Here is a 121896-nt window from a genome sequence, read left to right as displayed (position 1 = left end):
GGTCCTTTTTCTTTCACGGAGCCTGCTGGGTCTTGTCTCACCGCTGCTGAGCTCATCCAGAGTTCCGCTTTCTTCCTTCCTTATCGGGCCCTTTTGGCGCAAGCCTGCTGGTCGTGCCTGGCGGGGAGACCAAGCTCGGGGCAGCCCCTCGTGGACCTTACCTGTGTGGGGCCTGTAACACGGCCGTGGCAGCCTCCAGCCGGCGCCATGTGAGTGCCCGGTTTCCCGACAGGCCCGCCTCTGTCCCCGCTGCTGCTTGGCTCAGGCTCGACAGGTGGTGTGCATGGGCGCAGTTGCTCACCCCACACGTCTCCTGTGAGGGTGGTCGCGTATCCTGCTCCCCTCAGTCTCTGCGTGTGCAGCTGCCTCTCCAGCCATCTCTGACACTTACTCTCTTGGGGCCAGTGGGGCCTGCTTGCGCTCTCGTGCCAACCCACGACTCACACAGCACACTCAAAAGTGGCTTCCTCCCTTTCCTCCCTTTTAGGGTTTGGTCTTTCTTATTTATCCAAAGGGCTTAATTTAGGAGACTTTTACCCCAAGGGGCAAAAGGCTCTTTGGTAGCAGGATGGATGGTGGCCCAGGTACATTTTCCAGGCCCTGGGTTCTCCAGATTCCATGGCTTCTCTTGGATGGAGGCAACCTTGCTCTGTCTAAAAGACTGGGGACCTCACCCCCAGCCCTCAGCTGGGCACCCTTGGCAGGAAACAGGAGACCCGTTCTCACCCTGACTTCAAGCCGTCTTCAGTATCAGCTCCTTTCCAGGAAGTGAGGGGGTGGCCTTTGAGAAGATTCCTCTTGGCCTTCCCACCAGAGTAAAGGGGAAGGAAGCTGACCCCGGTGGAGCTCTTGAAAATAGCCCTTGTAAAGGAAGAGCAGGGCTCACAAATTCACTTCACTCCCCACTCCCAAAGGCTCTTCTTCCCTGAGGACTCCACTGTCCCCTCAGCAGTCTCTGGCCCCTGCTCCTCTCTCCGGTGTCATTGGGTCCTCAGCCCAGGGTAAGCTGCAGTAAGGCAGGACAGGACGGGCAGCCGGAGGTCAGCAAGCTCTGAGCAGAAAAGAGCCAGCCAGCTCCCAACCTGTCTCTTGTCCAGGCCCTTTGTGATTTCAGTCTTGATAGAACTTGTATTTGGAGTTTTGTGCTTCAAAGTTTTTGTTTTTGTTTGTTTGATTTTTGTTTTGAGGGGGTGGGGGGGATACAGAGCAGCTGATCAATTTGTATTTATTTATTTTAACATTTTACTAAATAAAGCCAAATAAAGTCTCTCAGACTCATGGTGTTGGGTTTGGGGCAGGGGAGGGTGGACAGGACACACTCCAGTCCCGGCAGCCTCCGTGCCAGATTCAGCACCTCCCCAGGCTCACTTCCTCATGCCCCAAACCAAGAGGAACATGAAAAGGAACTGTTAAAACTTTACTTGTGAAAAAGGGGTGTCACAGGTGAGGATGCAGGAACCAGCCCCAAACCAGCTGGGGCAGAGGATCACTAGACCCCCAGCCATAGGATAGCAGCGAAGGGAGGCGCCGCCCCAGCCCTTCCCACAGAGACCATAAATAATTTAAATAGCAGGGAGGGTGGGGCGGCAGCAAGGTCGCTCATGTGTCTGCAGGGAGTGTGCTGTCTGCAGGGAGTGTGCGGGGGCAGGTGTGAGGTCAGGTGGGGCCTCGGGGCTGCTGCAGGGCGGTGAGGTATTTGAGGGCAGCAGCCCCATATCGGCGGGACAGATCCTGGTGGAACTCGTCCTTGAGGGCCTGTAGGCAGTCACGATAGGTGGGGCTGGAACGGAAGCGGGAGATGTCCAGGCTTGGGGCGTGCGGCAGGTGGATGACGAAGGCCTCCGGCAGCACCAGCAGCTCGTATTCCTGGGGGGTGGGGCACGCGGACAGTCGCTGCCTGGGCTGGGGGGAGATGGCAGCTCTGGGGAATGGGGAGCACATTTATTCGATAGCCGCTAAGAGCCAAAGTCAGGGCCGAAGGCAGACGGCTTTAGTTTTGCAGAGGGGTGGAATGCCCAGTAGTGCCGCCTAACGGTGCAGCGTGCCCCACTGCGGTATAATGAGCTCCCTGAGCCTGGAGGTATTCAAATCAAGGCTGGAGACAACGAAGTGACCCTTACCTGTGCATCCAGCTCCACGACGTGGGCCACCTTGTTCCAGCCGAAGCCCGCAAAGCGGGGGTCGTAGCGGGGGCAGTCACGTGGCACCACCACATAGGGCTCGTAGTCGGCTGCCCACTGCACGTGGTATGGGGCCTGAGCCTCTCGCCAGCGGGCATAGTCTGTGGGCGCGTGACCCCGGGGCCACTCATGGTACCTGTGGGGCAGGACAGGGTGAGGAGCCAGGCTGAGGCTAGGAGCTCGTGGCTGGAGGGGGTCAGTGTGGGGCACCCCAGGGCAGGGCAGTGACCTCTCCTACCTGAAGGTGTGGAGAGACCCAGCGTCCAGCAAGGCCAGCAGCTCGGCCTTGGAACTGGGGAAGCTGAAGCGGTAGTGCAGGGTCTCAAATGCGGGCACCACCAGAGCTGCCTTCCGCCCGCTGCCCAGCTCTAGCTGCTGGATGGAGGCCCTGAGGATGGAGCGCCCATGAGCAGGAGAGAGCTAGGAAGGCTCTGCCTCCAGCGCTGGGCCCAGGGGTTCTCTTTTATTAGATGTAGGACCTGACTTCAGGGGCCAGCTCACCCTGAAGCCCACTGGACACACGTGGAGCTGCTGCCCAGTGGGAGCAGGTCCCAGACTGTCACTCTCCTAGGCAGCCCAGAGAAACGACACGGCCCCCACCCAAATGCAGCCCCCATTTTACAGAGGACACTGCAGCCCAGAAGGGAGCAGGGACACGCTCGCCAGGGTCCTGTGGGTCTTCCCCCACCCCATCCACACCCATTCACATGCCGTTCCTCTCCCTCCTCCGCCCACCTGAGGTAGTCGTAGAGGGAGTAGGCAGGCAGGAAGTCAATGTCACTGAGGAAGACGTAAGGTGTGAGGGCCTGGGCCAAGGCCACGTTGCGAAGCTGGTTGATGGGGTAGAGGGGACCTTCACGGTACACCACGTGGTAGGCCACATCCTGCCGGGCGGAGAGCACCACCGAGGTCTCCACGAAACGCAGAAACTGCTGGGCCTCTGCGTCTGTCAGGTACAAGGCCAGGCTCATGGGGCCCGGCCAGTGCCTGCACAGGGCTTCCAGCATCTGCATCCTGGGGTGAGGGGAGTGGTCAGCCCAGGGAGGGCTGGGATACCTCCCGCGTTAGCTGCCACAGACACCCCCTCAAGTGACTTGCTGAGCACCTTCCAGGCTCTTGTTGACATGCTCTTATTTAATCTTCACGACTACCCCACAAGGTGGGTACTTTCTCATTTGACAGATGAGAAAACTGAGGGCCAGAGATATTAAGCCTTGCCCATGGTCCCACAGCTACGGAGGGGCAGTTCCAGACATCTGAATGATTCCCAAAGCCCAAGCTCCTTCCACCATCTCCGGTGTCTCCAACTCCTGGAACTCCTCAAGCATCAGGCAGTAAGAGCTCTTCCTTCCACCAGGTGGAACCCTCCTCTCGAAACCCCCAGTCCCAGACCACACCGTGCTCCCTGGGGCTGCCCTCGGCACCCTCACCGGTCCATGGAGAGCTGGGCCACCAGGGTGACATCGTGGGGCTGGGGGGGCGGTGGCCTGTGGGGCAGGAAGGTGATGTGCACACGGTGCACAGTGAGCTGCTGCCGCCGGAACTCAAAGCATGCGTCCTCCTCGTCCAGTTGCGCCAGGGCCCACTGCAACTGAGGGGATGGGGGAGAGGAGGACGGGCTGGGTGGGGCAGGCGGACAAGCCCCAGACAAGGCCGGGTCCCACCAGAGCAGAGGGGTAGAGCCTCCCCGAGGGAAGGGAAGGCGGCTCCCTTTCACCTGCTCGGCCCCAGGAGGGGGCGGGCGGGGGCACCCAAAGAGCTCTCTCCGCAGCAGGTTCCCATCGTACTCCAGGAAGGTCAGGTAGAGGTTGCGGAAGGATTCCACATGCTTGTTCTTCACGCGAAGTTTCTTTGGTGAGTTCCAGTGGATCACCTGGGACCAGGGAGGGCATCGGCGGGGGGATGGGAGCAGGGAACAGGAGTCCCCATCCTGGGCCCATCACCACCACTCGGTCCCCCTACCCCATTCACCTTGAGGTCAGACGCCTCTGAGTAGCAGCGCTCAGCCAGCGTGTGGTCTGACAGTTGCACGTTCCAGACGCAGGGCAGGGGCTGCACCAGCCACGGGTGCTCCTTGATTATGGCATTGAAGATGTCCTGGGCAGAGACAGCCATCACGTCTCGGCCCAGAGCCTGCCCCACCCCCCCTCAAAAGCTCCCCCAGACCTGGTCAGCCAGTGAGGTGGCAGGCAGGGTGAGAAGCTCCCGTGTGGCTGTCAGCTTCCACATCTGCTCCCAGCCAGCCTGCCGGAGCCGGTCCAGCCGTAGGAGGATCACGCCTGCTCATGGGGAGAGGTTGTCATGCCCACCTGGGATGACCAGCTTCTGGGGCCAGGGCTCAAGAAAGTGTCTTTTGAATGCTTATTTTGTGACGTGTTGGTATTTTCTCACTGTTCAGATGTGAGCATGTACTAGCTCTATCAGCAACTCATCCTCTTGGGGGTGAAGGGGAGGCAAAGCACAGCTTACAGAGCACCTCCACAACCATCTTCTCAAATCTGGTGATCCCAGGGCTGCTAAAGTCACCACCATTTAATGCATGAGAAAACTGAGGCTCAGAGGAACCGAGTGATTTGGCCATAGTCATTCAGCATGTACAGACAAGGGTGGAACTGTGATTTCTGGCTCTTCTCCCAGTGTTCCTTCTACAGAACCGTTCTTCCTGGGGGCTCTTCCAATCATTCTGTGCCCTAGCCAGCCCCTGGGGCCCAAGGACCAGTGGCCGCCCCTCCTGCCTCCCCCGCCCCCCCGAACTGTCCCCACCTGTGTTAAATCCCCGGCCCAAGGCAGGCCAGGGCCTGTGGTTCCTCCAGAGGTTGCCGAGGTACCAGTCGCTCTGGTTCTCCACGAGACCAATCACTTGTTTGTCTGGGAGGGGAGGGCACGAGGGAGCTGCCTGAGGCTGCCACTGGACCTCGGCTCAGGGCTAGGCCACAGGGAGGCCTGCATGGGCCAGGGAAAGGGGCTGACTGGGGTGGGGTCCCAGGCCTCTCACCAGAAAAGTGAGCAAAGAGTGCCCAGAGCTCTGCAATGTTGGAGGCAAAGGTGACATCTGTGTCCAGGACAATGACACGGGCCAGGTCAGGGGGCAGGGCGCTGGGCAGCACTAGCTTCATTAGCCCATAGAGGCCAGAGTAGTGCTTGTTGGGTATCCAGGAGACCTGGGGCTGTGGGTGGAAGGACAGGGCATGAGCCTGCAAGAGAAGGGCCTACGAGTGCCAGAACATACCCAGGTGACACAGGGGGAAGAAGGGGTGGGCCCCAGGAGGGTGAGGGATTTGAGCTTCAGTAGATGTGATGGGACTGGAGGTCCCAGGCAGCTCTAACCTGTTCTCCCCGTGATCCCCCACAACCCTGGGAGGAAGCAGGGGGCTGGGGATGGCTGGGGATGGGTGCAGAAGGGTCAGGGCTCCTGCCTTGAGCTCATCAGCGTTGTAGAAGCTGATCTGGACAGCAGGCACCATCCACGTGTGAAAGAGCGTCTCCAGGATGTTCCTGGCCACGGCGTCAGTCACCAAGTGGAGGTGCAGTGGATTTTTCCTTCAGGAAGGACAAGGGAGGAAAGCTGAAGGCCCCAGAAGGAACTACACGGGAGAAGCCCTACCCTTCGAGGGGCTCAGAAGTGGCAGCACCAACTTCTGCCAAGAGCTTTTCTGTACCCAGCTCCGGATATTCCTGCAACCACCTTCAAGGGAGGAGAGGGACACTCCTGGCTGTACCTGTAGAAGAGCATGGACTTCACCAGGGTGATGACGTCTCTGCTGGAGTTATGACCCGCACACACGATAGCCACCTGCAAGAGCTGGGGAGGGGACACCAGGTCGGCAGCAGCCTCCTCCTCCCCTCGACGGTAAGGACCCATGGTTGGGCTCACCTGGCCCAGGGCAGTGTAGCCCCACCCGGCATCAGAGCTAGGCAGGAGTGTCGAGGGGGACTCCGCAGCGTGGGAGTACACCCCCTCATTTCACAAATAGGGAGGCCAGGCCAGGAGAAGGGGAGGTGCGAACTCCAGGCGCCCCCAGCTGGCCGGTCAGTGCCAGAACCCACACCAGGTGTCGGGATTCCCACAGGTGTCCAGGTCCCTGGGCTGGGGGCGCGCCGCCCCTGAGATTCCCACCGCCAGGGGCCGTGCGCACCTACCTACCTCGCACTTGGGCGGCCGCGGCCGCGGCGGGATGCAATCCGAGCCGTTGTGGCCCCCGGGGTCTGCCGGCGGGTCTCCGTCGAAGGCAGCAGTCCCCCGCGGCCGCGGCCGCTCGTCTGGAAGTACACGTGGCGTTAGCGACCTGGGTAAGGATCTCGGGTCACCCCCGCCCCCACTCGCCTCCCGCTCGCTGCGCTCACAGTCCAGGTCCCCACGGAACAGGAAGAAACCGATCACAAGCAGCAGCAACAGCAGTGCTGCGGCCCCCAGCGCCCGGGGGCGCCCTCGGGGCAGCATGGCTGTGGGCAGGGGGTGCTCACGGCGGGGCGCGACCCCGGGCTGTGGGCTCCATCGCGGGCCCTGTGGACCAGGGAGGGAGAGAGGAGAGTCAGCCTTGGGCGGTGGGGCCCGACGGCCACCCGATCTTCTCTCCCACGCTGAGTCGCCACCTCACCTGCTCCAGCGTCTTGGGGATCCCGACCTTACTCTCTCAGAAGACGGCTGGGGTGCAGGCAAAGGGGAGATGAAGGAGCAGGCCAGCCCGGTCGGAGCGGGAGCCAGCCCCGCCCCCAACCTGGGTTCAGGTTTCATCTCCGCTTGGCTGAATCCGAAGGGGCGGGGAGACCCCTCCCCGGGGTGGGGGAGAGAGGGAGGCCCCGCCCCGCCCCTGCCCGGGCTTACGAGGACCCCTACAGTGGGGGGACGAAACCCGGGAACCCTCAGGATGGCTGGAGGGCTTGGGGGCAGCCACCCAGGAAGGACCAGTCCCAACTACCTGCTCTGAGCCCATCCCCCTCTTCCCTGCCCCATCTCCTCCCCCGAACCTTCCCTTGCGGGAGGGGCCGTATCCCCAGACCCGGGATCAAAGGAGTAGCCGGAGTTAAGAGGGAGGGGGCGGGCTGGAAGGCCGGGCCTCACGGGTCCGGACACCTGCTCAGGGGGCGGGAGGCGGGGCCGGCCGAGACTCGCCCAGGAGAGCAGTGGAGCACTTGGAGTCCCCGCTTTCCTCCCCGTCTGCTCCACCCCCACTCAGTCCAGGTGCCCTGGCAGCATAAAGCGGCCTTGTGAAGGTCGCCTCCTGCCCGAGAGTTGGCGAGGGGCCTTACTGACTCAGGCGGCCTGGGCTTCCCGGGCAGGGCCGGGGATCCCCAACCCTTCACTAGACCGTCGTGAATGTGCCTGGCGCCCGGCCTGCATCTCTTCCTTTCCCCCCCGACCTTCCGCCCTGGAGGGGTTACGGACGCTCTGGGCTGCGAACAAACAACCACGGTTGACTGAGCGTGTATGCTTCTGTGCCAGGACCTATGCTGAGGTTCCACAGCCTCACTGCAGTTAACCCTCACATCAGTCCTGTGACACAGGCATGATTCTCCCCGCAGAGCTGAAGTGACCTGTTAGAACACCCTCTGGCCCCTCCTGCGGCTCTACCCTGCAGACAGAGTTTCAGAGCTGCTCCTCCATAAGGGTCTCCTGCCCTAGAAACTGCCCTAGAATCCTGCCTGGATTCTGTCAGATTCTCACAAGGTAGGCCTCTCCTTTCACATCCCTTGGTTTATATTGTTTTCCTAGCACTCCTTACAAGTTGACCTTATTGACTTGTTTATAGCCTATGTCTCCCCTAGAAGGTAGCTGCTCCCTGGACTGGGACCCCAGCACCCAACCAGGGCCTGTAAGTATGTGCTGAACATGGATGGGACTCACTGGACCTCACTGTGACCTGGAAAGGGTTTCAGGCTGTGTCCTTCAGCCCAGCTTCCAGCTATAAAAAATGAGGGTCTGAGAGGCCCCAGCCCCAAAAGAAGTGGTGGCAGAGCAGCCCAGCCTGAGACCCCCTCCCCCCAAGCCTCCTGCTCTGAGGCCAGGATGCCTTTCTCTGGGAAATGGGGAGTCTGCAAGGAAGGTCTGGCTTTGGGCCTTTGGAGGCCAGGGGCAGTGGTTACCATGGAGACTGATGTGGCTCCTCAAACATGTAGGAACTGAGAGGACATGAGGGGATGTAGGGTCCACCCATGCGTCTGGAGCTTTGAGCCTCCAGTCCCCTAATCCTCATCTCTAGCCTGGAGATGGGGTGGGTGTGGGTGAATCCCTCCCCAAGCCCCTCAACAGAGACTGGGGGGGTTAGATGTAAGAGAGCAGATAGGGTACAGGGGAGGGCCTGACCAGGGAGTTTGTGGAGGGAGCTGGGTCTGCAGAGTGACGGTAGTCATTCACAGTGCTGGCCCCACCCCTTTTTCAACCTTACCACTCAGGGGACATTGAGGTGCTGAGATGCTTGCTGGGCCTCCGAGAAATTCTTCTGGGGTGTGGAGGGGGAAAGCGAGATAGGCATGGGCATATGAAAGGGTGTTGGTCTTCTAGGCCCGAGACCCAGCTCTGCCCAGGACTTTGCTGTGTGACCTTAGACTAGTCAGGCCCCCTCTCTGAGCCTCAATGTCCACATCTGAGCTAGACCTGTCAGACTGGTCTAGCTCTCTTCCCCTGTGGTTCAGGGCAGAGTGAAGGAGGCAGGATCAGGTCCAACCTGCCCAAAGGCCCTTCAAAGCCCAGCCAGGTGACCAAATCCAGGCAGGGGCCCAGTAGGGCGGGGTTGCCCTGGGAACCTCCTGCACACACGGCCACTCTTTGTCTCTGAGACCTAATCAGGCACAGGATCTGAAGAGGAAATTCAGGCAGCCCTGCTGCTGCCAGCCTGGCTGAGCTCATGATCCCTTCCTTCCCAGTCCTGAGGGAGGGAAGAGAAAGAGGCTCCAGCCCCAGTGTCCCTTATATTCTGTCCAAGAATGTGGGGGGGGGGGGAGGCGGCGGTGTGCCTCTCTCCTCCCCAGAAGCACAGAACCAACAGCCCTGGGAGTGCTGAAGAAACCGCACAGTTCCCTTCCTCATTCTCTCCGCAGCCGCAGACGGAGGGGCTAGAGGAGTACCACTGATGAGGTTTGGGGAACAAGTTCATTAAGATGATGAGATGTAGGGAGGAAGGGAGAAAGAGCCCCACGCTAAATGCCCTGAGCACTGGTCTTAATCCCAGTTGCTAACTTGACTCATGACCAAGTGGCCTCAACAGTCGCTGCTCTTGCTGAGCCGTGGACAGTAGGAGACAGGGCCCTATCACAGGAGACTCTCACTGTGGTCTGTTCGGCCAGTGCCATGCTGTGTGTGACCTCCTGAGACAAGTCCTTTCCCCTCCTTGGGCCTCTTATTCCCCATCTGTGAAAAGTAGCTCACACCAACCTAGACAGGTGGCTAGGAGGAGTCAAGTGTGAGTGAACCTGGCACCCAGGAAGTGGTGAAAAATTGTGTAGATGATGCCCATGGCCGCCACCTCTGTTCTCTAGGACCTTTGCCTCTCCTTAGGCTCCGAGTTTTCATTCCTTGGCATGGGTGGGAAGGGCAGTTACGATTCGATTCCCCACCTGATATAGAAGAAAACTAAGCTGGGGAAGAGGCTTGCAGGAGGGAATGCAAGGATGACCTGTGGTTTCTTGGTGGCTGTGTTAAAATGCCTAGATTCTGTGGTCAGACTAGACCAGGATTCCAGTCTTGACTGGGCGTTCTTAAGCGGATCCTTTCCTCTTGTGGAGATAGTATCTGGTGGAGCGGATTAGGTAAAACAATGTAGTATAGTACTATTCTCAGAGTACCATAACGGCGCAGCCCCGCGGCCCCAGCCATGCCCCGCCCCTTTGCTCACAGCCAATCGGCGGCGGCGTCTCCAGAGCATCCGTTCCCTCTACCTCTGCGCGCTCCTCTCCCGCCGCCGCCCCTTTCGGGGAGGCTGTCCCGTCTTGGAAGAGATTCCCTGGAGAAGCCCCCATTTCTTGGGGAGAAACTGAGAGCCGGAAGGTGCACCCGAGTGACGAAAAGCGCTTTGAGGTTGATCCCGAGTTCGAGGACCAAGCCTGCCCTCTAACCATTTTACAGATGGGGAAACCTGAGGCCCAAGGAAGGGAAAGTCCTGATTAAGGTCACCCTGAGCCGAGAGCAGAAGCCCGGGCCAGGGTTTTCTCTGTGAAGATGGGTCTGCGGGTGGGCGCTTTTGGAGGGGGGCACAGTCCATGTGGGTGCTGGGGCCAAAGCCGAGGCACTAACGGTGCTGGCTAGGGGATCGTGAGTGCGTGAGAGGCTGGACTCCTCGCTGCCTCAGTTTCCCCAGCACTACCTCTGGTGGGGGTCGGGAGACAAGGCAACTTGCCAAACGCGACTGTCCTTAGGCTGTCCCCGCACCTCCCCAAGTCTGACGGAGGCTCCTTTCTGCGCGCTACCTCGCAGCTCTTGAAAATCCAGTCCTCCCGTTCGAGCCTGTCGGCGTTCTATTGGAAAGACCTTAGGCTTTTGGTCTCCACTCTAGAATGAACTGTTCAGACTGCCGCGGGAAGCGTTCCTGGAGCTATAACTGCGCAGGCGCAAGGACAGCCAACCCGGAAGGCGGAAGAGCCGGTTCGGACAGTTGGGGTCGGGAGCGCAGAGTGTGTTAACCAATGACCTGAAGGAGTAGGGAGGGCGCGATTAGGCCCGGAGTTGGTTAACGCTACCCTGGTGGGGGGGTGATTTACGAAATGGGGTGAAGAGTCGTTCAATGGCCCTTCAAGTCACCATTCTTCTGGCCCGCGGAAGTTAAGCAACGCAGAGGCGGGCCTAAGACCGGAAGCGGGAAGGAGTGCGCCGGAAGCAGGGCGCCGTAGCCAGTCGCGCTGTAGGTCCGTGGGTCTATCGGTCCCGAGGGCAGGATGGAGAAGCTGCGGCTCCTGGGCCTCCTCTACCAGGAGTACGTGACTCGTCACCCGGCTGCCACGGCCCAGCTGGAGACGGCAGTGCGGGGCCTCAGTTACCTGCTGGCAGGTGCCACCCTGACCATTGACCAATCCCTTCGGGACTCTGACCCCACTGGCTCCCTTCCCTGCGGAGTCAGGGTAGTGATAGCTCTGTTTGAGAAGTTCCTTCCAGGTTCCCGTAGGGCGTAGGGCGGGAACGTCCAGGGACCCGAAGCCGCGTGGTGAGGCAAACTCTCATCGACGCCTCCTTCTGTGCTTTCTCCCCAGGTCGTTTCGCAGATTCGCACGAGCTGTCAGAGCTGGGTGAGCCGGGCTTTGGGGAGAGTGGGGGGCGGTAGGGTGGGGGAGGGCTTCCCAGAGAGGTGACCACCCCGTTTCAGATTTCCCGTTAGCTCATCCTGTTCAGTGACTGAATCAGACAAGGGTACAGCGTCCACTATCCTAGGTGCTCCGTGTATGTCTCCATAGTTGAGAGACGTGTCTGGGGACCTTGACTGGTCAGGAGGCTGAGCGAAACACTCTTTCTGCTTTTGCTCACTTAATCCTCTCTACAGTCATGTGAGGTGGGTACTGCTGTGGTCCTCATTGTCCAGTTAAGGGGACAGAAGTTTAAATGAGGTTAAGGAACAGCCACTGAAGGTCCCAGAACCAGGATTCAAACCCAGATCTCCCAGATTCCAGACTCCGCAGACTGTAACTGCCTCAGTGGTGTTCACCCAGTGAGTACAGGAGGTACAGGTCCTGAAAGGGTGAGCTAGCTTTTGAAAGGTAGAGATGGAACAAACTTTCAGGGACAGGCTGCAGAGGGAGAGCAAAGGCCAGGAAGTGAGACTGCACATCTGTGTCTGTCTGGAGCATGATGGGCACTTCTGGGCAGCTGGATGACCAGTGCTATCCAGCAGGGCAGTAGCTGTTTTGTCATAGAGATCAAACCATCCTTTCTTGTTCCAGCCGCCCACCTGAGAGATCATTTTGGGGAGTGTGGAGTTCTGAGGAAGTGGGTGGGGAGACATGTTGGTTTCCACAGTGTGTGGGTGGCTGAGCACAGCAGGTGACAGGTGATCCCTGCCGCGCTAGGGAGAAGGTGAGGGGGTAGAGGCTACAGAGCCAGCCTCTCAAGGCCACACTCTACCCCTCAGTGTACTCTGCCTCCAACCTGCTCGTGCTGCTCAATGACGGGATCCTACGGAAGGAGCTTCGAAGAAAGTTACCTGTGGTAAGAATTGTGCCAGGACCTGAGGGTGGGAAGCATGGGGGCTCGGGAACAAACTAGTAACCACCAGCCCCTGTGGTAGCACATGTTATGATCTCATAGAGTTACGAGATGAGGCTGCATCCGTCTGAGCCTCAAGCCGTCGCATTAGGTGAAGTGTTCAGGTGCCCTTATCAGGTGAAGAGACTGGGTGTCAGAGGGTAGGATAGCCTTTCCCAGCAGGAGAACTCAGGCTTACACCCTTAGTCTTGGAAGGAGGAAAATCCACATTTCTTGTCAGAGGCGTCCTCTAGGGGGAGGGGCTGAAACTGGGGGGTGCCCCCTGACCTATTGGCCTGGGGTTCTTGCAGTCCCTGTCCCAGCAAAAGCTGCTGACATGGCTGAGCGTGCTGGAGTGCGTGGAGGTGTTCATGGAGATGGGGGCTGCCAAGGTGTGGGGCGAAGTGGGACGTTGGCTCGTCGTTGCCCTCATCCAGCTGGCCAAGTATGTTGGGAATGTGGGGGGCCAGCCCTGGGTGGGGGTACCTGAGGCCAGCTGTACAGATGGTGTTCAGCAGAGCAGCCCTGACCCCCGGCTGGCTAGCCACCTCCCCACGCCAGCCTCGCCGTACTCCCAACCCAGGGCTGTACTGCGGATGTTCCTGCTGATCTGGTTCAAGGCTGGTCTCCAGACCTCACCCCCCGTCGTTCCGCTGGACAGGGAGGCCCAGGCACCGTCGCAGGGTAAGCCGCTTCCCTGCTCTGGAGTGAGACGGGCATGGGACTGATCTGTAGGTTTAGAGCTGACCCACGTGAATACGGCATTGTCGTTCGTGGAGCACGTCTGTCCTCGTCAACTCATTTTGTTTTCATCACCCTGTACTTTAGAGAAGAAAAAGAATGATGAGGTCAGAGGCAGGATTAGATCCTAAACTCAGGACTTTTGATGTCAGAATCCTGATTCTTTTTTGTGGGCTGCAAGAAGAGGGCACAGAGCATCAGTGGGAGGCAGGGGTCTTGCCAGTCTTGTCTCGGGCCTGGTTCTGTATCAAGAGCACAGCCTCATGAGGCAGGGTACCCAGCAGATCTGTCCCTTCAAGGCTTTGGGCCCATCATCTGTTGGCCTCTGGGCGTTACTCTCCTGACCTTGTGTGGGGGCAGTTCTTTGTCTCTCTTCCCTTCTCTTCATGGTCATGTTGAAAGCAAAGCACTGAGAAGATACAGCCCTTCGTTTTTTTTGTCTTTTGTGTGGCCGTGCAGCGCGGCATGCGGAATCTTAGTTCCCTGACCAGGGATTGGACTCACGACCCTGGCAGTGGAAGTGCAGGGTCTTAACCACTGGACTGCCAGGGAAGTGCCAGTATGGCCACTTTGGTGCTGTGGTCCCCATAGACCAAGGGTCTTCCCTGCCTTGTTCCAGAGCCTGGGAAGCCTTGGTTCTTGGCTGGCTCGTCTGCCACAGGTGATTACCGGCCTTTCCTCAGGCTGGGGAGGGCTGCAGAATGCTCCCCACCGTGGACAGCTCCCAGCCACAGCGTTTGCTGTGGTGTCCCTGACTTAGCTTCTGCTCTAGTACAAGCGTATCCATTCTTCCCTTAGCCCACAGGCGTTCACTGCGCGCACATTCTTTTCAGGCTCTGCTGGAAACATGTCCCTCTGACAGTAAGACGTTGTGTCTGTTCCTTCTAGATGGTGACCGCAGCCCGGGCAGCCAGGAGCAGTCATATGTGGGGAAGCGGTCAAAGCGAGTGGTGCGAACTCTCCAGGACAGTAAGTGTAGGATGTAGCCGGATGCGGCACCTCGGTGCTGAGGTCAGCATGGGCCTGAGGGCCTGGCTTTCGTCACTGCCCGCCCTCCCCCTGCCCCGCCCCGGCTTGGGCCTGGCTGCTCATCTGCTGCTCTTGTGTTCTAGCTCCGTCCCTGCACTCAAGGCACTGGGGAGCCCCCCAGCAGCGGGAGGGACGGCAGCAGCAGCACGAGGAGCTGAGCATCACCCCCACCCCGCTGGGGCTGCAGGAGACCATCGCAGAGTCCTTGTATATTGCCCGGCCCCTGCTGCACTGTATCTTTGGCCTGGGGTGGGGCGGGATAGACGGGTGTGGGCAGGGCGGGCCACGTGCTGTAGACATCCTTGACGCCTTGGCCGTCAGTGCTCAGCCTGGGCCTATGGGGTCAGCGGTCGTGGACACCCTGGCTCCTGTCTGGTGTCGTGGATGTGACCAGGTGAGCCTGGGCCTGCCTGGGGGCTCCATTCCCTCTGCCGGGCTTTGTGCTGCAGGCCTGGCGTCACCTGGGCAGGCAGGGGTCCCTGTTACTCTTGTTGCTGGTCCTAACCTTGTCCGCTCCCCCCAGCCTGAGCCTCCTGAGCGAGAGGAAGGGCCTGACCCGGAGGGAGCGGCTGGAGCTGCGGCGCCGGACCATCTTGCTGCTCTACTATCTGCTGCGCTCCCCGTTCTACGACCGCTTCTCCGAGTAAGGATCCGGCCCCTAGAATGGCAGGGCCCACCTCGGCGAAGCAGAGGGGAGGGAAGTGGGTCACGGTGCCCCACCCCTGTTCACGCTTTCCCTTCCCCCCTCCTTCCCTGATCTGGGTTCACTGAGCACGCACTATGTGCTGTTCCTGGTGCGGTCACTCCCTGATTTCTCGGGGCCGTCCCCCCTGGGTGCAGCTTCAGCTGTTGTTGGTAGGCAGCTCGCTGAGGGCAGGGCCACTGGGGTCATGGGCGTGAACTTTCTGTCAGTACATCCTTGGCTCGCTTGCCCATCGTCCTTTCAAATAGTTGGAATTATCCCCACTTCTCACAGGAGACACTTGAGGTTCAAAGAGGTTGGGAAACTGAAACGGAACCACTAGCCAGTGGCAGAGCCAGATTCCACGTCCGTGTACTCTCCTGACCCGTCCCTGCCTTGCCCAGCCCTCACTCCATCCCCTGTGAGGGTCCAGAGCTCCCAGCCACAGCCAGACAGAGAGAGGCCTGCTGGGGCCGAGTCTCCCAAAGACCTCTCCCGAGGTCAGACCGAGATTTGACGAGGGGTCCCTGTACAGCGACTGGGGCTGTGAGACAGACTGGAGGCTCCCGGGACCCCCTCTGTCCAGGTCATAACAAGTATGCTGCTTAAAGTCTGGAGTGTTCAGTTGCAATTGTACTTAACGTTTTGTCCGTACAACCTCTGTTTACTTTGTGAGACAATAGAAAGTAAGCTTAGGTCATGTTTAATAACCACCTGAGTGAAAGTAACTGCCTGGCAGTTCCTATTTTCAGGTAAGTTTAAAAGCTCATAAGGTACTAAAGCCAAATCCTCTTCCATACTCTAGAGGAAACATTCTGGAGACTTATTTGGATCATATGACCTCCCCCTACAGATTGCTTGCACTCTACAGAGGAAACATTATAGCCCCAGTATCTCATTAAACTGAGGGGTTGGGAGATGGTAATGGCAGAGGTGGCTTCCCAGGCTGCAGACCTCCAGTTTGGCTCGGTCTCCTGCTGACCTTGCCAGTCCAGCACCCTTAGGGCAGTGGCCTGGACTGAGAAGGGTGGTCCAGAAACCCGTCAGAGAAATTTCTTGTTTCCCCAGAGAACAGGGAGCAGGATGCTGAGGGGCCTCTGGGGTGTAGGCTGGGAAGAGCATCTTCCTTCTGCTTTTTTTATTGTCACACAATATAGTGTCTAGAGCCCGGCTGCTTTCCAGTTGCGGGCTGAGGTGTGAGCTTTCCAGGCATGTGGCTGGGGGACGGCAGGACCAGAGGTCTCGTCCTTCTGTCCTGGAGGATGTGCTTGATCCACAGAGTGACTTTCTGTCTTCGGAGAGGCACTGCCTTTAGTCAGGTAGTCAGTGGAGGCTTCTTAGCACCTGCATTTGCAGGGACCCATACCACCTACTCAACCTGCTCCTTTCTTGCAGGGCCAAGATCCTCTTTTTGCTCCAGCTGCTGGCAGACCATGTCCCAGGCATTGGCCTGGTCACAAGTAAGCATGGGGCGGAGATGTGATGATTATTGAGTGTGTCAGATCTCACGTGTGGCCCATCACTCTGTTTTCTCTTTGTCTCCTTGTAATATGATTCTTGGCACAGTTGGGAGAGGGAGCCCGGGAGGTCAGGTTGGGTGGGTGACAGCTTCTCGAGTGGTAAGAGACTGGCTTCTGTGGGTGGAGACTGTATGGCGGGAATGAAGCCTGCTGGAGAAGCCTGTTTGGAGATCCCATCGCAGCAGAGAGGCACTGGGCTGGGGCCGTCAGCATGTACAACTGGACAGCCGTGTGGTTGCTCTGAGCCTGAAACTCCTTGTCTGTAAACGAGGACAGATATCGCTGCCAATGCTGGGGGAGGAGGTGGCAGAGTTGGGGGCTCCTGCCATGTGGATGGGAGCAGCTGTATTGGGGCAGCAGTGGCTCAGAAGGGCCCTGGGTAGAGCAGAGCCAGGTTGGAGTCTGGCCCTCAGCCCTGAATTTGTTCCTCTCTCTGTCATTGCAGGGCCACTCATGGATTACTTGCCTACCTGGCAGAAAATTTATTTCTACAGTTGGGGCTGACAGACATTCCACAATTGGGGTGTGGGGAAGGGCAGGGGGTGCCTCAACCCTTAAGTCCCCTGGTCCCCTCTGCCCTAATAAAACTGACTCTGGCAGTGTCCAAGCCTGTGACCTTTCCATGCCCACTGCCCAGGGTGCCTGGCGCTCCCACCCTGGCCAGGCTCTGCACACAGCCCTGGTCACCACTAGATCTCCCCTAATAGCCTTTTGACTTTGCATCCTCCAGTGATGGAGACACAAGCCTGCACCTTGTCACTGAGCTGGGAAGCCACCGCTAGGACTGGGACCTGGGCTTCTCCAGCCACAGAAAGCTGGCGTTTCACCTCACCGAGCATGGGAACCTGCCTGCCACCACAGCTGCGGGAGTGAATGCTGCTTCTCTCTCACCGGTCCCTATTGACGACAAACGAGGCTGAACCTAGACAGTGGATGACAGCTGCCCCTGTGTCTTCTGGCCGGAGCCTCTGTCTGCCCCTCCCCCTGCCGGGGCCTGTTGCCTGCCAGCCGCTCTGTGGTGGAGCCCGGTGATGGTGGGCCCGGCTCAGTGCAGAGCGGCACCTCAAGTCCTGAACTCCTGCTTGAGAGCAAAAGGCTGTTCTGCTGTGGGAAAGGAGCGTCAGGCACCAGCCAGCATTGGGGCTGACACCGGGGCGGTGGTAAGGTTGGCAGGGATGGGAGCCTGAGAGGCTCCGGGGAAAGCCGGGTGCAGGTTCACGCGGTATGAGCTGGGGTCTCCCCCATGTTTTCCCTGGTGGCCGGGCCTGCGGTGGAGCCATGCACGCTGCTGGGGATGGTAGAGGGGTTTGGATGGTGCAGCTGCTCTTTCTGCCTGGACTTCCTCCTTCCTCGGCCTTTGCTGCCTTTGTGCTGTGAGCAGACCACATGCTCCTGCTCGAGTTTCTAGCCAGACGGGCAGCCATTTAGGTTCTAAGAGGGCTCCATCTGCACTGTGTTGGCTCTGCCTTAGCTCCATCCCGGGAGGGGCCGGCCCTTCCCTGACTGCTTTCCCCAAGTTCCTCTTGAGAAGCCCCACTCAGGTCCTGGCTCGGGGATGAAGGTACTGAGCCTTCAGGCGGTCATCACTCGAGACCCGTGACTTTGGGTTGCCTAGCAGGCGTTGCTGGGCACTTGCCGTGTAGTGGGCTCTGTGCCTTGTGATGTGCGGTCAGAAATGAGTCAGGCCCAGCTCCTTGCCCTCACTCTTGACGATAGGGGAGACAGATGTGTGGACGCATCAGTGCCCTGGGTTATTGCAGTAGGTGGAAGCGTGCAGGGAAAGTGGTCAGATTGGAGCCGTGCAAGTGGGGCTGCCTGCCCGCTGGGACCAGCCGGAGGGTATGCTGGTCAGGGAACCCTCCATTTAAGCAGGCTTTTAAACTGGTAAAACTTCATCTGTTGGGCACTGGGCAAACTGGGAGCAGAGGCTGCGTGTGCAGAAACAGCATGCGTAGTGTTGCAGTGGGGTGAAGCCCCTGCTGGAGCGGAGGGGAGTCGGTGGGAGCCGAGGGGATGAGGTTGGAGGGGGAGGTCAGGGCCAAATCCACTGGGCTGTCGAATACCAGGCAAGAAACTCGGACCTGCCTTTAGGAGGCGGTGGGGAGGGGACCTGTTTCAAAACTCATCTCAGCACTGGTGGTGTGCAGGGTGGCCCGTGAGTAGGGGTGGAAAATGGAGCAGGACGCTGTGGCTGGAGACCTGCCACAGTGGATGGGGCTGAATGAAGACAGTGGCAGGAGGGAGAGGGGTTTTGGTGTAACCTAGCCAGGCCATGGGGACTGGTGGATAGAGAGGAAGAGGGGGGCGTCTCGGAGGCAAGGAAATGAGGGGTTTGGAGTTAGGCAGAGCCAGAGCGTCTGGAACTTGTGGTTCCTGGCTGGGTCGGGGGGGTGGGGGGTGTGGAGGGAACCTTGGTGGGGACAGAGGATGCTGAGTAGGCTTGTGGGAGCCAGCCGTGTCCAGGACACAGAAAGAGAGGTGGTCAGTGGGAAGTCAGCGTGTGGCTTCGAACATGAGCCAGGTCCACACCGTGTGAATGGGGGCCGGGCAGGAACCAGAGGGCTGCACGGCCTTGCTGCAGGCCTGTGAAGAGACTCGGTCTCCAGCCTACCGTCACGCTGCATTTATTCATTCAACAAGTGTTTACCGAGCACCCACTGGGTGTCAAGTACTGGGCTTCCTGTAGTCCCTGCCCTCGGGAAGCTTATGCTCGAGGGGACCAGGTCCCAGGCTTTGCCACCTAACCTGAAATCCCTGTCAGCCTCAGGGGTGGTGGCAGGGCCTGTGGCGTCCCGGGGCCAGGCTCTTCTAAGCTGCGGGGAGCGGCGTGGGGAAGGCCCTCAGAGCAGGCTCTGCTCAGTCGCCTGCTCTGGGCCCGCTAGCTGGCAGGACCTTCGTGGGATTGCGGAGGCACGGGAGGGAGAGTTGGGGCAGTGGTGGGGGCGGGAGGAGGGGATGAGGCTGAGTGCGAGCAGTGGGGACTCCAGGTATGAGGGTTCGGTGACTGTGACCTCTGCTCAGGGCCTCCTGTGTGCCAGTCCCTAGGTACACACGTGTGTACCTTGCCTCACAGGTGAGGGAGCCGAGGCCCACAGAGATGAAGTGATGTGTCCGCCTAGCAAGAGGCGAGGTCAGGGTCCGAACTGAGACCTGTGCCCGTAACCAGTGATGGCAGCAACACGGTGTGGTGTGGCCCCTGCGGGTCCATAGCCTCAGTAAAATCAAACCACCAACCTCAGCGTGGAGGTTTCCAGCCTAGCCCCGGTGCTGGTGCTGACGCGGAGCCCCGGAACGCGCGCCCTTTGTGAGGTGGCCCTGGGAGTTGGCAGCAGGTTCTGTCCTGCCGGGGGAGGGGCGGGCAGAAGCCTGGAGCAGGGACCCAAGTCGAAGATGGTTCTCGTTCTCGCCATGCTGGGGGCTCTGTACCCCAGGGCCGCGCTGAGCCGCCGCCTCCTCAGCCTCATCCTGGCGGCTGCGCTCCTCTGCCCCAAGGCGCTAAGGTAACTCCTGGGGACACGGGGTCAGGGCTCAACAGGGCCAGGGGCCTGGAAGGTGGGGACTCTGCAGTGCGGCCCCACCCTGGCCCGTTTCCCCCTCTGCTGGGAGGCGGTGGTTTCCCTTTGGGGCCTGGGCTGAGCACCCCACATCTCCCGCAGGCCCCAGCGATCTGTTCCTGAGGAATTTTCAGCCCCCCTGGAACTCTTGGAGCCACTTTCTGGCCTGGTGGACGGTAGTATCTCCTCCTTCGCCTACCCCTTCCCCTCCTCTGCCCCCAGCCCTACCTGGTGGGGGAGAGATGCCCTAGGAGAGGGCGCCCAGGTCCAGCCTGAGGGCCTTCTCGTCCCAAACGGCATCTGCCTGGGGACGTCTTCAGTGGACGCAGAACAGATTCTCCCTCCCACTCATACCCTCTTCTCTCTCCTTAGACTATGGGGTGCGACCCAAGCACCCATGGCCACGACGGCCTCGACCCCTTCTCTCCCGGGCCCAGCAGCGCAAGCGGGCCGGGCTGGACGTGGCCGAGTATTATGACGCGCACCTGTGACGGGAACCCCTCATAAAGCTATTCTGTGCAGCAACGGCTTGGGCTTTCCTGGGATGGAAAGGAACCGGGCAAGGGAGGGGGTCCAAGTAGACAAGCAGATGAGACCCACTGCAGTCCCAACAGGAAATGGCACTTTAATAGTTGTGGCCAGCATACAGGACTGAGATGGGGCTACCGCCGAAGCAGCCAAGGGGCCTGGCGGGCCCAGGCCGGGGCGGAAGCCACCTTTTCCTGCTGAGGCGGGGCCCCCTGCGGCGCTCTCCCTCCCTGTGAGGCCGCACCCCTGCCAGGGGCTGGCATGCCGGTGATGGTAGGAGCCACCCAGAGGCCACACAAGTGACAGGGCTGGGGACGGGGACTGCACCCCTGCCTGCTGCTGTTTTTCTTGCTGCAAAGCCCTCGGGAGGTGGCTGGGCTCAGCCTGAGCTCAGGGCCCTCCGGGAGCTGGGGGCAGGGGTGGGGTGGGCACTCACAGGTGGCGTGAGCTTTGTAGAGGCCCGGAGGCCCTGGCAGGGAAAGTGAGGGAGGCCCAAGATGAGACAGAACCCTCCGCTCCGAGGATGGGCACCCTTCCTGGCCAGAGGCTTAACACCACCCCCCAGCCCCACTCCCTCCCAATCCCTGGGCAGCCCGCTCCGTCCTCCATAGATGAAGCTGATCCCATATATTACGATAAACTGCATTTGCCTCTCCCCATAACCCCCACCCTCCCCCACCCTCGGCCAACAGCCCCCCCGCTTCCCCATCCTCTGGTAGTGGCAGGTGCCCCTCCTCAAGCAGTGCCATGTCCTGTCAGCAGCCAGCCGTCCTGGCGCTGGCCCCAGGGCCCAGGGGATGCAGAGGGCGAGGCAGCGCTGCTACTCCAGGTAGATATCTTCTGTGGGGCAGGTGTACTCCACGAACTGCTTGTAGAACTGCTGGAACGCTCTCCTAGGAGGCAGGCAGACACACCAGAATGACTGGGGAGGAACAGGATCTCGACCCAGGGTTTTCACACTGGAGCCTCGGGGTACCCGGATGGGGCTGCGCCTCCCCCAGCCAGAGCTGCTCAGCTCTGTTCTTTGCACACAGTGTTTCCTGAGTGAGATTTCAACTGAAGAAAGGGCCCAGCAACCAAGAAGTTCGGACCTCAAGACCACCCAGCCCTCTCTCCAGGCCTCTGTGACCCAAGGACGCCATGCCGAGTGCCGGGGAGGCCTGAGGGATGCTGCCAAGCATGAGGAACGTGTTCGGGGCCTGAGACCGGGGCTGGCTACAGGGCTGGGTGTTTGGCAGGACACACACACACGTACCCCACGGATTCTGCCAGGGCTTTGGTGGATTCTTCAGACACAAAGACATGGCAGGCGAACCGGTGGTCGGCAGGGTGCTTGGTGATGAACCCAAAATACCTGTGGGAGGACAGCAGTCTGTCTGGGCGGGACGGGGGCTCAGAACCCTCAGGCACACACGTGGACCCACGCCCTGAACCACCACCCGCGCCTTGACCTCTTCCCCGTCATGTTCTTACTTGTTGTTCTTTGGATGGTATCCGCAGAAAGAGATGTTTTTTAACTGGAAAAAGTGGCTACATTTATTCCCCTACAGGAGGGAGGAGAGAAGAGGGTGGTCATCAGCCTGCAGGGGCACAGGTTGGAGGTCTGACGGGAGAGCGGGGCCAGGCTGGGGCAGTCACCTTGGCCTCCTGGGAGTCGTCAGCCTTGACGCCTATCTTCACGCCCCGCACGCTGATCTCTAGGACGCAGCTGGAGGGCGGGTTAAAGTGCACGGTGAGCCGGCGGGTGGTGGCAATCTGTGGGTGAGGGATGGGAACATGAGGTGCTGGGTGGCCCTCTCCCCAGGAGAGGATGGGGACCGGGCCGGGGGTGGGCACCCTTCCCAGTGGAGCAGGTACCTTTTGCATAGCGGCACAAAGGACATCATTGCCCTTGTGATAGGGAACCTGGACTGAGCCCAGGAACTTCACCCGGAACTGGTCCACCCAGTCGCTGTTTTTGGTCAGGGCTGGAAAGCAAGCGTGGAGTGAGGAGTGCCAGACCCAGCAGAGGATGCACCACCCAGGGCTGCCCCGACTTGGCTGGGCCTCACTTTTCTCGATTATGAAATGGACCTGAAGTCACCACTGCCCGGCCCCCTCCCTGGGTGGTTGAGATCTGAAGCACAGGTCCGCCCGGCAGCAAATGGGGACCCAGTGGCACCAGGTGGGGGGAAGGAACACTACCTGCCATATGTTCAGGCTCCTTGGTGACCTCGATGGCGTAGTAGGCAGGAAAGATGCCCCGGGCACCCGTGCGCATGTTGTAGGCCTCATACCAGTAGTCCTCAGCCTGCAACTCCACCAGCAGAGGGTCATCCACTTCCAGCTCAAGTTCGTCTTCATGTCGAGGCACAAACCTGTCCCCAACAAGGGCCTGTGAGGAATTCACCACCCAGGCCCCTCCAGCCAGCCATCTACTCCCCACCCTGAGGTCGGGGGGTTGTGTCGGCATCGCTGGTTCAATAAACGTTTGCACAGCGTCCCATGTGCCTGTCACTCCCTGGGGGTGGGGGGGTGAGACCAAGGTCAATCAGACATGCATCTGCCATGGAGGAACTTGCAGCCCAGGAAGCAAGTGACCAGGGCCACTGGTAAACTGTGAGAGGTCACAGGAAGCGAGTATTTCCACAAGGAGGAGGGTGAGGGGTAGTGGGTTTTGTGTGTGGTCAGGTGTCTCTGTTGGGCACCCTCCTGGGCCCCTGCCCCGGCCAGATTAGGTGCTCAGTCCTGGGCTCTGGGCAGCACAACACATTGCTCCGAAATCATCCACTCCGTCCCTGAACTCCGAGTTCCTAGAGGGTGGACACTGTCCACCTGGGGCTGAGTGGTGGGGCTGGGTCTAGGCCAGGGGGTGACGGCAGAGGCAGAGAGGGTTTGGCCCCAGCTGCTGCCTGGCCAGCCCGGCCCTGGGGCTCTTACCGGAATACGGCCCGATGGCTCTGTTCCTGCTCCTCCCCGTTGATGACGCAGGAGAAGAGCCCGAAGGACTCCGCACCTGTAGATGAGGGGGGCGGGCTAGGAAAGGGTGGTCCCAGCTCCGGCTGAGGCTCGCGGGGCAGGTAGAGCGCTCGGTCCTAACGCATTGAACCAGATGGACCTGAGGCCACCTCCCGGGGACACCCTCACCCCGGTCCCCACACGGCTCCCTGCTGCCGACTTACTGGAGGAGCGAGAGCGGCCACTCATGAAGACGTTCAGGAACTTCTTGGAGAAGTGGACGTCGGGTTCATCGGGCGTGGAGTCCTCAGAGAGGCAGGCGGGGGGCCGAGGCCGGGGGGCCTCCTCGTACTCCTCCCCAATGGCCGACTCGTAGGGGGAGGAGGCAGAGGCGCAGTTGTCGTAGACGGTGGCCGAGTCGCTCTCGTCGCTGTAGTCCCCGAAGCATGGCCGCAGGCTCACCAGCTCCAGCTGTGCGTGCTCATCCACCACCAGCGTATACTTGACCGAGTCGTAGGACAGGGCGCTGGTGTCCGAGCTCAACGAGGCCCGCGGAGGCGGCGGCGGCTCGCCCAGGCTCCCCCGCCATCCTCCACCTGGCAGCTCGGCCCGCTCCGGGGACGACAAGCAGTCGAAGCCCTCGTCCTCCTCGCTGATGGAGGGGTGTGGCCGCCCTGCAGTTGCCGGGTAAGCGGCAGGGTCTGGGTCGGAGCTGACCGACATCCGGCTCTCAGCTGGCGGCAGGAAGGCGGAGTTGGGCTCTGCAGGGTCTGGGGGCCTCTGCACTGGTGTCAGGTAGATCTCCTCGGTGGCCTCCAGCCGCACGTCCGCCTGGTAGTGGATGCGGTCTCGATGCGAATGGCCCCGGCCAGCCGGTGGAGCAGCAGGGGGGCCGCCGGGAGGTGCCATCTGGGTGGCAGCGCTTCGGCGGCAAGGGCTGTCGGTGGAGGTGCCTCGGTCCTTGGTGGGGGCGGGGCTGCTTGGGGGCGGCAGCTCATCGCTCAGGCAGATGTGCTCATGTGGAGGCGTCTGCTCCCCTGGAGAGCAGGCAGGGCAGTGCTGAAGGCAGGTGCCTCGCCCCTGACTCCGAGGCTACCTGCTCCCTCCACTCAGCATGTGGACACAGACACCAAGATACAGCCTCCGGGGCAGTAGGCCTACGGCAGGCTCTGAGCCCAGTCCTCTCACGCCAGCCACAGCCGACAGCGGCTGGGCCTGCTCAGACCTGTGGGACCGGCAGTTCACCTCTACCCAGCAGGCTGGAGACTGCTGGTTTGCTCTCTGCAGTGGGGACTGAGGGCACGTGGAGGTCCAGGTAAGGGAAACGGTCACGACTTACCTGTCTTCAGTGGTGAGGATGATCTCGACACCCGATCCTGCCAACTGTGCTTCTTGCCCAGGGAATTATTATTCAGTGTGTCCTGTGCAGGGAACAAAAGGCCCTTGTGACAGCAGCGCTCAACAGTGCCCGGCACAGGGAGGCCCTGGCCCTGCCCCCATCAGGCCATCCCTAGGCCATTTGCTGCTCCCCCCACCCCTTAATACTTGCCAAGGGCCTCACCCCCAACCCTCTGGAGCAGGCGGAAGGGGTGGCAAGTCACAGCCCTCCCAGCCAGGGCTATTGGTGCGAGACAGACCACCCCCTTGGCTCAGGGAAGCTGGCCAACCCTCAGGGGAATGCTCTCATCAGCCTCAACAAAGGTGGTGATGGCCAATGGGAATGGTGGTGAGTGGGGGGAGGGGCGGGGAGAAGCAAGAGCCATCCAGGGACAGAGCCAGACCGCCAGTCTCAGACACGCAGGGTTTACAAGGAAGATGCCCACTTCCAGCCCAACTCCCCTGGAGCTCAGGAACCTATGGCCTAGGGAAGGGGCAGGGACATTCTAGGAGAGCCAGGAGGAAGGCTCTCCCCAGCAGCTCCCCTGGCTTGGGGGACTGGGATGAATCATACAAACGACGAATCCAGAACATGGTTTCCCCACCCCCCCAAGAGCACGTGACAGAGGAGTGACAGATGTAGTTGTCAGAGGCCTCCTTCCTGGATCTCGGGGCCACCCACCCCACATTCTCAGCCCCCTGGGACCCCTCTCCACGATGCCTACATACAAGGTCCCCTGCACACAACTTAGCCCCCTCCCCTGAGGACACCCTCACAGGCTCTCGCATGCATGAGTCTGGCTGCCAAAACCCACCCGAGAGGATCCTGGGAAAGGGACCAATCCTTTCCCTGCAGCCCCTGCACCCTCCACCAGCAGGCCCAGCTCCCTGAGCCGCTCCTCTGTACCTCTCCAGACTGGGCCTGGAAGACAATGGGCCCGGCCGGCTCTCCCCAACCCTATTCAACCCTCCTTGGCATCCAGCCACCCAGTCCAGGGGCCCTAGGCCCCCAACCCAGCCAGGCAGCTCCACCTCCCATTTCTCTTCCCTGCCTTCTGGGAATCCCCAGCTGCCCACATTTCAAACTGGCTGCTGGTCCCCATCCCCAGCTCTTCACAATTTCCCATGACTTTCCCCCAAACTGACCACTTCACATGCCTTTTTCTTCAGGCCCCGCTTCTGACCCACCTTCACCGGGAACCCCATACCCTTGCACGCCCTCAAAGCCCTGTTCTCTTACTTCCCTACTTCTCTCTTCACCCGCATCCTTCCACTGCCCCTCTCAGCCCTGTCATTCCTTCAGCCTCTCCTCTCAAGGCTTCAAACCCAGCCAGCCCCGCTCGGCCCCTCTCACTTAGGACAGACTCTACTTGCCCTCAGCGACCACCTCCCCAGGGACCTCCCCCGTGGGAAGCTACGGAAGGTGTCAGCAGGCCCGAGACTTCTCCCTCCTCCGGCCTGGCAAGTGACTCTTCCGCAGCCCCTCCTGCTCCCCGGCCCGTCCGGGCCTGGACCCTGAGACGGCCGGCGCCCCGAAGACCTCCCGGGGCCCTGCCCCGGGGCACCGCCCCCTAAGCCCCGCCCCCAAGCCGCTGGCTCCTCACCTGAGACCGCGGCACCTGCGGGAAGAGGTTGAGCGTGGTGGGCCGCTTGGGCCGGTACGTATCCCCGCCGCCCGGGCCCTGGCCCTGACCCTGGCCGCGGGGCGCCGTCTCCTGGTGGGGCTCCGCCTCAGACGGGCCCGCTACCGGCCGCCGCGCCGCACGCTCCTCCTCGTCCTCCTCTTCGTCGTCCTCAGCGCCAGGAGTGTCCCCCGCCGCGTCGATCAGGTCCATCTGCAGCATCTCGGCCTGCAGCCGGCTCCCCCCGCCGCCGCCGCCGCCGCCGCCGCCGCTGCCCCCAGACAGCAGCCCGGCGCGTGGGGGCTGCTCGGCGCGGACAGAGGGGCGTCAGGGGGCGGGGAAGGGGCAGGGCCAAGGCCGCCGCGCACCGCCCCCCACGCGGGCGAGTCCATTCCGCGGCCGCAAAGAGGGGGACAGAGGGAACGGAGCAGGAGCCCCGCGAGAGGACCGTGCCCTCCCGCGCCTTCGAGAATGCGCGAGGCCGCCTCCTCCCCACGTCAGGCGGCGCCTTTTGCAGTCCACACTTCTCCCCTCCCCACGGTCCCCCCTTCCCGACTCTTTGCACCCTCCCGTTCCCTTGGCAACGGCCAGTGACCTCACCCGGGTAGTAAGCCGAGCCCAGAGTGAGGTCACCGCTGTTGCCATGGGGACGGAGGGTCGCCGAGGAGTTCGGGCCCCACAAGGGATGGGGACGGGGTTTTGAAGGGGACAGGGAGGAAAACTGAGGAAACAGACTCAGCCAGGAGGGCCTCAGTGCAGACAGGAGGACCTGAGCGCGACTGGAAGAGGGATGCTGAGGGGGAGGAGCAAGTGGCAGGCACCTGGACGAGGCAGTTGCATCCCCACCTTCCTCGGTCCTCAGGCTGAGGCCCCTCCAACCTGAGGTTTTCTCTCAGGCCAGCCTACCTTTGAGAACCCCGTTCAGAGCCCCGTTCTAGTTCCAGCTCTACCATTAACTCCCTGGCACCTTGGACAGATCCTCTGACTCTCCAATTCCCCCACCAGTTAACTGTCTCCCCGCTTCCCTGAGAGGTGAGGACTCACTGGCAAGAGTACTTGATGGCCCCCTGGAGCTTGTCTAAGGCCCCACAGGGTACGCCCCGAGCTAGTACTGCCTCAGGGTCCTGCTCGTTGCAAGGACCACCCTCTCCAAGGCTCTGCTTGTGCAAGTGGGAGTCGGAACACCCTCTCCAAGGCTCTGCTTGTGCAAGTGGGAGTCGAGAAGCTATCAGTCCAGAATCAGTGGCCTCTGCCTCCAGCGCTTCCTGGCCTGGCCAGAGGGTGGCGGGTTGGAGTACAGGGTACTGGAGGGTTAGCCCCACCCCTTGGTTTCCTCTTGCCTGGCAGAACTTACAGAACCTCTGGGGGCAAAAGGAGATCAACATAGAGGCACCCCATCCCAGCTCACACGGCAGCTCTCCTTTGCTAACCATTCTCCCAACACCATGTCTACTTCGGCTACCCACCCTCCGGGGGCTGAGAGAAGCTCTGGGCTCTGCAACCTTGCTCCGCACTTGCCTTCCGTCTCCTGGCTAGCAGCCCCTTCTTCCTGGGGGGGGGGCGTGGGGGGTGGGAGGGAGGCCCAAGCGGGAGGGGATATAGGCATACAAATAGCCGATTCATTTCATTTCACAGCAGAAACTAACACAACACGGTAAAGCAATCATACTCCAATTAAAAAAAGAAAGAAGACATAGGGGGATCCTTATCTTCCTCAGTCTCTCCAGATGCCGGGGACCTCCCGGCAGGAGTCAGAACTTTGGGAGCCGAGAGAGCCATCTGTCCTATGACAAAGCCATGGGGCCCAAAGCAGCAGCAATGCTGGATTAACCTTCTAGAGGGACCTTTAGGACGGTGGGCCAGAGAGGGTCTTCGAGGCTGTGTGGTGTGTTTGGTGCAATGGTAGCCAAGGGAGTGCCCTGGCTCTTTTTTCCTGCCCCAAAGCACTGCAGATTCCACCAGACTCCACCCTGCTCTGCCTCAGGCCCTCTGCCAAGGCAGCTTTGGAAAGGATTTAGGGTAGTCCTGAGGCTTCCCTTAATTCTGGCCCTAACTGCTGCTGTCCTAGGCCTCAAGACTTCCTGCTCTCTCCCTTCTTGTGGGCAGTCGAAGGAGCTATCTCCTGCCTTAGCCCCTGGCAAAATAAATAAATAAATAAAAAATTAAGAATCTGAGTGCTCAAGATGTGCCAAGCATTGTACTGGATGTTTCCTGCATGTTATTGCATTTAATGAGGGTGCCACACAGACCCTGAAAGCCCCTCTAGATACGGGGACACCTTCAGTCCTGTCCCTACCCATCCTGCCACTCCACTCAGGGAGCCCACCCTTACCCGTAAGGACAGGGTGTCTTTGCACTGCAGGCTGATGCCGCACTCATCGGTGATCTCGGAGAGGTCTTCATCCTCAAACTCCTCCAGGCTGATGTCATGGGTGAGCCTGGTGGGGACAAGAAGCCAAAGTTACCACTCGGGATTGCTGCCAGCGGGCCGAGGCCCCCTGATGCCTCCCTAGTACCTCTTCCAAGGGGAAGCCCCTCGAAGGCAGATCACAACCCCCAGAGGATGGGACCTGGGGTCTACCTGTGCCAGTGCAAGGGGTACTGAACAGGCAGGGCAAGAGTTTGGGGCTCATGTCAAAAGGCAGGCCTCCTAGGGTGGCAGTGGAAGGGGAGGCTCCAGGTTACCCCAGCTCTTCCCAGCTGGGAGTTGTCCACCCTGCTGCCAATCAGGAGGCCATGCCTAGAAGGCCCAGCTGGTCAGAGCCTTGGCTCTGCCAGAGAAATGGCTCCCAGGGTCAAGGCAGGTGCCAAGGCCAGTTCACCCATGGAAGAGGCAGAGAGTTGAGAAGAGACTCCAAGGGATGCCTGGAGGGGGGCTCCCTGTGCACAGCAGTGACAAAACCCCCAAGGTGCTGGCAGAGGCCCCACCCCAGCCTCCGAGGAGAGCGCCATGTCCCCACCCCAGGAAGTCCCACGCCTCGTAAGCCCTGGGAGCAAGTGCAGGGGAGTCTGGTGTCAGTCTAGTTTCAGCCTCTTCTAGGAGAGACCATGCCCCTGTTCTGTGTCCTTGGTCTCATCAATTCGAACACAAAATCCTCTTGCCTGGCATGTGGGCCCCGAACAGGAGGCCGCCCAGCTGGGGGCAGGGACAGGGGGATGTGTCCTGAACGCAGGAAGCAGATCAAAGCACTTCAGCGAGGGAACGCTAACTGGCTGTGTTAGAACCCTCGCCCCCCAGGCCAACCCTGGGCCCCAACCCCAGACTGCAGGACTGTGCCAGCCCCTGAGGTGCCTGCTGGTCCCCTCACCTGCTCAGCCCCTGCCCCGGGGACCCCGCCCGGTTTGGTGTGGGTGGGACATTGGGAGAATTCTGCTAATGAAGTTGGGGAGAATTCTGAGTCTTTTCTTCAGTAAGACCAAGAGACGGAGGCATAGAGAAGGGAGACCCACTCGTCCAAGGTCACCCAGGAGAGGTGGTGGACTCAGCCCCAGGGGGATCCTCGGAGGCCACACCCTCTGCCTCTCACCTCAACCAGACCAAACGGAGACCCGGAGCTCCATGGAGCTGCCCCAGTACTTCCCCTCCCCCACACCGGTCCCCACACCCCTACCAGCTCTCCCACTGATCCTCCAACCAGCTGTCATTGTCTGGGCTGGAATCCATCTTCAGCACCAGCTGCATGGAGAGCCCAGCCCGGCTGGGGGGCTGCGGGGCCCCGGAGCCGCCCTCTCATGCCCAGAAGGGTGGAGGTGCCAGGGCTCCGGACAGGGCTGGGGCCTCGGGCCTCCACCGCCTGGGTCTGCCTTTCTGAGTCCAGCCCGCTGCAGAAGCCTGGGGAGCTCATTAAAAATAGATGGGCTGGGAGAAGAGGCAGCGGCTGCCGACCCGGCCCCGGTCCCAGCTCTTCCCAGCCAACCCTCGGCTGCAGGCAGCTTCCTCCCCTGGCCCTTCGCGCTGCCGCTGCCGTCAGCCTCCCGCCGCGGGATCAGGTTACTGCAATCGATGCCACGGCTCCACCTGCCCTTCCAATGCCCCTGTCGGGGGCTGGGGTGGCCCCCCTCCCTGGCCCAGGCTTGTAAGCAGACAGCAGAAATCTGGGATGTTTCCCCGCAAAAGCCAGCCCCTGATCTGCTTTAAAGGGCCAGCACCACAATTAGGGCTCCTGGTAGCAAGATGGAGGGGCTTCCAAAATCCTCCACAAATGGACGCTCCATCCGCACAGCTATTCGCTCACCCCCATACCTCATCAGAGAGGTTTCTGTGGGCCCAGGCAGCCTTCACACAGTGCTGCCTGGGGTGGGTCTGGGCTGCCTCTATTGCCCACCTGGGTGCCCCTCCCCAGGGCTCCATCCTTCAGTACCCATCCAGGAAGTGCCTATGGGCACCGGAGGCGCTACAGCCAGGGCTAAGGCCAGATCATATGTGGATATCTCACGGCAGGGCAGGAAGGGCAGCTGGGGAGCTAATGAGCCTCCTGGCACTGCGGGGTGGCGTAAGCAGAAGCTGGAAGGTCCCTGGAGAAACAGCGGGGGGCGGGGGAGCTGGATGGACATTGTGCTCTTTAAGGCCTCTCCTGACCTGGAGTCCGAGGGTGGTAGGTTCCCAGGGCTGGGGGAGGGTGTGGTGTGGAAGTAGGGGTAGGGTGGGGAGGACAGCCCAGCCCAGAAGCCAGAGCAGCACAGGGCGGCATCTCTGGCCCTGGGATGAGAACCCAGTGGCGGGCACTAAGCAAATGGTTAATATACACACTGGCTGCCTGGCCAGTCACAGAGAAGTCACTCCTGGGACTCAGTCAGCACCAGGCAGCTGCAGGACCACTGGGTGTCTAACCCAGAGGTGCCCTCAGACGCCCCCTGCTCTGCCGGTGACCTCTGCACACATCTGCATCTCCTCGTCCTCACTGCCCAGCCTGGTCTAGCTCCTGCCTCTGCAGTCCCAGACCCCCGCACTGGCCTGCCTGCCTCAGTTTCCCCATGCCAGCACCGTCCCACCCCACCCGCCACTATCAGGAGGAGCTGTCCGAAATGCCGCCCTTTCGCCCCTGACTCAAAACCCTCCAAGATGCCCTGCTAGTGGCCGACTCCTTGGCCTGGCATCCAGATCTGCAGCTCCCTGCGCGACTGCCTGCCTCTGGCGCCCGCCTCCCCAGTGTCTAACCCAGCGCTTGGATGGAGCACACGGCAGGCTCTCAACCTGTGCTTGTTGGTAGAAGGCTCAGTTAAGCCTGCTCCTCCAGGAAGCCCTCCTGGCCCCGTGTCAGTGCCTTACAGCCCTCCGGGCAGCACTCACTGGTCCCCTGTCATTCCCCTTGCTCGTGATTGGCATCACCCTCTGCGTGGAGGCAAGGCAGTGTTGGGGAGCAGACAGGACGAGGCCTGCATCAGACGCCCTCCCTCCCCTCTCAGGAGGCTCCAAAGATAGATGGAGCTCACACCCTGCCCCCACCCTGCACCTAGCCGGTGGTGAATAAAGGTCCCCTCCCTCCCAGTAAGGTCTGGAGGGCAGAGCTGGTGAGGTCATCTTGCATACACCAGGCACCCAGTGCGTGTCTGCTAGATGTCCGTCAAGGACAACCTCAGCCCCCACGGACTCCTCTCAAACCAAAGTGTCCAGGGCAGACCTGCAGGGTCTGGCTTGGACCTGGGCTGGGGCTTCTCAGCTCATCTCTACACACCTGATCTCAGCATCACCCGATATTCCCACTTCCTGGGACAGCAGGTCTGGGGGCAGGCAGGGACAGCTGTATCAGATGAGGAATGAGGTTAACTGAGGGCAGTGGTGGAAAGAGCACTGGGCTGGGGCTCAAAAGCCTGCACTTGGGACTTCCCTGGTGGTCCAGCGGTTAGGACTCTGAGTTTCCACTGCAGGGGGCATGGGTTCGATCCCTGGTTGGGGAACTAAGATCCCACATGCAAGCGCGGCACAGACGAAAAAAAAAAGCCTGCACTTGATCCCTGGCTCTGGTGGGGTGGGTTAAGGGAGCTCCTTAATCTTATTTTCTTCTCATAAGCAGGCAAGATGGTGGAATGGCCGCCATATCAGGCTCAGAGGCAGGAGGCCTGAGGTCAGATCCTGATTCTTTCGCTTATGGAAGCAGCCGCCCCGTCTCCTGAGCAGCTGCTGTGCCCTGGCCACCAACCTTCTTTATGCTCTGCATCTCCCTTCATCCTCACTCCAGCCTTGGAAGAGGGTTTTTATTCTGTCCATTTTACAGATGAGGAGCACTAAGGCCCAGACGTAAGATGCCATAGGTCCGCCATTTCCCCATATATAAAATGAACCCTCCCCAGGTCTGGGTGCTGGTAAATTTAACTGAGTGGAGTGGTTGTGAATTGCAAGGTGCTGTCAGGAGGTCACAACCAAGGATCAAGGGGCTTTACTGATTATGGAGTCCCCTTTGCAAGTCATACTCCCCCCACCTCCCATCCCCCAGCCCCATCCCCCAGCCCCAGCCCCAGCCCTGCCCTTTCCTCCTGCTTTTCCAGACACCAGGTGTTCTGGGTCTCTCCACCGAAGCCCTGGGATACCCTTCATGGAGGGAAAACTAAACAGACCCTTTGTCCCTCCAAGCTCAAGAAGGGCAACTATGGGGAGGAAAGAAAAGATGGAAGGGAAGAGGGAAGGAAGGAAGGAAGGAAGGAAGGAAGGAAGGAAAGGAGGGAGGGAGGGAGGGAGGGAGGAAGGAAGGAGGTTCCCTCCTGAAGCCACTGACCCACCTTCCCCATGGAGACCTGAGCCCTGAGCGCCACGAGGCCACCTCTAGATCTGGAGACCCCAGCCCTTCGGAGGCAGCCGTCGCTGATCAATCAGACCTGCTTGCCCATTCTGGTGAGATGGTTCCTGAGGTCTCATCCACATTAGCATTTGGTGACTCGATGTCACGGGTTTGGTCTCTGGAGACCTCCCTGACCTTTGGCGTCTATCTTTATATTCCAGGCCCCCTCTTCCGCGTTAACCTCATCGCCTCCTGCTCCGGTGCCCCAGTCCCTTCCTCTGGCCGAGCTGGCCCCTCACTGCACTCTGAACATGCCATCCTCAGGCTCCCCCTTCCCTGAGCCGAGCTCCCCTAAATGAACAGACAAGCCTCTGGTGTTCCGACGTTCATGTCACGGCCTTTTCCCTTGCCACGTGCTGTCACATCTCCCTGTTCGCCTCGTTCCACCCACAGCAGCTCTTTCTAATCTGCTGTTTCAACCCAGTAGTAGGTGGAGTTAGAAGTGCACGCGAAGGGAGGGTTAAGTGGTAAAGTGCTGAGGCTTTAGCTGAGCAAGGCCAATCAGAGCCAGGCGTCTGGTTGCTCAGAGGCCATTCCTGTCTTCCTGCTCCTGGCTCTCCTCCTGGAGTGAGGTAAGGATGCCAGCGGAGTGACCTTGGGTCCTGACCATGGTGTCCCACGGGCCCCTCTCATGACAGGGGGCATCTGTGGTCCAAGGGTCCAGCCTGTCTCTCTGCTGCCTTCTGAGTGCTGAGCAGAGCTGCCCAGTGGGCTCTGGGACACGTGCCCAGGCTGCCCTACTCTAAGCAGCTTCCCCGCTTCCCTCAGGCTCCCCTACAGGCCATTCTCCGAGGGGCCACCAAAACCGACATTTGAAATGCAAATCTGGTCTTGTCACCCCTCCCCAGCTCAGAATCCTAACAGCTTCCCCCAACCCTTAGGGAAAGGGGCCAAAATTCTCACCTGTGGCCCCTCCCTTCCCCTCTGGCCTAGTTCATTGCCCGCCCCCCCCAACTCTCTAGGCTCCCTTAACAAAGGCTCCTCTCACCTCCCTGATCAGGCCAAGAGCCCTGCTATGGGCTGGGTCCCTCTTGCTGGTGTCCTGGGTCACTGTAATTTTACCTTTGGGCTCTGCAGCCAGTGGTGGGCTCCCCTTGGAGGCAGTCCATCCCTGAGGGCAGGATCGTGTCTCTTGACCAACAATGGGTGGTGCCTGATACAACAGGTACTTAATGAACATTGTTGAATGAATGAACCACTGGTGTCCCCAGGTCTTTCTAGATTTCGCCCTTGGAAATCTTTACGTCAGTTCCCCTTTCAACTCAACTTCCTGTGTCCCCACCCCTCACCTGCATCAGAGTCTGGGGTGGGACGTGGAGGCCTCGGGGAAGGTGGCACTGGCTAGAATGGGGGCGAGCCAGGCCCAGCGTCACCCTCAGAGCCCTCTCTCCATCCCACCCCCAGCTCTGGGTGGACCTTGGGGCCAGGCCGGGTTTGTTCCTCTGGTCTGGAATTCCCTTCTCAACTGTGTCCACACTGAGGTCATCTTCACTGAAAACTGAAACCAACCCAAGAAACAAGTCTCAGGAGAAAACCCTTACTTGGGTTTATCATGTGTCTCATCTGTTTAAACACCGTGGTATTGATATGGAGCAAGAACCCTGGGATCTGGTGACTCGACTTTCAGGAAACTATCCTGAGAAAATTATCCCACCCAGGGAAAGACCTTTATACACAAGGATGTGTGCTCTGGTAACGGCAAACAGCAGAGCAGGTATGACTCTCCTTTGGGATGAACGTTATAAAGTCTGTGAACTGGGACTTCCCTGGTGGTCCAGTGGTTAAGAATCCGCCTTCCAATGCAGGGGACGCGGGTTCGATCCCTGGTTGGGGAACTAAGATCCCACATGCCGCGGGGCAACTAAGCCCGTGCGCCGCAACTACTGAGCCCGTGCGTCACAACTGAGACCCGACGCAGCCAAATAAATAAATAAAGTCTGCGTATTAATGTAGAAAATGGCAACTAATACAATGAGCAGAAGACGGAACGTGTCACCTTATGGCTCCACGTGTTGCTTCACACGCAGGAAGAAACACTGACAAAACACGGCTGTGAGATGTGGTGGGATCTGGGGGCTCTTCTCTCCTAGTCCTTGCTGGGTCACACCTCCCACCAGCCGCCTCCGGGGCCTGGCTCTGGCCCCTCACAGAGCTGGGTTTCCTGAGGGCATGAGACCCACGGCCCTGTACCCTGTAGGCACTAAGTAAATGCCTATTAGAGGCAGTGCTGGTTGACCCAGGCCCTGGGTGTTCCACGAGGGCATCTGGTGCCAGATGAGGCAAGGCCCACGGTCGACGCTCCCAGAGATTTCCTGAGCAGGGTCAGGGGCCAGAGGTGGCACCCAGGATGGGCAAGAGCCCCTGGAGTGGGGACGGGGCCAGGGAACCAATCTGTGGGATCCACTGGGGCCTCAGGGATCCAGAGACCAAATGTAAGGCTCTGACCTCCAAGAAGGGGGGTCGAATCCCTGCCCTGGCCACAACCGGCTGTGTGAGGCGAGTCCACGTTCTGTCCCTGCACTGGAGGTTCATCGCAGCTGGCGGGACACTGCCCAGGGGCTGGGGCGCAGTGGCCCCGGCAGCCGCAGCTCTTCATCCCCCCCCCCGCCCCACAGCGTGGCTGGCCCCCCCCTCACCCTTCTCTGTCTCTCTGGGTGAGACGCTCTCCCTGAGGCTTCAGGCCATCGCGCGCTCTCTAAGTGGAGACTCGAGGGTCTTTGGCCCCAGCCCCATCCTCTCCTTTGAGCTCCAGACCCCAAACCAACTGCCTGCTTGAACCCTCCAGTTGGCTCCCCCAGTGATCGCCGAGCTCCGATTCAGCAGGCCTCCGAGTGACTTCGCCACCCTGCCCACCAAACCTCTCATCTCCTGCAAGGCAGCCCCTCCCTCGGGACCTAGCATCATCCTGGACTCCTGTCTCTCCTCCCCCCTCACACCAGGTCCCTCAAAAGTGGGTTAATCTACCCTCCCAGCAGCCTCCCAGCCTCCCTGTCCACTCTCTACCTGGCAGCTGAGATACCATCTTTTTTTAAAATTAATTTATTTTTGGCTGCACTGGTTCTTTGTTGCTGTGCACGGGCTTTCTCTAGTTGCGGCGAGCGGGGGCTACTCTTCATTGCAGTGCATGGGCTTCTCATTGCGGTGGCTTCTCTTGTTGCGGAGCACGGGCTCTAGGCACGTGGGCTTCAGTAGTTGTGGCGCATGGGCTCAGTAGTTGTCGCTTGCGGGCTCTAGAGCGCAGGCTCAGTAGTTGTGGCGCACAGGCTTAGCTGCTCCGTGGCACGTGGGATCTTCCTGGACCAGGGCTCAAACCCGTGTCCCCTGCATTGGCAGGGTGATTCTTGACCACTGAGCCACCAGGGAAGTCCCCGAGATACCATCTGATACCGTCATTCCCTGGACCTCTGCTGGCTGCCCCTGCTTGCAGGTGGACAGGCCAGGGTCCCAACACGACCTTCGCGTTCCTGCATGCCCTCTCTCCGCGCTTGTGCCAGACCGGGCGTCACACACCCTGCTGGCTCGCTCCTGCCTTGAGCCCTCCCCCCGGGCCGCTCCCTCCCTCTTCTCTTCCCTCTTCACCCTTCCTCCTCTTGGGTGACACTCACTCACCCACCAGGCCTGGGCGGAGCTGACCCTTCCCTGACCCAGGGCTCCTCCAGGCCCCTGACCCGCACACCTACGGCCTATCTGGTAAGGCCTTGTCTGTCTGTCTGACTACACTGACCACGCGTCTGCACGACGGGCCAGGCCCCTGTCAGTGCTCTGGAGTGTCTCAGTGAGCCTGGCAAAGTGCAAGCACTTGTAGGTTTTCTGGGGGGCTGTGCTGCACGGCTTATGGGATTTTAGTTCCCTGACCAGGGATCGAACCCAGGCCCTCGGCAGTGAGAGCACGGAGTCCTAACCACTGGACGGCCAGGGAAATCCCACAAGTACTTGTTGAATGAACGAAGGAACAGCTGAGTGCACAGCACCTTGTGAAGAGATGAGTAGGGAGGGCCCTTGTCTCTCAAGCCCCAGGCAGTGTGGAGGCAAGAACACCACCGCCCCGCAAGGGGTCCTGAGGCCCCGGTGCTGCCCCAGCTCTGCGGCAACTTGCTGTATGTTCTCGGGAAGCCACTCACCCTCTCTGTCTCCTTCTAAGTAAAAGGGGAGGAGGATGGGCTGGACGAGCTGACCTCTAAGGCCCTTCTCACCCGCGCTCCCCTTCCACACACCCAGGGCAGCTGCTCACTTTACTCCCCACGAGCCTACCATGTGGGCTGTCCCACTGTCCCCCTCCTACGTCCCACCGTCCCCCTCCTACGTCCCACTGTCCCCCTCCTACGTCCCAGCTCAAGGCATCCGTTGCTAAGTTTCTAAATTCTCTCACAGAATTTCCTTAAAATGAACATGTATCACTTTCATGTTCAATTTTCTTTTATTATTTTGTAAGTTACAGAAGTAACCTATGCTTGTGGTAAAAATAAGAAGTCAAAGAATACAGAAGTATGTGAAGTAAGTGAAAATCCCTCCCCCGACACCAGAGCCAAAGGTAACTACTAGTAACTGGTTGGAGTATTTCTAAAATCAGGAAAAAAAAAAAGAAAAGCACATGTTTATTTAAACCAACTATCAACGAACAAACGCTCGCCACTCTCCCAAATCCACACCATGTGTCCCCCTCCACAAACTCTCCTCTGTTGTTTTTACTCCAGGCCCTCTCTTTCCAGGGTGGCTCTGAACTCAGACTGCGTTCAAACCCCAGCTCTGCCACTTATCTAACCTCTTCATGCCTCAGTTTCTTCATCTGCAAAGTGGGGATAACAATAACACTCTGTTTACGTGGTTCTGGGCAGGACTAGATGCTCTTGCACAGAAAGTGCTTAGATTGGCAGCTGGGCAAAGTGAGGGCCTCCCAAAGCGGCGGCGGCGTTTACAGCGTTTTTCTCTGACAGTGTGCACTGTTCTCCTCTGAACTCTCCAATTTTATCTTGAATTAAATAAGAAACCACTAAGGCATTATTGGGCACCTACTCTGTGCTGGGCATTGGGCAAACCAAAGTTTAGGTATTGACTCCTTTTGCCTCCTGGAAGCTGACAGTGGTGCTGGGGGCACACACACACGCGCACACACACATGCACAATAATAACAACAATAAGAACAGCCCTACGTGAACGCAGCTCTTCACAGCCCTTGAAACACTCAGCATGTGTTGTCTCATCCAAGTCTTAGGACCGTCCTGAGCAGGGGCCAAAGTCGGCGTTGTGGAGGAGAAACAGAGACTCAGGCCTTCAGCACCCACTCCTGGCACGTGGCTAAGAGGACTGAGCCAGGATTGAAACCCAGGCCAGAGCCACTGGAGAGCGGTCCCCACCAGGGTTACACCAGCGGTCTGTGAGAGGCGGGAGGGGGAGCCGGCGGGGCGGGCCCTGAGGGGCCGGAGACACTGCCCTTATTATTCCCACACGCGGCCAGGCCGAGGAGTCCTGGAGGGCGGGCCCACGCCTCAGCCTTGGCATACTGCCACTCTCGCCCACCGGGCTCAGGGCTGGACACACTCCCTGGCTGGCCCGCCTCGTCAGCTCCTCTCCCTAAGGCGTCCATGGTAACCTGCCTGCCAGGGCTGGGGCGGAACAGGAAGCACTGTCACCTGGGGATGGGGTAGCCGGTAGGGGGGGCCAAGCTGTCCTCTGGGCCAGAGGCAGGGCCTGGAGGTAGAGTGGAATGAACATGGAGACCCCGGTTCCAGTGCAGCCTCAGGCTCTGACTCCCTTGGGGTCCTCGGGCAAGCCACCCTGCCTTCCTGAACCTCAGTCTCCTCATCTACAAAATGGGCAGGCCCATGCCCATGCCCAGGGTGGTTGTGAGGGTGACCTGAGCCAGCACAGGGAACACGCTTTGAGCCGTAATGAGCTATCTAAACGTCCGCTGGTGCGGAGGGCTGACACTTGTTGAGCGCCCGCTTGACGCACATTAAGGAATCAATATTAATTAGCTCACCTAACAGATGGGATTCAGAAAAGACAAGAAGCTGCCCAGGTCACACAGCTAGGAAGTGGTGGAGCTAGGATTTGAAGCCAGGCCTGTCTAAGCTCGGTGCTCTCCCACTACAGAGGGGTCTCCTGGAAGGGAGGCAGCGTTTGCGTCGAGGTGGTGTTTCAGGTCAGTGGGGTCAGTCTCAGACCTCAGCCCCGTTACTCTGAGGCACTAACCCCAAAGCCCCCCGGCCCTGGAGCCTTCAGGCTTGGCATCCTCCATCTAGTCCCCTCCCTCTGGGCTCTTCCAGCTCAGCTCAGGGCCTTGGGGGAGGTTTCTAGTCCTGATGATGCCATTAGAGATTCCCAGGGGTCCCCGCCCACCTGAGGGCCGGGGAGCCAGCAACCCCTTGGTCTGAAGATGGGCTGGCGCCAGAGCCCAGCTGGGGCCTGGCTGGGGTGGGGGCCCCAGGAGAAGGGAAGGCGCCAGCTCATTAGCTGGAGAAACAATGGGCTGGAATGCCAAGTCCTCTTTCTCGGAGGCTCTGGAGCCGTGACACCCTCCTCTTCCTCCTCTCCAGCCGGCGGGTTAGGAGGGCCAGGTTAGGAGGGAGGGATGTTCACCCCTTCTCCCACAACACCCTCTGCCACTCTCTGAACTCCACCTCCCAATTGCCTAACACCAGATGGGGGCAGGGAGAGAGGTGAAGGAGGAGCTCAGATCAGGGTCCTGGGTAGCTACTCCAGCAGGAACCATCCCACCAATACCCCTGGCTACTCCTGGGTGCTCCAAACCAGACTCCCTCTCTCCCACAGCCGGGCCTAGGATCTCGGTGTTGGGCCTTCTTCTGCACCTGCACACACCTGACCAGGTAAGGGCTTGCCACAGTTCACGGAGGGTCCTGGCCACGCCAGGCCTGGGAGTTGGGCCCCTCTGGCCAGGCAGGACTGGGGGAGGGGCCTACGACTCCCTCCTTCCTGCACCAAGGCTGTCGGTCGCCCCAGGAAACTGGGACCCGCGGGGCACCCTGGCCTGCTCCCATCTCTATTCAGAAGCCTTCTGACTGGGCACAGGCAAAGCCCCAGACGGCCTGCCTCCTCCGGGATCTCAACGCACACGCCAGGCCTCGCCGCAGCCCAACGTCGGGGAGAAGGCGGCCTCCGCGCCCACTCCTCCAATTCCAGCTCACGATCTCCTCGCCTAGGACACGGAATGGCGGAGGCAGCCGCACCACGGATATGCAGCGGCCATCAGTCTGGACCTGAGGCTGAGGGGGGGCTCTGGGCGCTCTGTCTCGGAAGGAGACTCCATCCCCACGCCGCCCTCTCGTTCCCGGGGTCTGTGAGCTGGGGGCGCGGGGGTGGGGGAGCCCGGGCAGGTCAATCCTGATCGAAGGGCGGGTCGCGGCGGCCGGAGTTTCTCACCTGAAATTGGGCGGCGACGCGATGTGCAGCCCCAGGAACGGGGAGGCGGCAGGCGGGGACGCGGCCCCCCCGCCCAGGCCGCCGCTCTCTCGCTCCGCCATTCTCCCGCACAGCCCTGGCCATCCGGGCGGAGCGCGGCGCGGAGGCGGCGGCGGCGGCGGAGGGGAAGGAGGCGGGGGCGCGGCGAGAGGCCGCCGCCGCGGGTAAAGGGCTGGGGAGGGAGCGGCGGGCGCACCTGCGCAGGGCAGGGCGCAGTTCCAGACCGCGCACCGCTCTCGGGACTGGCGCGAGCGCCACCGCGCGCGCCCCCGGGTTCCGTGCCAGGGTCTCGTGCGCCCCGCCCCCTGCCCCGCGAGCTCCGCCCCCCCGCGCGCGCTCTCCAAGGTGCTGAAGTCTCCGCCCCGTGGTTCCCGGGTTTGGCTCAGCCCCGCCCTAAATCTCACACCGGCTCCTCTGCCCATTTCCTCCCACCTCAAAGCCCTCCGTGCCCATGCGGACTCTGCTTCTCGGGGTGGGCCTAGCGCCTGGGTATCGAATAACTAATGGTGGGTCCCTGGTCCCTAGGACCCTAGTTGACCCCCTCGCTGCAGGCGAGGAAATGAGGGTCACGGAGGAAGGCAGAGAAAGGCGAGTGGGTGTTGGGAGTTGGCTCCTAGAGCAGACAGATTTGGAGTCAGGTGGTGTGAAATCGCAGCCTGGCTCTCCAAGTGAATAGGTGGTGTGGCCTTGCATTAGTGACAAGAGTCCTAAGGTTTGATTTTTCTCATCTGTGAAATGGGAACAATAATGGTCCATCTCACGGTTGTGAGGATGAAATGTGATACAAATGTGTTGTCCCTGGAGGCTGGGAACGCCCCACCTCCAGCTGGGAACCAGGGCTAACCCCACTCTGTCCCCTTACCTTGAGGGGACCCTCTGTCCCAAGAACTCTCCCCAGAGTGTCTCCTCACTAAAGATTGACTCAAGCCCCCCTTCAGCCCCAAACACCTCTAATGGTGAATTGAACCCTTCCTTTTGGCTTCTGACTCAGCTTCTCCTCCCTGTGTCAGGACTTTCTGCTTTCTCCCTCTCCTCATTTAGCAGCTCAGTTGCATTTCCTGCCGAGCAGCCCCTCTGTGCACCCAGACGCCCCATAGCCAGCTTCTCACGTTCTCAGACTTGGGGCCTGTCCTCCTGCCCCCACAGTTGACTTCTTGGGATTCTTCCGGTGGTTTTCCTGCTCCTCCCAGCACCTCTGCCCCTGCTAGGTTTGGGCCATGGTTTCTCCTGGTCTTCTCTCCCCTAAGAGGACTAAGCCTGTGAGCTCTTTCACGGAGCATGGACTTCTGGATACTCGGGCTGCTGGCCACGGCGAGGCCCCCAGCTTTGGTGGGTCATAGAGCCTCTGGCCAATCCTCGCTGGCTTGTCTGGCCAGCTGAGAACCACAGAGGTCCTGTCCTTCTGAAGAAGGGGCAGAGCAAACTGCTTCACAGCTGTGGAATCCTATTTGCAAATCTAGACTGCCCACTGGTTGTGCCACCCAGTGGCACGACCCTTCGATTAGCACCCAGAAAGGAGCAGCAGGCACCTGCCCCACAGTAAGCAACCCCCGAGCTCCAGCCCCGAGAACATTTCACTACTTAGAGCCGAAGGCCTTGCTGCCTCTCTTCTCCCTGCCCCTGGGCCCAGAGGGGACACTTTACCTTTCCTGTCTTGGCTCAGGCTCCTGTCACTACACCCAAATGGTAACCACCTGCTGCTATGGTGCTGACTTTTCCTCCCAGGGAAGCAATTTTGCCATAGTGGCTAATTGTTCCTTAGAGTGTGTGCTTCTCTACGAGGGAGCCTCCTCAGGTCAGGAGCGTGCGCGCGCGCATACGCAGGTGTGTGCGTGTGTGTGTGTGTGTGTGTGTGTGTGTAGGAAAACTCCATCTTCCAGAATCTTTTGCTCAAGAACAAAGGTATCTTAGCTTCCGTGGCCAAACCAAAGCCACATTAGAGAGAAGCCAGGAGAAGGGAGAGAGGGAAGGCCAGGCCCAGGTGTCAATGGGAAGGGGGCCATCAGGAGCTTCAAAGCAGAGCTGAGAATGAGACGTGTCCCAGGGTCAAGTTCCTCCTTTTCCCCTTTCTCACTCTGTGCAAGGCAGCTTGTGATTTTCTTGGCCTGGCCCGAACCCCATCCCACAAGAATTTGGGGTGTGGGCTAACAAAGCTCTCATGTCCAGGGGTCCAAGACTAGAGACCCTCACAGGAAAGTCCATGCACACCGTAGAGAGGGGCCGCTCTGGCCAGATGGCACGAGACAAAGTCAGCATCCAGGCTCTGGGCTTGTCTGTGGGCAGATCTGACTACGTGGCCAGAGCCAGAGGGCTTGCATCCCCTCTGCACCAAGCGGTTGCAGCTTACGTGGCTGAGTTGAGGTAAAGAATGGATTGAGGGCCTGGAGGGGGCCCTGCCATTGACTGATCCCCAGCCTGGGGGTGTTTAAGTGGGCCGAGAGGCTGGGTCACTGCAGAACAGCACTCAGGAACCGCATCCTGGCCCTGGCATGCTCCGTACCATTATGGCCGACTGACCTCCAACTCTGACCAAGCTCTGGAGTTTACACCACTAGGTGCCCCAGTTGCTCAACTAGGAGCCTCCCCGATCCTCCATCTCCCATCCACTCCTTCCTGCCACCTCCAAAGTGGGCTAGAGCCTCCTGGTTCAGCAGAACCAAGACGGTCTGGCCTAAGGCTTCACGCGGGCTAAGCCCCACTGCCTCCCAGTCCCCAGACCTCCCGCAAAACTGACAACAGCACAACTCTGCTCAGACAGGATCAGACATTTATGGAGCACATGAATATTCACAAACTGGGGGAGAAACACACCTTCCCAGCAATAGAAAATCTCTGTATAAAGTGCATTTGGCCTGCGACCATCTCCTCCCCATGCTGGCCCTTGGATCAGGATTCGGGGCAATGCTCTGCAGGAGCCCCCAGGGACACCTGGGCCAGGAGACGGGAGGCGCGAGGCGATTGTGGAGCTCCAGGCCGCTGGATGCACCCTCTCCTCACCCTGCCCCTCCCAGCTCCCGAGTGGACACATGCCAGGGACAGTGGAGATGTAGGGGGAGGTGGTCCTGCCAACTTGTACCTTAGGGAAGAGAACCATCCTTAAATGGGCAGGAAAACGGAATCGTCCTGACATGTGAAGGTGCTGCTAAATAAATACTGACTCTGGCCCTAAGCCCTCTGGCCTTCTCAGTTTCTCAGACTAGCCCTTCCAGGCTTGCTCTACTCTCCTTCTGACAATAGCCCCTGATTCTCTTTCCCCTTGGCTGGGGCTAAGGGAACAGTGAAGCCCCCAACTCAATGCTGCAGAAAAAGCCATCACCGGTGCCCTGTTCTCCCCACATGATTATGGGACATTTCTAGTGAGGGTGACATACATACAACAGTTGGACTCTAAAGGCAGCTCTCTGGCTGAGAAAGCCTGAGGACGTCTCAGGAAGAAGCCTGTCGATGTGCTGGACAGATGTAGGAGGCAGGGGCCTGACCCAGGGTTCTGGTCCCAGGACAGAGGACAGTGAAGGGCAGGGCTGGGGCCAGGGGAATGAACAGCTCTGAGGCCGGCGAAGGTCACAGGGGAGGTAGAGAGGAGAAGGCCCAGAGGCCAGCTTAATGTTACATGTGAGGACAACGATCCCAAGAGGAACTGGCCTCTCAGCTACACACGCACACACGCACGCACACACACGCGCACACACACACGTGCACGCACACACACGCACGTGCACACACGCTGTGGCTCAAGTGCAGGCCATGGGTGGAAGGAAGACTTGCTCCAGCTGACCGCACAGCCCTCCTTTTCATGGTGTCTTTCTCAGCACAGCCCCGACCGTGGGAGGCTGAGGTGGGAGGCACAGGCTGCCTCTAGAATGCAAGGCCTTGGCTTCTCTGGGTCAAACCTCCCACCTGCTGCTTCCGGAAGGCTTGGTGCGCTGGGTGGGATCTTGGCTTGGGTCTTTCCCAACTGTCCCTGGCAGTCCACCTGCCTGGGTCTTTGATGTCCAGCTACTGGGAGAGCTGGTGTGGCAGCTTGGTTCCTGACCAGCCCCGGGCAGGCTGTGGAATCCTTCAAAGCGCAGACTAGAATGGCTTCCCTGGCTGGTGTCAGCTGAGCCCGGTGGCAGCACCGAGACGCCATGGAGTGTGGCGAGAGGCGCCACGGGGCTTCTGCCACCAGGAACCTGGCCTCCGCCCGGTGCAGGCACTTGAGCCTCCAGTCAGCTTCTGGGGAACAGTAGTGAGAGCCGGCCTTCTCCTTCTAACCTCAGCTTTTCAGGCCCGAGGAGGGAGATGTTCTTCTCAGCTATCATCTATGATACTGTGCATGCAGCACCCCAGTCAGGCGCCTGGCTGTACTTCTGCACGATGATGCAAAGTTTCCAGATCTGTCTACAGCCGCGTGCTCAGTCCCAGCTCCCCAAGGAAGAGTCCGGAGAACCCAGTGGCAGGGAATTTTAAAATAAGAAGCCAGGCCAGGTGACTATGTCTGGACACACCCGTCCCCTCCAGCCTGCCCAGGAACTCAGCAGAACCCTAGCTGCCGCTAGAATCCCACACTCTGGACAAGAGCCAGAAATGCTTCCCCTGCTTGGCAGTCTGACATGAGGGAGGGAGGGAGGGAGGGTTGGGGGGGGCAGATGCCAGGATCCCAGCTAAGGTCCCACCACTCTAATATTCAGACAAGGCAGCTGGCTCACAGGGACAGGCTGGGGTGAAAGTCACTGCCATGACCTCTAGCCTGGTGTCCAGAGGCTGAGGTAAGCTGCTGCAGGTACTCCTCCAGCCCAGGCAGTGTTCGGAGCCACAAGAGTGCAAACAGACGCACGCACACGCACACGGGCAGGCACTCCTTCCTCGGCACACACACGCACGCGCACACGCACGCACACGCTTGCTCCATCTCGAGGTGATCAGCTGCTCTGCAGGCTGCACTCTGCTGCCACGGTGGCTGCTCGGGCACCCAGGCTTTGCTCAGCGTCACGGCACTGCAGCTGAAAGAGAAAAACAAGGGCAAAAGGGAGCGTTCAGAGGCTCTCAGTTGCCCAGGGACACAGCTCCTCCAGCTGCTTCTCTGGGGAACTGGGAAGAGCCCAGAGCAAACCGAACGGGCCACGGTACCTGGGGACAAGGTTGTTGCTGGGATGCCAGCGGGTGCCTGAACACTGGCCCTCTGGGGTGCTGACGTGGACAAGCTGTCCCCCGCGGACCTCTGGGCCTCCTCTGCCCCTTGCCTGAGAGCAGCAGAGGAGGGGAAGAAGGCCACGGACAGTCACCTGAGGCCTTGGGTAACACTTGCTCAGATATGACAAGGGCAGTTTCTGAATCAAGACACAGCGGCCGCTGCCAGAGATGGAGAATCAGATAAAAATGGCTGGAACAGAAGCCAGCCGGGACCAGTCATCTTGAAGGTGAAGGCAATGCCTGAGTTCACAATCAGCTGGTGAGCAAATTTCCACACAGAGATAAGAGAACCCTGGCACTGTGCTAGAAGACTGAGGGGCGGGGAGAGGAGACGCAAGGATGACTCATTTTAAAGATTTATAACATCCTGAATCTGGGGCAGAGGGAAGAAAAGGCCTCATGTCTGACAACAGAGGACAGGGTAAGCCCATCATAATGCTGGGTTGCCTGTTGAAATAGGTCTAGTTGTCTGAGAGAGTAAAGAGACATGCAGGGCTCCGTTAAAAGTTTGTACCTTTTAAATGATGGTCAGACAGATAATAAGAAGGCGGCTTACTGAGCCCACTATGGGCCAGGCACGATACACTTGTGTTATGGCTGAACTGCGTCCCCCCAAATTCATACACTGAAGTCCTAACCCCCTCAGAATGTGACTGTTTTTGGAGAGAAGGTCTTTAAAGAGGTAATTAAGTTAAAATAAGGTGCTTAGGGTGGGCCCTGATCCCAAATGACTGGTGTCCTTATAAGAAAAGATTAGGACACAGACACGCACAGAGGTGAGACCATGTGAAGACAAAGGGAGATGGCAGCAATCTACAGGCCAAGGAGAGAGGCCTCAGAAGAAACCAACCCTGCGGTCAACTTGATCTCAGACTTCTAGCCTCCAGAACTGTGAGAGAATAAATTTCTGTTGTTTAAGTCACCCAGTCTGTGGCACTCTGTTGTGGGAACCCAAGCAAACTAATACAGCTTGCGATCCCATGAACCCTGAAGATATGGCTTCCAGTTGTACAGATGAGAAAACGGAAGCCAGAGAGGATAAGTAAATTGCCCAAGACTAGAGCATTCAGAAGTGGCGGAGCCAAGACAGGAAACCGAGGTCTGTCTGATTCCAAAACCTGTATTTTTATCACTAAGTAATCTCTACATTATAGTATTGCTCATTAAGACTTTTAGAGGATATAAAACGAAATCAGCATGATGGCATGAAGACTAATATCCAAGCAACATAAATGGAAGTTCAGACATTAACAGAAAAGGGGAAATGCTCTCAAGAGTCCGAGACATTGGAGTCAGAGATTCAAAACCAGTCTTCTGACACATGCGGCCCTTTTCAGACACGTGTTCAATCTGAAGATTTTAACTGGACGATGATAATTTATCTAGGAGCTGGGAAACATCAAGAGCAAACGTACGAGTGGGTGGGTACCTCTAGGGGTCAGTACTGAGTGCCTCTTTAAAATATTTTCAACAATTTTTCCTTTAAGCTTGTACTATAATAACCTAGCCATATTTTTTCACTACGAATAAATATATTTGTTAAATATAAAGTGTACATACGTTTATTGAAACATGCTGATGGCGATATATATTCTATACATAGACCTCTCTCTGGCCCATATTGTTAAGCCAAAGAGATGACTATTCTTTTGAAACTGAAAATTTCAGGCTTGAAGCGTATACACAACAGGTCCTCCTACCTACTACCTCCATTTCTCGTGTTTTCTGCACCTTCAGGAATGGGGGAAGATAAAGAGTGCTTTAAGATTCCTTAGAACAAGGGCTCTTACTCTGGGGGTTCCTGGATCCTTAAGCGGTCCAAGGATAGGCTTAAGGGGCAGTCCACGAAGACCAGGAAGAGAAATGTGTACATTTCTCTGTGTGTGCAAACAGGTACAATTTTCTGGGAAGAGGCTCCATCCTTCATCAGACTCTTCAAAGCATGGGTAACCCAAAGAGGGTTTAAGAACTGATGCCTAAGCTTAGAAGATATGGGGGTGAGGTGCAGTCAGGTGGCTATAATAATAACAACAATTCATTCAGACCTACGCTGACTTGGGTGTGGTCTAGGTATGGAGCAGACTCATGAAGGGAGGTGGCAGTGTCCTGGCCTCAGATAAGCCCCAGTGACCCACGACCCTCTATGATGGGTTCAAAAACCCAAACAGGGGGCTTCCCTGGTGGCGCAGTGGTTGAGAGTCCGCCTGCCGATGCAGGCGACACGGGTTCGTGCCCCGGTCCAGGAAGATCCCACATGCCGCGGAGCAGCTGGGCCCGTGAGCCATGGCCGCTGAGCCTGCGCGTCCGGAGCCTGTGCTCCGCAACGGGAGAGGCCACAACAGTGAGAGGCCTGAGTACTGCAAAAAAAACAAAAACAAAAACAAAAACAAAAAAATCCGAACAGAAAACCAAGGTTTGGAAGAACCAGCTTACCCTTGTCTACAAAGCTAGTCAGAGGCCTGTTCAACTAGTTACTCAAGTTGCTCCATCAGCAGATAATTAGATGGTCCCTGTGCTCTTGTTCTCAAGCTAGGGCATAAGTCTGCAGAAAAAGGGGGCTGCGGAAATCAGATGAGGCCTTGCAGGAAAATGATGACAGCAGCACTAAAAGAAAGGGAAGAACAGCTAGGGGAGAGGCACTAGGGAAAAATCAACTCATAAAACATGCGCTAAAAAAAAAATCAATCTCACGATTGTCCAACTCTTTCAACCTGTCATTAATACAAGAAGCAGAAGTGGCTGGAACATAGAATAAGTGAACGAGCACCTCCCTCAGTGTGCCGATGTCAGTTAGGACGGCCCCCCTGGGTACCTGTGCCCTCACACCCCTTCCCACCCACTGGATGCTAACAAGAAACCCAAATCTGCAAGTCCACCCTTCCCCAGCTCCCAGCCCAGGAGGGGAGTGTGGATACCGTGCGCGCGTGAGCGTGTGTCAGCAGAGGAGACACGACGGCTCAAGGTCGGGAAGAAACTTTGTTTGGAGCCTGTAACCAGGTCTCAGAGGTCACCCCTCGCCACCACACGGGGTGAGTCACAGCGCCCAAGAGCTCGAGAGGGGCAGGGGGTTTGCTGCCAGCTCCCAGTTAGGAGCAGGGAAGGCCAGAGGTGCAGCTGGGCCTGGATGGGGTATAAAGCTGGGCTCTTAGCTCAGTCTCATTCCTCATGTCAACTACACGCCTGCCCTTCCTGCACCACAGAAATCACATGGCAAAGGGGAGGGGACGTCCATTAGTCGACAGCTTCTTAGTAAGTGCCAGGGAAAGTGTGAGGGGACACCAAGTCCCAACTACTTGTTTCAGGAACTGAGAGACAGAGAGGTGAGAAGAACGTGTGCGAAGGCCCCCGGGCAGCGAGCAGCACGATGGGGTTTCTGACCACCACACGGCCTCTGCTTCCACTGGGCAGCATTTTGCAGATCGCCCAGTGCCTTTCACACACATTATTTCACGTGAGGAAGGATATACACGGAACAAATGTCAAAGAGACAATGAAGAGATTCCAGAAATCAGGTTTTCCTCAGCGAAGCCCCAGGGCTAACCGAGCTTGGGTGAACTTTGGCGGAGGAGGGGAAGAGGTGATCCTTGCCATGAACCCTTTATATTCAGTGGGCTTCTCTCAACAGATCACCATGTACCAGCAGAAGGACAAATGGATCACGTGAACTGTTAAAATAATTAGACCAATAAGAAAACTCTGTACACAATTGGAGCCTGCTGGAGTCCTGAGCAGTCAGCAGCTTTGGGGATTACGGGGAAGCAGCTGAAATGAGAGCTATTTGGCGCTGGCTTAGTTTTCAGTTTAGTGAACATTGTACGATAACCAAATACAGAACAGATACTGATGTGGGTTTGAGGTAAACACAGAACCGACTGATATCAGGGTATGTTTTCCCACAAGATCAGTTTACATCATTGTCTGGCGCAGGCCTGAGGCATTAGAAATAACAGAATCACAAAACTATAGAGGCTGGAGCTAAACATGGCCTCAAAAGGTCCATGATGGAGCCTTCAGGCTGGTAAAGAATGATTATTCACACCTTATAGCTAAAGCATCTCAGAAAGGTTATGAATTCTGCCCTAAGTCACAGAAGTAAAACTGACAGAGAGGAGAGGGGGAAGGGTCAATACGACTGTTGTATCAACACAGGCCCTGTGGCCACTGCTCTGTGGTCCATCCAGCTCAGCGTGCTGGCCCTGACCGAAGTAACAGTAACACGGTCAAAGACACCCTGAGAAGCATATGCAAAGGTGGTAATGTGATTTCCCCTGCGTGGTGCATTTCACTCATTCAAAGGCTTTTCACATATGGTTTTTCATTTTCTTTCCCCAGTGCGTATGCTCGATGGGAGGGCAGGTGACAAGATGCTATTATCACTGTTTTACTGACGAGGATGCTCAACATCTTTAGGCCCAGGTGCTACCACCAGTACACAGAGAAGCACACGTTTCACTAAGAAACTCTCTTCTCTCAGGGTTTCCAAAGAACATGAGTATCTGTCCTGTCCTCTGACCTCCTGGTCCTCACTTCCAATCAATCAGCCATGATTAAGGGCTAAACCTTGAGAATCAGTCCGTAAGATCCCAACAGGCTGACGGATATCTCCTCGACTACAAGGCAAGAGACCAGTGCTGACCTCTGCACCCTTGTAATGTCCACTTGGAATCACCACCACAGACTCTCAGCTGGCTCTCTCCTCCCACCATTTCTTCTTAGGTCCCAGCCCAATGCCTGGTTAATCTTCCAAAAATGCCAATTTGATCATTCACTCTCCTGTTCCAAAATGCTCCTTAGTTCCCAGAGAGTACACCAAGGACTCCATCTGCCTGACATTAAAGAGCCTCCATGATCAGACCCAACTGTAACCTTATGTTCTTCTAAAAAAATAATAATAACAATATCCATAATAATAATAATAGCTACCACTTTATTTATGAACTTACAAGGCAGGCACTGGGCTAAGTGCCCTGTATAGCGTAGACAGTTATCGACCAGTATCTACACTTCCTAGCTAACAGAATCTGGATTTTGTTCAGTGAGTCATGGATGTGGCCCAGACAATGGGTCAGGAATGGTCTAAGTCAGTGATTCTCAAAGTACAGTCCCAGAACAGCAGCATCATCAACTGCTGCAAATTTTTGCTGCATCGAAAATTTGCAAAAATGCAAATTCTCAGGTCCCACCCCAGACCCACCGGATCCGAACCTCTGGGGGTGGGGCCCAGCCATCTGAGGCTTAACAAATCCTCTAGGGAATTCCACTGCTCACTCAGGTTGGACATCAGTGGTCTAACCAATCCTGACACTCCACACCCCTATTTCCCGGCTTTGGGGAGGCTCTGTGACTCAGTTCTGGCTCACGAGGCCAACGTGAAAAGCTGGGGAAGGGGTATCCTGGGAAAGCTTTTATTTTCTTGATGGAAAAGGAAGAGAGGCATCCCCTGACAATCCTCATAATATAAAACTGCAACCTCCACTGTGCCCCAAACTTTCTACCTTCTTACTCGACTTTATTTTTTCTTCATACCACTTAGGGCTTCTTGACACATGATGTATCTATTTGTTTACTGTCTGTCTTCTCCCACAAAGATGCACCCAAGAGGGAAGGGACGACTTTGTTAGTCTTGTTCACAACTATATCCAGTGCCTACAACGGTGTCTGGCAAATCGCGATCACTTGACATGTTTATTGTATGAATGAGTGCAGCTGTCTCTGCGTTTCCTTCTCTTTCTTGCTTTGAACAAGGAGTTGATGGCTGAAGCTGTGGCAGCCACCTTGAGGCCAGGAAACAAGAGAATCTCAGAAAAACTGGCTCTGACACTGTTGAGCCACCAAACCAAAACTAGCAGCGCCCAGCTCTGGGCCTTTTGTTCAGTAGGAAAACCAAATCCCTCTTTGTCTTAGACACAGTAGTCAGGTTTTCTGCAACTAGCAGCCCCACACATCCCTGACACATACATTTCATCATTTAATCCTTGCAACAAGAACCTAATTTTTGGTGAGGAAACTGAGTCTCAGAGCGGTTAAGTAATTTGTACAAGATCATGTAATCATTAAGCTGTTTTTCTTGTTGGAAATGCTCTCCTTGCTGTCTAAATCCAATTCATCTTTTGGGTCCCCTAGGGTAACCTTCTGTGTTGTACTCCCTGATCACTCTGACCCACCAATAACTGTCTCGTGATAAGCTGGTAGAGTCTGTATCATTTGTCTAGGAATTACAGGTTATTTGTCTTGTTTTTCTAAGTAGACTATTTAACCCTTGTGGATGGGCATCGTACCACATTTTTTTTTTTTTTGCGGTACGCGGGCCTCTCACTGCTGCGTCCTCTCCCGTCGCGGAGCACAGGCTCCGGATGCGCAGGCCCAGTGGTCATGGCTCACGGGCCCAGCCGCTCCGCGGCACGTGGGATCCTCCCGGACCAGGGCACGAACCCGCGCCCCCTGCATCGGCAGGCGGACCCTCAACCACTGCGCCACCAGGGAAGCCCCGTATCACATTTCCTATGTCTTATGCTCCCCTTCCTCACACACTTGCTGGCAACAGTTTCAAGCTGAATTGGATGCCATTACCTCTGAGGAACCATGACCCAGACATTTAACCCCTCTGTTCTTTAATCTTCTCACCTGAAAGTCAGAGTATCACCCTGGAAAGTTCCAGGTTTGTAAGACAGAATGAACTATGCTCAGTACCACAGAGTTAAGAGGTAACTAAGAGAACAGTACCTAAGGTTGCTGGTACTCCCAGAACAAGATAACAGATCTGTCCACCTGCAATGTCTAAGACGAAGAGCCCAGTAAAGAAAAGGGCCCAGGCATCAAACACTCGCCGTCTCACTGGCATTCAAGTCTAGATGTGCAAACCAGTTGGCCTCACCTGGCTTGAAGTAGAGGGTTTAGAAAAAAGAATTGGCTCCGTGGAGAAAATCACCCTCCAACCTAATGATGCAGACGGCACATAAGGAACAGCCCGAGATGATGACTGAAAGGGGACAGTAATTTATATCTCCCCCAGAAAGGCATAAAAGGCCCTTCTTGCTCTGGGGAAGGAAGAGCCAGGTTTTTGTTTTTGTTTTTTGAGACATTCAGGGGGCTTTCAAGGAAGATGAGCACTGCCAGGGAAGTGCAGAGCTGAAGCCACAAGAAAGGCACGAATGGAGGAGTGGCTGTAAGAGGCACAGGCGATAGGGAGCCTGGGTCTTCTGGCCCTCAGGTGGGGCTGGGCTAAGTGAGCCTCCAAACGTCCCTAAGCCTGAATTCTGAAGGTAAGTGCTGCCCTCTGCTGGCCAGCCTACAGGACACAGCCTGTCGGGGCGATGGCAGAGGGGCCTGGAGCACCCGCAGACCCTGCCCTGGGACTCTTTCTCCCACAGCTTCAATCGGGTCTCTGCTTTCTTTTTCTGGATTTGGCTCACTTTGATAGGTAGCAAGAGTCAATTTTTTTTTCCCTTAGCTGGCAAAGAAAGAACAAGGCTTTATCTTTAAACTCTCTTTTTAGTATTAGAAGGTATAGAAGTCAGGATGGTAGAATTTGAGCTGAGACCCTAGAAAAGCCCCCGGCGTCTACCAGGTTTTAATCTAGTTTGTGGGTTTTAACCTTCAGCTGGCAGGGCAGTTCTCCACACTCACCCCACCTCTCTCCCACGCCCGTCCCTGAAGCTGACTCTCAGCTGCTGTCACTCACTCTCAGACATCCTTGCTCAGCAGCTCCGAGGGGGGCAATCCTGCCACCCTGGCCCGTTTGCTGAGTTCTTCACCAGGTGGCTCCTCCGCTGCTCCCAGCTTGCGTTTGGGGGACGCTGGGCCACTGGGTAGTGGTCTTGGGCCTGTAGGGAAGCAGGTCAAAGTGTCACACAGACTTGTGTGTGGAGCCAAGATGACGCTCAACAGTGTAGCAGCAGCTCTTTAGGGGGAGGGAGCCTGCTCACCAATGCAACCAGCACGCTGCTTCTCAGACCTGCCCCCTGGCCTTCCTTCCAGCAGTGACTCTGCCTGGAAACATCCAAGGAGAGCATAACCAGGCCTGCTGGCAGTACAGCCAGCTTTTGGGCCCCAATTCCCATGGGCTCCAGGCCAGAGACTGATTTGGCCTGTCTGCCATCCTCGCGCTGAAGGTGAGGCATTCCCTCCGTAACTGGCCTCCTGAAGCCAGAATGAGCAGTGCCGTAACCCGGGGAGCCAACCTGGCTGGGCAAACTAGAAACTAGAAAAAGCCCTGACGTTCTTGCCGGTCTGAGCTCGCTGATCTTCGTCCCAGAGCCGAAGGGCAGAGGTTAAGAACACAGCAAGGCCATCTACTCCTCTCTCCCGCCACCTGCCTGGACAACTACAGTCGCCTCTTTTCCAGCCTCCTATACTCGGGGGCTCTTGCCCACACTGTGCCCTCCACACAGCAGGCAGAATGAGCTTTCTAAAACATAAACCAGGTCACGCCTCTGCCCTGCTGACCCCCGTCAGTGCCTTCTCCCTGCCCTGACGACGGAACCCTAATCTTCCTCGTGGACGCCGAGTCTACGCGCTGCTACTCCTGCTGTGTCCGTCCTCCTCTCGTTCCAGCTCCTCACTCAGAACACACCAGCCCCACTGGCTTCCCTCCTCTCGTTCCTGGAATGGGTAAGCTTGTTTCCATCTCTGGGTCTTTTCCTGCTCTTCCCTTTGCCTGGAATGCTCTCCCCCCTGTTCTTAGAAGGCTGGCTCTGCTCACTGCATGGGGCCCTGGTACTCCATCTAAAGTAACCCCCTTCCCCAGCCCTCTTTTATCAGGTCACTTGATTTTATTTTCCCCCAAAGCACTTGTTATCTGACATGATCCTGCACAGCTCCTTTACCATCTGTCTCCCCAGGTGGAATACAAGTTCTATCGGGGCATAACTTGGTTCTGGTCTCCATCCTCAGCCCTCAGTGACTGAAGTGGGAGTAGCTCTGCAGTGCCCTTGGGGTGGGCACAGGCCACGGGAGGCTGGCTGTACTCACCTGCACTGCTCATGCCCCCAGCCTGGCTCGAGCTGGGCTCTGCCACTGGATTGCTGAGGTCTTCCATACAGGAAGGGACAGACGCCAGCAGACCTGGGAAAGAGGTAGGGGGATAATCAGAATGCAATCTCACAGGACTGTACAGGGCCCCAGGGCAGGTAGGTAAAAGGCAGGGGGTGCTGGGCCATGACATCAAGGTTCCATCGCTTCCCACTGGCCACAACTAATTCAGAGAGGCCTGATCCAGCCCAGCCTGTGTGGCCTGTGCCCGGGAAGTCAAGTCAACAGCCTGGAAGACAGTGCTCGGCGGCCTCCCTTTGCAAACGTCTGGGAATCTCTACGCCCCGAGCCTGTAGGTGTTGTCCTTCCCTTCAGGGAACTAGGGGGTGGCAGTCAGAGTAGGGGCTCCTTACAGAGTCCCCGGTAGCGGGAGAGCTGCTGGTAAATCTGCTTCATCCGCTCAATGTTGAGCCGGCTGGTCTCGGCGTGGTTGACGATGGGCCGTGGGTAGTCCACACCAATGATGCACTTGGCTGCCTTCTGAATCGACTCTGGGGCATTCCAGGGCTCATAGATGTATCGAGAGGGGAACCCTTTCAACTTGGGCAGGTATCGCCTGAAACATACACACCAGACGACCCATCAGCACGCTGGAGTCTCCTTCAAAGGCCAAGCATATCTCACCCTAGGAGGAAGCCAAAGTGGTCAGAAACCAGAGAGCCTGGTCTGCACCCTCACCTGATGTAGTCTCCACTGGGGTCCGTGCGGCGGCCAAAGCCCACCGGGCAGTAGCAGTGGAAGAACTGTTGGAAGAAAGCACTGCAGGACAGCCACATCCAGCTGCCTGCGTTCACGCTGAAATCTGCATCCAGGAGCAGCTCATCAAATACCTAGATGCAGGGAGGGTGGGACAATCAGCCTCCTTGGGCACCTACGGCCATGGTTCCCCCAAGTCACCACACACCCTGCGGAGAAGGGAGCCAAAGCCTTCTGCTGAGGGCAAGCCAAGAAGGATCTGGAGGGAACCTCCTGGACCCAGGGTCCCAGCCCATCCCCCAGCCCAAAAGGGGGCTGCCCTGGGCTGCCCGATGAGAGAGGACTCACCCGGACCCCGCTCTCCCAGCTGACCCAGAGGTCCCCGCGCGTGAGGAAGCAGGCCACAGCGTGCCGGGCCAGATGGTGGATCCAGCCCTCCTGCCTCAGTTGGGTCATGATGGCGTCAATCCAAGGGAAGCCTGTCTTGCCCTCGGCCCACTTGGCCAGGGCCTCGGGGTTGCGATCCCAGGGGATCTGGATGCAGATGGGGTTCCCCTCCATGCGGTCAAACCTGGGGTTGTTGGTGGCCGCCGTGTAAAAGAACTCTCGCCACAGGAGTTGCCCAAACAGGGAGAGCGGGGGTGTGCTGCTCCGCTTCACCTGGTGGGGTGGGACAGCACGTGGATACAAACGCTTGCCCAGCTATCAGCGCCGTGCCACTCAGAACTTCCCCACAAAGGAATCTGGAGCTGCCATGAACTTGGTGGCTCCAAGCCCCTAGATGCGTGGAGGAGAAGGAGAAGCGGCAGGGTGTGCTGCAGACTGAACCCTGGGCCCTGGCTGTGCCCACTACTGCTCAGAGCCCTGAGGATGGCTGCGGAGCAGCAGGCAGTGGAAAGGGATAGCGCTGCCGGACTCTGCACTGGGAACCAAACTCCCAAACAATGGTCATGATCCTTGCCCTCGAGAGTTCCTGTTGGGCTCCACTTTCTAAAACGTCAAAGTCAGTTTTCTCATCAGCACACGTAAAAAATGCTCAGTCTAGATTTTGGTTAAATAAGTTATGCCCAACAGCCTGGATCTGGGGCCATGAAAGAATTAAGACATCAGACTGCCAAGCAAATAATAATCTTCCTAAAATCACAAGATTACCCACCAAGCGGGCAAAGTTACCGCATGCCACGCCACAAAATCCAGATATTGGCAAGAATGAGGAAACAACGTGAAACGATGCAGACGCAAGGGTGGATCTGATGAATCTGAACAGCTGGATGTGTTGTCCTCTCTCCTCCTGGGGGTGGGTGCACTACTACAGGGCTATCCACCCATTGTCCGTGTCCAGCCCTGCATTCAGCCCTCCGGGTCATTTCCTCATCACTGATGGGCAACTGCCGCTCCTAGGCTCCCCTTTAAATGCTCTGGACACAGCCCCATAGAGGGCTGCTGTGCTCCTCACCTTAGAACTGGCAGCAGCCTCAGCCTCCCTGCCTCCCACCCTGACTGCTTGGCCCCCATCCACCTGCTGCCAGCAGAAATGCCACCTCCGGGGTCACACCCCGAGGTCGGCTTTCCTGCCTGTTCTGCTGCACTTGAGAACCTGGATTTGTTTAGATGAGCAGTTTGGGCTGTGCTTGGCTCTGGCCCCTCTTGGATGTGGCGTCTTCCTCACCTTCTCTGGACAGTACGCACACTTAAGCCAGAGGGAAGGCCTCTCTTCAGGGTAACTGACCGGCCCAGAAAGCCCTGGTGTCCTCTGGGCTGCAACCGGGGGCGGGCTCTGCCGCCCTCACTGCCCCTTACCTTTTTGTACAGGTCCCACAGGCGGTAGTAGAAGAGGCGGCAGGAGAGGCAGCCGAAGCGCAGGTAGGGGCTGAGGCCCGTGGGGCTGGCCAGCAGGGAGTTGGCATTCATGCGGGGTCTCTCATAGTTGGCAACCCAGGCCTGCAGCAGAAAGAGAAGGCAAGAAAGGACAGACCTGGAGGCTTCAGAGGAAAAAGCCTTAGGCACCAGCTAGTTAAGGATCTGCCTAAGGTCGCAGACCAGAAAGCCAAAGAGCCAGGATGAGACCCTGTGCACGTCCCGCTACTTCACGCTGGCAGAATGTTTGATGGAACCACCACCGATCAAACAATGAGGCCCAAGTTCTTGTCCTGACTCTGTTTAATTTGTGCTATGAGCATAAGTTATTTAGTCCCTCAGCTACTTGTTTATTAAATGAGAACAAAATTTCCCACCTCCTGGGGATGGAATAAGATGATGGAAATGAAAGTTTCTGAAAGCACTGAAGGGTCTGTGATTCTACAGAAGAAAGGAAAAGGCGTCTACATTACAGAGGAAGATATCCCTCCCTCAGTCCCTGCTCTGTCCCAGGGGCCCTGAGGCTGCTGCTACACGGTGGCTACCCAAGCACTTCTCCCCACTGTTCAACAGCGCCGAGAAACCCATTCCTGGAAATCCACAGAGACATTCATTGCTGGGGCCACTTGTCATACAGTATCATTGGTCTTGTTTTTATCATCAGTTGCTGCCGGCAGAGTGCTTTATCTCCACAACTCACTGACACCTGTGTTCTCTCATTTGATCTTAACAATCGTCTGAGGCAGCATTTGTCATTACCTCCTTTCGAAAACGAGGAAAGGAAGCTCAAAGTGTTATGTGACTCTTCTGAGGTTACAGAGGTGGTAAGAGACAGAGCTGGAGGGACTGACTCCAGATTCCAGTCTTTTTCCACTACCTCTAATAACCATTTTCTCTTTCTTGACTCCTAATGCCCTCTTTCTCCTCGTGATGACTATTTCACAAACTTCACGCCCTCTTTATTCTTTTTTTGGCCGCGCTGCTTGGCATGTGGAACTTCCCCAATCAGGGATCAAACCCACAGCCCCTGCAGTGGGAGTGTGGAGTCTTAACCACTGGATCACCAGGGAAGTCCTTTACACCCTCTTTAGACCTCCTATTCCACACTTTCCCACCACCCTTCAGCCCATGACCTTCCTTCCTTTTGATAAGGAAATGGAAGCCATCAGGTAGGAAACACCTCAACTTTTAGCCACCAAATCTAGAAACTCACCTGCATCCCCATCTACCCCCTGTCCCTCCTGTGACCCTGCCCAAGGCTAAGGCCTCCACCTGGCTCTGGAGCCCTCCCCTCTTCCTTCTCTTGCACATTCCATCTCTCCCTCTCTTCCCTGTTCACTCCAAGGACATTGGGAAAATGATCTTGTTTCATTGCAAACAAAACAAAAAAGAACTTCTAGTCACCCTGCGGACTTCTCCCCTTGGGTCCTCTTTCCTCCCTTCGCAGCCAGCCTTTCTCCATTTCCTCACGCCCACCTCCACTTCTGCCTTCACCACTCCTGCCAGAGTCTCTGAGATGTCCATGCCACCGGATCCTGTGGGCGTTTTCTGTCCCTGTATTTTTGGACTCCCCCGCAGCACTTCACCCTGCTGACTGCTCCCTGTCTCCACACCTGCCATTCTGTTGGCTCCTGGCTGCCATCAGCTGGTTGGCTGTTCTTGGTGTTTCACCAGGTCCACCACCCCTCCCAACTCCTTAAGTGTCGGCACCCCAGGGCTCTGTCCTAGGTCCCGTCTACTCAACTGTGCTCCTGCTGAGTTCATCCAGTCCCACGGCTCCCGAGACAATCGCTTTGCAGACGGTCACCACGTCTGTAATCTGGCCCAGACTGCTCACCTGGGCTCCCAAGTCACTCCACCCGACTCCCTGCCAGAGAGCTCTACTTGACTGCCTTTCAGGCACCTCAAGGGTAGCAGGTTCTTTTCTTTAAACCACCTTCCATTGGCATTCCCTATCTCAGAAACTGCACTGTCATCCACCTCGTTGCCCAAGCCAAAAGCCTGGCCGTCACCTTTGACGCCCTGCTCACCAGGTCCTGTCAATCCTACTGTCCAAGTGTTTCTCTAATCTGTCCTTTTCTTTCCACTCCCTATTGCCACCAACCTGGTTTAGGCTAAGATTTTATCTATACTGCACAACTGTGACAGCCTCCTAACTGACCTCTCTGCATCAATTCTTGTCCCCCCTAATCCACCCTCCACAGTGGGAGCACAGTGATTCTTTAAAATGCCTGTCCCTGAGGACAATACATGCACTGGGCTTCCTGGTGTTCTTAGGCTAGAGTCCCAAATCCTAAACATGGCTTACAAGCACCCCACAGTGGCCCCATCTTTCTAGCTTCCTTCCTCACCACTCTTCTTTAAGCACCATGCTCTTACTAGCCTTTACACATGCAGCTCCCTTGGCTGGAGTGCTGCCTTCCTTTCCACTCCCCTTTCCTTGGTTAATTTTGACTCTTCCTTCAAGTCTCAACCTAAAGGCCACCTCTTTGGCAGGTGATCCCTCAGGTATTGGTTAAGTACCTCTAACAGACGCGAGGTATATTTACCTGCTCATATCCTTGGCCCACCTCTCTTTGAAAATCTTTTTATTTTAAGTGAAACACAGATACAGAAATCACACAGATGTGTGCTTAACAAATTATTCTAAGGCAAACACCTGTGCAACCATCACCAAAGTTCAAGAATCAGTACTTTGCCGGCCACCCCAGAAGCCCATCTATGTGCTCATCCCAGTCACGGTCCCTTCCCTGCCCCGTAAGTGACCACTTGCCCAACTTTTATAATAATCACTTTCCTGGGACTTCCCTGGTGGCGCAGTGGTTAAGAATCCGTCTGCCAAGGCAGGGGACACGGGTTCGAGCCCTGGTCCAGGAAGATCCCCCATGCCGTGGAGCAACTAAGCTTGTGCATCACAACTACTGAGCCTGCGCTCTAGAGCCCACGAGCCACAACTACTGAGCCCACGTGCCGCAACTACTGAGGCCCGTGCGCCTAGAGCCCGTGCTCCGCAACAAGAACAGCCACTGCAATGAGAAGCCCGCGCACCGCAACGAAGAGTAGCCCCCGCTTGCCGCAACTAGAGAAAGCCCGCGCGCAGCAACAAAGACCCAACGCAGCCAAAAATAAATAAGTAAAATAAATAAATTTAAAAAATAAATAAATAAAAATGTTTACATTTTCCTGTTTTTGCAAAGCACATTTTGAAGGGAGGGCTTTATCTTTTCAGTTATTTCTCGCATTTTTAAGTGTTTTTTTCTTGTTTTCACCCAAATGTGCATCCCTAGGCCCTATAGTTTAGTCTTGGCCATGTAAAAGACTTTGAAGTGTTTTTTTTTATTATTAATTTTTATTGGAGTATAGTTTCTTTACAATGTTGTGTTAGTTTCTGCTGTACAGCAAAGTGAATCAGCTATATGTATACATATGTCCCCTCTTGTGGATTTCCTTCCCATTTGGGTCACCACAGAGCACTGAGTAGAGTTCCTTGTACTATACAGTACGTTCTCATTATACTTTGATGTGTTATTTAAGTTTCTTTTACTCTATGCATTTCCTGCCATTTCCTTCTTTTCCTTTTATATTTTCTGCCAAAGAATCCAAGCCGTTTGACTTGTACTAATTCCCACAGTCCAGATTTCCCTGTGTACTTACGGTGCAGTTCAACACATCCCTCTGTCCTGTGTGTTGCCTGCAAATTGGTGGCTGGTACCAGAGACTGGCTTGGACTCAGATCTGATCTCCTTGGCAAGACTACAGGGGGTACATGCCTGACTGTCACTCTCCTTGGTGTTAGAGGTCATTAATGTATCATGTGTCCTCACTAGGGGCTGCAAGATTCCATCATCCCTTTTTCATTTAATTGGGACACCTTTATGGAGAGATGCTTGTCCTCAGCTACTACTGGGTAAGCCAGTGGTAAAGATCATACTGTTTGCCTCCCCCTTTTTGGTAGCAGCACCTAATTTTCTTGTGGTGACCCAACCCTTCCCTAATCTCAGTTCAAGGTGGGAAAGTAAAGCTAAGCCACCTCTGACTCTGGGAGTGGGCTCACTCCCAGATTCAAGTCTGGCCAGAGAAAGCGCCCCCTTCCCTGGCCACAGTGACAGAGTCAGGGAAAGTCACATGGCCCAAGCCAGACCAATGAAAACACCCCTTGGGACTTTTTCTGAAGCTTTTGGAAAAGAGGCAGACAACGTCCTCTGGTGGTGCTAAGCAGATTGAAAATAAGCTGCTGGTGACCAGCCTTGCCGCTGCTCAAGGAAAGCCTGCCTGAGAATGAGATAATACAGAGGAAAGCAGAGCTGAGATGGTGAATGCATTCCAAGTAGCACTAGCTGGACACCTAGATCCAGCTGTGCCTGAAGGCTACATCTTGGACTCTTGGTTATACGAGTTACAAAAATCCCTTTTTCAAAGGCCAACTTGCAAACAAGAACTGATTAATATAATCATCTTGCTCTTTCATTCCCATAACCCTCTGAACTACTCCTTTCCTAACCCTAAGCATACTGTAATTACTTGTTTCGTGTCTATCATCTCCTACAGACTATGTTTCTGGAGACAGACACTATGCCTGTCTTTTTAAGCAGTCTTTCTAGCAGCTAGACCATTCTGACATAAGAAAATACTCGTTTCAGATTTGGAGAATTGAAGAAGTTAAAATAAACCTCCTGAAATGGTTAAACTCCCGCCCATCAGGTACCTTTTGTTCTCCCTGATGTGTAAAATACAGTATTCCCTCAGGCTACCACTGAGTCTGAAGGGTCCTGACATAAGGCCCCACTCCAAAGGGGCCCTCCAGGGGTGTCTGGAAAAGAAGTCCCTGACTTGGTGATTTTTTTTTTTTTTTTTTTTTGCTGTACGCGGGCCTCTCACTGCTGTGGCCTCTCCCGTTGCAGAGCACAGGCTCCGGATGCGCAGGCTCAGCAGCCATGGCTCACGGGCACAGCTGCTCCGCGGCACATGGTATCCTCCCAGACCGGGGCACGAACCCGCGTCCCCTGCATCGGCAGGAGGACTCTCAACCACTGTGCCACCAGGGATGCTGGTCTGGCACCCAAAATGCTTTTAAGGGGATAATAATCCCCAAGCTATAGGTTAGCTCTTTACACTTTTAAGTCTCATTGTACTCCTGCCACCCCATTTCTGGGGTGGCCTTTGAAAAAGGGATTTTTGTAACTCGTATAACCAAGAGTCCAAGATGTAGCCTTCAGGCACAGCTGGATCTAGGTGTCCAACTAGTGCTACTTGGAATGCATTCACCATCTCAGCTCTGCTTTCCTCTGTATTATTTCATTCTCAGGCAGGCTTTCCTTGAGCAGTGGCAAGGCTGGTCACCAGCAGCTTATTTTCAATCTGCTTAGCACCACCAGAGGAAGCTGTCTGCCTCTTTTCCAAAATCATCTGTGCCTTTCTGCCTCCTTGGCCCAGCCTTTGTCTCCAGACTGACCGTAAGAATCTCTTGGTAAAGTTGACGTGGACAAAGACAGCTGGTTCCCCCACGCCCTTGGACATCAGTTATCCTTTTAAATTGCTGGGGCTTGCTTTTGGCCCTGTCTGATGGTAACACCCAAATAGGGACATCAAGGCTGCTGGGCCTTGGGGAGGCTAGGCCCATGGTGTGCCTTCACTGCTGGCGAGGTACCTCCAGGGCTGGGAAGCATTCTTTCCAAGTCTGCTATCTTAGCCTCCTTCTTGCATTATCACCTGGATGCTGGGCCAAATGCCCAGCCATCTGAGCAGGAATAGAACAAGTTGTGATCTTAGGGACCCAGTCTATAAACCATCTGCAGGGGGGCAGGAAGTAGGAGCTGACTGTTCATGAGACCCTCCTCTGCTTCTCTAGTCCCAGGGAGGTGGGGGCATGTGACATTATGAGGGGTGCCTCTGGGGCCTTGGCCTCTTTCCTTCCTCTCACCAATTCCCACTTTACTGGGAGGTGGGTCATTTGTTCTCTGTGACAAGCAAATGGAAATCAAACCCTTGGAGGAGACCCAGCAAAAGGTGGGGGGCACATAAACACAAAATAATTAATCTTATGGACTTTACTGACCAGATACCCTCTTAGTAAGGGGACACACAGATGAAAGAAAAGCAATCTAGCCTAAGTTTTAGAATCACATAGAACAAGATCTCACTCTACTACTTACTGTGTGACCTCAGGCAAGTTACTTAACCACTCTAAGCCTTAGTTTCCTAATCTGTAAAATGGAGAGCTTAATGCTGTCCTTGTAGGGCTGTTGGAAAGATGAAAGGATATAGTGCAAGCAGGTGCTAAACCCAGAAATGCTCAGCCCAATGACCAGCCCATGGTAAGCACTCACTAAATGGTAACTGCTATTATTATTGTTGTTACTGCCATAAGGAAGACTTTCCAGTTTTCAACCAGCTTGAGCTAAGAGGCACTAAGGGACATGAACCTGGCTCCATCTTCCCTGCGGCATGGGTGTCAGCATCTGAAGTTCTGTGTCTCAGAAACGGGGCCGTACCTTCCGTTCCAGGTGCTTATCCAGGCGGGCCAGAGCTTCCGTCTCTCCTCCTTGCCAAACAGCTGGGCCGAGTCCTTCAGTGGGGAATCCTACACGGGGAGGAGCAGGTCACAGGACTGGAGGTCAGGCCATTTCAGTGACGGCTCGGCAAGTCCTCCCAGGCTGGGCTGCTCTTTGAGCTTCGTGGGAACTGAACCACTGTGTTTCTGGTGCTAGTGGGGCTGAGATAATCCTTAATGGGTCCATGTTTTCTAAGTCACGTTGGTTCTCTTTCCACCGTGACCTTTCCTCTCCTTTCTCTCGCCTCCCCCAAGCTTCACTCTGGACAGGTGAACAGTCCTGTACAGCTGGCACTGTCAGGTTAGCTGACTACTCGGTGAGAAAGGTTAACTGTTCAGATCAAAACAATGGATGGTGGGGAGGAAGGGGAACGGGAAGGGGAGAGAGGGTGTAGTCAGTAACCTGAGAGGCCGACATACCCCCTTTCATCAGAAACAACACTAGTTATGTTGGTATTGAGAAGCCCACTGATGCCAGCACCAGGCTGTGCCTGTATCTGAGAGGGAAAAGTACAAAAATAGAGGCATGAACTAGAAACAGAAGATTACATACATAAATACGAACAGAAAAAAGACTGCAGAAGGACTACTGCAAAACTAAGGCTGGTTTTCTCTGGGTGGTGGGTAATAGTGTTATTTCCATTTTCAGGTCTCCGTACTTTCTAAAGTGTCTACAGTAACTGCATTACTTTGACAGAAAAGAAAAAACGGCAAATTCTTCTACAAAAAAGGGGGTGCTGGCCTGAGAGGCTTGGGCAGGAAGTACGCACCCAGCTCCTCCAGGGAGGGCACGCCGTAGGTCTCATCGTGGTTCTCCTGGATCTCGGCCCTGCAGCCCTCCATCTGCTGGCTGGTCACAGAGCCCACAGGCTTCTTGGGCAGCTCCATGCGGCTGATGATGGCCTGAAAGCGCTTGTAGGTAAGGGGCGGCTTCTGCCCGTTCAGCTCAATAATCCTGGGAATCCCAAAGCACCCCAGACGTCCGTCACTCACAAGACCCTTCATCTCAGGTCCCTGCCCACCCAGAAAAGAGCCCAGACTTCGAAGGCTTGGAGGGTGGCTTTCCTCATCCGCTCATGGGTCCCACTCCTAAGTGGAAAGGAGGGGACAAGGGGGGCTACATCTCCATTTTACCGAGAGGGAACATGAAGCCTAGATTGCCGGAGCAGGTGCCTGGAGCAAGTCAGGGCCAAAACTGGGGCTCAATTCCAGGTTCCCTGGTGCCGATGTGGAGCCGCCTAAAGACAGAGACTGACCGTATCTCTCTAATCACAGAAAAGTCCCCACTGGCCTTCTTGGTCCTTGGTTTGCCTGTCCAAGCCACAGGGAGTCCCGTGGACCTCCCTCTCTATCCCAGCGTAAGCCTCGAGGAAGTTCTTCGATAAGAGAGGCAAACATGTTCCTTGGTTGAAAAATCATTCCCTTGTTGGGCCCCAATTACTAGAACAGAGAGGTGGAGAACAGCCTGTCCTCCCTAAATCGGAGGCTGGGCCTGGGGTTAATAGTAACAACTAATACTTCAAGGGTTTTCTTTTTCTTTTTTGCAATTTACAAAAGTATTTTTTCATGAGCAAGGGAAACACAGCGGCACTGAGATAGGAAGAAAAGATACAGGAGAGTTTAGAGGAGAACTGAGGCTGTTTTTATAAGGATGAACTGGGATGGGCTGCAGCTAGACTCCTGGTGCTCTTGCTGGCCAAGAAGCAGCTTACGCAAGCCGGGCTTGCTGGGCGAGTTTATATATCAGTTCCTTTCTCCTCCCTTCCGTTAGTGGAGACAGAAGGTTGGCTGCTGCCCCTGCAGTACCTCACCCCTCCTCCGGCACGTGGCAGGAGGAGGAGCTCCACACCCAGCGCTTCCCTGAGCTGAGCCCAGCTCACATGCAGAGCTGTGTGACCCCCACCACTGGTTGTGGGGAGAGGGACAGGGAGCAGGGCTTGGCAGCAGTGGCAGCAGCAGCAGGAGGGTGACAGCTCTCGCAGGGTAGGGGAGGAGAGGGTTTCCTCCTAGCCCCTCTGAAAGCACAGAGGCCCTGCAGGGATCTCTAGAGCCTCGGGAGCAACATCTAAATGCATGGCCGGGAAACCCAGATAGCCAGGGGAGCCCAGGGAACGCATCTCAGGAACAGAAGTTGTGTCTATGAGGACAGAGATCTGCTGGGAGGGGCGACAGACAGGGCCCACTGAGGTCAGAGGGCAGTTTCTGAGCAGCAGGACAGAAGCAGGAGTGTGTGGGGTGGATGGGACTGGAGCGTGTTAGGAGCAGATCTATGAAGATCCTGAGTGGGGAGCCTCACTGCTTCTGTCCCTTGGGCCTAATAAGCCTCTTTGCACCCAAATCGGGTAAGCTCTTTGAGCTGCTCTACAGGCCCCAACTCTGACCTATTCTCTTCCAGCTTCTAGAAAACGCCATACTTCATGTGCCAGGGGGCCCTATTGCTGAATCTCCCTGAGTTCCACTCAGCAGGGGCCCAAATCACCAACTCCCACAATTGGCAACCTGACCCCTGGGGCCCATCTCTTACTTGTCCAGGTCATAGAGAGTATGAGAGTTCTCAGTCACCACCTCCACACCAGCCTCCTTGGCCATCTTCATGATGGCTGCGTCCCGTTCTTTCCCAAAGGGTTCAGAGTCATATTCAAAGGTCAAGCGGGTCACCCCCCATTCCTGTAGGGAGAGAATCTGTAATGCTCAACACTGTTTGGGGAGAAAGAAGCTGGGCACTCAGCTCTCTCCTGGGAGGGTACAGTAAGTCTAGAGACCTGACAGAATGGGCTGCAGAACAAACTAGGGACAATGACTTGAACTGGAAAACCAAAAATCTGAGATCCACAAGGTTTGAGGAGGGCAGGCCTTTGAGGTGAGGCCAGCAGCCTACGACAGTGGAGCCCGAGGCTAGTGGTCTCTGTGGAATCAGGAGAGAGGTGGGAAGCTCTGTGCACTTGCTGTGTCCTTGTGGTAGGAGAATGCAGCAGGAGGATATAAATACATGCTCCCAGGGGAGCCTCCAATCCCAGAAAGGCACTGACTCAATGGTAAAGATGGCGGGGGACAGGATTGCCATATTCCGCCTGCTTGGCAAGCCTTTCCCAGAGCTCCTCAGGGCCCTGAAAACTTCTGGCCTAGTTTTCTTGGCAGACTTGTGCTGTGTGAAGTGTGTTGATGGTTTCCACAGCAACACTCCTGAGGCCAGTAGGAAACACAGCTAATAGGCTCCAGGTCTCAGAGAGCTGGGAAAGGAGGAGCAGCCCTTAGCCCAGAGGTCAGAGAAATCAGACCAGAGGGGCCACATATTTAAAAAGAAGGGAATTCTTTTCCAAGTCTTTAGTCATGTCTGGTAGAAGTTTCTAGATTTCCTAGCAAAGCTGGGAGAAAGTGGCCCAGTGAAAAGTTGTACAGAAAACCCACAGAAAGCCCTAGAGCATGCAACTAGCTAGAAGGAAACCACATTCCAACCAAAGTCTCTGGTCATGGTCCCTTAAAACTCTGAATCCCCGGGGCAAATGTCCTGGCCGTGCACAGGCCAGCCTGGTCCTGACTCAGCCCTGATGCATGTGAGTCCTGAGCAGGGTTGCTTATCCCTCGTTCAAGGACAGCAGCACTACACACTTACTGAGCACTTACTATGAGCCAAGTACCATGCTTAGCAGTTCATATAGATTACACTGTTAAAGACTCATAACCCTGTGAATAATAATAAAAATATTATTAGATGACACCTTTTCCAAGAAGCCTCCTAGGCCTTCTCCCTCAGTATGATTCTCCTGAACCTTGCCCGTTTTCCATCACAGCAGTTATCACATGGCAGTGAAGCTTCCCATTACTTGCCTGTTTCCTCCATTACAGTGTGAATGCTCACAGCAGAAATCATGCTTATTCTTCATTACCCTAGGACCTAGTATGGGGCCTAGTACACAGTAGAAGCTTAATAACATACAGTGAATGAATGATCTGTATCTCTGGGCTGTTAGCGGGTTGGCCTCTGAGGTGCTGGGAGAGAGGGGACAATGCAGAGGCAGAAGAGAGGCAAATGTGTTTAACGGTGCGGTGGTTAAGAACACAGCCCTGGAGTCAGAGCCTGGGCGCAAATCCTAGACCACCACCCTTAGCTTCCCAAGATACTGTTCCCTCATCTGCAGAATAGGGACAGCAGCGCCCACCTCTGAGGGCCGCTGTGAGGAGTACGTGAATTAATGTATGTGAAGCACTTACCTAGAACAGTGTTTGACTCATGGTCAGCCCTCAATGAACGCTGGCTATTATCAGTACCGTGGCATTTGTGCGGGGACGTAAAGTGAATGATGAAGTGTTTACTAAGCTATGGCCTTGACATTAAGTCTTTGCTCTTGCCTTTTCCCCCAGGAAGAGTAGGGAAGGAAGCTGGGGTGGAGAGAGGCAGAAAAACAACTGTGTGCCACCGAGGATGAGGGGAGAACGTCCTAGAGTCCTCTGTCCATGAGCACTTTCGTCTCTGTTTGGGCCTTAAAAACTGTGTTTTATAAAGGGGTTGGGGGGAAAAGTGGGCTGGCTACCTGGTATAGCAAACAGAGGCCTATATGGTACCTAAATGAAGATTTTATCAATCACTCACAGAGGAAGTAGGGATGTTTCCTCAAAGAAGCTGACTTTTTTTTCCAATAAGCAAAGCAAAGCAAGATGGGGAACGCCCATTGCTCAATAGGAAAGCTCACCCTCAAACTCCTGGCGTAGGATGAGCCCTAATAAATCTTGCTGGCTTGAGCCAAGAAAACATCTAAGGAAGCCAGTGGCATCCGGGGTGGAATAACTTGCCACATCCCATGTCTGGACTGAGATGGGAACTTTCCAACAAGACACTGGATTCACAGAATTTCTCCTTAACGCAGTTTCCATTCTGTTGGCAGCTGACGGGCTGCATTTGCTCCCAACTTCCCTAGCAGCAGTGGTCAGACCGTCCCCGACCATTTCCATGTCCTCAGTCAGAATACTGTCTCGTTCAGTCTGTGGGGAAACCCTGGAGCAGACTCTCACTATCTTCTCTTGGACTTTGCACACTTACCTTGAACAGCCTTGGGAACACGTCAGCCGGCTGTCCCCGGACTACAAACAGGCGGGAGTTCAGTTTCCTTAAACTTGTGTCCAAATCTTCCAGAGACTGAAGTAGGAACCTGCAGAACCCACACAGTCCTTGTTGGTGGTAACACAACAAAGAGTTACTCTTTCCTAACAAAGCAGGGAGAAGCTGGTACATTGTTTATGCCAAACAAGTAGCATGGTTCTACTGCGTTCTGGCTGACGTGTGATATGGTAGAGGATCAGTGCCATCTCCGCTGAAATCCTGCCTTTGTCATTACTAGCTGTGTGACTTTAGGCAGTTACTTAACCTCTTTAGCTTTCCCCCCAACCCCGCCCCTAATCTGTGATATGGAGTTGGTGTTGGTACCTATCTCACAGAATGGTTAAGAAAGCCAAATAATGCACGAAGAACATTTAGCACAGAGCCTGGCATGTAGGAAATCTGCGATATGTGTGAGCTGCTCCTACTCGTGTTGTTCCTCTGTGATTACAGGCAAGTCACTTACCCCCTCTTGGCCTCAGGCCCTGGGGGTAAATATCTTCCCACCACCAGGTGGTTGTGAGAATCAAAAGAGAGGACACACGGGAAAGCCATCTGAAAGACAAGTGCAGTCCCGTGGTATGGAGGCCTGAGGTCCTATTAGCAGAGGAACAAGACTGCAAGAGCCCTGGAAAGTCTCACCTACCCTGGTCCAACAGACTCCCTTGTCTTTCCGCACTCATGCTTTGGGCTGCACGGATGTCTACCGCCACGGTCCCATGGTCCCACAGCCTGGGCTGAGTCCCCAGTTGCCAGGGTTTCATTTGGCAGGTAGCTCATTCTCCAGGCTTCTCCAGGGCTCTGGCCACCAGGTTTTTGTCCCAAGAGGGAGGAGGCACTCCTCTGTAAGATATTCTCCCATGCTTTCGGGGGTGGGAGTTGAGGTGTGGGAGACTCCAGAAACTTAAGAGACCTAGCCTGAGCTGGATCACCATGGGAAAGGGAAAGGAAATTAACACTGCCTGAGAGCCCTCAGTGTTTTATTTATTTACTTCATAGGACCACAAAAATTTATTACCTGTTCAGTTAGGCATAATCGCCTTTCTGAGAAATTCCACCAATACATTTTATGATATGTGTTTTATCTTTAAATTAACATTTTAAACAGATTATGTGTTTCATCTTTAACATTTTAAACAGATTAACTCTTCATGTGGTTCAAAATTCAAGTTACAAAAGGGTACACAGTAAAAAGTCTCCTCCTCCTGCTTCCCCAAGGAATTTAATCCATCCCCCTCTCCAGAGACAACTAATGTTATCAATGTCATTATATGCCTGTTATGCTTTTTAAGTGCGTTTTCTTTTGAATTCTCTCAACACATTTTTTTTTTTTTTTTTTTTTTGCGGTATGCGGGCCTCTCACTGTCGTGGCCTCTCCTGTTGTGGAGCACAGGCTCCGGACGCGCAGGCTCAGCGGCCATGGCTCACGGGCCCAGCCGCTCTGCGGCATGTGGGATCTTCCCGGACCGGGGCATGAACCCGTGTCCCCTGCATCGGCAGGCGGACTCTCAACCACTGCGCCACCAGGGAAGCCCTCTCAACACATTTTGAAGGAAAATACTATCCTGTTTTTATAGATGAGGAAAATGAGATACAGAGAGGAGAATTAATTTGCCAAAGATTACAGTTATTGAGTGACAAAGCTGGGATAACAAACTATCCGACTCTCGGTCAGACTCAAACCATGTTTTCTTCTCTGTGCCGCATTTCTTAAGCCTTTCAGTGGCACATCAAACACTGCTCCAGGGGCTGAGATTCCTGCAGGATCTCATGTGTTTGCGGCAAACACAAACGTGACTCCAGATAATCCACTGACATTCTGCTCTTCTTCCTCAGGAACGATGCCCTGGCAGGTGAGCCGCGTTCATGGACACCTCCTGCTATCTATGCTGGGGTCTCCCACCCAGGCCTGTCAACAACGAGAATCACCGGATTTTATTTTGAGCACAACGAAACCCGGTGGCTCCTATGCAGCACATCACGTTCCCTTGACTATGGGAGGCTTACAGAAGCAGCGACTGTTCCCAGGCTGCCAACTGGAACCAGTCCCTGCTGCCACCTCTGACGTCGACAACCTGACACTGCCAGGCGGAGAATGCCACAGACCCACATTCCAGCACGAGCTGAGTCCTGGGCTCAGCCCGAAGCATCAGGCTAGCTCAGGAGCAGGCAGAGACTCCCCAAGGGGTTGCGATGGGAGACTGACAGGCTGAATGCTGCTTTATGCAAAGCCAAAGCTCCACCTCTGCGAATTCCTGTTTCTGAAACACTGTCACCCTCAGAAAAGGAAAGCTGAGACAGAGTGACGCACTTGCACTTGCTCTGGCCTCCTCCCAGGCCTCACCCTCTTCTCAGGAGGAAAAGACGAGAGACCAGTGTAAACTGCCTCTGTGCCACTTGAAACCTGGGCCCTGCCAGGCAGAATGCCTAGGGATAACTGGTGACTTAGATTCTGCAAGCCCAGGACAGAGGGTCCTGCGGCTCCCAGGAATGTCCCTGCCATGCACTTTGGGGGTCTCAGCCTTCATAGTCCACCACGCCGCCCAGGACTTTGATTTGAAGCTACAAATAGGACTGGCATGCACATGAAAGCTAGGTTCCAGCTGCCTTCTGTAGACTTTATTTCTAGACCTCATTTATTAAAAGGAGAGATTCCTTGCAGCATCTCTGTAGTACAGATAACCTTGTGAGAACCCTTTTCTTCTTTGACAAGAGAAGTCTATAGCCGAGGCAGTGAGCGGAAGGCACGACTCTGGACTCAGCAACCAAAGGATAATAACAGTAACAGCAACAACTAATATTTAATGAGCATTTACAATGAACCAAGTACTATCCTACTTGTTTTACATATATCACCTCCTTTAATTCTCATTTTACAGATGAGGGAAACTCAGGTACAGAGAGATTAAGTAATTTGCGTAACATCATTCACTTAACAGGTGGCCAGAATTCAAACCCGGACAGTGTGGTTTGGCGTCTTTATTCTTAACCACCAGGCTCCACTGCCTCTCAACCAGGACTTACCCCCTGAGCACCGAGGCTGTGCTGCCAGGGACTCAGCCATCAGAGAGCACCACAGCTCTACTCGTAGGCCAACACCTTTGCTACCAAATCCTTGCTCCTCCGGGGATCAACAGCTGTGAATCACCCAGAAGCTTGCTTAAATGCAGGATCTCAGGCTCCATCCCAGACCTCCAGAAACCGAATCCGCATTTTAGCAAGATCCCCTGGTGACTCCTTTGCACATCAAAGGTTCAGAAGCACTGTCCCAGAAAACTGAATTTTACTTCTAGCTTCTATTTACAAGTTGCCTTTCTTTGCTTCTAGTTTGTTTTCACTGAACTTCCTCTCTTTGAGAGCCTGGTTTCTGCCTCCCCTTTGGCCCTCTAGAAATGCTGTTACTTACTTCCAACTCCCCCGCTCCCCAGTCAAGCCCTGCAGGGCTCCTCCAGGAAGGGAGGCCTCAGGATGGCCCCCAGGAGCCCCAGCCTCCAGGCAGACAGAGAAAGAGTAGCCACCGCTAGGGCACCACCTGTGAGGACTGCCAAGAAGGAACAGGGGGCAGCGGAGCAGTGCTTGCCCTGGGCAAAAGCTCACTGGGGCCAGCGGGCGCATTCTTTCACCAGAGAGACCCTTGGGCCTTTGTGCTCCCCTAGAGCCCTCCTCTCCACATGGCCAGTTTCTCTTTACTCCAATGAGGGGGGACTCTAAAGAAAACTGGCCTGGGCATTGGAGGTGGCAGTGTTCGGGCAGGCAGCTAACCCTTGGCAGCTCCAAGCTGAGCTCACATGGCTGAAATTCAGAGCGCACCGTCCTGGGTGAGAGTTCAAGCTCACCCTTTGGATTAGACAACATGTGCAGCTTACTTGCATTATGTAAGTGCTCTGGAGCCAGAAGCAGACAGAACTGGAAGAAATCAAATTGGGATTTCAAAAAATACTAAAAGGACTCAGTAATTCAGGGACTCCACGGAACTAGCCCTTTAAAATAAAAGACACGTAGATCTTTCAGGGAAGGACTTCTCGAGAGAAGGCAGATTCTGTGTTGAGAAATATTTTGCTTGTTATTAATAGGAAGAGGGAAAATGATAGTGAACTCTCTTTTTGGGTCTAGATCGCCCTTGACCAAGTTTCTCTGCTTCAAGCCAAGGTTAACTGTAATGATGGTATCATTGGCCAGCCCAGACTGGCTACATAGGCTATTAATATAAATTAATTTCTCCTAAGTAATTAAGAGCGCTTTAAGCCCCATGGAAAAGGATAACCCAAACCCACAATCCATAGCAGGGATTGATCTCTACGTATCACTTGGCTAAAACTATGTTTATTCTTTCCTAATTTCAAAGAGAAAGATGAATGTGAAAGTTTTCATCCCTTTTAGGCAAATGGAAACATTTCCTCAGCAGCAGAACAATACAGTGACTCTTGGGTACCAGTGTGAACAACTCAGAGAAACTCAAATTTCCCTGCCTGTAGACCTTCTTGCTGACCAAGTTCCAGGGAAGAACCACCCAACTTGGACAGTCCACCAGTGTTTAGCTCCCGGCGTTGGGAAGAGAGACACACTTGTTCTCACCAGGCATGCTGGGGAGTTCCCAGGTCATCTCATTCACTAGTTCTGAGTGATTTGGGCTGATATTTTATTTCTACCAACTCCTGCCCCCAAGTTCCTGAATACAGGTGTAGCACAGAGCCAAGGAGAAAATGACATAAATAAAGGGTGAGGTGAATTGTTGCCAACACCCATCTGGGTTGCAGTAGGGAGAGAAAGGTAATGAAAAACTGCAAGGGCCATTTTTAAATCTAGAAGGGGCTCACATCCCCTTCTTTTTTTTTATGGTTCTCACTACAGTACTTCCTTCTAGACGCAGTAAATTTGGGGAAGGTGGGGCTGGGGAAAATGGCAAAGGGTTTAGCTAACTAGTGCTTGGCAGAAAAAAGTCCTGAGGCTCAAATGCTACAATTAGCCTATAAACGTCCCACTACCACCAAGGCAAGGAGCATGCAAGCCCTTCTCCTATGCTAATAAATGTACATGTTCTTGGTTGCCTTTCTCTGTCCACTTTTACTCTTAGGAAGGGCCATTCATGGTTATTTTAATCTGATTTATCTGCTGAAAAACGCTGTGTGGGAGTCAGTGTAGGAAGTGCAGGAGGATAACAGAGATACAGATTTTGGTTCCCCCCACCTCTTGCAGATGGCCCAGGGCCCACTCTTCTGAGGGAGGCTCCTCAGAGGCAGCAACTGAAATATTTACAGAGCTAGAATGTTACGCTGCAGCACAATTCTCCCAGGTCACTTCCAGATCCAGAAACAGCCACTGGAAGATTACACATATTGTAGTTACACAGAGGTACAGCTGGCTCCATCACTCCCCCAACACCCAACCGAGTGCATAAAACAGCCTGCAGTTCTGCCCTCGCTCTGAACCTGGGAGCAAAGAACATGGCGGGGGTGGTACGAATGTGTCTGTGCCCAGCTCCAGGAGCAGTTATCGTATTTGATCTGTTTTGTGTGATTTCACCTCTTTCTTCTGATGCCAAAACAAATCAGACTTCTTGCCAATGCACTGCAATACATATCCCAAGCTGCCGGGCTCAGGTCTGGGGTTCTCTAGTCCAGTGCTTCTCTGGCTTTGCTGCACACCACACCTTTAAAGACCCTAATGCCCACATCATAACCCAGAACAATAAAATCAGAATTGGGAGAGAAGGGGGCCCAGACATCTTTTAAAGATCCTTAAATGATTCCCATGTGCAGCAAGGTTAAGAACCACTGCTCTAGTCTGTCCCCCTTCTTTATTTACTTCATGGCATTAGTTCTACTAAATTAAGGTTGTTTACTTGTCTTGCGCCGTGCAAATGTAGGTTCCAGGAGCTCTGGACACCACATCTGCTTGTTCACTGCTATTTCCCTAGCAGCACCTAGCAGTGTGCCTGGCAGATATTAGGCACTCATTAAATAATTGCTCAATTAACATCTGCATTCCTACACAGTCTCTGACTTCAGGATTTGACACAGGCATCTGAACTGCCACATTCCTTTTCTCTCTCACTCACTCAAAAGCACAATCACAAGAGGGTGACCCACAAAACTCCTAGTTTCTAGCGAATCTGAGTTTAATCAGCAACAGAGTTTTTGTTGTTGATCTGTAATTTCCACTACCACAAAGGAGTAGGTAGTCCATGCAATGTCCTCCAAAACCCCCAAAAAGGAGAAACTCCGTGACAACGCAGCAAGCAAGCAGTCTGGATTCTATTACCTCTGCTCTGACTGGCACACTGCCACTGGGAGAGGGGCAAAGTCTCAGGCTTAGTCCATGCTAGGGATGGCCGGTCATTTGAGGATGTTTGTCAAACCCAACCTCCTATCTATAGAAACTGAAGCAGAGGCAGAGCAATACAGCAGCTGAAAATTGTGTAGGCAGGCTCTCCACAGGACTATCTTTAGTTGTTCTCTCAATATAAATGGGTCAGGAGGGGGGCACTTAATAGATCCACTGCTAGGGGCATTCACTCTCCTAGCAGGGCACACACACCTTGGTGAGGAAAGAATGGTGGAGAGCCAGCATATCCTGGGAATAACCCTGCCTCTCGAGCAACAAGGTCACAAGCAAACATGCTCCAAAACGATGCAAACAAACCAAAGGACTACCGAGGGGCGTGTTAAAGAGAGATGGGGACACAAGGTCTCAGAACTCCTTGGTTTTAAACACTCGTTAAAGAGAAAAGCCATCAACTGCCTATCTGTTAATCTTCTCCCATGATCCTGTCCACTCCATCTCCTGGGAATCATCAAAGAGGGACCCTTGATATCACAGCTTTCCTGGTCCCTAATCTTAGTACATCAGTTGATAAACATCTAATCTATAATGGCTCAACCGTCCTTTAAAAAACAATCTCATGAGAAGAGGAGGAAGGGACACTTTGGTTCCTTTTTTTTTTTTTTTTTTCCTCTAGCAAGCCCATAGCTGCTGAGGGAATTCTCCAAAATGGATTAAGTACTGCTCTCTGCTCTCCAGCTCCGGACACAAAGTGCCTCTAAGTGAACATGCCCTTGAGGCCTTTATCTATAATGAAGGGGAGACGGCACTTGCCCTATCTAATGCTAAGCCAGGGTCTCTAGACGCCTCCAGAAACAGAATGATCTTGGTGGAGGGAAGGCAGGATGGTTGAAAAAATGGATTCAGACAAACCACAGGCTTACAGATGACCTTCAGGAGCACAGCAATGCGCTCTTTACTTGAAGAATGCAGGCATCTGCCATGCTATCAATTCAGAAACCTATCCCTGCCCTCACACCACAATAGTTCCTGTCCTCCCCCTTCCCCCGCCCCCAGTACACCCCTAAGAGTCTTAGACAAGGAGTCCCTGTTCTGCCTCTCACTGGCTGCAACTCCTTGAGCACGTCAACTTTGTGCCTCTAGGGCTCAAGAGTCTCATCTGTACAATGGGGATCATGATCTGTCCCACAGGAATGTCGTGAGGACCAAAGAGGGTAACACGCAGTGCGAGCGCGCGGTGTCAGAAGCTGAGCCCTGGTCCACCCAGGCTATTACTACGGGGACTAATTGCTTCCCTCTTCCCGACTTCTCCCCTCTGGAGACTCGGCTCCGTCCCCCTGACCCACCTCCTTCAGGCCGGGGTCTTTCGGCAGAGGGGACTGGGGCCAGAGCCTCCCTTTCCGAGGATGGGTGCCCCAGAGGCAAGGCTGCGTCCCCCGGGCCCGCGAACCCGCCCCGGGCCCCCTCACCTCCATCGGTTGATCCCGACTGAGGAGGAGGCCGCGAACCAAGGGTCGAGGATGTAAACGCAGCGCATACAGTGCGCCCCACGCACGGCCGCCTGCAGCGCCGGGTTATCATGGAGCCGCAGCCCCTTGCGGAACCAGTGCACTGAGGAAGCGCCTTCCGCGCGGGCCGCTGGCGCCGGGACCGCCATTGCCGAGGTAGCCACAGCCGCCGCCATCACCGCCCTGACTGCTCTGGCCACCGCTGCTCCGCCCCCATAGACACCGCGGGCTCCGCCCCCAGCCCGCCCAGTGACCTATGACACTTCCGTTCCTCTCTGGGTCCCCGCCCCCGGGACCTGGATCCCATCTTCTATTGGCTGGGCGCCTCTCGCCCGGCGATTGGCTCTGAGGCGCCCAGTCTGACCCCGTCCCCTCACGTTCCCACCATGTGTGGGCTCGCTGGGGAGGAGCCGGAGGGCTAGGCGGGTGACGGAGGCTGGCGCTCCCCAGAGAGGTCTGGGCTTGGACCGAGTCCGGAGGTACTGTGGATCCCAGGCTTGCCGCTGGAAGCTGTGTAGGCTGGCGGGGTTGCTGTGACTCCAGAAAGTGAATTACACGACGAACAACCGGCCGTCCTACATATTCATCGTCATCAATATCATCATCATCTACCTCACTCTATATACATCATTAAAACATTCTACTGCAGCCGCCATTTATTGAGTGCATTATATATGCCAAGCAACATGATAATACCCTTACATTGACTGTGCCATTTACTACTCAGTTCAGCCCAGTTGCATTCATTCAACGAACCCTAGTGAAAGAGCTGTTCTTATTCTCGTTTTACGGACAAAAGAACCTGAGGCTGCCGCAGGGTGAGTGACTTGCTCAGTATCATAACGCTAATAAAAGGATTCTACCCCGATTATTGTGAATCCGAAGCTTCTGCTTTTACCTACAAAGCTATACTTGCGTCTGCGGTGAGCAACGTGGCATTTACAAGCGGTAGAGTTCAAAGAGTGGGGAGAAGTGCCCTGATGTGCAGCAGTAGAAGGTTTGGGAGTAGGGGCTGGAAATGTAGAGGACGTGGGTTGAGATAGTAATTATGCCATCAGATGAGTTTTGCTTTTACTTCTATGTTGAGTAGACTCAGTGGTACCACTGTATGCAAAGCACTGAACTGGAGTCTGTGTGGGATTCAGAGATGTGGAGGACACTCCCCATTCCTCCCAGGGGAGCCAGGTGGCGCCCTCTTCTCCTTCTGGAGTCTAGCACAGGGCTTGCTGATTGACAGAATGAGTGAATGACAGGAGAAGCATGTCTTCTCCACAGTGAAGTGTTGATGATGGTCTAAGCTACCCTAGTCAGACTGGAGCTCTGGGGGTTATCAAATGAAGAGTCTATCTCAGTTTGTCCCTAGGTTGTGCCCATGCTCAGAACCCTTCCTGAACTTGGGAATGAGCAGTGAGGAATTTAGCAATATAGCTAGCAATTTAGTGGTGTTGATTGGCACAACTCTTAAACCAGTGTTGTTGCAATCCTAGGGTCTCTCATTGCCAGGGCTTTGTACAAACTGTTCCCTCAAACCTGGATCACAGGCCACACTCCACCCCCTTTCTGACTCCACTTTGTCCTGTGTCACTGCTCAGTGTAGATATCACTTGCCATCTGGTCCCAGCCTACCTAGTGACCCATCTCGTTCTGTGCTTCTTATCACTGGCCTTAGTACATGGTACGGGAATTTCTTACTTGTCTGTCTGCCTCATTAGCCTATAAATTACTGGAGGGCAAGGAATGTGGCTCACTTACAGCTGTATTTCCAGGGTCTAGCTCAGTGTTTGGCACTTTATGCTTGAGGATTATTTAGTAAAAGTTGGACAGGGACTAGAATCTCAGGTTGCCAGGAACCTTAATGGTCTATCCCAGTCTGGACCCTGTCATCATTTTTGAATCCCCTCTCCAAATGCTTGCTGAACGAAGAGATGCCACCTCTCATTACTTTTCTTTTTTTAAAAAACATTTATTTATTTAAATTGAGGTATAGTTGATCATTTCTTTTGAGATTTTGTGTTCCTCTCTCCTACCCCCCATTTTTTAAAAAATAAATTTATTTATTTATTTGTTTGTTTTTTTTGGCTGTGTTGGGTCTTTGTTGCTGTGCAAGGGCTTTCTCTAGTTGCGGTGCGCGGGCTTCTCATTGCGGTGGCTTCTCCTTCTTGCGGAGCACAGGCTCTCGGCACACGGGCTGCAGTAGTTGTGGCACGTGGCTGCAGCAGTTGTGGCACGCGGGCTCAGTAGTTGTGGCACGCAGGCTCAGTAGTTGTGGCTCGTGGGCTCTAGAGAGCAGGCTCAGTAGTTGTGGCACACAGGCTTTGTTGCTCCGCGGCAGGTGGATCTTCCCAGACCAGGGCTCGAACCCACGTCCCCTGCATTGGCAAGTGGATTCTTAACCACTGCGCCACCATGGAAGTCCCCTTCTCCCCTTTTTTCTCCACAAGGTTGATGCTCTACTAGGAATGGAACAGAGAGTGGAAGGAGATCGTTCTTCCCTATAGCCTCAAAGATGGGTATTCTTCTCTTTTTCTCCTCTGAACTCCCACGATGCTTTCTCTATAGACCATGAGCTACATGAGGGCAGGGACTGTGTTTATCTTGCTCATCAGTGTATTCCCAGAACCTGGTTTGGTACCTGACATGTAGTAGGTGCTCAATAAATAGTTGCTGAGTGATTGTCATTTATCTCTTTCTATTTTTTTTGGTTGACATGTCTTGCAAGTTTATTTTAAACTATAGGTTCCTCTTCGTTCTCTCTTTTTTTCTCTTGGCAATTTATTTGTTGAGGAAATAGGGTCATTTTCCCTGCAGAGAGCCCCACATTCTGGGTTGTTCTCATTCATTGCGTCTCTGAGAATCATTTAACATACCAATCTCTAATCCTATACTTCCTGTTAATTGGGAGTTAGCTCCAGAGCTTCATAAGAATTCAGGATTTTTTTTTTTTTGGACAAGGATACCTTACAAATGAACTTTCATTGGGGAGCAGACACAAGATATCAACTTGTTTCTTTTTTTTTTTTTTTTTTTTTTGCGGTACGCGGGCCTCTCACTGTCGTGGCCTCTCCCGTTGCGGAGCACAGGCTCCGGACGCGCAGGTTCAGCGGCCATGGCTCACGGGCCCAGCCGCTCCGCGGCATGTGGGATCTTCCCGGACCGGGGCACGAACCCGTGTCTGCTGCATCGGCAGGCGGACTCTCAACCACTGCGCCACCAGGGAAGCCCGATTTAGGCTCTTTATGTTGGGTTTTCTAGCATCCAGACTTATAAAGTCACCCAAAGAAAAAGAACAAAATGAGGAGGAATTGATGCCAAGAACCCCAGGTCAAGGAAAGCAAAGAAACACAGGCAGGGAAAACCCTCATTGCCTGGGAGCAGGAGACAGACCAGCTCAGCAGGAGAAACGACCTTAACACTGGCCACTAGGGCCCCGAACAACGTACTGAAAACTACAGGCGAGAGGCGTGTACAGAAACTGCGTCGCCTTCCCTGTGGAAGAACAGTGAAAGCACTGTCTGGGGCAGGGGTTCTGCCTGTCACTGCCCATCTGCAGGCTAAAGGCTTCATGCTCTCTCACCTTTCTCCCCCAATGCCATCACCTCTTTGCATGCTAGAATGCATTTTAAAAATATTAGACTCGTTGAATTGTATGCTTCGAACGAGTAAATGCATTGGTGTGTGAATTATAGCTCAATAAAAGACGTTTAAAAAAATTTATTAAGAGCCTTCTCTGCAATAGCCTCTTTACCAGTACTGAGGATTCAGTCGTGAGCAAGAGAGTCCCCATTCCTGCTGTCAAGTACTTTACAGTCCAGTGGGGGAGACAGTGCTATGGAGGAAATGCCAAGGGGTGGGATCTTATTGCCATAGCTAATGTCTGTGAAGCACTTACCGTGTGCCAGGGACCTGCTCAACTCGTCTGATCCCCATGACAATCTGTGAGATACATCATTTTCTTGTCACTATTTTGCAGGTGAGGAAACCAAGGCACAGAATGGTTAAGGAACCCATGCAAGGTTGCACAGCTAGTTGGTGGCAGAGCTGGAATTTAAATCCAGGCAGTCTGGCTCTAGGGTCCAAGTTGGGTGAATAAAGGAGGGCTTCTCTGAGGAATTGGTGTTGTCCAGGTATTCACAGTTGCCCCCTTCTTACCATCTGCTCTGTCTTGACCAAACTTTAGTCAGGCTTCTCCCTTTCCTACAGGCCCCTGGACTCTGCTTGCCCCAAGCCTGAGCAAGCACCGAAAAAGTAGAATGTGCCTCCCCTTATCAGCTTCTCCTGGGAACTGGCTGACTAAAGCCAGATGTTTTTCCTATCAGATCCCATTTGTCACTTCCCATTGCTTGTCTGTCTCCCCTCCATAGATTCTGCTTGCCTCCTCCTTTATCCTAAAAGAGAACAACCTTTCTCTTCTTGATTTTGAGATGCTCAAAGATTTCTGAGACTGGTGTGTTCTCTCTATTGCAGTAGCCTTTCTTTCTAATGAACGTGTCTCCCTATCTACGTCCAGATTTGTTTTTATTGGACAATGTTTGTGCTGAGATCTGAGGGGCTAGCAAGTGCAACTATGTGGAGAAGGGAAAAACACTGCTGTGGGTAAAGAAAACAGCACGTACAAAGGTCCTGAGGTGGGTAGGAGCATTAAGCACTAGAAGAATTAAAGACTAGATGCTAAATGAAATGAACCCCAGGTCAAGCACCCAGGTTCCCTCTATCCTTCCGCTCATCTGTCCTCTGGTGTTGGCTCCTTCCCTCAAGGTGGCAAAATGGCTGCAGCAGCTCCACCCACCTACAGAATGCTTCCTTTGTAAGAGAGAGGAAAGTCTTTAGGGAAGCACCCCGTCAGACCTCTCCTCAGGTCTCATTGGCCAGGATTGCACACATGGCCTTGCCCAGGCCAATCTGATATGATTTAGACCGATCACAATTCACCCCTGGGGTTTGGATGGAGCTGGCCTCAGGGAAGCAAGAGTTCACCTGACACTTGAACAAAATGGGGGCTCTTTGGTCCAGAAGAGGGGGTTATTGGTGAACAACCAGCAGTGGATGCCATTTGCACCTTCTATTAACATGATTAAAAGCCCTGAGGAATTTTCGAGGAGGTTGATGCGATAGCATTCACTCTTTCACCCTCTCAAAATAAACTGTGAAGCCATATGCAAATATTCCTTACAATAATAGAAAGCTTTGTTATTATGCTGCTATGTTAACTATTCTTAGTATTTGCAGTAGCAAAATCAATCACAGAAGCCCCCCAGGAACTCTCCTGCATCCCTGCGCATTTCAAAAACAGTGTGAAGAGGGGCAGTAAAACTTTTCACACACTCTAAGGGTGTGTAAATGTTGTTTCTACTCATTCCTGCTGGAAAATGGTGGAAACAGCCAGAGTGTCCCCCTTCAGGGAGCTTCTCTTCTGGGGAGATGGCAAAAGAAGGGTGCTTTAGCTGGCAAAGCCAAGAGTGACAATCCCATCAGCTCTGGTTCACAGAGTTGCTGCCATCTTTGCCCCCGGTTCTGTGTCCTACTCAACCCCTCACAGATGTGATGAGGCTGCCAAATAAGTTATATTCTAAGAAAAAGGGCGTGAAATGGTGGCCCGAGGCTGAATCTGGTCCGTGTGTGTGTGCCACACAGCCCACACAGTATTTTATAAATCCGAGTCACTGTTTAAAAGAAATCAGGAGATTGCACTTAAAGATTCAGATTTCCAGCTTCTCTTGCAAAAGTAGAAGTTCTGGCAATATAGGCCCAAGTGGCAAAAGATGAAAAGAACTCAGTCGTGTCTCCCCTGTTTGAAACTGTCCATTTCACCACAGCTCCCATCCAGCTCACCTTCCTCATTTGCGTTACTGGTGGTTCCCATTGCTGTCTTTATATCAGGAGTTCACTCCTGCGATAAATAAGTGTTCACCTTCCCTGTGATTGCAGCGGGAGGGAGGGAGCAGAGAAGGCAGATGAAGGCGGCAGGGATGGATGCAGCAACAGAGCCCTGGCGTCTCCAGCTCCTGCCAGGGCAGATCCTTCCCACCCAGCGGGCTGGAAGGCTGCTCTGGGCAGGTCTCAGAGCTGAATCCACAGGGCCTGTGTGGCAGAGGGGACAAAGTCCTACCATTTTTTTCTGTCGTGAGCTTCCATCTAAGAATCACAGCTGCTGTTTATGTAGCAGATAGCGTGCTAAGCGTGCAACACGCATTATCTCATCCAGTCACTGCACTGCCCTCTGGTGTAGGAACTATCATCGTCCTCTCTCTACATATCAGGCAACTGAGGCTCAGAGACATCAAGTCATTTGCCTATGGCCACACAGCTAGGAAGTGGCCAGGAAACTGAGTCTGCAGAAATGTCATCTGACTCACGCAAAGACGCCCAGCCAGCACATGGCGGAGCTGGGATTCCAACTAAGGCCCAATTGCCTAGAAGTTGAAAACTGGTGGCCAGAGGGGCAAACTAGTTTTGGAAATTAGGAATTTGGGGCCTTCTGCTGGGTTCACTGGCCCCCAGTTTGCTATAGGCTCCACTAATCCCTGTTGACTCACACCCTGGCCTCTCCCCTTGCCTGTTATTTGCCTGGTCTCTGGAGAAGGTGAGAACCTTCATGTTCTTTTTATGCCCCCTCACCTTCCCACAGAGTCCGACTCAAGTGAATGTGAGCTCTTGGTCCCAGGACAGAGCTGGAGGTCTATGTTTGTCTCTGTTGACCCCATCCCACCAGGTTTCATGGGAGTTGAAAGCTGAGATCGATGAGATATGGTTTGGGTTCGGGTTCAGCTCCATGCCCATGATGCTGTTCCACAGCCCAAGTTCTGTTGGATAGATTGAGTTGGCTTCAGGATCCACTGGTTCACTGGGGTGGTGGCTGAATTGATTTTACTGTTTTAGTCATTTCTTTCTATCTGAGATTCAGTGCAAAGTGATCCTGCTTTAAATCAAGGTTATTAAAGGGGGGTTAGGATTACCTGAGATGAAGGTGTAAAGAGACTAGCTCAGGCCCTGCATATAGCGGGCACTCACTAAGGACCAGGGGAATGAAAAATGAGGTAAGGCAGGGACCCTGTGCATAGTGACCTGGGGAGGAAGCAGAGAGAGGCTCGCTAGCTGGATGGAAAATCATATAAGCCTTCTGGGGCTACAGAGCAGCCTGGAAGCCGGACTGCAGGACTGGTAGAAATGCAGGCACCCCCAATGAGCCCCACCCTCACACCACAGGCTCCTTCCACCTGGCTGGGGCTCACCTGAGGCTATTTCCTCCTCCCAAGCCAGCCTGTACCTGGACAGAAAGCTGACGGGGAGTGGCAGTTGTAGAAATAAACAAAGCTCACCCGAATGAGAACAAACAGGCTATTTATTTGGAGCCTGCTATCGCGGGGGAGTCAGCCACCATCACTTGTAATGTGGCAAAGATTTGAAGGCAGGCAGAGGAATGGGAAAGCTTTACAGTGAGAAAAGGCAAGGCTTCAGGAGGCTGTTAAACTGATGGGGAAGCTGGAGGTGGGCTAACTACAAGGGGGCCAGGGCGCCTTATGTGACTGGTTGGTCCTTAGCTGGAAGTAGGGGGTGCGGGCCAAAATAGGGAAACAGGCAGTCATTCCCCAGATCCTGACTGTCCTGGGCTCACGTCTGTGGAGATATTGGTTTGGGTTCCAGAGCTGATTGCTGCCGAAGCTGTGGGTCAGAGTTCTATTGTCATATATGGCTTGGCCAATGTCCATTTGTATGTTCAGTCTCACTGTGCAGAGAGGGAACCTAGCTCTGTGATTTGGGTCACGTTGCTAATTTCTCTGTGTCTTGGTTCCCTCACCTCATCTGTGAAAGGGGGATGTTAATAGTACCCGGGTCAAGTGCTTAGAATAGCACCTGGCATGGGGTGAGTATCTAACAATTGCTAGCAATAATAATAGTCATGGTGATTATTATTATTTCTAAAAACGATGACGATGATGATGCTTAGTAGAAAGGGCACTGGCCTGGGAGGAGGGGTCTGGGTTCTATCGCACTGCGGCCTTGGGCAAGCCTGTCAGGCATTCTGAGCCTCAGGCTTCTCTGTGGAATCTGGGGCTGGACTCTGATTTCCCAACTCATTCCTGGCTCTCATGTTATAAATTCCCCACCTGTGCTCAACAGGTGCCGGACATCCTGCTGTCGTCCCCACGCTACTAACCACCCCTCCCTGCCCCACACCACCCATAGCCTTCCTTCACCTAAGCTCCCAGCACACCTGGACCAGGTGCTTCAGTGCAGCAGGCTCTGCTGTCCCATTTCAGCTGGTTTCAGGTCCTAAATTTAGCCCTTTCACAGGAGCCAAGGTTTGGGGGGTGGGGGGATGGGCTGGGCGAGGGCTGCATCTGGTGAGGCAGCTGTGGGAAGCAAATCAGACAGGGGGGCCAGCAGGGCTGAGTACCACACTGTTTTGTCATTGGTGTCCCGGACTAGTCATTTGACCCTTTGGGGCCTCAGTTTTCTCATCTAGTAACTAAATTTCATGTATGTTGACTCCTTAAATCAACATATTATCTCTTAATTAGAACAACTTTCTTTTCTTTCATATGAGGAAAAGGATCAGAGAGGTTAAGTGATTTATCTAATTCATTCTCCTCACAGCAGCTAGAGGGAACTTTTTAAGCTATAAACCAGTCATGGCACTCCCAGTGGCTTCCCCAGGCACTGAGAATAAATCTCACCTCCTTGCTGTGGTCAGTAGGGTGCTCCCCGGCTGGAACTTGGTCTCTGACCTCCTCTTTTTCCACCCCATGGTGAGTGGAACCAAAAGGAGCCAGTGTTTCCAAGTAATGTCAGAAAGTTGCCAAGTCTGTCTCTTCCTCCTTTCCTATTCCTGGGATTTTTTTTTTCTTTTTTTTTTGCGGTACGCGGGCCTCTCACTGTCGTGGCCTCGCCCGTCGTGGAGCATAGGCTCCGGATGCGCAGGCTCAGCGGCCATGGCTCACGGGTCCAGCCGCTCCGCGGCATGTGGGATCCTCCCAGACCGGGGCATGAACCTGCGTCCCCTGCATCAGCAGGCGGACTCTCAACCACTGCGCCACCAGGGAAGCCCGGGATTTTTTTTTTAATACAAATTTATTTATTTTTATTTTTGGCTGCATTGGGTCTTTGTTGCTGCATGCAGGCTTTCTTTAGCTGTGGCGAGCGGGGGCTACTCTTCGTTGTGGTGCGTGGGCTTCTCATTGTGGTGGCTTCTCTTGTTGCGGACCACGGGCTCTAGGCACGCGGGCTTCAGTAGTTGTGGCTCGTGGGCTCAGTAGTTGTGGTTCGCGGGCTCTAGAGTGCAGGCTCAGTGGTTGTTGTGCACAGTCTTAGTTGCTCTGTGGCATGTGGGATCTTCCCGGACCAGGGATCGAACCTGTGTCCCCTGCATTGGCAGGTAGATTCTTAACCACTGTGTCACCAGGGAAGTCCTTATTCCTGGGATTTTTGTCCCCTGGGAACAGCTGGTTCCCCAACTCTGCTCCTACCCGCCTGGACTTCTCTCTGGTTCTGGACCACACCCAACTCTTCCTTCCTCAGGGCCTTTGCATGGGCTGTAACCTCTGCCTGGGATGCCCTTTCTTTAGCTCTTCCTATGGCTGGCTGCTTCCCATCATTTGGGTCTGAGGTTAAATGTGCTCAGGGAGAGGACTTCTCTGATTCTTTTGTCTAGAGAAGGGTCCCTTCTGATATTCTCCATTTTGGCTTTTTTGTTTTCTTCATTGTCCTCAACATGCTGTATTTGTTTACTTGTTTTCAGTGTCTTGTCCACTATTTGTCTCCCTAGTGCCTGATGCATAGTAATACTCCAAGAGATTGTTGTTTGTTGATGTTGGTAAGAACAATAGCTCACTGCATTTCCAGAATGATGCTGAGCATTAATTCACAATCATTTTGTGTGGCAGGAGGGACAAGGATTATCCCCATATCTCAGATAGGAAAAGTGAGGCCTGGAAATGTTAGGGGACTTGCCTGAGGCCCCCCAGCTTCTAAGAAGTGGAACCCAGGTCTCCTGACTCCTGGTCAAGTGCTCTTCAAAAACAGAAGTGAAGGGTTTCCCTGGTGGCGCAGTGGTTGAGAGTCCGCCTACTGATGCAGGGGACACGGGTTCGTGCCCTGGTCCGGAAAGATCCCACATGCCGCGGAGCGGCTGGGCCCGTGAGCCGTGGCCGCTGAGCCTGCGCGTCCGGAGCCTGTGCTCCGCAACGGGAGAGGCCACAACAGTGAGAGGCCCGCGTACTGGAAAAATAAAAAAAACAAAAACAGAAGTGAAGAGCGACGCGTTCTGAAGCAGAGGTGCGTTGCAGCGTTGGCCCAGCTCACTGTTCCTAAATTCTCCATCTTCACCCACCAATTTTTTTTTGCTGGGCAGGCTGACTTCCACATCCCTGTCTTTTGTACCAGGCTTTTTTTTTTTATTGTTTGTTGTTTGGGGCAAGTTAAAATATATTTTCTGAGTTTTTTTTTTTTTAGTTGTATTCACCCTATTTCAGGTTATCTTTGTTGATGTCAGATGTGTATATGATGTTTATATGGTTCTTTTTAACCCTTCCTGGCTTTTTATTTTAGAGGAATCTTTGAAGAGAAACTCCTTCTTGATAGATACATTTTTTCTTTAGCAACTTGTTATCACTGGAATCAAAGGGAGAAAGTGATCTCTTTTTCCATTGGTTGTATTTATATGTCACGAACAAAAGACAATTTGTTAAAAAAAAAAGGGACAAGAGAGAAGGGGAACAGTGGGTTTGCAGGGGAAGGAGCACCTCTTCTGCTGCTTGCAGGGGAAACATTCCTGGAGGCGGTCTTGGCTCCTTTAAATACCATAGAGATGAGCTGGGGGCGATGGTGCTGACTGTGGGAGAGGCTGGGATGCTGGCACTGCGCATCTTTGTGCTTTTCTGCGTGGGGGTCTTGCACAGTAGGCTGTTCAGTTGTGTCCTGAGAGTTAAGGCTGCCTGAATTTTTTTCAAACTATTTAGGTTTTCCTTGAATCTTGTTCAAGAAAGTGCAACTAACATTAAGAATGTTATCTCAATTTTCTGATCATACAAAGGGTGCAGAAACGATTATGTCCCTTCTCTGCTTAAGGGACCTGGTGATGGTTTTAAAATCGTTTAGAATCAAGTCCAGATTGACCACTGCATCCAAGGCTGTTCATGCCATGGTCCACCCTCCTTTTCTATTCACCCTCCCCCCCCCCAAAAAAAACCTCTCACCACCCCCCATGTGCTCTTTCCTCAGCTTAACCTTGTTTCCTGGGCCAGTCTACCCTTGCTCCTGGAACCCCCTACTTGCCCAGTAATATTCAGTTCAAACATCTTGGCCCTTGTGAAGACTTGGTCTCTCCATCTTCTGAGACCTCAGGGCAATACTGCATCTGTTATTTGATGTGTGTTTCTATTCGAGACCCTTGAAGCAGATTTGGGTCTTCATACCAGTATGTTCTACCACAGTGCCTGGCACGTAGTAGATGCTCAAAAAATGCTGGGTACCTGTGCTCTGAAGGCAGAGACCTCCGTCTGAATCCTACTGCTGCCTCTTCCTTCCTGTGCTCCGCCTTGAGCCTCAGTGTTCTCATCTGTAAAATGGGGGATCGGCGATGGTGCCCACCTCAAGGCGCGTGGGAGGGCTGTGGAGATGAATGATGGAATAGAGGACTCAGCAGTGTCTTGCCTCCAGCAAGTGCCCAGTAAATGGCAACAAGCACCAATATGAAACCTGAGGTCTGGAAGGAGTCTTGGTATTTGAATCAACCCCTTGCTTGGAGGGAGAACAGATTCTTAGAAGGGCTGTCCTGCTAGAACCCAGGCTTGGCGATGGCAGGGATGAGCCTTCGTTCATAAATCCCAGCCAGACCCTGCCTGTCCCTTCTCGCTGCACACACACAGGATGTCTTACTCTGATTTTTAATTAAATCACACACAATTCAGGGCATCGGGCCCCACCAACCTCATTAGAAACCACCTGGGATTGTGCGGGGACGCGAAGAGAGTAGTCGTGAGAAGCTCCACTCTCCCCAGCCTTTCGTTACAGGCGCTGAAGACATCAGGAGTTACCCCAGGGAGTTTCGTTCCACTTGGTGGAACAAAACACCCAACAGAAGGAACAGGAGTTGTGAAAGCCACCCTCAAGCCCAGAGGGTGTGGTGAGGGGAAGGGAAGATTCTTTCCTTCCCAAACTCAGGGAAGTTTATAATTGTTAGCTTAACACCTTCATCAAGATCAGGTTACAACACCTGCCCTGCAGGGACCTGGATCTTGGGGGGCCCAGCACAGCTTAGGTGGAAGGCTCTGAGCTGACCCTGGCTCCATCAGCATTCCCTGGAGAGGCAGAGTTGGGAGAAGCCAAAGTGGCTCCCTGCCTCCACTTCTGGGGGGCTGTTACCTGAGCCAGGTAGCTGTTTGTGCCAGGTGGCAGCTGCCCCTCAGGGGCAGGGGAGTGAGGCGGGCAAAACTGGTGTTAACGACTGCGGGAGGGTGTTAACGAGCAGGGGCCTGGGCCAGGCTTGGTACCCCCGATCCTTCACCCCCTTGCACGGGGGCTGCTGGTCTCAATGCAGAGAAGAGAGAATGCTTGTTCATTTCCTCCCTCAGCCCAGCCTACACTTTCCTCCAAAAGGCGGCTGGTTTGGGGTGGGCCAAAGCTATGCTGCCTGCCCCGGGGCACAGAGGTGTGAGGTTTCCCAAATCCTAAGCCTGTGGTGGGGTCACACCCCCACCTCCCCTGAGTCCAAGTGAAGACGTAATGGCTTTGCCAATACTGTCCCTTAAAGGTTGTGGCCTGTCCCCAACCCCAAAGGTCATGTGGAGGTAGGAGGCCCTGGCAGGGGGACAGGAAGGGGTGCTGTCCCTCTCCTACTCCCAGAGAGCTGGTGCTCTTCCAGAGAACCTAACTGGCTCTTCCCATGGGGGTTCCCTCCTCCCTAGGGGAGGACAAAAACCCAGAAATAGGAAGGGGGGTCGAGACAGGTTTGGCAACTTTCTGACATCACTTGGAAACACTGGTTCCATTTCAACCACCAGATTCGCATCAAGTCTGTAAGGCCACTGTCTCTGGGTCCAGAGAGACACCTTCACTTCATTCATGGGCATTCTCCCTGGGCTGGGCCGGGCCATTGCAGGGTCTCCGGAGGAGCTCACACCTCCACGTTACTCTTCTCGTCCTCCTTGGGGCGGGGCTCCTCCTGAATCTTTTTCATCTCCCAGCCCCTGACCCAGGTGTAGGCGGAGGAGCCGCCCAGCACCATCATGTTGCTCATCCACCAGAGGAAGCTCTTCGTCTCCTCGTAGTAGAGGACGGCCAGCACCGTCTGGGCACAGGCTTTGGCTGTGCCGGACACGTTGTGGGTCAGGGGACTGGTGAACTTGATCTGCAGTCCTGTTACATAGCCGATGGCGAAGCCAAACAGGCCGCCCAGCGTCATCATGCCCCAGAAGTGGGCGCTGCCCAGCTGGGGGAAGTTGTAGAGGGCTGGGAGCTCCCCCAGCAGCAGGAGCAGGGGCAGAAAGAGGACGCAGGCGTTGACGTTGTTGTAGAAGGTCAGACGCCAGATGCTGCCGTCCACCGCCGGGAGCACCTTCTTGGTGTAGATGGCATTGAGTGAGACGCAGAGGCTTGCGAGCACGCCAAAAAGGGTGCCCATCCAAGACAGGGTACCCTCTGCGCCCTCCTGGTCCACACCAAGCCAGAAGCCACCTACAGTAGGGAGAGGAGGAGAAGGGTCGGGGGGGGGAGGAGGAAGGACAGAGAATTTTGCCACCAAAGTTCACAGACTGTGTAACGCTGTCTCCATCATCCCATCCTCCCTGCTCTTCCTGCAAGAAACGTGTGCAAAGTCTCCACTACATGCTAAGCACCACTCAGGGCTGGGGAAGCAGCTCAGGACATGAACCCTTCCTTACGGAGCTCACATTCTGGCAGAGGAGAGAGACATTAAAATGATTAAAGAAGTAATTTTAAAGAAGTAATTTCCCAATTACTTCCTTAATTACAATTGTAATGAGGTCCATAAAACAGTACAGGGTGCTGTGAGAGCCCATAACTGGGCGACTGTGCTGGCCTGGGGCACCTGGAAAGCAACATTTGAAATGAGCTCTGAAGGATGAGCACAGATACCGCGCTCAGTGGTTAAGGTGACCTTGGGAAAGCGACTTAAGGTCTCGGAGCCTCGGCTTCCTGGTCTGTAAAATGGGAGCCTACAATGGTTGGAAGCCCTTGTGGCCTGAGGTCTTTGGGGACAGTCACTCTTTCTGAGACTCTCATGTTGTGACATCTCCTGCTCACAGAGCCTCCATGGCACCCCACTGCCCCCCAAGTCTGCAAGGAGTCTCAGCCTGGCATGCGGGGCCTCTCACGCCCTTGCCACGATCTGTGTCTCTATGTCACGATCACCCCGAGTCCCCTCTCATCTCCCTGCTTCTCACACCAGAGCTCAGTGTCCTTGATCATTTACTGCACCAGAAACACCCTCCTCCTTCCTGAGAGATTCCACTCATTCTTCAGGGTCAAAGCCAGTCTCTCCAGGGGTGAAGTCTTTCCTGATATCCCCAGCACCCAGACCTCTTCCTGGCCTCCTCCTGCTGTGCTTTCCTTCAAGACCCTTGCCTGCCCTGGGCTGCTAGACACCTGCCCGTGGGGACAGTACAGTCTCTTTAGCTAGACCCCACCTTCCCAGAAGGCAGGGGCTGAATCTTACACGTTTTATCTCCCGCCACAGCAGCCCGCGATGTGGTTTTGGTGCCAGAGAGATTTGGGCTCTGATCAGGCTCTGCTATTTAGAGGCTGGGTGGCCTGGGGACAGTTTACTTAACTTCTCTGAGCTCCCATTTCCTTCAGCTGTAGAGATCTGGGTCATGTTCTTGACCCTCCCACTCCAATCAATCTACTCTCCTCCTTGCAAACAGAATGATCTTCCTACAGTACAGATCTGCTCAGGTCCTGTCCTGGCTTAAAGCCCCTCTGTGCCTCCCCACTGCCCTCAGGAAACAGTCCAGACTCACTTAACTTGGGCAGCCTCATGGGTGCATCTTGCTCTGGCCCAGCCATGCAGAAATGCACGTTTTTTCTACTGACTAGAACATTCTCTCCTCACTCCTTCCTTATACCCATCTAGTACTTTCTCTGGAATGCCTGCTTAGATTCCTCCCTCCCCACTCCCCACCAGGGTTTCCACAGCACCTTTTGTGTCTCAATCCCAGGAGGCCTGGAGAGTCACCTGAGACCCATCTTCCCCCTCGAGGAGTAAGGAAGGAAGGGGAAACACTGCAGAGAGGAAGCCAGGTGCTGGGCCAGCACAGAGCACCAGCCTCCAGGGCGCCTGCCCCATCAGGCTGGCCAGCGAATGCACTTTCCCAGAAGCTATCTCACCATCTGCTACTTCGATTACTTTTTGGGACTTGGGCCTAGTTTCCCTAATGACTTCATTGGTCGGCATGCAAATTTGCCAACCAGGAGGTCCCTCCCACTCCACCCCTTATAGGGTCAGCAGGGCTGAAGTGGAAATCCCTGGGGCATTTGGCTAAGTGAGGCCTGGGAGCCCATACCAGCTCCCTTGGGGAGAAAGTGGAAGCAGCGAGCCCGATCTGCCAGGGGTCTTAGCAGCTCCCCCTCCACTCCAACCTCTGCCCTGCTCCCTCTCCCACCTTGGACCTAGACTGGGCAGCCCTAGGCCCTGAAGTGGCTCAGTGAGGGGAACATTTTCTAGGACAGGTGGCCTGGGATGGACCTCTCCCCAGCAACCAGTGCAACTCAGCCTGAGACTCTGAGACACCAACTGAGAATATGTAGGTCAACCAAGATGAAATTTGCAGCACCAGGAAGAACCTGCACAGGTTCAAAGAAAGATCCCATTCCTGGATGACTGAGCCCCAGGAGGGCTCTGAGGGGGTGGGAAGCTGGGGGTGCTCTTACCTAATGGGCTGCAATAAAACATTTCGTGACGATGGAAATGTTCTGTCATCTGTGCTGTCCAATACAGTAGCCACTGGCTACACGTGGCGACTAAGCACTTGAAATGTGGCTACAGAATGTGGTAACAACACCTGCAACTGAATAACTGAATTTAAAAAATTTCACTGAAGTTGAATTGGAATAGACACATGTGGTCAGTGGCTGCTGAACCGGATAGTGCAGTTCTAACCTCCAGGGGACAAGAACAGAGCAGAGTGGTTAGAAACACAGGCCTGGGGGTCCGGCCAATCTGAGTTTGCATCCCAGCATGGCTACTTCCTAGCTGTGGGGCTCTGGGTAAGTGACTTAACCTCTCTGAGTGTCAGTTTCCCTGTTTGTGTAGAGTTGATCGTGGTGACGCTACCACCCAGGGGGTATCTGGGGAACACAGGAGATGCTGTATGCAAATGACTAGCACAATGTCCCCATCAATAATTGTTATTTTCTGAGGGTCAAGTCTGGGAAGACGGCTAAGTTATCTCAAAGCATATCTCTTGCCACTGACTCAGGCATTATTGTAAGCCTGCAAGGTCAGACGGTGATGGTATATTTATTACAAGATGCCATGTCCTCTAGAAAGAGCACTGGATGGGGAGTCAGGACACTTGAAGTCTTGAGAAGCAAGACAGTATAGTGGTCAAGTGTAAGGAGCCAGATTGCTTGAGATCAGATCCCACCTCTGCCACTTAGCTGAGTGATCTTTGACAAATTACTTAACCTCTCTGTGCCTTGGTTTGCCCTCTGTGAAATGTAGATTAGAATCCCATCTTGTTTGAAGGGCCCTGATTGGGCCCCTAACTTGCTAGGTGACCTCCAGAAAGTTACTTGCTCTCTCTGGACCCCAGACTCTTCCTAATATGACTGTCACGACAAGGGAGCTGGGACAGATAAAGTCAAAGGTGGTTGACAGGGTTATTCTTTAGGGTTTTGGCCCCCATCTTCCCCCACCGCCCACAGCCATTCCCCGTGGCCCTGGCTGGCCACTCACCAATGATGATGGTGCAGGTGAGCAGGGCATAGAAGGAGGTGGTTTGCTTGAGCAGCAGGTAGGAGAGCAGCACATTGAAGACGGTGGTGAGTGAGCGACCCACGTTGTAGAAGGCCACACCCACATACTTGAGGCAGAGGTTATTGAAGGTGATCATGCCGATGAAGACCACCGACAGGGGCAGGATGCTTCGGGCCACCCTGAGGTCCAGGCGCAGGGTGGGGAAGTCCATGGTGCCAGGGCAGCAGGTGGCCAGTGAGCTGAGGCCCTTGCACAGCAGCGCGGTCACCAGGCACTGGTAGAAGGTGACGAAGATGGGGGTGTCCAGCTGTAGGGAGGGGCTATCCAGTAGGTACTTGTTAAGGAACACCATGGAGATGGACGTGACCCAGTAGAGAGAGACTACCAGAGCGATCTGCAGTGCCCGCAGCACAAAGGGCTTCTCGTGGCTGGCCTCTGCCTCTCCGGAGGGGTCGGAAGCCCCCATCAGTGCCATGTGCAGGATCTTTGACCGCTTCAGAGAGGCCCTGTTCATGGTAGCAGAGGAGCTCGGTCACCCTACAGCCAGACTGATTTCCTGGAGTACGGAGCAGTGAGCTCACTTCTGCTTTCTGCAAGCTGAAGTCCTCAACTGTCACATGGTGGGTGGCCTGGAGGCCTCCCACCCTTCTCCTGGATGGAGAGGTTCTGCTCTGGGGTGAGTCCCACAACCTGCTGCCACCCTGAGGGGGTTCATGAGACAAGACACAGGGAAGAGGTGAGGGACGGGCTAAGGTTGGACAGAGATGACAGGTCAGGGGAGAAGGGGCTGGGACCTAGCAAGGAGGATTCGCAGGAAGGGGGGTGGCGGGGGAGAGATATGGAAGGAAAAGGGGGAGAAATGCAAGGCGGAGGTGTTAGAAAAGGGCGGGGGACAGCGTGGTGAAGAGGTGCTGAGAGAGACAGGCATGGGCTGCTATGGGAGAGAAAGGTTTGCAGGGTGAGAGGGGGAGGCATGCAAGGAGCTGAAAAGAGAGCGTGCGGGGGGGTTTGGAAAGAGGGTGCAGGCGAGGTCAGAGGCGCTCACGGCCCAGGTGCCGGTACAAGCCCAAGGCGCGCAGTCTTCCCAGGTGCCGGCCCTCGCTCCGCCCAGCAACCTCCGGACTTCCGAGGCCGCTCCCGCCGGCGAGGCGGGCCCAGGATTCATTTCCTGACACGCCCCCAACCGCCTCCTTAAAGAGCCCGCAAGCCCAGCGTCTCCCTTAAAGCCACAGCCTCAGAGAAATGGCCTTCGGAGTCAGGCTCGCGTCGGGTCTCTGGCAGCCCTTGTGCGCTCCCTGCCCGCAGATGGTGGTGCTGGTGTTAGATATCGGTAGCCGCGGGAGGTGCCTGTGGGTGCTAGAGCCTCGGCCCACTTCCTCCCCCCAGTGCCCCTCCTCCGCCCCTGCTCCACATCCTCTAGAGGCTTAACGCCCCTCGACTCGGCTCATTTGCAGGTTCACGTTGCCCCTCATCCCCGGGCAGGACTGCGTCCCCAGAGCCTTAGGACCACCCCGCGTTCCCCGGCGTCTAGAGAACCCCCGCCCCCAACCTACCCCGCGTCCCTCTACCTAGTCCCGCTCACACTTCCAAAACCTTGTTGCAGTCTCCTCCTTCCCCCTACTTTCACCGCCCCCATCCCTCTCCCGAGCCGGAGACCCCCAACAGCGCCCCCACCCCACCCCACCCTACCCCCGATTCGAGACCCTTCCGGCGGCCGGATCCGAGCCTCAAGTCAGCACCCCATCCCCAAACACCTTCTTCAGGTCGGGCTCAGCCGCAAGCTCCGACCCCGGGGCTGGCGTTCCCTGGCCGCGAAGGCGACCCCGCTCTTACCCCCTCCTCTGCACCGGCCGCCGGCCCGCGCCACATTGAGCCGCACCTGCAGCGCCGCGCCCAGGGCCGCGCCCGCGGGAGACTACTTCCTGATCCCAGCTCCGGGCGTGAGCGCCGCGCCAGCCTCGCCGGCTTGCTCTCCACGTGGACCCGGGGTGGCGGCGGGGCGACCCGGGCCGCAGCCTGACCTTGGCCCCGGGTTATCCCACCGGTCGTGGGAGCAGGCCCCCTTCTCTTTACAAGGCCACCCCAGACCCGGGTATACCGCCCAGGATCCCCGGCTCCAGTTACCGCGGCTTGCACGTCCCAGTACCCGACTGCATTCGTGGTCCGCTGCCGCGCAACCGGTCTGTGCTTCCAGAAGTGTGTTCGGGGAACAGCCGGGATTCTTCCTGCCAGCAGTTAGTGGAGGGTCCCCCTCCCCCTCCCAGGGACGGGGCCTGGGAAATGGTCACCAGCCTGGGCCGTCACTCACCAGACAGCCGGGAGGACCGACTTCTTCCTGGTACCCGCTCTAGCACCAACGTTGGGTAGCTCAGTTCTCTGGCGTTATCGTCATTAAAACTAGGGGTCTGGACCATACCAGTGGGCCTCAACCTCCTTGCTCAAAACCCTAGCTGATATGGTTGAAAGTGGAGACGACTATTTGTGTGTAGGATGTCAAATACCGTTTAATTAGTACCATTTGATTTATGGGTGAGATTTGCTTCGAAATATTAAGAATACTCACCCCCACCCCCCAAAATATCCCCAAAGGTTGATAGATAAAACAAGATAGGCAGTTGTTAAAGTTAGGCATGGGAACATGGAGGGTATAGGAGTCTCCTTACTTCTGTGTACATTTGAAAATTTCCATAAGAAAAAGGTAAAGCTTATGGAGTACATTTAAAGTCTCACTTGCTAACTGCATAAACCCTCGCCCCAGTTTAACACAGCCCTTGGTGGGCTATGGGAACTGGAAGGGTTACAGGGAAATGAGCACCAACCAACAGCCCCAGGGCAGGTACAGCCTCCGGAGGGTGAGCTCTGCCCCAGGCCTGTCCTCTTCCAACCGCTCTGGCTCTTGCTCTGTAATACCTGCACTGCCCCTTCCTCTAGAAATGGGACTTCCTGCTTCCTAGTTATGGGCTGGTCTCCAGGTGGAGGATGCCATCTGATCACCTTGTCACCTTTGAATCAAATTACCCTTTGGGGGAAGGAAAGACTTAAAGGGACTGAGCTGGTCCTCTGACCCCTACTTGGAGAGTCTCATTCCAGGGTCAAACTTTAAAGGTTGTGGGTTTCAGTTTATTAAGAGCAGCCCCTAGGTGCTCTTCTCTCTTAGGCCTGATATTTCACTGTGACAAACACTTTAATAGCAAACAGGGCAAACTTGTCTCTGAGAGGCCCTGGTTTCCTGGAAGGGCCCTTCTCCTTGACACGTTAACAGGACTTAATTTATCTGATGAATGTGCTGTCACCCGGATCCCCTCGGGCAGAGATATATACTGTATATAGGCCAGATGCATTTCACCAAGAGAGACCCAGGGACAGTCCACACTGGATGTTTGGGGCACAGTCTGGGCTCCCATGTGCCAGGAGACCAAGGTGCATCCCTGTGTCCAATCCCTCCCCTTGTGTTGTACCTGAAATTCCACCATTAGCTTCACTCCCTTGGATTAAGGTTGTAATAGGCCACTACAGTAAATCTCATAGATCCCAATCCTTTTGTCTCTTTATATGAAGGAAAGGGGAAGTGGGGATGTTTCTTAGGGGTCTAAGGCCTCAGGAATTGTGCACTTTGCACGACCTGCTTTTGAATTTTTCTTAAGGAATGTAAATTGTTTAAACCATTCATAAAGGGTGATGTTTTAGGTCTTGTCAAGAGTAATTACCCAGGGTGTGAACTTGGTATGTGGCAGAACATAAGGTCATTAGTGTGGCAGTTGGGCCCTTTTTGGGTGTGGTCCTATTTTCTTGCCATGGCTGGGAGCCACTGATGACGTCAGAAGAAGACGATGTCTACCTGACAGGGTGAACAGAACTAACCTCCCAAGTGTGCGGGACAGTGGATCGGTAGCAGAAGGGCCTGAGAGCTCCTGGGAACACGCAGGTATTGACTCTCTCACCCCTGAGTTCAGCAAGGACTCCTGAGCCTACTCCATCTAGTGGACATCACTGTTTTCTACCAAAATTCATCCTCCCATTTGTCCAAGATAATTGAATGGTTGCCCAGCCAGAGAGCACAGTTCCTAGCCTCCCTTGTGGGTAGGTGAACCACATGACTCCATGGCTGGGGAACGGAGGTGATGTGTTGTACTTTCCAGGTCTAGGCCTTAAACGTTAGGTGGGCGCTCTTCCGTGTTCTCTCCTCCTCTTCCTATAACCTGCAACCCAAATGTGCCTATAACACAGCTGTTACCATGGAGACGAGGTCAATTTTTAGGGGCTGTGGGAGCAAGATGATGGAAAGAGCCAGGGTCTCTGTGTGGAGTAGAGCCACCCGCCAACCTGCCCTGCCTACCTTGAGAACAGTCGTTCTATGAGAGGGGAATCAACTTGCGTGCTATATACACCTCTGCAGTTATGAAGTGGTCTCTTTGTTACAGCAGTTAGGCCTTTACCCACAATACCCATCGTAGTCTATATTCCCTTCTCCTAGAACATATATGTATTCTCTAGGCAAAATTAAGAAGGCATGACGTTGTTAGTCTGATCCCTCTCTCTCTTGCTTTTTCTCTCCCTCAGTTTTTTATCTATCTATCTAACCATTCATTCATTCATCCTGTTCCTATCCAGGACCTGGCACTATTCCTGCCACAAAAGCTGCTCAGTACCTCTTTGTGGAATGAATGAAAGTCACACCACAACTAGGAGTACCTGAAAATCAAGGCTGATTTGAGACCTTTATTGGCCCTATACCCTGAAAAGCTTATAAGTCTCCTCATTCGCCCTACATGTGATTCAAAATAAAAATTAATACTAAACTGTAAAATAAGTGTAAGGAGAGGAAAAAAATGTTCTGTTTTTCTCATGGTGATTGGAATATTCTTTGGAAAATAGTATATTCTTTCCAGGAAAAAAAAATTATGCCTTTCCTTTGCTGGTACTTGTGGCAGACAGTAAGAATTGCCTACCCCAGGAGTTGGCAAACATTTTCTGTAAAGGACCAGAGAATAAATATTTTAGACTCTGTGGGCCATATGGTCTTTGTCACAACTGCTCAACTCTGCTGTTGTAGTGTTGTAACAAATGGGCGCTGCTGTGTTTCAATAAAACTTTATAGGGACTTCCCTGGTGGCACAGTGGTTAAGAATCCTCCTGCCAATGCAGGGGACATGGGTTCGAGCCCTGGTCCAGGAAGATCCCACATGCTGTGTAGCAACTAAGCCCTCACGCCACAACTACTGAGCCCATGTACCATAACTACTGAAGCCTGCGCCTAGAGCCCGTACTCCACAACAAGAGAAGCCACCGCGATGAGAAGCCTGCGCACCACAACGAAGAGTAGCCCCCACTCGTCGCAACTAGAAAAAGACCACGTGCCGCAATGAAGACACATGCAGCCAAAAATAAATAAATAAACTTTATAAAGATAGGCCATGGGCTGGATTTGGTTTGCTGGTGTAGTTTGCTGACCCCTGGTTCACCCTCTATTAACTTAACCTTCTTTCTTACTAACACTACCCATATATTGTTTGTATGTCAATGTGTCCACCTAAAAATACTTATTCCCCAGACCTCCTTACAGCTAGATGTGGCCATGTGACATACTTTTGGCTAATGAGTTACAAGCTGAGACTTTCTGGGGAGGCCTTTGCTTTCTTGATATAGGTACAGCCTTTGTTGCTTCTTGTTCTTACATGTTCTGTCTGTAATGCAGACTTGAGGTCTGGAAGGGCAGCAGCCATCTTGTAACCATGAGACAAAAGATAGGAGGAAAGCAAAGGATGGCAGAGCAGAAGCAGGGAGAGGGCTTGCCTGAGTCCCTTGGATGAGCTGCCATCCAGCTCTGGGCTGCCTACTCCTTATTGCAGGAGATGAATAAGACCCTGTCAGTGTACCATTAGAGCACGGTCCACTATACTGTGTAATTAATTGTTGCTGGAACTCACGTCTAAGGTTCCAGGAAGGCCCGGGATTGGGTGGTACTGGGTCTGAGGCAGCAAGGGAGGGGATACAGTTATCTGGGATTGAATGCAAGCTGCAGAGCTGGAGGCGGAGTGGAGCATTCCAAAGGCAGGGCTCGGGGTGGCAGAGCCCACGTCAGCATGGGCAAATTCCAAAGCATGAGATGCATGGCCAGGGACTGTTCACAAAGGAGTCCCAACATGGGGGAGGGGGTTCTGCATGAAAGAACGGGAAAACTGCAGAGGATTAGCAAAGAGCTGGCTCTCTTTAACAATAACGTCTACCGGGGACATCACCTCTATGCCCGGTGCTGGCTTCCAGGAAGCACCTAGCTTGGGATGGTGCAGGCCTTTTTGGTTTTTCTGAGGTCTAGGATAGCCAAAAGCATTACTCCCCAAAGTTCCTGTAACATGCACCTGGATAATCTCCAAGCGGGAGTGATGTTTTCCCCAGCTTAGCAGCTAACCCTTGGGGAGTGAGTGACAGAGCCAGTCCCTCCTGGGGGAGGGTGTTTTACTAACACTTAACACTTATTGGAGGTGGCTCCACGCCAGGGTTTTCCGTATACAGCACGCAGTCCTCGCAACAATGCTGTGAGGGATAGTCTCTTGTTCTAATCTCTAATTTACAGATGAGGAAAGTGAGACCCCAGACATATTGGGTCACTAGCCCAAGGCCACCCAGTGAGGAGGTGAGAGCCAGATTTGAACCCAGACCAGTTTGTCCGCTGAGCTGAAGTTTGTCCTGTTCCATGAGTTCATCTCCTCCCGAGCCCGGTTTCCTGACTGGTCTCCTAGGACACTGGTCCTATGGAGTGACCCTGGCATTGCTGCCCTCTGTCCCGTGGTTTGTTGGAGGGCAGATATGTGCCTCGGGCTGCATTGTCCCAATCCCCAGGGAACTCTCCACGCTGTCACTTGAGAGCCCTCTGGTTGATCCACTATCTGATCTTTTTCTCTAACTTTTTCACCTATTAGTTTCATCTCCCACATGAACTGTAAACTCCTGGTGGCAGAGAGGGTGTAGCTAACAGTTATATGGTAGCTAATCATTATCAGGCACTGCTCTGTGCCATGCCTTGGCCTCAATACCGCATGGTCTCATTCCTCTAAACTCATAATAACTCTTTGAGATGCTATCTTATTATCCCGTTTTATGGAAGAGGAAACCGAGGTCCAGAGAGATAAAGTAAGTCGCCTAAGGTCATAGAGGCTTGTAAGTGGCTGAGCTGGGACTTGAACCCAGGTCGACTGACTTACTCACTTAACTATTAACTTTATTCTGCCTCTCTGTTTGTGTACAGCACTTTGCAGTTTACAAAGCATTTTCAAACACATTTAAAAAAAAGTTTTCAGAACACCAGGGCTTAACAGTATGTTAGAGATTGTCTATTCTAAACAGCTCACGTTAAAGAAAAGAAAACAGGTCCAGAGAAGGGCAGTTTATGAAAAGGTGAGACAGGACTGGAACTCCGCTCTCCTAGATGCTGACAGCCCTGCACATGCCAAGCTCCTTCCCTGAACTGGAGCTCCGTGAGCACAGGGGCTATGCCATTGGCATATTTAGCTCTTCAGCACCTAACACAGAGCCTCACACACAGTAGGTGCTCAGGGAGTGTGTGTTAAATTAATGTGAGTCTAAGATGATCAACATTGCTAATTATTGGGGAAATGCAAATCAAAACCATGATGATATGTCACCTCACACCTGTCCGAATGACTATCACCAAAAAGAACACAAATGACAAGCATTGGTGAGGATGTGGAGAAAAGGGAACCACTGGACACTTTGGTGGGAATAGAAGTTGGTGCAGCCACTGTGGAAAACAGTACAAAGATTTCTCAAAAAAACTAAAAATAGAACTACTGTATGAGCCAGGAATTCCATTCCTCAGTATACATCTGAAAAAAACAAATACACTAATTTGAAAAGATCCATGAACCCACAATGTTCGTAATAGCTATATTTACAATAGCCAAGACATGGAAGCAACCTAAGTGTCCATCAAAAGATGAATGGATAAAGAAGAGGATGTATATATATACAATGGAATACTACTCAGCCATAAAAAAGAATGAAATTTTGCCATTTGCAGCAACATGGATGGACTTGGAGGGTATTATGTTAAGTGAATAAGTCAGACAGAGTAAGACAAATACTGTATGATATCACTTATATATGGACTCTAAAAATACAACAAACTAGTGAATATAACAAAAAAGAAGCAGACTCACAGATATAGAGAACGAACTAGTCGGGGGAGGTAATATAGAGGTGGAAGAGTGGGAGGTACAAACTATTGCATGTAAGATGGGCTACAAGTGCTTCCCTGGTGGTGCAGTGGTTAAGAATCCACCTGCCAATGCAGGGGACACGGGTTCGAGCCCTGGTCCAGGAAGATCCCACATGCTGTGTAGCAGCTAAGCCCACACGCCACAACTACTGAGCCCATGTGCCACAACTACTGAAGCCCGCGCCTAGAGCCCGTGCTCCACAAGAGAAGCCACTGCAATGAGAAGGCTGTGTACTGCAACAAAGAGTAGCCCCCGCGCTCCGCAACCAGAGAAAAGCCCGTGTGCAGCAAGGAAAACCCAACGCAGCCAAAAATAAAATAAAATAAATAAATTTATATATATAAAAAAAGATAGGCTACAAGGATGTATTGTACATGGGAAGTATAGCCAATATTTTGTAATAACTGTAAATGGAGTGTAACCTTTAAAAATTGTATAAAAAAATAAATGAACACGAAAAGCAGCTATACTTCAATAAAAATTAATTAAAAAAATAAAATAGGTAGAGAGAAAAAAAATGAACATGAGTCTGGTGTGTGTGTTATTATTAGACACACCATTTCAACCCAGTTATCCCTCAAGGCATGTAGCATGATGCTTGGCATGTAGTAAGTGTACTCGGTTGAATAGCGTTCAACCCTCAAACTCATCCCCAGAACCTCAGAATGTGAACTTATTTGGAAATAGGGTTTTTGCAGATGTATTTCGTTAAGTTAAAATGAGTTCATACTGGATTAAGTTGGACTCTAAATCCTATGACTGGTGTCCTTATAAGGAGGGAGATTTGGAGACAGAGGTGACACACAAGGAAGAAGGCCATGTGAAGACGGAGGTAGAGGTTGGAGAGGTTGGAGTCATGCAGCTACCAGTCAAGAAACTCCAAGAGTTGCTGGAAAGCACCAGAAGCTAGGAGAGAAGCATGGAACAGATGGTCCTTCAGAGCTTCCAGGAGGAACCAACCTTTGACACCTTGTTGGTGGACTTCTGGCTTCCTGAACTGTGAGAGAATAAATCTGCATTGTTTTGAGTTTGTGATAATTTGTTATGACAGCTCTAGGAAATTAATATGGTAGGTTTGTGAAAAACAAAACCAAAAACTCTTGCTTGACTGAGAAATCTCATGATAGCAACAGCTTTTTCGCAGTCGTGGCTGGGGGTGATGGAAGAGAGGGTACCAGCAGCTAATTGAATCCTTAACGCCCTCAGTGGATGGTACTGATCTTCCTGGAGAGACATCAAGGCATAGTGGAAAGCTCCCTAGACTTCTAGTTTTTGGCCTGGTGACTACAATCTTTAGACTTTGGATAATTCTCTCCACCTCTCTGGACCTCAGTTTTCCCATCAGTAAAATGGGAGGAGAGTCAGGCTTGCTGGTCTTTAAGATAAAAGACTCTGATCCTTGTCCCAGATGGTACATGGAGGGGCAGGGGAGAGCCTGTTGAAGCAAAATGGAATGTATCGGCTGATGTCACTGAAAAGTCCGGGGGGAGTGGCTGGCTTGAGGTGCAGCTTGACCCAGCAGCTCAAACAATGACATTAAACAGATCCTGTCTGGGCTCTTCTCCAAGTGTTGGCTTTGTTCTCAGGCTCCATGCGATGGCAAAAGTCTTCAAGCATTCCAGACTTTATACCATTTAGGTTTTTTTCTTTAAATAGACTATTTTTTAGAGCAGTTTTAGGTTCCCAGCAAAATTGAGCAGAAAGTACAGAGATTTCCTATAAACCCCCTGCCCCACACATGCACAGCTCCCCCATTATCAACATCCCCCACCAGAGCGGTACCTTTGTTAGAATCCATGAACCTACACTGATCCATCATTATCACCCAAAGTCTGTAGTTTACATTAGGGTTCACTCTTGATGCTCTACGTTCTGTGAGTTTGAACAAATATACAATGACATATCTACTATTATAGTATCATACAGAGTCATGTCACTGCCCTAAAACATTGCTCAAGTTTCTGTCCGGTGGGGGAAAAAAATCAGTTTCTCAAAAGCCTTGATGTTTATTCTAATTGATCCAGCCCAGGTCACATGACCACCCTTGACCAATCATTGTAGCCAGGTGGATAAATCCAGCCTCCTGGCTTAAGCCCTGCATAGCAAGCTCCACCCTTGGACCCAGACAAGGTGGTCTGAGAGTAGGTAAGCTTTGGCTCTGGAAATAAAATTTGGGAGGTGTTGCCTGATGAAGAGGGATGGATGCTGAAATGGCAAACTACCGAGGTCCGCTGTGAGGGGCCTGTTTTGGATGGGGGAGAGGGTATCTGGAAGGTCGCAGGGACCTCTTCCCTCCTCCTTTGCTCCTGTGGTTTCACCTTGTTCAGTGCTCTCCCACGTTCGCTCCTAAACCTGGCTAACTTCTTGTTCTCAGGACTCAGCGCAGACATCGCTTCCTTAGGGAGACTCTCCAATTAGATGAGATCTCCCTGATGTGCACTCCGGCTGCTTTCCTTTGTTGACGAGGTGTGAAGAGAGTACACACAGGAGGCATCTATTCCTTTTTGGGTAAGAACGTCTTCGTCTCCTTTTGGGAGAGCCCCTTCCATGGCTCTTGCAGTCTTTGGGGGCCATCAATGCACTGCTTGCTTTTCTCCAGCCAAAGTGTTACCGAAAGTGGTGGTCTGGCTGCTTGATGCTCTAAAGCTAGTAAAGAGGCAAGGTTGGTGGAATGAAAAGTTCGCTTTATTTCCGAGGCCGGCATCCTGGGGGGCAGGGCAGACTCTAGTCCAAAGGCTGACTCCCCCCGACCCATGACAGAGGGCAAGAGCTTTTATAGACGGAGGGAGGAGGCTACATGCAGAAACAGCACAGTCAGCTCTGACAGTCATCTAGAAATTGGTCATGCAGTGGTCTGATCAGTGTCATCTTGATTGTTTTAAGTACAGTTAGCCTATAGTTCCAGGGTCGGTTTGTTCTCATTTCTTTGAGGCCAGTTCTTGGAATTGTGGCAGCTTATGTCATGGCTACAGTCTGGTCATCACGTAGTTAACTTCTTCCACCTGGTGGGGGGTCTCAGTATCTATAAGACGGCTCACAGGATGTGGCTCAGAATATTAACTATAGCCCTTGAAGAGAAATGAAGGTCCTTGATTTTGCTTAATGACTAAACAGTTATTACTTGGTCTCATTTGACTGTTTTCCTTTGTTTCTACATTTTCTCACTTTGCTGATTAAACTCATTCTTTGGCTAAAGTTTTCCACAGACAAAAGTCAGGCTGAGGACATGGGAGGCAAGGACCATAGGGTCCTGCTCTGTTTCAAAAGGGATGGGTGTGACCCAGGCCAGACTAATGAGCCCATTGCTTACTTATCCCTTCTCTGAGATGGACAGAAATAACAATAAAACCTAAAATTGGTTACAGCAGATTCATGGTGGCAGCAATGCCCAGAAAACCCATTTACCACTTCCTGCCACTGACACCCTCAGAGCTGCCCTGCTCGCTGTCTTTCCCAGCTTTTTTCTTCAGCTTTTTCCTCGGCTCTGCAAGCAATGCTGAACTCTTCCAATGACCTCCTTTTTGCATAGGGCGGCTGGAGCCTGTATCTACTGCTTACAATCAGAGAACCCTAGATGCTACTGTGGGCATTTCCTTCTGTCCAAGAGGAGGGGTCAGGGCAGGAACCGGCCAGCTCCAGCGAATGAGTCTGGCCATCATAACCCCACTTCTCCCGAAGTGCTGGGGTTCCAAGAACAGGGTGGGAGAAAGGAAAGGGCAGGGCAGCAGGAAGTGTAGACCAGGAAGTGTCAATACTGGTGTGTTTGCAGAACACACTATTTAGTGTGATCAGTGTGTGGCATGTAATTGGGAGAGCTGAGCACAGAGAAAGTATCAATAGAATTCCTGCACATAATGGTCAGCTTCTTTAAAGTTAGGTTTATTGAGGTATATGTTACATACAGAAAAATTTATATTTTAAGTGTACATTTTGGTGAATTTTGACAAATGTGTACACTTGGGTAACCACCACAATAATCAAGATAGAGAAGAGTTCTATCACCCCCAAAAGTTCTTTCTGGTCACTCGTGAACTGATTTCTGTCCCTATAGTTTTGGTTTTTCCAGGATGTCATATGAATGGAATCATAGTATATAGCCTTTTGTGTCTGACATCTTTCCCTTAGCATATGCTTTTAGGATTCCCCTGTGTTGCATGTACCTTAATTTGTTTATCTAGTCACCAGTTGATGGTTGTTTCCAGTTTTGGGGGGGGGTATGAATAAAGCTGCTATAAACTTTTGTGTACAGGTCTTTGTTGGAGGTCTGTCTTCATCTCTCTTGGGGAGATACCTAGGAGTGGGACAGCTTGGTCCTATGGCAAGTATATTTAACTTCTTAAGAGACTGACAATCTGTTTTCTAAAATGGTTGTACCCACCAGAAATGTATGAGAGTCCCAGTTGTTTTGCATTCTTCTCAGTACTTGGTGTTGCCAGCTTAAAAATGTCATCCATGCTAATAAACGTGTAGCGATCGCTTATTGTGGTTTTAATTTGCATTCCTCTAGTGGCTACTGATGTTGTCTTTTTATGTACCTATGCGCTATTCATATTTCTTTTTTGGTGTCTGTTCTCATGTTTTGCCCATTTCTGAATTGGTTTGTTTGCTTTTCATTATTGAGTTGTGAGAGTTCTTTGTACATCTAGATAAAATCCTTTATCAGATATATGCATAAAAATATTTTTTCCCAGTCTTTAGCTTGTCTTTACATTCTCTCTCTCTCTTTTTTTTAAAAAAATTATTTATTTATTTAATTTTTGGCTGTGTTCCGTCTCCGTTTCTGTGCGTGGGCTTTCTCTAGTTGCAGCGAGCGGGGGGCCACTCTTCATCGCGGTGGGCGGGCCTCTCAGTGTCGCGGCCTCTCTTGTTGCGGAGCACAAGCTCCAGACGCGCAGGCTCAGTAGTTGTGGCTCACGGGCCTAGTTGCTCCGCGGCATGTGGGACCTTCCCAGACCGGGGCTCGAACCCGTGTCCCCTGCATTGGCAGGCAGATTTTCAACCACTGCGCCACCAGGGAAGCCCCTGGCAATTTCTTATAATAGTTAAATATACATATCCCACATGACCCAGAGGTCTCACTGTTAAGTATTTACCGAAAGAAATGAAAAATTATATTCAGACTAAGACCTATGTAAAAATCTGGAGACAGGGCTTCCCTTGTGGCGCAGTGGTTGAGAGTACGCCTGCCGATGCAGGGGACACGGGTTCGTGCCCCGGTCCGGGAAGATCCCACATGCCGTGGGGCAACTAGGCCCGTGAGCCATGGCCGCTGAGCCTGCGTGTCCGGAACCTGTGCTCCGCAACGGGAGAGGCCACAACAGTGAGAGGCCCGCGTACCGCAAAAAAAAAAAAAAAAAAAAACAATCTGGAGACAATCCAAATTTGTTTACAATAGCAAAAAATTGGAGACAAACCAAATGTTCGTTAAGAGATGAATGGATAAATGCAGTGTGGTATTTTCATACAATGGAATACTACTGAAAATGAAATAACTGCTTGGGTTAAGCAAAAAAATGGATGACTCTCAAAAACATTTTACTGAGTGAAAGAAGATAGACACAAAAGGGTATGTACTGTACAAGTTCATTTATATGAAATTCTGGAACAGACAAACATAAACTGATTATAGAGAGCAGATCGTTGCTTGACTGGGGGTGGATGGCTTGATTACAAAGAGGCACAAAAGAACTTTCTGGGGTGATGGAAATGTTCAGTCTCTTATCAATGTCAATATCAATCAATATCTTGATTGTATGGTTGTTATCCAGGTATACATACTTGTCAGAACTTAAACTCTACACTTAAAAATCTGTGCATTTTATTGTGTGCAAATACTTCAATAATGCTGACACAAAAAAAGTTGGTTGAAATGGTATTTCTGGCCCCTGTTTTTCCAAGTACTATTAATTTTTATGTACCATGGGAGTGTCCTTGAAACGTTAAAAAGTATATTTTAGCTTTTACTGTTATCTCTTTACTCTCCATCCTCACCTCCAGTCTTTTGGGCTTTTAATTTCTAAATAATTCTTCAGCAATTATGCATGTGTCTGACAAAGTTATAACACATTTCAAAGGTTTTCTACCAGGTTCCAAGTGAATCAGTTGAAAGGAATTTGGCTGGAAATGAATGTTTACAGCCATTAGTTCATGTCTTGATAAGGTTGATACACCCTGGGGTGATTTTGCAATTTTCATACGCGTTTTGAAAGCAATTTTGTCTGCTTTCTAGGTTGTTTCATTTTAAAAATTCATTTCCAGTCATCCATATCCACTTACCCATTTAGCTATGTTTTCACAAACTCCACAGAATATTTCTACTCTCTTAGAGAGGAAGACAAAATTGACAGTTCACAGAAACATTGCCAAACAACAGAGTAGGCAATAATGGACTGAAAATAGATCAGGACGTTAAATTAAAAAACAAAAATCTAAAGTCTGAGAGAGGACTATAAAAATGCAAATCTATTGTGACACAAATGCATAGAAAATGATTTACTTACAAAGTTCCCAAATTCTGTCACTAGCTTGTTATGTGACCTTGGGCACGTTTAACCTCTGTCGGGCTTATTTCCTGACCTGAAAAGTGGGGGCTAATAGTAGAACCTACCTCATGGATTATCATGAGGATTAAATGAGAAAATTCATATGAAAGTGTAGAGCCCAGTGTCAGGTGTATAATAGGCATTTAATAAATATTTGCAGTTATTATTATTATTACCTCCATGGTGTATAAATATATTGGAAGAAAAAGAAAGTGAGTGGACATATTGTTAACCTTTCTGATCGTTTCTCCTGGGGTCATACCGAAGGTGTGACTGCCTGGCTGGGGGCTTAGGAGGTGATTCTGTTGCTGGGCTGGTGTAAGGAAAAGGAGGTATAGTTGCAAGGCTGCGGACGCTCAGAGGCTTAATGTTAAGAGAGCTTTAGATCTTACGTCCCCAAGTTCTGAATTCATCCATTTAGCCACTCAACAAATGTACTGATTCCTCAGTGTCCCACGAATATAGGTCAAGGATCTTGCTCACAGGCTAGTGGGGAGATGACACCAGGGTAGAAATAGAGCCTAAATGGCCTCTAAGCTCACCTTACCCCTCCGGTGGAAGAGGAGGCTCAGAGGCTGAAAGTGGCTTGAAAAACACTTGAGCAAAGCCAGACTGGGAGCTGCCCCTGGTCCCCAGCCTGAGCAATTCTCCCTGGCACCTGTGATCATAGTAGCCCAGGATAGAAAATGCTTGGGGTGACCCTAATAGGGGAACAGTTGCTTTCCCCTGGGAAGTAGTGACATTTAAGTCTGGCAGTGACAGATGGGGAGCATTTGGACACATCTGGAGGAAGGGCTCTCCAAGTGGCAAGATGCAGAGGCAGGAGAACAAGAGATGTATCTGAGAAACATCTAATATTCTTCCTTTATCATGGAAGCGCTTCCTGGAGGAGGAGGAATTTCAGGGCTGACACCAGGATCTATCTGGGTTCAATGAAACCACACCTTGCGGTTCTTAACTTTTACTGGGGCAGCATGAATTTCTCCTCCCCTGCTACCTCTACTCTCCCCACGCACGGTTATTGGAACTTGGTGCTTCTCAGGACTCAAGTAACTGAAGAGAGTCCTTAGAGAGGTAACATGATGTGGGAAGGACACGGATACGGTAGCAGAATTGAATATGAAAATTACGCAAGTGGGTGAATTTCCCCTAGGATAAAATTCTGAATGATGTCTAGACATTTTGCCCTGAAGCCAGGCCACCCTGGGGCCTTTCCTTTACCCTCCTGATCCAAAGTCCCCACTTCCCCGTTCCTCTCCCCCTTCCAATTTGAGTCAGAGCTGGAACAGACTGGCTCTCCAGGAGGGAGGCTGGGCACAAGGGGAGGAGGTCTTGGGTAGGGGGAGGGAGGGGAAAAGTAAGAGATTAGAAGGCTGAGGAGCTGAGAAAGGAGGGAAGAGAGAGCTAGGAAGAGTCCAGGGCAGTTCATTTCTTGGTGGCATGGTTGGCCCTGTGTGGACACTTGGAACGCACTGGATAAGCCACAGTCAGGGACCATGTTACCGTCCTGGCGCCTGCCCCGGAACACCTATCCTTTCCCTGTCCAATCAGCATCCAGGTGCTGGAGATAGAGAGGAAAGACTGGGTGCCCCTGGCCTTCAGGAGCCTCCTTGTCTGGTGGGAGACAAGAATGTGAAGAGATGATTAAAACAGCAGGAGAGGGGCGAGAATGGGCGGGGCATGCCCTCCAGCTTTTAACCTATGGCTAGCCGTGCTGGGGCTAGGCCATCCCATTCTCTCCTGAAAACTCTGCCCCTTCCTTCTCCTCTTGTCCTGTGGGGTCCCTCCTCTGGTGCCTGGAGCAACAGTAGCCTCAGTGCCCCCCGGGGAGAGGCACCCACAGCAGCAGAAGAGGAGAGAGAGGAGGAACCAAGGGGGGAGGGCCCACTGGGGAGGGGCAGGGCAGGGGTCCAGAAAATCAAGCCCTGGATGTGGCCATTGCCTTCGGGTCTGGTGACTGTATGACTCCACCGTCTTCTGAGGGGTAAGGGGAGTGTGGTTTTGAATCCACAGACACACTCACCAGGCAGATTTGCAGATTCGCTGGCAGTGCAGGGAGGGGTGGGCCCAGTGGGAGGGGCTGGCCTGAATGGACCACCTGGAGGGCCCCAGGTGCCTGTCCCTGCCCCTCAAATCTTAGAGGTGGTCCAGAGGCAGAAGGTGAGTTGACAGACACTTGATCAAAGCCAGGGCTGGGAACCCCTGCCCTTCTCAGCTGAGCAATTCCTTCCGCATCCCCACTGGTGAATTTGTGAATTAGTGGGAAGAGTCTTCCTGGCTGGGTCACTAGTAATATTGCACCATAAATTCTCCCAGGGGTGGGATTTCCCAGATTCTAATGCTGACGCTCAGACATCCCAAACTCCCAGTGAATATTTGCCTGTCCTTTACGCTGTGCTAGGTGCTGTCACCTGGGGGACTGCGTTTCATTCTCACAGTGGTCCTGGGAAGTAGGTGGTATATTATTCCCATTCTACAGAGGAAGAAACAGGCCCAGAGAGGGGAAGTGTCTTGGACGGGGGCTTGCTTAAGGTCAGGAGGAGGTGACTCTGGACAGGAGTTCCAGCAGACAGGGTCAGAGCCTGCCCTGCTGCCCCTCCTCTCCTCTCCTCCTTCCTAGGGTCTGTCCCTCCCTCTCATGGGGCCAGGCTCTGGCCCAGCTGAGGGAGCCTTTCAGAAGCAATTCCAGGCAGGGGAAGGCCAAAGAGACAATTCACAGGAGTGGTACTGAGAGGTGGGTCTTGGCTACGTGAAAAGGCTGATGGTCTTATAAATGCTTGAAACGGAGAGCCAGTTTTCTTTCCCCACCCTGCTCCCCCCAACGTGGATCTAAAACACTTTCAGGCTACTTTTGGGGGAGGGGGTAGCTGACCACTTGAACCAAAGGCTGATGGGGAGAGGGGGCAGGAGGAAACAGGAGGATTGCTCCCAGGGGAGGTCCTTCTCTGGCTAGTAAGAGAAGCTGACTTGGAGGAGGGGTGAGACCCACCCAGCTGTGCAGGGGGCCTCTGCTGATGCTGCATCCAAAAGAGCCCTGGCATGGGTATGAGTTGGGTGGCTGGAACTTCTGAAGTCTGTATCTGTGATTGTTGGTGTGGTTGTACATTTCCACCCTCCTGGGGTTAAGGACACAGCGAAGGGAGATGAGGTCACGGTTTATGAGAATACCAACTGTGTGGCTTTGTAAAGATGCCATGTAAAATGCTGATAAATGTTTATGCACGAAACTGGCAAGAATGCAAAGCCCCTCAGTTAAAAAAAATTGTCAGAATTGCCCAGTTTCCTAGAGTTGGAGGAGCTAAGTGAATTGTTAACTGGGAATTGTAAACCTGCCACATGGTAATGTCACTTTGGTTGTGAAATAGAAATACCGGCCTTCTATATGCATGCATGGCTGTTTGCGTGCCTCCAAATTTCTAATTTCTGCTGGGGATTCTGGAGACATTGTGCCACTTTCTCAACATTCACAGTTATTATAACTTTAAATCTTTTATCTGTATCCTGTAACAGTGTCATCCAAGTGTTCTTTAAATGGTGGTGCTGAAAAACGCACCTGAAAATCAATAACGTTGGAAAGGAAGTGAGATGTGATAAAATGTTATGAAGAAGACCAAACCACCGGCAGGAGATGCTGTGCTGTGAATTTAGCTGAGACCGTGCTGTGAAATATTAGAGGTAATGCCGGGAAAATAAAAAGTGGCGTTAAAGCAAAAATATGCCACAATGGGGGTAGATTTATGCAACACACCCTTTCCACTTTGCATTCATTTCTATGGCAAAATTAGTTCAGAATTATGCACGTTCTGAATGATGCAAGGTCTTCAGGAACACATGCTTTGCATAAAATGCGACTGCCCTGTGCTTAACGGTGAGTGGGTGGGGGAATGGGTCAGTTATTCTAGGGTTTGCTTAGGCCAGGCAACTTTCTCTTTGTGTCCTGGCTTGTGGCTCGGTGACTTCATCTGTAAAGTGGGACAGTCAGACTGGCTTCTCTTGCTCTCTTTGTTAGACTTTGTAGAGACACAGGCACCATCATTTTCTGCCCTGAAGTTGTCTTCTCCGGGACAGAATCCACAGCATACACTAAACTCATCTTTCTTCATTGTGAGGTTGGCCTTTCAAATACCAGGTGTCGTAGAGGATCACTTATCTGAATCCACGTGGGATGATCCCTGGAGACAAGATCCCTTTACCTCCATCCCCATGGTCCCACAGAGATGTGCCTTGCGACAGGTGGTTGGAGATTGAAAAGGCCGACAGAAGAGGAGAAAGCCAGGTGTGATGGGGGCCTGGCACCGCCAGAGGGCAGCACCAGCACACAGCCGAGGTAGCCTCTCCCAGGGACCGGCCAGGAGGAAACGCTTCTCTCCAGTCACTGCAGTCCGCCTGGCGCCGCGCACCGTTCTGGGTGCGAGTGATACCAGTGGGGCATCAGGACACCCCAGGACTCTGCTCTTAGGTTTACATTCTCTTGGAGGAGACAAGATAAACATGTAAGCACATTCATAAACGAGGCTGTTTCAAGTAGCAGTAAGTAGCAATAACGTGATGCAAATAAAGTGGTGACGGGGCGGGCACCAGCAGAGGAGGCCTGTCTGGGGAGATGACAGAATGCGTCCTGAATGAGGAGGAAAAGCAGAGGTCCGAAGATCTGGGTGCATATGGATCTAGGAAAGGGTCTGTCCAGGGGCCTCCAGAGGGCCTGGGGTAGCTTCCTCACAGGTGACAACACTGAAGAACCAAGAAGCCAGGCACACACCTAGGGTCACGGTCAGTTAGGGACAGTGTCTGACAAAACCTCAGGAGAACTTACCTTCCATATCCTAACTTTCCCTCAACCCTTCCTCTCCAGCCAGGACTGTGATCGTGAGAACCCCCCCACCCCCTGTCCCCCGTCCCCATTCCTGAGCATAATCCTTGTAGGGAGACAGGGCAGGGGTCATCGGCTGTGTGCTCGATCAAGCCCCTCCGTCTCTGGGCTCAGCTCTCTGTTATAATATGCGAGGTGGGTCCCCATAGCCTCTGAGCTCCCCATTCTAAGTGTGAGCGTGCAGGGACTCCTGATTTCTAGTTCCTGAGCACCCTCTTGTGGGCAGCTTTGGAATCTCATGCTCAGCTGGAAAGGATCGTGGGAAAATGGTTCGCTTCAACTTCAGCGAGGCCGGTGGATTCTAAGGCCTGTGTGTATGCATCTGTGTGCATGTCTGTGTGTGCTGCCTTGTGGATGCAACTGCGTGTGCCTGTGTCTCTGTGTCTGCTTGTGGTTGTTTATGGGTATATGTACGCATGTGTGCATCTGTGTGCGTCTGTGCTTGCATCTGTGTGCCTTTCTGTGTGTCTGTCTGTGTGTGCATGCACATGTCCATGTGGATGTGTGTTTTGGCAACGGGGACATACAGGTTGATAGGAGAAGCCCCGTCTTCCTCACAAAGGCCTGACAACTCTCCCTGCAGCCAACTTCCCCTCCCCTTGTTCTGTCCGTTCCCCTCCCCCCCTGAGTTCCTCTACTCTGGGATCTCAGTCTCCTCCCTCACTTCTCACCTGCACAATTTCAACAAACTTCTTTGACTATTTTTTCTCTTTTGTGTCACTTGAGCCTCGTTTGAATGTCACAGATCATAGCTCAAGAAATGATTCTCCTTTACATACCCAGGTCATTAGGTTTACGCACCTTTAACGGGGTTGATCACCCACTGCCCTGTTGTGGGGTAGCAGAGAGCTGGGGACATGTACACAGTGATGCTCTGGACGGCTGAGCAGACCCAGGCACGTGGTAGCTAAGACACAATGGCATGTCCACGAAATGCTCCAAGCTCCTCATGCACATGTGTCATCTTATTTGATTTACATGATGACCTTTCAAGCTTAGGCAAGGGGAGACTTATTATCCCCATTTTACAGATGAGGACATTGAGGCCCAGACAGGGAGATAATTAAGAGTCCTGCAGGAACTATTGAAGCAATATGCCAACTCTCTGTTCCAGTTTTCATAACACCCTAGGAGGTAGTTATTATCAATAACCTTCTTTAACAGACAAGGAAATTGAGGCTTTAAAAACTTGAGGTGAGTGCTTGATGCTGCACAGCTAATCAACAGCAGAGGCAGGATTTGAACTCTGCCCTGAGGTTCAAGCTCCACCACTCAAGCACCACGGCAGGTGCGAGGGCTCCCTGGCAGTCACGGGCTCAAGCTCTTTGGGCTGCACCCTGTCCCCTCACCACGCATCTAGGGCTCAGTTCCTAGGAACGTTTTCCTTAGAACCCGAGGGGGAGGGCAGCCCACATTTTGGGTCCTCTGTTCCTCTCCCAAAGGTGGGGGTGGGTGAGTCATGTTACCTGCGCCACTTTCAGAAGCTGCTGGATGGGGGCTGAGCATTAGTTATGCAACAACCTTGCTGCAGTGTGCCTAATTGCCTGATAACCATAACTGAATCTCATGGATGACACCAGCATTATTGCAGGGAGTTTAAGGCAGTTAATGGCAAGCTGCACACATTGTGGTATGTGCTTCCTGTCTCCCAACTGGCCTGCTTGTGAGACCTTTCCTGGGGACTGGGGGAGGCCAAGGGGTGGAAGGGCAGTCAGGGGATGAGCAATAGAACAAATATTATACCCCCTGATTCCCAGAGGGCACCGTCTTCTTTGCCAAGAAAAGTCTGCATGGCAGGTGGCATTATTTTATAAATGAGAATGTGGCATCGGGAGGTTGACTCTCCTCATTTCATTTTTTAAAAAAAATTATTTTATTTATTTAATTTTGGCTGTGTTGGGTCTTTGTTGCTGTGCGCGGGCTTTCTCTAGCTGCAGGGAGCAGGGGCTACTCTTCGTTGCGGTGTGCGGGCTTCTCATGATGGTGGCTTCTCTTGTTGCAGAGTATGGGCTCTAGGCACGCAGGCTTCAGTAGTTGCGGTGCACGGGCTCAGTAGTTGTGGCACATGGGCTTAGTTGCTCTGCGGCATGTGGGATCTTCCCGGACCAGGGCTTGAACCCGTGTCCCCTGCATTGGCAGGCGGGTTCTTAACCACTGCGCCACCAGGGAAGCCCCCTGGTTTTATTCTTGATCATTGCTGTGGATCTTTACCAGCACCACCTGGGACCTTCTAGCGAGGCAGAGTCTCAGGTCCCACCCTGTGCCTACTGACTCAGAACCTCTATTATAATAAGATCCTCAGGTGATTCACTTGCAATGTTGTAGTTTGAGAAGCACTGGGCCCTGGTTTAGATGACTCCCCCCTTCCCCCTTATTGTGGAAACATTTTGATTTTCTTTTGGGAAACAACCCCTCCCCCCATTCCCCCAGCCTATGAAGTTCGGGTGGGACCCTTGGCTACGCCTCCTGCTTTCACCCCCTCAGGCCACAGCGGTTGCTTCAGGGAAGGGCAGTGACCCCAAGCCAGGTGGCTGAGTTATTTCCAACCTGTTTGAGGCACTATTGAGAAAGATGTGTTTGATCAAATTATTTATTGATAATCTTCCTTCTCTTCCTGTCCTTGCCGTAGCTTGCTGTGGGTGAATATTCTTCCTCACCCTGGCAATGGTGGCCTTGACCGTCTGACTTGTTCTGGTTAGAATGTGGGTAGAAGTCACACTGTGCCTTAAAGAGCAATCTCATGTTTCCACTTGCCCCTCTTGAGCTTCTGACCCCCACCATGAGAAGGACGTGCCCCAGACGGCCATGGCCTTCATCTGGAGTCCAGGGTGGAGAATGTGGAGCAAACCGAACCCAACCCGGAGACTTGAGTCCACCCTAACCCAGCGGAAATTAGCCAAACCCTCAGCTAACCTATAGATCCGTGAGTATGAAGAATGATTGTTGCTGTAAGCAACTGAGATTTTGGGGGTTGCTTGTTACACAGCATCATTGCAGCAGACACCTGATGTTAAAAATAGAGATGTTTTCTTTCCATAGGAGTTGCTAAGCTGAATTTGGACTAGGATAGTAGAACCTGTTTAAGGGTGAAACTAACAGAAAGCAAAACAGAGCTAGCTAGATTGAGAATCCTAATCATGGTTAAGGCTTTGTTTCTATGGATCTGGCCTTACTTGAGTTAGTCAGGACTAACTCCACTGGTTTAAACCAGAAAGGGAATTAGTGGCTCCTATAAGCCGAAAGTCCAGAGATGATTCATTCAGGTGAGGCTTGATCCAGCAGCTCACTGATGGGTCAGCATCTTTGCCTCTCTATTCTGCTTCCTGTTTTGCCCTGTTCATCTGGAGGCTGGTTCCCCTTGTTATATAGCAAGATGGCTTCCTCATTCAGGTCTAATAGGAGAGAGAGTTTCTTCTGGAAGTGTGCAAGCTTCTTTCCCAGGAGTTGGAGGCAAATGTGTTCTCAAGTTTCATTTTCCTCAGGGGTCACACAGCCATCCTTAAACCAATTTTAGAGGCTGGGGAGGTGGAATATGCTGGTTAATCTAACGCATCTGTGATGGGAGTATGTCAGCTTTATTGAGCAACATGGATCCTCAAGGGAAATTTGGGACTTTGGGACTAGGGTGAGGGGTGGAGAATGCTGGCTAGGAAGACGCATTTGTTTCCTAGACTAAACCTAAACACTTGGAGTAAAGAGTCCTGACTAACTCGAATTACAAATACCATTAAGCTTGGGGGCTTAAAACAACAGAAATTTATTTTTTCAGTGTTGGGGTCTGGAAGTCTAAAATCAAGGTGTTGGCAAGGTCGGTTTCTTCGGGGGCTTCTGAAGGAGGATATGTTTCATGCTTCTCTCCTAGCTTCTGGTGGTGGCCAGAAATATCTGTGTTCCTGGGCTTGCAGCTGCGTCACTCCAGTCTCTGCCTCCGTCATCACCCTGTGTCCTCTCTGTGTATTTGTGTGTGTCTTCATTCGGCCTTCTTACAAAGACACCACCTGTCTCTGGATTTGGGGCCCACTCTAATTCGGTATGACTTCATGTTAACAAATTTCATCTGCAAATAACCTATTTCCAAACAAAGTCACAATCTGAAGTTCCAGATGGACACGAATTTTGGGGGAACGCTATTCCACCCAGGACAGAAGACAACCAGCAAATGCTCACCAGATTATAATTCTTTTATACAAAAATAGTACTGTAATATCCTTTCGGTTTAAACTTTTTTCACTTTGAAATAATTTTAGCCTTACAGAAAAGTTGCAGAAATAGTACAGCGTACCCTTAATGTCCTTCACTTAGCTTTCCCTAATGTTAATGTCTTGCATAACCATAATGCAATTGTCAAAACTAAGAAATTAACGTTGGTACAATGTTATTAACTAACCTACACTCTCTATTCAGATTTCACTGGTTTTTCCATTAATAACCTTTTTCTGTTCCTGGATCCAATCAAGAACTCACACCGCACTTAGGTATCAGGTCCCCTTAGTTGTCTCTGGTCTGGGATGGAGCCTCAGTCCTTCTTTGTCTCTCCTGACCTTAACACTTAAAAAAAATTTTTTTTTTATGTTGTGTATTTTATTTATTATTATTATTATTTTTGGCTGCGTTGGGTCTTTGTTGCTGAGCACGGGCTTTCTCTAGTTGTGGTGAGCGGGGGCTACTCTGTGTTGCGGTGCACCAGCTTTTCATTGCGGTGGCTTCTCTTGTTGCAGAGCACGGGTTCTAGGCGCGCAGGCTTCAGTAGTTGCAGCACGGGGGCTCCGTACTTGTGGCACACGGGTTTAGTTGCTCTGTGGCATGTGGGATCTTCCCGGACCCAGGCTCAAACCCGTGTCCCCTGCATTGGCAGGCGGATTCTTAACCACTGCGCCACCAGGGAAGTCCCAACCTTAACACTCTGAAGAGTACTGGTCACTTATTTTCTAGAATATTCCTCTGTTTGGTTTTGCCTGCTGTTGTTTTCATGATTAGATTGAGATTGTGCACTGTAGGCATGAATACCCCTGAAGTAATGTATTTTTCCCAGAGGGTACACATTATCCACATGTCATGTTTTAGGTGATGTTAACCTTGATCACTTGGTTCAGGGGGCAGCTGCTGGGTGTCTCTCCTATAAACTATCTTTTCCTTTGTAATTAATAAGTATCTTGGGGGTAGGAGAGATACTTTGAGACTATCCAGTTTATTAGTTGGAATTCTTCTGTTATGAAAAAACCCCTATTCTTCCTCCCCTCTCCATGCTGTTTTTACACCCTCCACCCCGACTTAGTACCAACTCTCGACACCTACGTTTGTTCCGTATTCCATGGATGATATATCATGATTATTACTTCATCATTTCTCAATCGCTAATCATGGTGTACTCATTTTCCCCCAATTACAAACAACACTGCAATGAATGTACTTGTATTTATGGTGACCCCCTTCTGGGAGTATTTTTGAAGGCTATCATCCTAAAATAGGAAGTCTGAGGTCAGGAGTATGAGCATTTATAGTTTTTAACAAATATTGCCAAACTGCCCCTCGGTGAGATTGTATCAGGTAACAATACCATCCGTAGTGTGTGAACATCATTCATTCATTCATTCATTCATTCAAATGGCTTGCCATTGGTTGGGCTGTGCAGAGGGCACACGATGGGGGCCTGATATCCCTCTGCAGCCCTCTGGGGCCTTTACAATCTTAGCTCTCTTCTCCTGGTCTCTTTATTTTCTTTACTGTCTCATCTTCTTTATGAATAAATTCCATGAGTACAATGTTTTAGAATGGTGGGTTTTTTTTTTTTTGAGATACAGTTCATATAAAATTCACTCTTTTAAAGTGTACAATTTAGCTGGTTTTTAGTATGTTTATAAGGTTGTGCAACCATCACCCTTATTTAGTTCCAGAACATTTTCACTGCCCGCCCCGCAAGAAACCCCGTCCCCACTAGCGATCGTTCCCCATGACCCCCTGCCTCTAACGCATGGCAAACACTCATTTATTTTCTGCCTCTATGATTTTGCCCGTTCTGGACACTTCACATAAATGGAATTATACAATATGTGGCTTCTGGTGACTGGCTTCTTCATCTGGCATAATGTTTTCAAGGTTCATCCATGTTGTAGCGTGAATCAGTATTTCATCCCTTTTAATGACTGAATAATACTCCATTATGTGACTATATCACATTTTGTTTAGCCATTCATCCGTGGATGGACATTTGGTTGTTTACACCTTTTGGTATTAGAAATAAAGCTGCTATGAACATTCTTAAATGAGTTTTCGTGAGGACATGTGTTTTAATTTCTCTTGAGTGTATATCTAGGAGTAAAAGTGCTGGGCCATGTGGTAAGTTTATGTTTAACTTTTTGAGGATCTGCCCAACTGTTTTCCAAAGTGGCTGCACCATTTTACATTTCCACCAGCAATGTATGAAGGTTTCAATTTCTCCACATCCTTGTCAACACATGTTACTGTTTGTCTTTTTTTTTTGCGGTACGCGGGCCTCTCACTGTTGTGGCCCCTCCCGCTGCGGAGCACAGGCTCCGGACGCACAGGCCCAGCGGCCATGGCTCACGGGCCCAGCCGCCCCGCAGCACGTGGGATCCTCCCGGACCGGGGCACGAACCTGTGTCCCCTGCATCGGCAGGCGGACTCTCAATCACTGCGCCGCCAGGGAAGCCCGCTGGTATATGTTTTAATAAAACTTTTTTTGACCACTACTCGTGGGAAGAAAACATTATGAATTGTGACCCAGCATTCCCATACGTGCATACATTCCCATATATGTATATATGTTTCGTGTTTCATAAAAAGTTTTATGAGACAGTATTCTTCCTATTGTTTATTCCATTCTAGTTCATTAAAAATAATGCCTGTCAAGACCCACTAAATTGATCCTGTGACCCATTTATTGGCTGGGACCTGCAGTTTGAAAAACCACTGCTTAAGAGTTGACAAAAGTGTTTTTGTGTACCTGACCTCATGTTCTCCTCAAGGCAAACGTGTGGAGCAGCCAATATTGTGTCTCTTTTAAAGATGAGAGACTGAGGCTTAGAGAGATTGTGACTTCCAGTCACATAGCTGATCCATGCAGAGCTAACCTATGCCTGTGCATTTCCGTCTTTGCACACAATCTCCCTGTGATGGTTTCCACACATTTGTGTGCTTAAGAATTCCCTGGCGTGACTTGTTAAAAACGAAGATTTCCAACCTGAAACCACAGAGATTCTGACTGTATTTTAAGAAGCATCTCCTGGATCAGAAGACAGTGAGAGTAGCTGTGAGATTGTGGAAGGGGCCCTGAACTAGGAATCAGGAGGCCCGGCTCTTCACTTGCTGGCTCTGGGATGGGCCCCATGGATGTTCCCTGCGACTGACTGAGCACCTACTGCTCTGGCCTGGGGAGATGGTAGGGGACGAGAATTCAGCCAGTCCTGGAGCTCAGGAACTCACACTTCAGGGAGCACATTTCTGAGGTGATGGGACCGGATTTTTAGAGGTTTCAGACTGTGGCTAGTGGGCTGGAGCCAAGAATAAGTGGTGTTTTGTTTGCCTCCACAGTGTTCGTTCATTCTCTTAAACGCTGAGCCGATCTATACAAGCAGGGAGATTTCGTGTAATAATTTGATTTCTAGCATTTCTTGAAAAGTCAGAAGACCTGGTGACTTGGGCTTGTGTTGCTGCATGCCCGAGGTGGACTGGGCTTGAGTTGGGCCTGCCCCTGCCGGGTTGACCTCAGTCCCCACCACTCCCTATTGTCTTCTAGCCCACCAACTCATGGATAGGCTGCCTCGCCCCAGTGGGCGTGTGAGAGTTTTCCCCTGACTCCATGGTGCCCAAAGGCCCTCCCTGCGCTGGCTCCGAGGCAGTAGATTTCCCCAGCTGGAGCTGACCCACATTTGGACACCCCTCCGCTTTCCCTCTGTCCTCTTCTCTGTGCTGTCTCTTTGTTCCCTTTCCCTTGTCTGTGTGCTTTTCTCGGAGAGATGACTCTGGTGATGTGGAGAAACCACAGGCTCTGGAGTTAGACAGCCCTGGATTTCGATGCTAACCCCCTCATTTCTTTACTCATGGACCTTGGGGAAGTTACATTCCTCCTCTGTTAAGTAACCTTAGTTTTCACCTCTGTAAAAGGGGGGACACACCTCACCTACTGCTGTGGTTTCCTTCCACGTAGAGGGAGCACCCATCAGAGTAACGTTCTTGGCTTCCCCACCCAAGCCCAATCTTCCCCAGGGAGGGGGAGGGGCATGTAAATGGCAAACCTGGGACTCAGAGTGTAGCCCAGCGCCTTCCCCCCTTCTCTCTGGGGGGTCTCCCCACCTGCAGAGAGCATGCATCCTCTCCATGCTCTACTGTGCCCCAAGTTTTACAGGGGCCAGCCCTGTCTCAGCCAGGAGAGGCTGGGCGGTTGGGTGTCCAACAGTCGAGGAATGAGTGGTTTTATCTAATCCTAGCGTTCAGAATTATGAAACCGCAGACCTAAGGCGTATTGTCCCAAATCAGCTTTACCAATATTAAAGAGGCCATTTGAAATTCCTCTGCCTGTGTCAGTCTCTCTGGTGGTTCTGAACAGGGGCTGGGAAGAGGGGTTCTCTTTACTG

General features: G+C 53.4%; 6 protein-coding genes across 11 annotated transcripts; 2 read left to right on the top strand and 4 right to left on the bottom strand.

Annotated features, from left to right (window-relative positions):
• Positions 1–1282: 1282 nt before the first annotated feature.
• LARGE2 (LARGE xylosyl- and glucuronyltransferase 2) lies at positions 1283–6621 on the bottom strand (the record flags this gene model as incomplete). The annotated part of the gene is made up of 13 exons (XM_082661215.1): positions 1283–1866; positions 2121–2316; positions 2419–2568; positions 2916–3194; positions 3611–3771; positions 3898–4053; positions 4152–4277; positions 4347–4459; positions 4944–5048; positions 5176–5347; positions 5597–5720; positions 5900–5982; positions 6325–6621. 13 exons carry the CDS (start codon positions 6619–6621, stop codon positions 1657–1659), a joined length of 2172 nt encoding a protein of 723 aa, XP_082517341.1. The 3' UTR covers positions 1283–1656.
• Positions 6622–10736: 4115 nt separating this feature from the next.
• PEX16 (peroxisomal biogenesis factor 16) lies at positions 10737–17433 on the top strand. 3 transcript variants are annotated; one of them, XM_082661106.1, is made up of 11 exons: positions 10737–10758; positions 11361–11396; positions 12233–12309; positions 12657–12790; positions 12929–13029; positions 13975–14055; positions 14199–14348; positions 14437–14509; positions 14639–14758; positions 16193–16257; positions 16763–17433. In XM_082661106.1, the coding sequence occupies exons 4-11, from the start codon at positions 12717–12719 to the stop codon at positions 16819–16821; spliced, it is 723 nt and encodes a 240-aa protein (XP_082517232.1). In that variant the 5' UTR covers positions 10737–10758; positions 11361–11396; positions 12233–12309; positions 12657–12716; the 3' UTR covers positions 16822–17433. The 3 variants fall into 3 exon arrangements, with proteins under 3 accessions (XP_082517232.1, XP_082517231.1, XP_082517233.1); XM_082661105.1 differs by having other exon boundaries at positions 10746–11160; XM_082661107.1 differs by lacking the exon at positions 10737–10758 and adding an exon at positions 10985–11018.
• A 2274-nt stretch (positions 17434–19707) lies between these two features.
• Positions 19708–21074, top strand: FREY1 (Frey regulator of sperm-oocyte fusion 1; the record flags this gene model as incomplete). The annotated part of the gene is made up of 3 exons (XM_082660104.1): positions 19708–19817; positions 19974–20047; positions 20244–21074. The coding sequence occupies 3 exons, from the start codon at positions 19708–19710 to the stop codon at positions 20360–20362; spliced, it is 303 nt and encodes a 100-aa protein (XP_082516230.1). The 3' UTR covers positions 20363–21074.
• Positions 21075–21081: 7 nt separating this feature from the next.
• On the bottom strand, positions 21082–40592 carry MAPK8IP1 (mitogen-activated protein kinase 8 interacting protein 1; the record flags this gene model as incomplete). 3 transcript variants are annotated; one of them, XM_082660264.1, is made up of 12 exons in its annotated part: positions 21082–21292; positions 21655–21753; positions 21873–21943; positions 22038–22154; positions 22257–22366; positions 22584–22756; positions 23319–23394; positions 23561–24373; positions 24676–24757; positions 26318–26638; positions 28668–28773; positions 40492–40592. In XM_082660264.1, the coding sequence occupies 12 exons, from the start codon at positions 40590–40592 to the stop codon at positions 21220–21222; spliced, it is 2142 nt and encodes a 713-aa protein (XP_082516390.1). In that variant the 3' UTR covers positions 21082–21219. The 3 variants fall into 3 exon arrangements, with proteins under 3 accessions (XP_082516390.1, XP_082516391.1, XP_082516389.1); XM_082660265.1 differs by lacking the exon at positions 40492–40592 and adding an exon at positions 29947–30134; XM_082660263.1 differs by having other exon boundaries at positions 22038–22366.
• A 2688-nt stretch (positions 40593–43280) lies between these two features.
• CRY2 (cryptochrome circadian regulator 2) lies at positions 43281–76896 on the bottom strand (the record flags this gene model as incomplete). 2 transcript variants are annotated; one of them, XM_082661049.1, is made up of 12 exons in its annotated part: positions 43281–45512; positions 53384–53525; positions 54673–54765; positions 55086–55288; positions 55411–55562; positions 55777–56088; positions 57229–57369; positions 63777–63865; positions 64606–64790; positions 66360–66502; positions 68874–68982; positions 76682–76896. In XM_082661049.1, the coding sequence occupies 11 exons, from the start codon at positions 76894–76896 to the stop codon at positions 53386–53388; spliced, it is 1782 nt and encodes a 593-aa protein (XP_082517175.1). In that variant the 3' UTR covers positions 43281–45512; positions 53384–53385. The 2 variants fall into 2 exon arrangements, with proteins under 2 accessions (XP_082517175.1, XP_082517176.1); XM_082661050.1 differs by lacking the exon at positions 76682–76896 and adding an exon at positions 72337–72747.
• An 11724-nt stretch (positions 76897–88620) lies between these two features.
• Positions 88621–94561, bottom strand: SLC35C1 (solute carrier family 35 member C1). Its single transcript, XM_082660504.1, has 2 exons — positions 93633–94561; positions 88621–90391 (listed from the first exon to the last, which is right to left on the bottom strand). Exons 1-2 carry the CDS (start codon positions 94165–94167, stop codon positions 89832–89834), a joined length of 1095 nt encoding a protein of 364 aa, XP_082516630.1. The 5' UTR covers positions 94168–94561; the 3' UTR covers positions 88621–89831.
• Between the last annotated feature and the right edge of the window lie 27335 nt (positions 94562–121896).

This window comes from Grampus griseus (assembly GCF_964374135.1).
Source record: "Grampus griseus genome assembly, chromosome: 8".
NCBI lineage: Eukaryota > Metazoa > Chordata > Mammalia > Artiodactyla > Delphinidae > Grampus > Grampus griseus.
This window is presented reverse-complemented; position numbering and strand designations above follow the sequence as displayed.

What these genes read in the sequence shown, in the direction of transcription:
- PEX16 (XM_082661105.1), top strand. Translation starts at nt 11,049, where the DNA reads ATGGAGAAGCTGCGGCTCCTGGGCCTCCTCTACCAGGAGTACGTGACT. An exon ending in GGTGTCGTGGATGTGACCAG is followed by an intron (nt 14,510 to 14,638) that starts GTGAGCCTGGGC and finishes CGCTCCCCCCAG; the next exon opens with CCTGAGCCTCCTGAGCGAGA. An exon ending in AGGCATTGGCCTGGTCACAA is followed by an intron (nt 16,258 to 16,762) that starts GTAAGCATGGGG and finishes CTGTCATTGCAG; the next exon opens with GGCCACTCATGGATTACTTG.
- SLC35C1 (XM_082660504.1), bottom strand. Translation starts at nt 94,167, where the DNA reads ATGAACAGGGCCTCTCTGAAGCGGTCAAAGATCCTGCACATGGCACTG. An exon ending in CACCTGCACCATCATCATTG is followed by an intron (nt 90,392 to 93,632) that starts GTGAGTGGCCAG and finishes TCCCTACTGTAG; the next exon opens with GTGGCTTCTGGCTTGGTGTG.